At 53.0% G+C, this 142,380-nt stretch overlaps 1 protein-coding gene across 1 annotated transcript; it reads left to right on the top strand.

The window, feature by feature from the left end:
- The first annotated feature begins 26,973 nt into the window (after positions 1 to 26,973).
- Positions 26,974 to 139,570, top strand: RTN4R (reticulon 4 receptor). Its single transcript, XM_005279288.4, has 2 exons — positions 26,974 to 27,142; positions 137,539 to 139,570. Exons 1-2 carry the CDS (start codon positions 27,121 to 27,123, stop codon positions 138,966 to 138,968), a joined length of 1,452 nt encoding a protein of 483 aa, XP_005279345.1. The 5' UTR covers positions 26,974 to 27,120; the 3' UTR covers positions 138,969 to 139,570.
- The last annotated feature ends 2,810 nt before the right edge of the window (positions 139,571 to 142,380 follow it).

Here is a 142,380-nt window from a genome sequence, read left to right as displayed (position 1 = left end):
CACAAACAGGGAAAATCTCAAGCAGGAGTAGAGAGGTTATTTTACCTCTGTATTTGGCCCTACAGTGACTGCTGCTGGAATCCGGTGACCAGTTCTGGTGCCCACAATTCAAGAAGGATGTTGCTATGTTGGAGAGGGTTCAGAGAAGAGCCCGGAAAATGATTAAAGGATTAGAAAACTTGCCTTAAAGTGACAGACTAGAAGGGCTCAATCTATTTCGCTTAACAAGGAGAAGGTTAACAGGTGATTTGATCACAGTCTGTAAGTACCTACACGGAGAACAAATATTTAATAATGGGCTCTTCACTCTAGCAGAGGCAGATCTAACATGATCCAATGGTTGGAATTTGAAGCTAGACAAATTCAGACTGAAAAATAAGGCATACATTTTTAGCAGTGAGGGTAATTATTTAATGGAGATATCCTATCTCCTAGAAGTGGATGGGACCTTGAAAAGTCATTGAGTCTAACCCCCTGCCTTCACTAGCAGGACCAAGTACTGATTTTGCCCCCCGATCCCTAAACGGCCCCCTCAAGAATTGAGCTCACAAGCTTGGGTTTAGCAGGCTAATGCTCAAACCACTGAGCTATTCCTCCCCCTAATTAACCACTGGAGCTACTTACCAAGGGTCATGGTGGATTCTCTGTCACTGAGGGTTTTAAAATCAAAATCCGATGTTTTTTCTAAAAGCTCTGCTCTAGGAATTACTTCGGGGAAGTTCTCTGGCCTGTGTTATACAGGTCAGACTAGAAGACCACAATGATCCCTTCTCACCTTGGAATCTATGAATCTTGCTTTGAAACCTGCTATGGAAAAGCAGGGCTGTCAGTATAACGTAGGGAAGCACAGGTAGATGTGTGGCTAATCTGTAGCAGGGGGCACAGAAAGGTCCTAACAGTTTAGCCTGAGAGAAGCGATAGAAGCACATGCTCCTACGATGCCAGGGGAGGCATCAGTTGTTCCTGGAGACTGATTTCTGGTGGTTTTTCAGCGTATTTTCCCCTTTCTCTTCATTCTCAATAACTGGCTGAACAGTTTTGGTCTCCTGCATCTTTCACAGAACAGGCAGACACTGCTGGGCCTGTGTGTGGACACGCGGTCACCTGGTCGGAGAGGCCTTGTCCGAGTTAGGGAGATTGTACAGTACATTCTCCCTGCTGCTAATACTGCCTCCCTCCCCGCCCCCGGGGCTGCTGTCAGCATTGCTAGGAGCTCTAGTGTAGACAGGTCTCTGTCTGGCCACTGTCCTCAGCACTGGGCTAGGAGACTTGCTCTGAAAGGGTGTAACGTCGTGGTGCCCACCTCTTACAAGCACCCCCTGCTGGTTGGGTGTGTCTGCACTTCTCTCAGGTTACAGGGACCCCTTCTGGCAGTTTCTCTGCTGGTTTCTAGTGACTCAGCCTTCTAGCTGAGTCGCACAGTCTGTACAGAACGCAACTCAAACAGACCCTTCTGGGGTAGACAGTCCTACAGAGACCATCGCAAGGCCTCTCCGTCTTTAAGCCGTGTCAGAGTCATTACACAGTCCCAGCGCTAGTATCAAGCCATACCCCCAGGCCTTCCTCCTGGGAGGCAATGGTTTCACCCAGTCGCAGATCTCCAGCAGGGCTACTAAGTAGTTCAGATCCCCTTCTGGGGGGTTATTGCTGTCCAGTTGTAGACCACTTCCCCAGTGGCCTGGGAGGAGGGAGGACCCAGGTCCACACATTACCCTGAGTCCCAGCCCAGGGACCCTAAGAATAGCAGCCACATGCCACGATGTCCCTTTAACCAAACTGCTATCAGTTCCCTGGGTCACTTCCCCCCAGCCCCAGACTTCAGCAATGCTCCCCCCTTACCTCAGGGCTTTTCTGTGTTCAGGCTTAGCAGCCAGCCAGGAGCTCTTCCTTGCTCCTCCAGTGCCTGCCACCACTGAGCTGTCCATGGTGCTGCAGTTCCTTTGGCCAGCCAGGACCACCACCTGCCTTCCTCTGGCTCCAGGAGGGGAGGAAGGGCCAGGCCAGGGCTAACGGGAGGGGAGGAGAAGCTGGGGGAGGGGGAATGGGAGAGGTGGCAGAAGTGAAGAGGTGACACCCTCCCCCCTCCCCCCCCCGGTGAAGCACATATGGTGAAAGGTGTGTGAGTGTGTGTTGGGGAGGGGTCCCTCCTGTAAGGGGCCAGGTCTCTGCTCCCTGGGTCCTTAACTTGTGCTCAAGCCCAGACTCCGGCAGGGTGCACTTGGCTGCAGATCACTCACATTCAGTGTTTCCCCTCAAATCTGAAATGTCACCGCCCATGTTTGCAGGAGCCAACTGTTGCCTGAGCCCGTTGGCCGACCATGACGCTCTCTGCAGGGCCCAGGCTGGCTTGCTGGAGAGAGATGAGACCCGTGTGTGCACAGTGCAGATTCCTGCTGGCCTTACTCAGCTGAACCATCTCCTGGACTCCCTGAGTGGGCATGGCAGTTTGGTTCTCTGCCCCCCACACTCCACCCCATGGATTTAGAGAAAGCTGCACCAGTGCAAACCTTGGGCTTCGGTGGCTTATCCTGGCTTCCCAGGGGTCCATCATGGGGCAGTTGTGCCAGGGGCTGGGAGCAGGGCAAAGCCTAGATTCTCTGAACCTCAGTGAAGGACCCTGCTCCCAGTGTGGCTTGAGGGGGAGGATCTGGTAGCGGATGGGTTTGGCTCTGTCTCCCTCTGATCAGTGATGCTGGAGACTCCAACTCTGCTGCACCGTCTGCTAGGGCTGAATGTCCCTGACACGGCCCTGCACCCCAGCTCCAGCAATTCGCTCCGGGCCACGCTCACAACTGACCAATCCCTCCCCTTACCCAGAGCTCAAGAACTGGCTCATGGTGCTTTCATTTTCCAGGCAGAGGTCAGCACCGAGAGCCAGCAGCGCTTGAGTATTATGGGCCAGCTGGCATCCAACGGGTGTGAGAGTGCCAGCAAAGAGCTAGGAACTAGCCTTGCACACTGCAGAGAGCATCTCCTGCCTCTGTCTAGGGATGGACAGAGAGTGCAGTGAGCAGAGGTCAGTGAGGAGAAGTGGGATGGCCGTGGTGACATGGGGAGGGGAAGACTTGAGTGAAGGGTTTCAGAGTGGCAGACGTGTTAGTCTATATCAGCAAAAAGAACGAGGAATCCTTGTGGCACCTTAGAGACTAACAAATGTGTTTGGGCATAAGCTTTCGTGGGCTAAAACCCGCTTCATCAGATGCATGCAGTGGAAAATACAGTAGGAAGAGAGAGACACAGAGAACATGAAAAATGGGTGTTGCCAGACCACCCTGTGCCAAAGGCTGAGGCAAAGGGGCAGAGATGTCAGGTACCAGGGAAGGCAAGAGGGAGTTGGGATATCTCCCCTTCTCTTAGCCCCATCTCCCATCCAGTTCCCCCTTGCCCGGCCCCACCTCCATCTCATTCCCTCTCACCCGGCCCCGCCTCCCCTCCAGTTCCCCCTTGCCCAGCCCCGCCTCCGTCTCATTCCCCCTCGCCCGGCCCCGCCTCCGTCTCATTCCCCCTCGCTTGGCCCCGCCTCCATCTCATTCCCCCTCGCCCGGCCCCGCCTCCGTCTCATTCCCCCTCGCCCGGCCCCGCCTCCGTCTCATTCCCCCTCGCCCGGCCCCGCCTCCGTCTCATTCCCCCATGCCTGGCCCTGCCTCCCTTTCCATTCCCCCTTGCCCGGCCTTGCCTCTCTGCCCGTTCCCCCTCACCCAGCTCCTATACCCCCTTGCCCATCCTCCCATGGGGGAGTTGCAAGTTGCAAATCACTGCTTACTGCGGTTTACCCCATCTGCATCAGAGACCAGATTCTCCCCTGCCCAATCCTGGGTATTCCCTTCCACCAACGCAGGGAGATCAATGTGGGGTGAAACAACCACCCTGCTCTGGGAGCATCTGCTATCTGCCTTGCACAGGAGTAAAGGGAGAAACCAGGGCATGAGAGAATGAGTTCCTGGACAATTTCACAGTGCCCTGGGGGCTGGAGTCCCCCATGTGGACAAGGACTAAGGGATCTTTCCTTCTCATGTCTTAAATTGTCATATATCTATCTATCCTCCATCCATCCATCTCCATAAATATCCAGCCATCTATCCCCCTAAATATACCTCTGTCAAGCCATTTCACCCTGTATCTATCCATCCACCAGGCCATCCATCCCCATAAATATTCCTCTACCTATCGGTCCACCCATCCATTCCTATATCTATCTTTCTAGCTAGCTATCTGAGGGTTGTCTACACCAGAAAGTTTTACCAGCAAAAATTCTGCTGACAGACCACTCCCAACAGAGCTATTTCGGCAGGCTGCATTCCCATTTGGCTGGTGCAACGTGTCCTCCCAGCATCTGGTTGTATTGGCCAAAGATGGGTGAAGCTGTGAGGTGGGAATCTCCCCACCTCACAGTCTGGTGCACAGCCTTGTGGAAAACATTTGTGGCACATTCTCTGTTCAGGGAATTGGGGTGTTTGGGGTCAAATTCCCACAATTCTCTCTGTGCCCTCCCATGAGTTACCCCTTTTTTGCTCTGCTTTTTGGAAGTTCCACAGTTCTCTCTGGTCCATCCTATAAGCCACTCTTTTTGGCAATCTTTTTCACTCTGTCCTCTCACCGCAAGAGACTCGGCTGCTGAACAGACCAGTGGAGCGGTCTCTGTTTTAAAGACAGGGCATCTGATTATTCTGCAACCTTGTTCCACTGCCAAATGCCCTTGATTGAGGACACTGACTCCAATTATGAAGAACTCTGCCCCAGGTTGGTGAGCTGCACAGTGCCAGGGCAGCATGACAGACTTGGTGGGTCAGGGTTGGTAGCTGAGGCCTGACTCGTTATTGACTGAGGATCAAGCAAGGCCTTGAACTGGTAAAGGAGCTACCGATGCCACAAATACCTCTGCACTTCCAGGTTCTGCTGGGAGCAGCAGCAGAAGGGCTGGAAGGGACCGTTTGACCACAAACAGGCAATGTGCAGTGTGCATTTACCGCGCTAGGTACAGGATTAGCAATAGTAATAATTCCCGGACCAGTGGAAGTACAACAGTGGGAATCCAGAAGAATCCTCTTCACATTAGATTGTCCAACCAGCTCGGCAGCCCCAAAGATCCAGGTAGCTCGACTGAGGATCTAGGAAAACTTGGCACATCTGAGTTCTTATCCCAACGGAACTGGCAAGGAAGAGCACGGGTCAGACTGGGCCAATGAGCCCTGTGGCCTGTCTTTGAGAGTATCCTGAACTGGATGCTTATGGAGAAGGAGCAAGAGACCTTGCTAATGGCAACTATTGAGGAGGAGACAAGAGAGGCCCAGAGGAAGAGTAGCTTCTTCCTAACTCCCCTCAGTCACTGATCAAGTATCAGAGGGGTAGCCGTATTAGTCTGAATCTGTAAAAAGCAACAGAGGGTCCTGTGGCACCTTTAAGACTAACAGAAGTATTGGGAGCATAAGCTTTCGTGGGTAAGAACTTCACTTCTTCAGATGCAAGTCACTGACTGGCTCATGGCTTGAGCACACAATTTATATCCTCTCCAGACCTTCTGTGTCATATTCACTAATATCCATGCAGGTATTCTCATCCTGCTAAGCATTTGGCCTCAGGGAGACCTTCAGGCGAGGAGTTCCACAGGTGAATGGAACCCTATGTACCAAAGTATTTTGTTTGGTCAGTTTTCGATGTGCTGCCTGTCAATTCCATTGAAGGACCTAGTTCCTTTGTTAAGGGTAAGGGTGATTAACCAGAAGCCCCATCTATCTCTGGGCTTTGCAATTAATACTCAGATCTACATCCAAACCTTGGCCTAACGCAGAGTCTGCTGGCGTAGACCCTGGCAGAATTCCCCAGAGGTGGAAAGTTCTTTGTGGAGAGGTGCAAAAGGGCTACGCAGCCTCTTCTGTTGCTGGGCTCCTCCAGGAGCAGCAGCCCCCTTCCCCCCGCAAAGAAGGCATGGCGGGGGGATGGAGAGGCTGACTCCAGGCAACCCCATAGGAGCATCTGGTAGTGAGACTCCCATGATGCCCCTGGCTGAATCCCAGGCCCGCATTCACCTGCCGACACTCAGCACTACAGCTCCCCGGCGTTCTCGCTGTAATGGAGGGTGCATGGAGGCTCTGAGATGAGGGTGGGGAAGGGAATTACAGAAGGACTCACACTACATCATCACCCCCGAGGGCTGTTCGGTGCCAGAGATGCCCTGAGGGGTGAGTGACAGGCCAGCCCCGACTGGGTAACTGAGCAGGTCACAAATACCAGCTGGGCTGTGGGCAGCAATGGTCCCCGCAGCACGGTCTGAGCAGAAGGGCCGAAGACTGAATATCCCATGGCGACCGTTCCTCTCTGCCCCCTAGAGACAGCATTGCAGGATAGGGCTGAGATGCAGTGGCCGGAGGCAACCCGGGGGAAGCCACTGCCCCTGGGCACCCATTGTGTGAAGGGTTTGGTCTCCTGGCCTGTCAGTCATAGAACCATAGTGTTAGAAGGGGCCACAAAGGTCATCTAATCTAACCCTTGGCCAAGATGCAGGATTTGTTGTGTTTAAACCTTCCTCTCACGTGGTCTTCACACTTCACCAATGCTCTTCTCGGAGCAACTCAGAGAAGGGCTTGTGCTTTTCTCCATGCACATTTTCAGGTTTTCATAGAAAAACTGAAACCTTGAAACCAGCTTTCGGTTTTTCGACAAAAACCCAAATAGTTGAATAGAAAACTACAGCATTTCTGTGAAAAATGTCAATGCCACCACAGCCCCCTCTGGGCCACCTGGGCCTGTCCTCTCGCCGAGAGTCTGTTTCCCCAAATGCCCAGGACAGTGGACACATTCCTAATGTGGCCTGCAATCCCCTTTGCTTTTTCTGCATATATGGCACCAGCCCTGCCCGCCTTTGGGCCTGTTTGTGCCCACGCCAAATGCCGAGTATATGCAGCAAGGATGCTCAGAGAGCTAAAATACAGATTCCGGCAACTGCAAACAACCCAATCCATACTGCTGGAAAATCCCCTCACTTTTCCTTCACAGTGCCCATGCCAAGGTCCCCTCACCTCCTGGATTTAAATGCTGCCAGGTGTGTCCTAGTGACCAATATAAAAGTGAGTGGGTGCATCTGAAACCTGGCACCCGGCACCATGAAATCAAGTGATTACAAATACTGCACCTTGACAAATAGCAGAACAGTTACCTCCCCATCCTAGTCACCTCTGCTACATTGCAGATCCACTGCGGTTCCCATTTTCACTGAATAGATGGCGCTAATGATTTCTACATGCACTGGGATATGCATGTGCGTATAGAAGTGTGTGTGTGTGTCTATACATCCAGCATACATAAGGAAAGCGTTATGGTTTGATCGGGATCATCTGTCCACGTTTCAAATTACTTTCCCCTACGTTTCATTGTGTTTAATGCCCATGTCAGACCCCAGCTCAGTATCGTGTCCATTGCTTTCATGTCTCTCCATTAAAGTCCCTGATAAAGGATCCATCATTCTGTGCCTCTGTAGTCTGCCTGGGATAAATCTAACGATATCTCTTTCTTTTGTGCTGGGCAAACAATGTCTCTCTTTTCTCTTTGTTGATGCGCCTTTCCTCTTCTGGGGCAGAACGGCCATGCCACGAACAGCCCTGCCGTGCTGGGTTTTCTGTTCTATCTCCCCACAGGTCTGGCCCGTTGCTTTCCTGAAAGTTGTCCTGTACTTTGCTTTGAATGCAGCAGGGAGTCAGAATTCCGCCCACTGTTCCCTTCTATTCTTGGCCCTCGTTTCCCTCACCTCCCCACCAAAATCTGTTCATCTTCTGAAGCTGGCTTTTATTTTCTGACTGCGAGAAAGCTTCTCTTCTGCGGGGGCTGTGGTGTCACACCTCGGAGTGGAGCAGCCCCTGCTTCTGGCTCAGTTTCCCAGCCCCCTCAACTTCAGAATTCAGTTCAAGCCTCATGGTATAGCTGGGATCCAGGGGGTCTCCCAGCTGGTGCCTCTGAATGGAGATCACTTTGCATCTCGGGCAATTGAAGTTCATTTCATGGAATTACTTGCTTGATGCTACACTTGCTAAATGTCTGGGGCGCTGTCCCTGGGGAATATTTCTATGTATGTTTATTGCTCCTAATGCCTGAGAGCGCTTGTTTACCCTGCACACTCCACCCGGCTATTTGTCCCCCATCCAAACGAGGGGCAGAACAATTTCTCTGTCGAATAAACAGGAAGTGATTATTCATCTGCTGCATGAGGCTAGTTGCAAACAGTCGTCATACAAAATATGCTTTCTCCAAAAGAATGGACAGCCCCGTCTCTGCACAGTCCCATGTGTCTTGGTCCAGACAGCTGAACAAAACCCTCCACTCCAATTTTATTCCCTTTGGTTAAATAGCCATTTATTTGATGGGGCGCCTCATTTACTGGGGCAGTAGCAGGAGCTTAGTCATTCGCAGCCCAGAGAGAGCTCCCTAATCGCTGGAGAGGAGAGCAGCAGGGAAGGGCTTTGATTTGAGCAGCAGGGAGGCAGCCACCAACACAAACCAAGGCCTGGCATTAGCAAGGGTAGCCTGGCTCCCTGAGCTTCCATGGGCCCATCTGGAGCTCAGGTGCTGTGGGGATGTCTGAACATGCTACGAGATCGCTGGAGGAAAGAGCCTATGGAAGTGCAAAGTAACAGGATCGTTAGTTTTGCTTTTACAAGATGCTGGGGCAGAAGGGTGACAGGGAGTTTAGGGGGGTCGCAGCAGCAGGGGGAGGGGACGTTTGCCAGATAAACACTGATAGGCAATCCCTGCCCCCAGCAGGGGAGGGATAGCTCAGTGGTTTGAGCATTGGCCTGCTAAACCCAGGGTTGTGAGTTCAATCGTTGAGGGGGCCACTTAAGGATCTGGGGCAAAAATCAGTACTTGGTCCTGCTAGTAAAGGCAGGGGGCTCGACTCAACTCAACTCAATGACCTTTCAAGGTCCCTTCCAGTTCTAGGAGATAGGATATCTCCATAAATTTAAATAGGCAAAGGAGACCACAAGATCTGTCCTCTATGCACAAGCTTCCTTGAACTTCCTCCAAGGGCTGTATACTTCCTCCCAGGACTGGCAATTTGATCACAGATGTCAGAGGCCCAAGACTGTAGCATAGCCCCAGCCTTTAGTGCTTGCCTAGGAGCTATGGATCCCTCTGGCCTCTGGGAATTTCCATATTCAGGGAGGGGTTTGAAGAGTTACCTTTACATCCGACCCTTCGGAGGTGTCTATGGCCTCAGAATCCCACTGTTCAGGAATGGTATTTTCTTGGGCTCTTGGTGTCCTTGAGAAGCCTAAGGAATGGGGCCAGTATGGGCCGATGACTTATTCCTCCACAGCTTAACTCTCAGTGGCCAATTCTCAGGCCACAATGGCTTACAACAATTATTCACTTGGAGGGGAAGATGCCCTCCTGGCTGGGGTACATCCCCAAGGATAAAGATCTGCTTCATCTCTGCTGCCAAGAAAGGCAGGGAGTGTGAGATATTCATGGTGATGACAGCTCATCAAAAATGTACTTTTTTCCATGGAAAATTTTGATTTTTCAGGGAAAATTCAAGCCCTGAAATTTCACCCAAAACTGAAAAATATTGACCAAAATCTGAAATACTTTGGTTTTGAAATGTTGCCACTGTGCCTCCTGGGGACTGCAGTTTGGATTCCTCATGCTTCTGTTCTCCTCTGTATGCCGCGCTTGCTCAACAGACTACATCTCCCATGATGCACTTTCTTTGCAAGGGGTAGCAATGCATCACGGGCATTCCTTGCCTCGATGCATCATGGGAGATGTAGTTCAACCAGGGAGCTCAGCCAACAAACGAGAATGGGAACAGAAGGCACGCAATCTGCAATTCCCATGAGGCACCACAGCAGCACTTCCACATCTAAATATTTCAGTTTTCTGGCATTCAGTTTTAGGATGAAAAATCATAATTTTCCTTGGAAACTGACAGTTCACACAGGCACACACACACACAAAATCATTTAAACAACATGCCAATATTTTCTTGGAAAACAGTTTCAGTGGAAAACTTTTGACCAAGCCCTACATGTGAACCTTTTGGACATGGCGGCTGGGTCCCTCACTGGGGTTAAACTCCCCACAGCCTCACCCCACCCCCTACCTAAGGAGTTCTGGACTTTCAGGGGAAGGGAATTAATCTGCTGTTGGAAGAATTCAATCCTTTTAACTGGAAAGGGGATATTGGAGGCCATGGGGTCAATGGCTGGATCCCTGGGTTTGCCCAGCCACCTTTCTGGAAGAGTCCTACTGAGGTGAGGCCTCACCAGCAGGCAGCCATTTTGTCTTCCCTTGGCTCTGGCTCTGGCTCTCCTCTCCCAGCAGGAAGGCAGGATGGGGTGTGATTATTATCATTTACTGTTTGTACAGGACGGTGCTGGGGGCCTGCTCACAAACCAGGGACTCAGTGTGCCAGGCATCATACCAAAACACAACAGAAAGACGCTCCCTGCCCCAAGGAGTTTACAATCCAATTTAAGCCCTGTGAGCTGAAGCCTGAGGAGATGGGAGTTCACTACTGACACCTGTTGGTGAATAGAGAGAAACCCAGATGGGCTCATGAACTCCAGGTGGGCAGGGGCTCAGTTGGAAGAGGAGCTCTCTGCCAGCGCCTGTGGGTGAGCCGCGCACTGACTGAATGGGTCTCATTTTCAGGTGAGGTGTGTGGCAGTTGGGGTATTTTGGTTAAGTTTTGAGTTTGGGGGCAATAAAATGTGACTAACCATGTTGGAAGATGAAGGGACACGGGCTAGACACCAGATGTGCTGGGGTCACCCTGACTGAGACCGCAGCCCGGCACAACTAGGAAAGGGACCCAGGAACGAGAGAAGGAGAAGCGGGAAAGTCCCTGTTTTCTGCTGAGACTGTTTCTCTAGAGGAGTTTGTCCTGAGCCTTAGATGCTACGGATCCCTCTCCGAAGCACTCAGCAGCTTCGAGGCAGCAGATGGCGGTGGAGCAGCTGTGGTTTTGCCTGAAGCCACAGGAAGAGTAGCAGCCTACCTATGGGATTCTGGGGAAGGCCACCCTATGTAGCCGTTAGAGTCCCCAGAGCAACCCAGGCAACATTGACCTGCCAGAATCCTTGGATTCCACCAACCCAAGGCAGCTAACCTGCATAGAGGAGCTGGGGAAGGGGAATTGGCTAGAACACATCAGCCACTCACAGCTGCCAGGAGGACTAAGGTAGGGACTATAACTAAGACACCGCGGGCGTGTGAACCTTGCCTCATAGGAGCTTATTAACTGCTGGCTTTCCCATGGTCATTCTGTGGGTCCCCCCTTTTCCCTCCCTCCTCTAATAAAGTTCTCTTTGTGTTAAGCCCCAGGATTCAGTGCTTGCAAGGGGGTGTAACAATGTTGGGGTTCATTAAATAACAAACCCCTGAATGAGAAAGGAATAAAACGTTAAGAAAACAAACTGGGGAGTGTCTCTGGTGAACACAGCCATGCGGTGTTCCCACCCAGCCTTCAGGGCACATCTCCAAATTCCTATGTTCATAATACTCTCCCTTATGAGGGAATGTCTCTAAATTATAATCTCCTACAAACATATCTTTGCAAGGAGGGAAGAATTGCCTATCAAGGGCATCCATTTCTGGGTGGGGATTCAAGTTAGGGACGTAGAAGGAACCCTTAGAAAATTGAACCTGGCTCGTTTTGCTGCTGACAACACCTGGCAGAAGGGCTACACGGGATGAGATCCTGACCTAAAATTGCTTCACCGGATGGCTTGGTTTCTTGTTTTTCCAGCACCTCTTACCAGCGCTCTTAGAGGCTTGGGAATTTCTGCTAAGGAGTTTTATGGCTTTAAATGGAATCCTTTCCAAGTCAGTGTTAATGAATAATCTGCTCGTTTCCTGTCCCCATTACTTTAGTTTCTCTTTGTTCCTGGTGAATTTGATCTTAGCTTTGTCCATGCCTAAAGCATTTCTGGCAGCTGTTTCAGCCAGCCATGTACAGTCAGACTTTCCCATCCCTTACCAGAATGGATCTCATGAATCTTAAGGATCTCATGAATTTTTACCCACCAGCCAACTAGCTCTGTAGGAGTTAAAACTGCTTCTCATTATACGTATGGAGGTTCCTTATCAGTCTTTGGTGCCAGTTGTCTTCATTTGTGGTGCTGAAGGTGGCTTTCCTAGTGAGTATAACAAAGGCTAGAGGAGCAAAATGTAGAGCTGGGGAGGACGGGGGGGGGGTGAATCATAAATTTGCTACAAATGCAATTTTCAGGGCATCAAAAACTAATTTGTGCTGAATTTGGCAAATAGTTTTGGCTGAAAATAAAGGGGGGGGGAATCTGAACAAGTTGACATGGTTTGTTTCAGCCAATACACAATGAAACGTTTTGACTTTTTGTTTGGCAATGGTGTTTCATTTAAAAAGTTAGCTAACTTTAAAAAATGGTGAAAAACACCCGACAAGGGGGAAAAAACAGAACAAAATTTGCTCCAGATCAGGTGGAACCAAGTATTTTTCTTTTTTCAGTTCCGCTCCAGAACCAAAAAAATCAGTTCTTTGCTCACCTCTAGAGACAAACTGCAAATCCTCCTTTCCCAGTTTCTCATTAAGAACCAAGGATTTTGTGTGTCGTGCAGGCCAATGCAAAGTGGGTGCGACACACTCCAGTTCTGACCTGAAAGTATTTCACACCCATTTGTGCACTCGCTTTGCACCGGTGTAAATGACACAGAAGCTGACTCAAGCCCCGATTGTTTCATCTGACCAAAGCAATGTATTTGCCAGTGATATTTTGGAAGCCTGGTGATCTATGATCGCAGCTGGAGCGGGGTTGCCTTGTTTGATGTAAAAGGCGTGATTTGTTATTGCGTTGATTGAACTGAGCCAGTCAGCAAATCTACAAGGCTCTTGGTGGCTTTTGGGGAAGCCAGGTTAGTTTGGCTCAATGACTGTCAGAACAGATCAGAGAACTGAGACCTGTTATGACCTGGCTGAAGGCTCCGCGCTAGGACTCCGACCAAGCTCATCCTATGTCAGGGTATATCTACAGCTGCTTCGAAATTGGACTTTCCATGTAGTCCAACCAGGGAGCCTGACCCTTAGAGGAGAACAGGGTGTAAGGCACCCAAACTACAATTCCCATGAGGTACTGCAGTAGTTCAGGGGGATGTAAATTGCTGTTCAACTAATCCAAGGGAACCGGAGTATTTCATTTGGATTTTCCCAAGGAAAATGTAAATTGTGCAGAAACTGCCTTTTCCATTGAAAAAATACATTGATGGAAAATTCCCAACCAGCTCTATTGTCCTCATCAAGGCCGTCTAGCTGGGATGCGTAACGCTGCACCTGGACTTCTGTCCCCATGTCTACGAAGCATTGTCCCTTCGGTGCTGAATCCTGCTCAACAATAGCGGGATTCAGAGGCGCTGCAATCAGTCACTCCTCAGCCCTATTCCCTCGCCCTCCCTGGGGTGGGGGGAGTCCCGGCTGTCTGGTCCCTGCAGTGGGATCCATTTCTAAACGTCTAACAGATTTTCCTGGAGGTTGAGAGGAACCGATGGCTGGTTAAAGCGGGGAGGATGTTCTGTGCCCTTCGTTCCTTAAGGGTGGCTCAAGGTGCATTCGCATGAGCCCACTGCATGGCCTTACTTCTCTGGATGATCATGTGGCAGGGCTCACTACTACGAGGTGTTTCCTACTCAACTCTTTCGTTCTTTTAATCTTGCCTCATAACTGGGGCCCTTCAGCCCCTGGGCATTTGTCCTGCTCTGCCTCCATGCCGGAGGGGCACTCTGGTAATGAGAGGATGTCAAGGCTGCTTCCCCACTTTGAACTTTAGGGTACAAATGTGGGGGCCTGCATGAAGACTTCTAAGCTTAACTACCAGCTTAGATCTGGTCCGCTGCCACCATTCCCAAATGGATTCCCTTCCCTGGGAAGCCTTGAGAAACTCTTAACCAATTCCCTGGTGAATACAGATCCAAACCCCTTGGATCTTAAAGTAGGGAGAAATGAACCATTCCCCCTCCTTCTCCCACCAACTCCTGGTGAATACAGTTCCAACCCCCCTGGGATCTTAAAACAAGGAGAAATTAACCATCCCCCCCTCCTCTCTCCCACCAACTCCTGGTGGATCAAGATCCAACCCCCTTGGGTCTAAAAACAAGGAAAAATCAATCAGGTTCTTAAAAAGAAGGCTTTTAATTAAAGAAAAAGGTAAAAATCATCTCTGTAAAATCAGTATGGAAAATAACTTTACAGGGTAATCAAACTTAAAGAGCTCAGAGGAACCCCCCCTCTAGTCTCAGGTTCATTGTACAGCAAACAGAGATAAACACTCTAGTAAAAGGTACATTTACAAGTTGAGAAAACAAAGGAAAACTAACACGCCTTGCCTGGCTATTTACTTACAAGTTTGAAATAGGAGAGACTTGTTTAGAAAGATGGGGAGAACCTGGATTGATGTCTGGTCCCTCTCAGTCCCAAGAGCGAACGACTCCCAAACAAAGAGCACAAACAAAAGCCTCCCCCCCAAGATTTGAAAGTATCTTGTCCCCTTATTGGTCCTTTGGGTCAGATGTCAGCCAGGTTACCTGAGCTTCTTAACCCTTTACAGGGAAAAGGATTTTGGAGTCTCTGGCCAGGAGGGATTTTATAGTACTGTACACAGGACAGCTGTTACCCTTCCCTTTATAGTTATGACAGAGGCCCTGCACTAAATGCCCCTTTCCAGGGCCAGTCACTCCAGCGCTGCACAGACGGGGGCTCTCTCCCGTGACATGACACCTGTGCATCCTGCAGCCCCAAGCTGCAATGCCCTCCTGGGCTGTGGTGTTGTCCTTGCCAATTCCTGTCTGAATTGCTGGGCTCTCAGGCCAGGGCACTGCTGCTGTCGCTGCCCCTGGAGAGCTGGGATTCGGCTTATATATTGCTCCCATTTTGCTATTTTTTGGCCCGTGCTCTCTAGGTCTCTGCTAGTTTCCCATCCTCCCTACATTCCCAATGTCTCCCAGTTTAACCTCCTCTGGGGAGAACATTCATGTGCAGACCCCCCTGCTCCATGAAATGATCTACAGCCAGTCATCACACGGAACCCTAGAGCACCCCGCTCCTCACCCCCTGGCAGCTCCATGCTTCGCTGTTTACCATTACTCAGCAGTTTCTGCTCCTCAGCCAGTTTCTCGTCCGCATGACGGGTCTCATATCCAAGCCAACTGGAACTAGCTTTGCAAGTGAGATTGTGAGACACTGAATCCAGACTGAGTTCCACCCACCCACTCTGTCCTTCTACCATACAGCGATGGAGTCAGTCTCTGGAACCCTCAGGCTGCTCCCCACTGGAGACCCCGCATTCCTCTCGGGGGGCTCAGAGAGGTAGTTCCTCTCCCAAGGTGAGGAGGTTGCCTTTTCAGCTGGTAATTGCTAGGATCACTCTTCTCCCCTCTTGGGATATTTGATTTTCACTGTCCCGCAGGAGAGGGAGAGAGTGAAAGCAGGGGAGGGAAGGGCAGGCGGGCGGGAGATGAGGGCTGCAGGTTCTTTTAGCATCTAGCAATGGGAACCACTCCAGCTTGTTGAGCAAAATCCTGTGCCCTAGATTCTTGCAGTGTTGTGTCTGCTGCCTGTCCAGAAGTTCGGGGGGGTCCTTCCCGTATGTCCCTCCATAGAGTCCTGGTTGAGCATTCGGGTGGCCAATACTGCACAGGCCTCACGCACAGCGGGCTTAGAACAGCCGGCTTGCAGGTACCACTTTCACTCTTGCCCAGCCATGCAGAGCGCCTGACCGGGCAGAGGCCTGTAGTCCGCAGATGAGCAGGTGGAGGTGGTGAGCGCAGGCCATTGTCTCATTGGGATCCTGCCCTGTTCAAGCAAGAGACTCGACGCCCCTGGGGACTCGCTCTAGGAGCACAAGGGAAAGAACTGAAGGATTCCCAGTTAAGACACAAGCAGGGTGAGTCATCTGAAATGAATCATTTATTTGGTGAATTTTGCCTCCCCTGTTTACAGATGGGCTGGGAGCAGATTGCAGGCTTCTCACATTGATTCATTCTTGGGGACTATTTGCAGCCAATTCCTGGCCTCTAGTTCATTTGCTAACACTGTTGGGAGTGCAGAGGGTTTGGAAGCCGGTCCTGGGGCGAGGCCGTGCTCTCCTCTCCTCTCCAACTCGCCCCAGGCTGGATGAACAGGACTCTCCGAGTCAGGCTTTGGTGCAGATGCTCTGACTTATGCATTAGAAATTCGCTTCTGTCACTGGTCTTCAGTAGTTGCTTCAAATGTGCTGCTCCTGGACCCACTCTTGCCAAACTTGGTGATCGAATGGTCCCTTCTGGCCGTCCACTCTGAATCTATGAATGCAGGTGGAGGGTGATTCCCCCAAATGGAGCAGACACAGTTGGAGGGAGGGGTCGGTACAAATTGTGGACTGGAGTCAGAGGGATGGTGGTACAAGCTTTGCCCAGTGACAGCTCAGACACATAAGGCTGGGGGAGAACAAAGCCCTGGCTGGGCATGTCATGGAAATGGGAACAAAATGCCATACAGCGACGATCCAGGAAGCCGATGCTGTTTTCTAAACCAACGTGATGATGCTAGAAAAGGCAGAGGGCAACAAACAGCATAGGCAGGGAACTGCACAGGGACCTCCGTGATTGGGAGAGGGAACAAGCACAGCCAGAGAGCAATCAGTGTGATAACGTCACACACATGCGTACACACATGGTACGTGACACGATGGAGAGATGGCCAGTTCCCCAGCATGGCGCCTCCTGTTGGTAAGTAAGAGCAGCAGCAGCAAGCCACTCTCACGGTTTACTGCACGCACTCTCGGCAGCTTGTCGACTGCCCTTGCCCTTTGTGGGCAGCTGGGACATCCATCAAGACAGAGACCATCCATGGGTCTCTCGAGAGGCAGGGGCCCAGCAGTGCAGCTCTTCTGTAGGAACTCTGCTGGGATCCTCACTTGGGGGAGAAGATGACCCCCTCTGCTGCACTGTGAGCCACACGTTAATGTCCATTCCCTCTTCTTGCACCTACCCCATTTGCTCAGCGCCTGGTTACCAGCGCCAGGTGCTGGGCATGTGGGTGAATGTCCTGCATTGGTAGTGTCCTCTCTCTGTATCCGTGTGCTGCTCTTACAGCAGTTCACACACATGCGCATGCACAGGTTTGGTTTGGTTCCAAATATAAATGTATGTATTTTAAGGCTGTCAAACGATTACAAAAATTAATTGTGATTAATCACACAATTAATTGCACTGTTAAACAATAATAGAATGAGGTGAATTGAAAAATACTATTTATTTTGTTTATTTTTACAGTGCAAATATTTGTAATCAAAAATCATAATATAAAGTGAGCACTGTACACCTTGTATTCTGTGTTGTAATAGAAATCGATGTTGAAAAACATTCAATAATATTTAATACATTTGAGTTGCTATTCTATTGTTGAACAGGGTGATTAATGGCAATTCATTTTTTTAATCACAGTTAATTTTTTGAGTTAATCGCGTGAGTTGACTGCGATTAATCGACAGCCCGAATGTTTTTCATCCTGCTGGATATGGTCCATGTTGTGATCACCAATTTAAGATGTATAGGGAAAGGAATGCGTGGCTCTCGCCCCCTCCAGGGGGACACTTAACAGAGACACATGCATCCCTGCATCCCTGCCTCCAGGAGGTTTGCATGAAGGAAGGTCCCTTCCTTAAACATGCTGTCCGTTCTCCTTTTTCTGATATCTCGGTGCACGGTGCAGTGTATTTAGCTGTGCCAGTGTCAGGCCTTGGTTTTAGGTGTAAAATACCTGTTACTCTCTAAAGCCCTTCTGTGTTCAGTGCAGTCTTTCAGAGGAGATGCACACGCTGTGCTCTCGCATGGCCACTTGACTTTTGTTCTTTCTTGCTCTGTCATTCTCATACTCTAAAGTTAATGCTGAATGAAAGTGCAGAAGCCTTGGGCTCACTAGTGCCATTGTGACCGATAGTGAACGGCTGCTGTCTGTGCAGGGAGAACATAATGCATTTCCCATGCTGGCAGCTGCACCTCAAGGCATGGGATCAGATCTGCCTCTCCCCATGTGAAGGAGCTCTGGCTTCTTGTCTCAGTAGGAGAAGTAGAGAGAAAGTACAAGTAGGACACGCTGGGGTAAAGTCTGCCCATGACCAAACACCTGCAAGTAGGGGTTCCACCTCTCCTGTTTTTTTCCAGGATGGTTCCTTTTTTTAGGTAGCTGTTCTTTGAAATCTGTAAGTCTTTGTGGGATGTTAAAAGTCCTGTTTTTTCAGTCAGTCAGCCCAATGGCTCCCCCAGCCCAAGTGGCTTTTGGGTGGGGAGCTGTGGGGCTGCACAGGGACAGATTAGCAAGTGGGACGAAGGCACTCAGGGCTGGCAGCACCCGGTCACTGCCACGCAGGTACAGGTGGCAGAGGTGATCGCCGGAGATGAGCAGGGTGGGTCTGGCCGGTGCTGCATCCTGCTTGACGAGGTTGGTGCCTGGGATACCCTGGGAGCTGGAACCTGTGGGGCTGGTGCCGTCGCCTGGGGGTGGTATGGGAGATGGTGCCCAGGATGGGGGGCAGATGTTCCCTGTTTTTTGTACACCAGAGCTGGCAACCCACTTGCAAGCCACTGATGTGCTGCCAGGATTCCAGCAGGGGGCTGCCACAGAGCCACTTCCTTCAGCCTGCGGCCATGTCTGAGTGGATAAGGTGCTTGCAGGCAGGAGGGGAAGGGACGATGGGGCATCTGCAGGGACCGTCTTTTTGCTCTGTGTTTGTACAGCACCTACCATAATAGGGTCCTGATTCACAACTGGGGCTCGTGTAATACACATGAATAATAATTGTCATAGTCATTTATTTTCCCATTTAAATAGTCACTCCTCCCTGGCTCTCTGTCTGGGTTCCCTTGCCGCCTCTTGTGCTCTATTCCTATCCACAGGCAGCGCTCTGGGGCAGGGATTATCTCTTTGTTCTGTGTTTGTGCAGCCCCTAGCACAATGCAGTCCTGGTCCGTGACTCGGGCTCCTAGGGGCTACAGCCATATGATAATAACAATAAGAGAGAGAGATTCTCCACCTAACCAAAGAAGGAGGCAGCAGCACTTGTCAAACAGGCTTGGGGCCGAGTGTTTGCAGAAGTGTCTGGCGCGGTTCGCTGTGCTCCCGGAGAACACACCGAAGGAGGGGAGTTGGGGGATGCGCAGTGGGATGCCATGGGGTGCAAAGGCCAAAACGATCATCTTTGTCAGAGTATTTCTGAGTCCCAGGGTCGCAAGCCAGCCTTGGCACAGAGCATTAGTAGGTGCAGAGAGAGGATAAAGCCCATGGGAGGTAGGGCAGGCACCCTTCCTATCACATTGAAGGTGAAGCCTGGAGGAAGAATTTGGTCTCTTGCATCTGGTGTGGCTCCAAGACACAGCAGCAAACATGTGTGACACTGACTAGAGTGGCACCACCGAGCTAGTGGAGACATAGTCCACTGTTCTCATGACTGAGGGAGGACAGCTCTGTGTCCCTCCCTCTGCACCAGCCCCCCCCCCCCATCCCCAGCATTGCAACCATGGTTCGCACCAGGACGCCTCTCCTGGCGCGGTTCCCCAGGCAGCATGGTGGGGCAGAATGCTGCTAAGGACAGAAAGCCTGTGTCTGAAATGCTGCCAGCTCCACTGTTCCCTGATGTGCATCAGAGCCTCTCCTCTTCTACAAAGGGTTCAAAAAAGGAAGTAAACAGTGGAAACCTTGCAAATAAAGCCCAAGTTCCAAAGGAAAAGAATGGATCTAAGGGTGATGGAGAATTCGGAAGAGATGACCATATAATTATCCAGGCAAAGCAAGGTGGAGATCAAAAGTGTTGGCTTCGTTCCCAACGGCAGATGAGCTGCATGGGATTAGTCACACGGTAACTGGCAGCCACCTCCCAGCTCCCCGCAGCACAGACGGAAGAAGAGAAGCTCTGCAATTAGCAACGAGCAGGTCTGGAGCACTAGCGAGCTCAGGGGGCTTGGGAACAGGCGTGAGGGCCTGTCTAGCTTGCCAGTTCAAATTCAGCCCGGTCATCAGGCACCAAAACGGTTACCATCCGATGGCCACTTGGTGGCTTATGTGCTGTGAGCTGTTAGGTCTCAGCCCACCCCTACTGGTGCAGGCATCAACTTGGAGATTCTGCCCCTGCAACTACTGACACACTCTCCCCATTTCCATATCTACCTCTCTGAATTAACAGTCAAACACCCACAGCTGAGGGAGAGACCCTGCATTTGTCAGATGTTGCGACTGTCACTCCTGGCGTTAATTCCTTTGCTGATCACCTTTATCAACCTCAACCCACCCTTCCCTCAGGCCATACTTGCTTTGCTGCCGTTTTCCTGAAGGTAAGGTCTCCAGGAGTGACATGGAAGCTTGGGTCGCTCAGGGGTGTGAATAAGCCACCCCCTGAGCGATGTAAGTTACACCCCCACCTGAGCCTCCCGCCAACATAGCGACTGCTGCTGCATGAGGGTTTCTTAAAAAATGGCACAACCCCAACCACCCACCCCCCAGTTGACACTGATCGGGCTGTTCTTGCAAAGAGAACAAGGGCTGAGTGAGCCATCAATGGGCTGATCTTTCCTTCCATCCCTAGAGGAGATCTCCCAAGTCCGAGGTGAGGCATGCAGCCCGCTGAGGGTGGGCAAACGCTCCTTGTCTCTGCCCATGCTCGCCTTGTGCTGTGGACCAGTCAAAGCCCAATCCAGCACCTTTCTCCACCAGTAATATTCCCCCCCCCCATCATTACCAGGGCCCCAATACCTGCATCGCCACAGAACCTACACCAAGATGCAGGAGAAATACAAGGCGAGAGGCCAGGTTTGTGCTTTGTCCTGCGGGGTGGACCCGGGGCACAGGTGGGCAGTGGCCCGTTCTCCAGCCCCCATGGCATGAGGTGAAAGGTTTAGTGACCAATTCGATGAACTGAAAGGAACAAGCAGCCCTTCCATGCTCCTCACCTGGTCCCCTTTTCAAACCCAGCTCTTCCTTTGATTTCCTGCAGTGTATGCCCAACATTTCCCATCGTTTGAATATATTTTCATCGTGCCCCTGAGCTGCTGGCTTTCATTTCCCAACACGTTTGAATTAGAGACCCAGGAGCTGTCTGTCTCCCAGCTGTTTTAGAGAACATTCGGAACACTCCACAAGGCCAGCAAGGGATGTGACCCAGTTTTCAGTAGCCCGTTCACCGGGCTGCCTCCCAAGATCTACCCTTGTGGATCGATAACCATTCTCGACATTGATCTATCACAGCAGATGTAACTCACTAACCCCCCTTTTTGCCCTATGACTGCAGAGGCGTTAACAGGTCACTCCACCTTGAAGGATCCCTTACAAAATGTGCTAACTACTTATGCTAAACAATCTGTTCCACCTGTGACACCGAGAGTATCTTTCCCAGACCTGTAGAAGAGCTCTGTGTGGCTAGAAAGCTTGTGTCTCCGACTGACAGAACGTGATCTACTAAAAGATGACCTCTACCTCCCGCACCTTGTCTCTCTGATATCCTGGCACCAACAGAGCCACAACTACTCTGCCTACATTCTAGAGACAGGCCGGAGCCAGCCCAGCTTCACATCTGGCCTGACCCCACAACAGGCTGAGCTAAACCCCATGACGATGGAAGGGTCCGAGTCAGTCACAGCTGTGTGGTGTGGGCCAGTCTCTCAACAGCAGAGGCCAGTCTGGCTCCCGCAAGGACATAACTCTCCAAAAGGGCCCGTCTGTTCATAGGTGTGCAAGGCAGGGGTGGGACGGGGGCGCCCCTGCAGCGTGCCCAGGTGTGCAACACAGGTGGCATGAGTAGGGGCTGGAATGTGCACAGGTGTGCAAGTTGGGATGAGGCAAGAAGGGGCCAGGCTGCATCCAGGTGTGCAAGGCTGGCAAAAGATAGGAAGGAATGGGGGTGGGGTATTCACTAAGGCTGGAGTGTGCACAGGTGTGCAAGGCAGGAGGCGGGGCTAAGGAGCTCGCCCTGCATCCTCCGTTGCACAAACGACTTGGAAGGGGTGGGTGGGAGGCAGGGTCTATGTATGTATGTGTGTGTGGGGGGGGACGACAGGAGGAGCTCAAAAGGGAGGGGGGATGTGGGGAGCCAGCGTCGGGGGCTGTCAGGACAAGGCCAGACCAGAGGGCTGGGTGAGGGAACCAGAGGGAGGGGGGCTAGGGGAGCCTGATTGGGGGGAAGGTGGGTTTAAGAGGGGAAATTGATTTGACCGGGAGGCGTTGCAAGGGCTTGCAAGTGGGAGGTATGCAAATGAGGTCATGCATATTCATTGGGTTTGTTGCTTAACCCCCAGCACCCACAGCCCTAGCTGGTGTGGGAGGGCAGTGCCCAGGGCAGCATCCTGTGTGCTGAAGAGATCGGCCCCGGGGTGCTGGTGCTGCTGCATCTAGTAAATCTGAGACCTCGGATTGGCTGCTGATCCATTTGCCTGCCTCTTGGGGCAGAGTAGCCAATCAGAGCTGCTGCAGGTGGAGCTCTCTCCCCCGCCCCTCTCTGCAGCAACTTGACACCATGAGCAATAGGGACAGGATGGTTCCTTTCCCCCTCTCCCACGCAGCACCTGCCTGGGAAGGGGCAGGAGGGGGGACCCCGCTGTAGCTGCTCACCTGGGTGGGGGGGGGGTGTGAAGAGTCTCAGGAGGAGCAGAGGGGAGGCGGGGGGCTGGACTGATAAGGGATGGGGGCAGAATTAATTGCTAGGCAGGGCAGCGAGCGTATCATCCAGTACACTACTCCAGTGGCATGGCCGGCTACTGGGAGATGGCCAGTGTGAGGGAATCCTGGGCTGGCAGAAAGCCACAGTAGCTGGCCTACTGGGTCGTAAGGGAGCACATCAGGGTAAGAGGGGGTGGGTCTAGAGCAGACATGAGCCTGGGCCAATGGTCTGGCTAGCAGGGAACGGTCCCTGCTGGCCAAAGCGGCCCCAGCCAGGCTCAGGATTGCCTGGGTCAGAAAGGTGGCATAACCATCAGTACACCACGCTCAGCTCAGGCACTGAGCCCTCGGTGCCTTTTTCAAACCTCTGCTGCTGAGCGTAACCCGGCCAGCCTACTGCGACGTCCTGGATCCCCGCCGCAGCTGGGACAGGCCCTCGTTTGAATTCTTCAGCCCAATCCTGGGAAGTAAGACAATCGGTGTTTCACCGCGCTCAACACTCCTGTAGTTAGAGGCTTGGTAAATGTTCACGCTGACGACAACGAAGGAGAGAGCACAGGGGCTAAAACGAGGCCGTGTGGGATGAACTCGCTTCCCTCTGCCAACATGCGGCAATACAGCCTCTCTGCTACTCCAGCCTTGGGCTCCCCGCAGTGCCTCTGCCAATGCCCCTCGATCTTGACCCGCAGTCCCCCTGCCATTCCAGTTCTGCCAGTCCTCAGTCCTTCTCCGGGGCATGCCTGCACCATTGGTCTGCCAATGCACCTCATCTGCAGCATCCCCTCCTACTCCAGCCGTCCTCTTCATCAGCGGGTGGCAGCATCACTTCCTGTGTCAGCTCTGCCCCCCACCCCACTCTGCTTATGCTCCTCAATCCTGACGGGTAACAACGCCCTTCAGTCAAGCTCCAGTCGCCTCCCTCAGGGGGCGACTGTCAGCTCCTAGCAGTGAGACGTATTCGCCTGTGGAATAGTCTAGGCGTACCGGCATGGGGGGCAAAGGCTGGACGAAGCGCTGGGGAGTAGAGTGTGGGAACAGTCCTGCCTTTGCCAGGGGCAGGGGCGAATGGCTGCGGGCTGTAGGTTTTTACTATCTCCAATGTGGGGTTCTCCATTGAGCCATGTGGTGGGTAGCAGATGATAAATGTGGCTAGTGGCATTAGAAGAAGGGCAAATTCATGTCCCTCCTTACTCGAGCCAGATATCAGCAAAACTCTTTAGAAGTCACGGACTGGATGGCACAAGCACTGCCCCACCGGTGCTCTGCAGGCTGGGGGGGATCAGCCCAGAAGCCCCCGTTCCTGCCATTCCGTTGGGTGGATTTCCATTTCTGGTGTCAGCACAGAGCGCGTGGCAGATTTAGGGTTAGGTAAGGAGAGGCGTAACTGAGGTCATGATGCTCTGTGAGGACAGCCCAGCCCAGCTCATGGCTACCTAGAAGGAGCTACGTGTGCCCCACCACAGGAGGGTGTCAGGGGGGTCAGGCTCCAAAAGAGACTCACGCTCTGTTCTGCTCTGGCTTCCCCACCTGGAAACACTGGGGGCCTGGGCCAGCAGAAGCAGAACTGAATCCACAGTGAGGTGTAACTGGCCCAGCCACAGCAGCAGGGCAGAGCTGACTCCAAAGCACCCTGGGAGGGCCAGGGCGGGGAAGCAGAGCTGAGATCATTGACCTGTCTCTTTGGACTGAAGGAGAGCTGCCCCTGGGCTACCACTAAGGCCAGGTTGACGCTAAAAAGCTAGGTTCACCCAACTACCTCATTCAGGGGTGTGGAAAATCCACCCCCCAAGTGAAGGAGTTAAGCTAAATATAGTAGAAAGAGAGAGCCTGGGACATGAGGCCTGGTACAAGAGGCCTGGTATGAGGCCTGAACTAAAGTAGTGGTCAAGCCCTGCTAATATGAAGCAAAGTTAGTAAAAGTCAGGCAGTGAGCAGAAGTCCTGATCACAGAACCCAGCAAGACCAGGGCTGGTATTGCAAAAACACCCACATTCCTGAGACGTGCTAGGCACAGGACACTCATGTCAGCACGTTCCACGTATGGTACAAACACACTCCCCAAAGATAACAGGACCTCTCTTAAAGATAAGGTCAGGAGGACAGTGTGATGAATAGAGATGTTTTAATCACACCAACAGGTACAAGGTAAAGGGTGGTACCTGACTACATTTGTATGGGTGTATAAAGAGGGGTCTCAGAGGGAGTGTGGTTGGCCAGCCAAGGGGGGAATGAAAAGTCCCACCATTCACTGAGCTGAATCTATTGTCATGTGAAGTATTGGTAGCACGTATCAGGTGCTTATACTGCGCTTTGTCTACTATAAACCTAGCCGGGTGCCTTTGCTACTGAAACAGATTTGTGGTCTTATTGGGTGGTTCGCTCGAGGTCAACCGGCTAACTGTGCAGAGCTGGGACAGCTCGTGGAGAAAACACACATGCAACCAGCGTCTGACAACACCGACTAACCCACGAGGTTGGCAGAAGAATTCTTCTGTTGGCCTAGCTACAGCAACGGGAGAACCCCATCTCTCACACAAGGGTTACAGTGAAGTCCTGTACTAGCTGCAACAGCACCAATGAGCAATTTAAGTGTAGACACAGCCGAAAACTGAAATGACGGAGATGACACCAGTGTAGCTACATCGCTGTAGCTATGCCGGCATAACCATGTAACCGAAGGGGCTTTTCCGTCCGTGTGGGAATATCGCCTCTCCAAACGAGGGTCACTGTGTGGATGGAAACACTCTTCTGGTGTGTCTCCACTGGAGGGCTGGTCAGCAGAGCTACGCTGCTCAGGGCTGTGGTTTCTTCACACCCCTGCTGTTGTGCCTATGTTGACTTAACTTTTAAGTGTAGACCGGGTTAGACTCGCTGGAGGGGTTTTGGGGGAGCCTGGAACTCCATCCGCTGGCCATTTGTTGCCTGGAAGGAGGACACTGACCCAATCCCTGGCGTATCGGTTAGCGTTGCTCCATTTCTTATAGGAAAAAATATATAGGGGGGGGTTCCTTGTTTCTTTTGCCTGTGTTCCCCTCCCCACCCCAGGTGAAAGCATTGTGGTTCCATGCTCCCAAAGGTCTCTGAGTGCTGCAGGGGCGGGGACCACCTGCTAGAGTGACCAAGGAGGTTACCTTGTAATGTCCCAGAGCCAGGCAGTGTGGGGACTGGAGCCAGCAATTCTTTTGTTGTAGAACAGGCCCTCTAGAAACACTGCCGGCTGGCCCTGGTGGGCCCCGTTGGCAGAAGGGGGACACAGCAGAGGGCGTGGGGCAGGATATATATCTTGCAGGACCTCTAACTTAGGGGGCTAGGCAGAAGCTTGCTCTGAGATCCAGGTGTCTCATGACTGCCACTGCAGGGCCACCTGCACCTTCCTGCGGGGCTGGCCTCTGGCAGAGCCCAGAGCCTGGGCTGGAGGGCCCCGGGTCTGATCCGGTGTCAGCAGGGGGCTCCGGGACCAATGAATGGACGCACCTGCCTTTGCACTGCCAGGCGCTGGTTCCCCTCAAACCACCCTCATGGGGAGGCTGGCGATCGCCCTCCGGGGGCCAGCGCAGGGCCTGGGGGGAGGAGCCCCCTGCCAGCGGGGCAAGGAGCGGGCTTCCTCTCAGCGTCGTCAATGGCACCGTCTCATCGCCGGCAAGCCGCTGCTCCGGGGCCCCTCGGTGGCATCCCGGCCCGGCTAGGGCAGTGCGGGATGGGGAGAGCAGCCCGGCCGCCCCCGGCCCCGCCGCCCGTCCCCCATACCCCGGGCGCTCTCCTCAGACCCCTGTCCCATGGAGCCCGGCAACGACCGGGGCCCTGGTCGGACACCTGCCCAGCAAACCCGCCCTCCAGGCGGGCCGGGCCGGCCGCTGTGTCCCGTTATCCCCCCTCCCCAAGTGCGCGGTCCGGGGTCCCCGCACGACCCCGCTTCGCTCCCCTCTGCCCCCTCCCCGTCCCGCGGGCAGGCAGCAGCCCCGGGATCCCGGTCCCCACCGGCGGGCGGCGCCCCCCGCCAGCCCCGTGCGCCCCCTCCGCTCCGCGCTGCGCCCCGCTCCCGGAGCCGCCCCGCCCTGTCCCCCAGCCCCCTCTCCAGCCAGGAAATCCGAGCTCGGCTGATTCCTCCACGTCAAACCACATGATCCCATAAAACATTCAGCGCGCTGCAGCCCGCCCGGCAGCCCGCGTTCCCCTCCCGCGCCCCGCTCGGCTCCCAGGGACCCCGCGCCGCAGCCGCCTCTCCCCGCCAGGACCCGTGCGCGCCGCGGCGGCCGCTGCGCCCCAGCCGTGCGCCTTGGGGCGGGGAGCCGGCGCCTGGATGCTGACTCCGGCCCCGGGGCGGCTTGTTCCCCCGCTGCGCGCGGGCTCCGGCAGCGGGCGAGCCCCCGCCCTGCGCTCGGGCTGAAGTTCGCACGCGGACCTGCCCGCGCTGGCTGGCGAGGACTGTACCCCGGCGCCCGTTTGCCTGCCGAGCCGAGCCTGCCCCGACCCCTAAGATGAAGAGGGCGATCGCTGAAGGTAGGTGCGTCCCCACCGCGGGGACCCTCGGCCGGAGCGCCATGGGGGGTTGGGGGCAGGGCTCCAGCAACTTCCCAGCCGGCAACTTTAGTCCCGTGGAGAGCGCGGAGCGGCCAGGACCCACCTGCCTCCACTGCCGGGATATGGGACTGAGCCGGGGGACGCGCTGGGAGGCGATCGGGGCTCCCCGCCCCGGCAGTCTGAGCCGGGCTTGCGACCCAAGTTCCTGGGGGTGGGGGGGATCGGGAGCAGGAGTCGGTGCGCTGAGGTGTTGGGGGCAGGCTGGAGCTAAGGAGCGGACACTGTATTCCCCAAGGAGGGAGAAACAGGGGATGGGGGGGAGGGCTCCCGGCTCTGCCCCCTCCCCCGGCACCTGGCTCAGCGCTTCTGTGCCATTGCGGAGTCCGAGCGCTGGTGTGAACAGCCGGGATCCGGAATCCACCGCTCCCCTCCCCCCCGCTAGGTCAGGGACCAGAAGGGCACCGGGCTGGCTGTTGTGCCCAGCACCACCTGGGCTCTCCGTCTGGAGGCTGCACACCCCGCACCCCTCCCGAGCTGCCTCCAGCGGGTTCTGCGGGGCTTCCCGGCCGAGCTGGGGCAGCGGGAGTGGGAAGGAGGCTGCTGGGGGAAGCAGCCTCCTTTGCCTCCCAGGGGGATCCGGGACATCTGCTCTGCGCTCAGACCGCACCGAGGCGGTGGGCAGGTGGGACGAGAAGGAAAACCGGGGAGCGAGCCCCCGAGACCCCCCAGTGCCGGCGGAGGGCTCTGTGTTCAGCCGGGGTCAGCACTGCCCGCTCCCGAGCGCTGGGGCTGGGAGAGAGGCAGCAGGTTCTCTGACCGCCCCCAAACCTCGGCGCTTTGGGCTGGGAACAAGCGCTCCAGAAAGGAGGGTTACATGAAAACACCGGGGGGAAGGAAGGGCAGCGGGTGCCGAGGGTGTGCAGCACAGGGAGGGCAGGGAAGGGCCAGTCACCAGCATCCCTGGCTCTGCGTCCCGGGGAGGACCGCGAATGGGAGGCGAGGAGGGGGACAAAGGGAAATCTACAAGGCAAGTTCTCCTGACTTGGCAAAGTTTGCGAATTCCCCCTTAAGGGGCTCGGGAGAGTGTCAGGCCACGGGAAGCCGGATCAGGGCTGGGGCAGGGGGTCAGAAGGAGAGGAAGCGGTTCCCTGGCCGTGCTAGAGATGCAGGGAGCCTGCAGTGAATGTGCGAGGCTGGGAGAAAGCCCGAGATGATTGAGGGTTAGGGAGTGGGTAACAAATCCATCGTTAACTAATTGTTCCTCTGGCCTACTTTGTCTCATTTCAATGTCCATTCGTCAACGCAGTAAACTAGATGAAGGGGGAAATGTCTGAGAACAAACCGTGGTGTGTAGGTTAGGAATTGAATTGGTCTCATTGTGGGGAAGATCTGTGTGTGTAATAAGCATTCAGTGCCGCTGGCCTTTCAGAAAAACCCCGTGGGCTGTTGCCATCCAAAGGAATAAAAGCTTCTCCTTCCACAGAGAATAGCTCGGTTTGGTTTGCTCAGCCAGTCCCCGCGATATTGTGGGCTACCTGGCACCTTGCATGGCTGAACAGGGAGATGGCTGCCAGGAGCAGGCAGTGCTTGGGTAGTGGCTCATGCCGTTAAGTGTAGCCAGCTTGTTCACCTTGGGGTAAAACTTGAAGGACCTACATTTGGGAAAGCGTGCTCCCCTCCTGCAGGGTGCAGAGACGCCCACCGGCTCCGGGGCATGGCTGAAAACAACCCACAGGTTGCAATTTTGAAATCAAAAGACATCAACGCATGTTAGCAAGCGAGCATTGTCCGGGCTGCCAGTCAAAGGGATCTGTGTGACACAGCTCTCTCTAATAACCCGTCCGTGTGTGCAGTCTCCACTGTCCTCCTTTCTGGGAGTGACCCCAGCATCACCTAGCGTTGTTTCTTGGAGGGCACAGGGTGGCTGGTTTATTTGCAATGCTCTAGTGAGATATCCCAGCTCCAATCCAAACGGCAAGCAGCATCTTCCGAGAGTTTGAACGGCATCTAGTTTTGTGTGCGTGCTTGGGAGCAGGTATCTGAGGCCCCTCCGGGCCGGGGCATTGGTGTTTCAGGAGTCACCTATTCCATGATGTATTACGGCCTTGTGCACAAATGCCCTTAGATCTGAATGGGCGCCGGTATCCTGAGCACCCCGCGGATTTGGCTGTGTGCAGACTCTTGGCACCGATCTGGTGGTAACCTGTGGGTTTTCTGCCTGCCATTCTATTGTGGGGAGCTGGCCGTGCCCAGGGTGTGCTGCGCCCCAGATACACAGAGGTGGGGGCAGCAGCAGAACGTTTTCTCTCTGGGGGCAGTATGCAGGGCTGCGTAGGGCGTGCTCTCTGCACAGTGGCCCCCCACGAGCGCCCGACAGTCATCGGCATCGCGTGAAAAGCCAGGACATTAAATACAGGAAAGCTGCTACAGGACCTCTGTTCATAGAGCATGGCAGGTGCACAGGGACCTTTAAAGGACAGCCATGGCCTGCTCCCGGGAGGTGCTGAATCCCTCCACTGTTGGCCCTAAATGTGAGTGGGGAAGATGACTGTGAAATGCCAGGTGTACCTTGGAGGACGTGCTCCCCAGGATCAGGCCCGGAGCGAGTGAACTGTGGGGCTCTGGCTGCCTCTCCCTTCCTACCTGCCCCCACTTTCCCAGAGCTCGCTGCTAGTAAGCTGGAAAGACACAGCTGGGGCAGCAAAGCCTTCCCTCTGCCGCCTTAGCTCACATCAAGCCTTTATTAACCCCCGTTCCATTTACAGCCTATGAAATCCCCATTCTTCCCCGGGATTCCTCAATGGGAAACAGCTGTTTTAAACCCTTTATTCCCCCAAGAAGCTAAGCCTGGTGAATAAGTATTGATTGGAGGAGGAGATGAGCAGCATTTGATTGCTCTGACCAGGAGGTAACATTCATCAGCTCTTTTTTTGACCCTTTATTGCTTTCAGGACAGTTTTTGTTACATAATTTATTGGGGAGGGGGGGCATTTCACAAGCCTCGCTTCCTCCTGGAACCTGTATTCTTTGGGCCAGACCGGGATGGGATACCGAGACATACAGAAGTTGTGATCTTAGGGTTGTGTGAGCCCCAGTGCTGTGGCGCTGCTCTCTGCCATGCTGGATTGTATCAGCACAGAGGGTGGTGTGCCCCCGCTTGGTTCGGTGATGTTTCCCTCACTAGGAGTGCTGGAAAAGGCTGTGCTAGAAAACGATTTAATTAGATCTGGTGAGACAAAGAGCCGCTGTGACCCTCGCGAGCTCTCTAGCTTGTGAGCGCCGTGTTCCAGGGCTGCTTACCAATAAGCTGCGACACGCCAGCCCCGTCTTCAAACTAGCCACGTCCTCCATTAATTACCTCCCCGCCGCTCCCTGCTACTCTGAGCCGGCCTTGACTCGGAGCCTTGCGGGGGCCTACGCAGGAGAAGCTTGTAGGCCCAAGTGTGTGGGGCTGGGACGGAGGGACAGGGCAGCTTGCAATGGAACCGAGATCCCGTCCCCTTTTAGAACGTGACGCCCGCCCTGCTCGGCAGGACCAGCCAGGATCCGCAGGACAACGGCTGTCTGGCATTCGTCCTCCGCACGTGTTCCTCCAGTTGAAATAAGGGCCGAGTTCCTGGGCAATCCTGGGGTAACTGCACTGACTTCAGGGATTTACAGCAGGGATGACTTTGGCGTCTAGGCAAAAACTGCCCCTCCAGCAGCATCTAGTTACTCTGAAGCCCCCAAAAGCCTTAGGCCGGAGCTGCGGAGTGTGAAGTTAGAGCTCTGGGGCGCGTGGGCCCACGGGACGCTCTGGTCGGGTGTGCATTCCCATGCCATGTTGCTGCTGCTCTTTGCTGTACTGGCGTAGGTGGTGGCAGCGCCAGTTGTGAGTGGCAAAGCCCAGGCAATCCCCCTGTCAGTCGCCCCTTGCCGCGTGTACCTGTGCTCCCGAGAGCCCGGGCACACTCCTGCCGTCTGCCTCGGTGCTGGATGTTCTGTGCTGCGCTGCTCCCGGAGAGCCGCTTGCGGAAAGCGCTGAGATGGAAGCCGGTGCTTGGAGCCTAGGTGAAGGTGTGGGCTGTTGCCGGCTGGACTGGAGGAGGCTTGGGAGGGTGGATGGAGCCGGCATCCCTAATGAAGAGACTAGAGCTTGTAGTACAAGCTCCACTCTGAGCCAGCGTGAACACAATGTGCCTGGCTCCTGTGCCAGCTCCTCATTGTGCTGTGCGGCGGCTCCTTTTCAAGAGGCTGTGAGTACAGCACAAGAGCGCTATCCACACTGCACAGCAGACCAAAGGGGGGGGAAGGAGTCGGTTTAATTAGGTGTGTACTTGCTTCCCCCTGGATTTGAAATGCTTTCTGCTGCCGTCGCCTTCATTAAGACATAGCTCTGAGAGCCACGAGCCAAACGCCTCCTTTGATGTTTCTAGAGGAGTTGATTTATCCGGGAGGCGCACCCCGCAGCAGGAATATCCCGTGCCTCTCCGAGGCGGCGCTATACGAAGCCGCGCGACCATACAGGGGTCTGTGAACGCACTAAGGGCTTGAATGCACTTGAGACGCTGCAGCGGCGTTGGAGCATTTAGTGTAGCCACAATCTGCACCGATGTCTTTGGTCTCCACCTCCCTGAGAGGCAGTAGCTATGTGGACAGAAGAATTCTCGTTCCATCCACCTAGCGCTGCCTGCACCAGGGGTTCACTCGGGGGTGGATTTTTCACACCCGTGAGCAGTGTAACTTTTTAGTATAGACCAGGCCTGAGAGCCTGCTGCCTGTCTACATGGAAGGCTTTGAGGGTGGGTGTTTGGAGCTGCATTCTGGGGCCGCCGCTGGCTGGTGGGGTTTGAGTGTATGGGGTTCTGGGACTTCTCCAGAACAGATACCAGTGAGTGTGGGGCAAAGAGGCCTGCACTCTGCAAAGCCCAGCCTCCCGCCTCCCATATTCACTGTTCCAGCTTCGGGAGGGGCCAGCGGCCAAGGAGAGCCGTGAACAAATAAACAGCGTCAAGCAGGAAATGGCGAGTCTCGGAACGTGTGTGTAAAGAAGTCGAGACTTAATACAGGCTCCCTCGCCCCCCAGCTATGTCTGCAGTTGGGTCTTGTTATGTTTGCCTGTGTCCCCTGCACAAATTCTATACCTCGAACCCCTGGCTGACTGCTCATCTCCAGTTCTGTGCTGGCCAGTGGAAGGCCATAGATTTCAGTGCATTGACCCTGGCCTAAAGCTGGAGTAGCGCTGGGTGAATGGAATCCAGTGTGTACAACGGCCATGTTGTGTGTGCAGTCTGCTGTGATGATGGGCAATCTACGTCTACGTTAGCCAGACACGGCGTACACGGGCATTCTGCACATGCTCAGACTGTTCATATCTGCTCCATTGTTAGAAGGGCACCAAGAGCTGGGCCTCCGACATCCTATTCTTAGCTCTGCCATTGACTCGTCGTGACTGTGTCTTTCACCCGTCTGTGCCTTAGTTGGGGATAATGGTGCTGACCTGTCTCCCCAAAGGCTCTGTGATGGGCTTGGAGGTCACGGGGCGAAGGGGGTGGAGATGACAAAGTAGCCTCTACTACTTGTTCATATCTTGGTATTGGCTATTCCAAAGGAGAAGCAGGCGTGACTGTGCCTCGGGGCATGGCTGTGCCGGGGCATGTGTGAGGGTCCCTTCTATGGCAGTGACATTCTAGTCCCAGGATTGGTTCTGTTTCAGAATCAGCTGTGTTCTGTTGCCTACGGTCTGTCCTCCTCAGAGTCCCAGGGCCTTACATTTCAGCTCTTGGGCTAAGCAAAAGTGTTACCAGTTCTTGTGATATGGGATGGATTTCTTAAAGCCCGAGCTCCTAGAGTCAGGGGATTTAAGTGGGAATCTCAGATTCCATTAGGAAAACAAAAAATCAGTTTCTAGCCTTTGTGTTTGCTGAGAAAAGTGGGAAACGTGACCCGAGTGTGAGCGAGAGGCTCAAGAAGCAGAAGACAAATAGCCCCCACATTTCTGATTTTTATGCCTGTCTCATGGCGTTTTGGGGGCCTGGCTCCTGAGTTTTGACAGTGTGGGGTTGGCGAAACAGAAACCAGTGCTGGCCTTGTGGCAGGGAAGTTAAATGGGATTTGGGTGGGGTGGGTGCCTGAGCCAAAGCCCACTGGAGCCAAAGGGTGTCTTTCCGTCAGCTTCAGCGAGCTCTGTCTCAGGCCCCAAGGAGGACCTGGTGGGTGTCTGGTTGGGAGGTCACAGTGGAAGTACCTGGGTGAGGCCTGCTATGGGCCCCACCGGTCCTTGGGAGTTACGGATCTCTTGCGGTCCGGCTGCATGCGAGGCACGTTTTCTCCCAGGCAGGTCACTGTCCCAGCCAGCATATTCCTCCATTTCACTGTTAATTGAAGCAGAATTACTTGGCAAACAGCCCAGAGCGGAAAAACCTGAGAAATGCCACAAACTTTGCTAACATTCCAGCTGATCGCAAACACTCGCAAAACTCTGCTCCGTTTGCTTTAATTCACATATTTCAGTGCAAGTTCACAACATTTCCTGGAATTTTCACCCCCCACCGTTCCTCCATCTGTTCTCCCCCCTCTCCCCCCCCCCCCCCCCCCCCGCCACCTAGATGAAAGCTCAATAGTTTTACCTTTCCTGGGACTAGCCTAGATGGATGTTTTAACTTCAATCACACTTTCCCTTTTACTCACATGCTGCTCCTTGAACGGGAAGCAAATGAATGTTTATGCTTAATATTTAAACCTCCTGTTTCCCTTGCTTCGCTGCGTGTGTGGGGAAATTGGATTGAGAACGCAGCAAGAATGTGGCCTTGTAGTAACTGATCAGTTATTATTGCTATTTATTACTTATATTGTGCCCTAGGTGTGTGTAGTGTTCTTACAGAAAGAAATCAGCCCTTTAAATTTGCACTTGAAAATCACTTTCCTGGCTCGTGGAATTGTCTCCTGTATTCTGCTCTGTGGGGGAAATTGGTTCACTCCTTTTTGGGTAAGAACAAAGGTTTTTTTGAGAACCATCTGGCTGCTGAATTCTTCTCCCGAAGCTGTGCAGTTTGCTGGGAGTTCATTTGCGTCTTTAGCTACTAAAGAGAAAGTAAAAGTGACTGATTAGTCTGAGACTGGAAGCGTTCACATCAAAGTGACGGATTTTGCGAGCTGGGTTTGGGAAAGTGTTTAAAACTGGTGTGTTTTCATTAAATGTTGAAGACTGTGGGCAGATTTGGGCTCTCGGCGCTGCCGCACGGCCCTGGACTCCGCAGCCCGTGTGTTACTGTCGGAGTGAATTGTGTGGCTGTTCCCGGTGGTGTGCGCTTATTTGATTATTTTAAATATTGATTTTAATTGTGTGTCTTTCTCAGGGCTGGGAGTGATGATGAGACCTGCATACAACACATCTCGTGCATAATGCAGCAATGCTTGTGTGGATCAGGTGTGAGCTCAGCCTGATTTCAAGGGGGTGGGAATCTCTGGAGACCCTAAATTCAGCTCCTCACCCTTCTGTGCATCTAGGGGCCACGGCCGGGCTGCAGAGCAAGGTGTGAATTCAGCAGCCCCGTTTATGTGCCTCTGCAGACAAAAGGCAGCACTGGAGACTGTAATAGGAAATGTTGAGATTAACAGTCTCTCTCTCTCTGCACATGTTAGTGGTCATTGAAAAGCTGTGGGGAACTTTCTGCCTGGGATGTTTCCCTGGGCACCCCCCAGCTGCGAGGCTGCGTAGGGGTCTAGGGGTTGTAGTTTGGCTGTGGAGCACAAGTTGTGTCTCTCTGGAAGCGTCTCCTTCTCCCTGCAAGCGCCGGTTGGTGACTAGCGTTTTCCACGCCAATACGCATGCTGCTAGCTTTGGCTTTACACTAGAGGGCTGTCTGTCCCTTTCCCTTCGGAGGGACCGCGTTCGCCTGGGCGCTCCGGATGGCTATGTCTGCAGTCGCCAAACAATTCAATAGCAGCCGTTTGGTCAGGTGGGAAATGCTTGGAAAGCTTTTATTTACCACTCCTGGAGTCTATTTGTGCTGCACACAAACAGCTGCGCTCTGGTGCCGCTCCTCACATTGGAGCTGTTTGTATTCAACCCTGGGGAGACCTTCATTTCTGTCCATTGGATCCCATTCTCTCCTGACCCACTGAGGAGGGGCGGCCGCAGCCTGCACGCCATTCAGAGGAGCCAGGGGTCCTCTGGGTCAGTTTGGCTTCCCTCTCTTGTACGCTTGGTGCCAATCTTGGGAACTGGGGAGCGGGGCTGCTGCTTGCCTGTCGCTGCGCTGAATGCCCCCTACCCCGCTGCGGAGGGGGGATCAGAGCCCCGGAAGGTGGAGGGTCTGTGCTTTGCCACTGGGCAGAGCCTTCCAGAGCCCTGGGCACCCAGCCATTGAGAGCAGGGCGAGAAGGCAGCTGCGGGTAACGGAGAGGAGCCGCTCCCTGCAGGGAGAACAGGCCTATCAAAAATCAGGGTGGGCGGTAGTGTCGTGTGCAGGCTTGGGCCCTGAGCAAGCCCAGGGCCTTGCTCCTGAGACTGTGGACACCAGTGCAGGAGGAATGGCCCTTGCTGGGGATGGGGGCCCAGAGAAGATAAGAAGCCTGCTATTGCTGCATGCTAAGGGAGTTCTCCTGTAGCTTGCATGGCAGAGGCTGGTGGCTTTGGAGCAGAAGGACACACGCTAGCGCAGGGCTGGGCAAACTTTTTGGCCTGAGGGCCACATTGGGGTTGCAAAACTGTATGGAGGGCCGGGTAGGGAAGGTTGTGCCTCCCCAAAGAGCCTGGCCCCTGCCCCCTATCCGACCCCTCCCACTTCCCGCCCCCTGACCCATCCAACCCTCCCTGCTCCTTGATCCCTGACTTCCCCCTCCTGGGATCCCCCGCCGCTAACCACCCCTGGGATCCCACCCCCATCCAACCCCCCTGCTCCCAGTCCCCTGACTGCTCTGACTCCTATCCACACCCCTGCCCCTTGACAGGCCGCCTGGGACCCCACACCTATCCACCCCACCCCTGTTCCCTGTCCTCTGACCCCGATCCACACCCCTGCCCCTTGACAGCCCCCCGGACCCCACACCTATCCAACCCCCCCTGTTCCCTGTCCTCTGACCCCTATCCACACCCCTGCCCCCTGACAGGCCCCCCGGGACTCCCACGCTTATCCAACACCCCCCCACCCCCGTCCCCCATCCCCTGACTGCCCCCAGAGAACCTCCACCCCACCCAACCGCTCCCACTTCCCCCCCAGGACCTCCCACCCCTTATCCAACCCCCCGGCCCCCTTACCATGTCACTCAGAGTAGCATGTCTGGCAGCCGCGCCGCCTGGCCGGAGCTAGACACGCTGCCGCTCTGCTCGGCAGGAGTGCGCAACCCCCGCCGCCCAGAGCGCTGCCCGTGTAGGGGAGGGGGACAGCAGGGGAGGGGCCGGGGGTTGCCTCCCCGGCCGGGAGCTCAAGGGCCAGGCAGGACGGTCCTGCGGGCCGTAGTTTGCCCACCTCTGCGCTAGAGCGTGTGTGTGATTTATACTTATCATGTCTCTTGTCTGTCACACGTAGCCCTACTACAGACGGAGCATTCCCAGGGACAGAGTCCCCAGCCCGCCCCCTCTACCGCTGGCACCTCAGCTCTGCCCGCCCAGCCCCAGGCTGGAATTCTTTTGCAAAACGCCTTTGACAAATCCCAAATAGTGACCAAGTGACTGGCTCGTCTGGGGCATGTGCCCTCAGCTCTGCAAGGAGGCACACGCTGAACCAGTCTGCAGGGGTGAAGCCTGCGTCCAGGTCACCACAGGGACGCAGCAGCCAACCTGGCTGGGTATCGCTCTCTGAGTCCAGTCAGGGGGGTCCCCTCTGCAGAGCATTGCACGGCACTAGATCCCCTATGCTCAGCGAGGAAGCAATGAACATGTAGGACCTACACAAATGAGAAAGCAGCTTTGACCTGCACAGCCAGTACAAAGATGTGGCCACAGCCCACAGCGACTTTCCTCACTGCTGTGCTCTGCAGGGAGGGATGGGCAGGAAAATGGGCCTCGGTGGCTATGAGTCAGCACCATGTTGCTTCGAATGTGCTGCTGGCCCAAGGTGCCTCTGACTGGGATGTGTGGGGCTTTAGATACCTTGGAGCACTAGCGTCTGAAATCCCTGGGCACGTCCAGGCCTTCCAGGGTATGTGTTGCCATAAAAGAACCAAAGAATTTCTCCTAGACTCTAGACCAGGTTTAAAGTCGCTAGGCTGCAGAGGGCCACAAACCCGAATGAGGAGGGTAATGGTCGGCTTTCTGAAGTCCCAGAGGCGTTTCCGCAATCTATTCACTGATTGTCACTGTCTGGGAGAGGGCAGGTTCCCTGCCGCTGGCCCAGGAAATGCGGACGCGTTCTTGGTGGGCCCTCCTTGGACGGTGCACCCTTCCCCCTGCCCAGGTGTGTAGCCCAGCAGCACGTGGCTCCGGCCGCTTCTGGCACGTGTCGATTCCTTGTCAGAGCCTGACTTAGGGCGAGCGATAACTTCTCCCCCTCCCCCTCTCTCAATTTGCAGCTAACATCCCCTGATGGGAGGGTGGAATTAATAACGGTAATTGCAGCCCCTCGCGATGCGGCGTGCACACGCTAACCACACAAGCAATGATGGATTGTGGGAAACCGCTCGCAGGAACCGCTCCGGCACGAGGAAGTTGATGCGGAGATGGCCTATTAGCGGCCCCTCTCCATCCATCACTGTGGGCGGGCGCTTCGGGGAACACGGCACCTCCTCCTTGGAAAACCCCTTCGGCCGGCGGGCGTCCCCGGTAGCCTGCCAGGGGAGAGGGCAGGAGAAGGGCGCGTTGGGCAAGGAAGGGGAGTGGAGTGGTACCCGTCCATGCTGTGAACTACCAGGCCGTGTGTTCTGCAGGGGCTTGGCTGTCTCCCAGCAGTGACTGGCGCTGCCCTCTCCCTTCCCAGCGTGGGCTCTGCCCAGGCATTGCCTTGATCATTCAGCGACCCACCTGCAGGGGCCCAGGTCTTGGGTATCGCCCTAGCTTCCTTCCCCATGCTCCGCCCAGCTGCAGGGCCCTGGCTTCCCCTCCCTCTCCCACCCCTGTGGTGGGAGCTGTGAATTAGAAGCCCTGTGGAGGATGCCATTTGCTGCAGGTTGATAATTTGTCGCTCCCTGATTTCACATCTCAAACACGATCTACACTAAACCCTGTCACGACAGGTGATCCGGGAACAGCCCGGACTCGCCTCTGTACCGACCCCCCCGTCCCTCTGCCTCCCCAGCTCTGCCGGGCCCCTCGTCCCATCTGGCCCTGGCAGCAAATCCAGTGGCACTGGGGCCAATTCTGGCCTTGGGTGGTGTTGTACCTAAAGCCCCAGCTCCTGGAGTCCTGAGATTCTGGGAGGATCTCCACTTGCATTTCAAAATACAAAGTATATTTCTGCCCTTCCAGCTGTGGAGAAGAGCTGGAAAATGTGGCTCCTGAGGGCTCAAAACCCAGAAGGCAAATAAACAATATTGTTGTGTCTGTGTAGAGGTGTTTAAAAAAATCTCACCATTTTTGCGGACCTGACTCATGACTTTTGATGCATTGGGCTTGGCGCTGCTGCCATGTTCTTGACTGACTGAAACGCAAGGCCTGGAAATTAGGCAGAAATGATCTGAGCTGCGCCCCCAGCCCCAGTTTGGTCCCCATCCTCCAGGGGATGCTGGCCACTGACACAGCTCCTGTCCTGTGTGGAGTGGAGCCGCTCCCCAAAACCTAGCCACATGGGCTCTGGGTGGGTCACAGCTGACTGCCTGTGCGTGGTGGGAATGTGCCCGTCTGGGCCCTGGCGTCCCTGCTGGAGGAGTGGGGTTGTCTCTGAATGCTGGCCTCTGCCTTTCGGATTGGAAGGAGGCACCCAGGGATCAGCATGGCCGGAGAGAGAGATCTGCACTAGCTGCTGAATAAATGAAGCCAACTCTGCCCCTTGGCAGCCGCCCAGCAGCGACTGGCTTTGCTTGGACAGGTCTTTCCAGGGTGAAATGCTTTTCTTCACCTAGGATTTATTTTTGGCTTTCCTAGTGCTTGGCTAGTCTTACAGTTAATCCGGGGATTCAAGCCCGTCCGCTGGGAGCTCCTGCCATGCTGCTGGGAGACAGCCATCTCCCAGAGTGTTTGCTAGGTCGTGGCCCATAGATTTGCGAGATGATCTTGGATTTGTTTGCCATAATCGTCTGGGCGTGTGTAACCCACGTGTGCCTGGAGAGAGGCAGTGCCCCCGCTGGTGGAAAGAGATGTCTGTGTCTGCTTTGTGAACGGGAGGAGGAGAGAGCTCTTTGCACCACACACACCACAAAGATGGGAAGTTTGCTCTCTCTTCGGAGACGGGGCCAGCCAGCTCTGCAGAAGCGCAGGCTCTGTAGCGATTCAGGAGCAAATGCTGGGATAAGGACCAGCTAGGTGTCGTGCTGTGTGTGCGCAGATTGGCTCGGTTCTCATTGCATGAGTGTGTGGCTCTCTCCTCTCCTAGGCCAATGCCATGTCCTTGGGAGATGGCGTGTTTCAGATGTAAACGCCCGGGGATGGTGTCTGGGCAGCTCCACCGCTGCATTCTCGTCGCTTGCCACTGGGCATCTCTGTGGGGAGCGTTGTTTGTTATTCTGATGAATTTGGATCTCGGGGCTGGTCACAGGTGCTGCCTTGAGGCCACAGATGCAGAAATCTCTGGGAGCAGCCGGGCTGGAGCTGTGCAAGGTTCCCCACAATGCATCCCCAGTGCGCCTCCCCCCTGAGCACGAGGGAGCACATCTAGGGCTGGTGTGTGTGTGTGGGGGGGAGTTCAGGCTCCATTGGCTTCTCTTTGGCAACTTTCAGCAAGGGCCCAGCGAATGGCAGCTCAGGTGGCGTGCTTTGTCCCGCCCGGAATCCAGGGAGAGCGCCACCCGCTTGTGGCACAGCTATCCAGCCGCTTGGGCGTAGTAACTTCCTGTTGCTACTGGTCTGGGCGGAGTTGTTACAGCCCCTCTGCATGCTGCATTCAGATCCTCTTCCTCTCCGCGGAAGAGACCTGGGAGCACATGGGCCAGGGGCAGCTCTGTGGTTCCCAGGCTCCAGCGAGGGCTGTGGCAAGCAGCCCCAAGGGCCAGGGGGCCATGTACTGGCCTCCACTCCATGCCTGCAGGTGAGAAAAGGAGTTTTGAGGCACATGCTGCTGTTTCGACACTAGCAGATAGTGTGGTCTAGTGGGTAGAGCACAGGGGCTGGATGGCCTGGGCTCCAGGCCCAGCTCTGTCACTGACAGGCAGAGGTTCTGAGAGCCTGCAGCTACCACAGAGTGGTGAGTGCTGAGTGTCCCTGAAAAGCCAGGCCTGCAACCTCTGTTTCCCTGCCCTCCATCTGTCAATGAGATCATGTTACTCACTTGTCCATCTTCCGATTTAATGTGCATCAGGTCTCACCAGAGAGGTAAGCAGCCCCCAGCACGCTCTCTGGTGAGGCCTGATGCACATTAAATCAGAAGATGGACAAGATGGGCTGTTAAGGAAACTAAGTGATCGTCATTTCTGATCCATGACAAAATGTTACCTCTCCCTCCAAGAAACAGAAAGCAGAAAGTAGGAATACAAAATTCTGTATTCAACATGGCCGAAAGTTAACATCGGGGGGCCTCAAGGATCTGTCCTGGGATTGGTGTTGATCATGGATTGATGGCTGATCTAGAAAGGGGTGTGAACTCTGAGGGGGCAAAACCCTGGGACACAGCTGACACAAGCTTTTAGGTTAATCGAGAAGAGCGGAGACTTCGAGGCCTGTCGGAGGGAACTAACCAAGGTTGGTGAATGGGCGACAGAATGGCCGAGGAATTTCCGAGCTGATCGATGCAAAGCAGCGCGCGCTGGATGGATTATTTCCATCTCCTCATTCATATTGCTGGGTTTAGATGGACTGTAACACCTGTGCCCGCCCAAGAAACCTCTGCTCAGAGCGCGTCATCAGGCAAGATGTTCGTGTATCCAGAAAAGAACCCCAAGGAACCAGAATGCCTTCTTGTTCGTTAATGGTACACCGTCCTTTGGGGGTATTTTGTGTACTTCTGGTCACCTGATCTCAAAATAGACACCGTCACCCATCTTTGTGCTAAAATTATCCGAGAGAGGAAGCAAGTTCACTGTGGAGAGACGTCAGAAACCCTGGGACGGTTTGCTGCAGTCCAGACGAACCAGAGGAGGCAGGAGAGTGGAGGACGCAATAGTGAATGGCACAGAGCGGGTAGATCGGCCCCTCGCCCCAGACAGCACGGGGGCATTCAGTGAAATCGAAAGGCAACACATGTAAAGCTGATAAAAAGGGGTGACTTTAGGCGACACATAGCTAGCTTATGGAACTCATTGCCTTAGGGTGTTTCTTGCCCCTTCCCCACATGCATCCAGCCCTGGCCACTGTGGGACTAGAAGGGTTCCCAGTCTGGTCTGGTCTCTGGCAGGCAGGGACGCTGGGAGGATGAGTGGTTAGCATTTGCCCTGTGTGCTCAGTAACCTTCGCTACCTCGGGGGCAATATTTTATTCCCCTCCAACCTAGGGGGTGCCGTGGAGAGTCCGACGGGCGCTGCTGGACAGCGTGTGCTGCACGCGGTGCCGCTCTCTCGAGCCGCTGTGCAGTGCCAAGACGCCGCACGGAAACGTGCACGTTTAGCTTTGGGATTCGTTAGCGGCTTTGTTTGCGGGAAACGAGACTCAACGTGTCCGGGTGGGGCTGGCCTGTGCTGGGGAGGGGGTGGACACTGGAGGCCGTTAGCCAGTGAGCACAGTGGCTTTGGAGGGGGCATCAGCCTAGCGTGCACCTCAGTGGTGCCAGGTGGTGGTGTCAATCCGTGGTGCCTCCATGCAATGTGGGGTGGCACGGTCCCTGGCACATGGGCGCTGTCCGGCCTGGCCCCTGCTGGCCCGGCCCCTGCGCAGCCTCGGCTCGCTGGCAGCAGAGGCCGGTCACCGACGCGAGGTGATGTGTGGAGTATGTTTCTCTGACTGGGGCTGGCTCTGGAGTGATAACTGGGGGGAGAGGAGCCATGGTCAGTAGTGGCACATTTCACAGCAGCGAAAGCAGCTCACAGTGCCTGGACTTGACGCAAGAAGCCTCTTCCTTTCCCTTTACAACAGGGCTTTCTTCCAGGGCTTGACCCACCACCAGCTGGAGACAGTGGGAGCCTTTCCGCTGGCTTGAATGGGCTTCGGGCCTGGAAAGAGTTAACAGCAATAGTAGATTCATAGGTATTAAGGCCCAAAGGGACCAGCATGACCCTCTCGACTGATCCCCTGGCTAGCCAGGCCAGAGAGTAGCCGGCCACTCAATGCTCAAGAGAGCTCATCCCATAACAAACCAGTATGTTCAGGACAGTGCTAATGACAGACCCTCCCATAACAAGCCAGAGTGCAGCTTGCCTTTACGAGCCTCCCTAAAAATAGCACACCTGGATGCCCATGTGATGCGCTTTAGTAGGAAAATAGGTTCATTTCCCAGCTCCTCCGGGAGCATTGGAAACAGCAGAGAGTAAACAGTGTTTTTTTCAGGCGATAACAACTACTTTGGAGGTGCCCTTTCCAGCCATTTTCGATTCCACCCCCGTCTCCAGCGGGGCTGCGGAGGGCAGCACCCGGCCCTGACGATCTCTGGAGAAGATCTCACCGTGCTGTATTTGCTTGGCTGCTAATTAAGAGACTGTTCAATCCCCGCTCTGTCCCCTGCAACTCCCTGTAAATGCAGATAAGAGCCATTACAAATCCATCACAAGGTGCATTAAAATCCCCTTAATTAATAAGCAGGAGACACTGAAATCTACAAGAGCGTGAGCAGCCAAGGGGAACGTGACACGGCTGGGCACTGAGATGCTGAAGCAACTGGGCAGGGCGGCTCTGCTCCCTGCTGGGCCCAGGCTCACCACAGGGGCGGCACCACCTTAAAGGGAACGTCGGCTTGGGGAAGCAGCTGCTCGCGCAGCGTGGTATAAATGGCCAGTGTCGATGCCAGAGCCCTCTGATGTGCCCAGGGACCCTCTCCCCCCGGCTCCCCGGCTGAGCCTAGCTCAGATGGTTGGAAGGAGAGCCAACCATGTGATTTAAAATCACGAATGAGCTGACAGCACCCGCCCCCAGTAAAGTAGATCATTCCGCAGAGAGATAGTTGTGCAGTTTGTCGAAGGCCAACATTTTCCAATTGGGCCTCGCTTTCCGGTGCCTCCATTTCTGGATGCCCGAGGGGTCGCTAGCTGGGTTCCTAAAACTGGAGTCCCCCAGATTTAGGACGGAATTGAAAATGTCAGCCCACGCGACCTGCACAAGGTCCCAGAGAGAATCAGTGGCAGCGCTAGGAGTCCTGGCCCCAGCTGTTCTGGGCGCGCTGCCGCCTGATTCTTTCTAAACCGAAACACAAGATGAAATGGATGGGACGTTTTGGGAGGGGCTGGTTGGTTTCCAGTTGCACCGTCCAGGGAGGTGACAAGAGAGACACCAGCGCAGTCTGTTTTGGGACGGGCCTGGGCTGTTCTGCATCACAGCCGCTGGCAGGGTTTGGATTGTTAAGCCTGTTTATTTAGATAGTGCTGCCCCCTGCCCCGAACCCTCGCTAAGGCGACTGTGCCATGTGCTAATTGGGAGCATCCCCACCCTAGCAGGAGCCCTCTAACGTTGGGCCCATAGATTCAGAGGCCCCAGAAGCTCCTTAGAAGGCTCCCACCCCCCTGCCATGCACGCCTCTCTTACCCAAGCCGTGAGGCAGTGCAGTGTAGCCTGAAGCCGAGATCTGGGACTGAGGCTCAGCCCAATGGCCCTGGTGCTGTCATCTGTGATTTCCTCTTGTTTAGCTGATGACGGGGCTTGTCTCACAGTTAGTTACCTCTCGCCTGATTGCTTCCTCGTAGCACCTCTCCTGGGGCCATCGCTTCTTGTCATGCACGCTGCGTCCCTTGCTGCGCACCTGGACGGCTGCTTGGCACAGCCAAGGCCCAGTTACAGTTTGAATTCCCTATTTGGAAGAGGCTGTGAAGTTCTCCATTAGCACCTGGCAGGGCAGGCAGGGAGAAGTGGAGTTGGCAGGACATGGACCCCCTACTCAGAGGGCCAGGATGCACCGCACGCGCGTCTCCCAGGATCTCCTCTCCAGTTGCTCTGAGCACAGCACACCCCCTCCCGTCCTGTGGCAGCCCCCCCTGCCCCCGCAGAGCAGGCTGGCCCTTCCGCAGCTCTTGCTCCGTAACCGTGCACCCGGATCAGAGGGTGATTCCAGGGGCCGGGGGTGATCTGCCTGCAAACTGCCAGGGAAGGAAACCACAGCGATCAGCTTTCTCTGGCCCAGGTGTGTGCGCAGGGTGAAGAGGGCCGGGGTTCCCTCTACTCTCCCTTGGGACTGCTGGGCTCCTGTGGATGGCGATCGCCAGCGGTGAAAACGTTCTCTCTGCTCCCCAAGAAACGGAACGTCTCCCCAACAGGCTGCCCTGCCACAGCTGTGGGGGTCCCCTGTGCATCGCATCCCTGCCCTTTGCAGACCCGGTGCTGGGAGTTCCTGCCAGGACTTGCTCTGACTTAGCCAGGCTTCTCCAGTCTCGTGCGTCTCACTCCCCTGCTGGGTGGTGTTTGTTCCCATAGCAGCTGACTGAGGGCATGTCGGCTGTGAGAGCTCATTTTCTATCCCTGCACCTCTTCAGCATTGGCAGCCCTCAGCTCCCAGTGCATGTGCTGCTGGGGACTGCACTCTCCTCTCACCTGAGGGATGCTCTGCCACCCCCCCCCCATGTCTGCACGGAAAGCAACAGGCCGGTGGGGACGGGCTGGGGACCCGGGTGTGGCGCAAGGCAGGAACAGAATTGCCTTCCTGACTGTGCCGCTCCGCGGCGGTTTGGAGCAGAGGTTGATTGGTGTGCAAGGGGCTCTCGGGGTTCCGGGACAGGATGCCACTGGCTGCAGCCTGCCCCTATTTGCAGCATCCCAGGGTGCTGGCCGTGTGTTAGTGATGCATTAACAGACCTATCACCCAGCTGGGCAAAGCCAGGAATGGGGCCATGGGGGGGCTGGAAACCCAGTAGCACGGAGCCCTGGCAGCACGGCTGCAGCGGAGCGGTGCTGTCCGATAGCTGGGACAGAGGCGGTGCCAGAGGCAAAGGCACAGAGCCCCTACAGGCCTTGCCCTCCCCTGGCTCCCCTAGAATGGGCCAGGCAGGGGATGGGCCCTCCAGCCTACCCTGCAGAAGGACGCACCCTGGCATGATCCCGAGAAGGACATTCTGCAGGCTCCTGCAGAGCCCCTGCAGCGCCCCGTCCTGCCAGAGGGCACCATGCCCACCCAGGGATGGCAGAGTGATACTGACCCCACCCAAGCTATTAGCCCTTGCCCAGCAGCTCCTCAGTGCAGGAGGGAAACCTGCTCACCCACTGAAAGGAGATTGGGGCTCTCCTCTGTGTGGGGGAGGAGCTGGGTCTATGCAGGGCCGGAAGATTTGCTCAGAATCGCAGTGTACGCCAGCCCGCCCATGAGACACAATGCCTCAGCCCTCACGCACCTGGGCCTGTCCCGGCTGCAGACAAGCAATGGGTTCCCCTGAGCATGGCCAGGAATGGGTTAATACCTTCAGCCCCGGGCCCACGCCCCCAGGACAGTGTCTCCACCAATCTCTACCTACTTGCAAACCCACAAGCCTTGGGTTTTTTTGTTTGTTTTTATTTTACAAAAGCGTGTCCGGTTTTGGAAGCTGTCGAGGTCTGTCTCCTTCCCACCCGCCCATCTCTTCATGAGGCTGCTTCGTTTGGCTCTGCGAACGGCCTAGCTTTTAAGTGTTTGCATGATGAGGGCTTGGTCCTGTTTAAAGTTTGCAGGCCCCAGTGCTATCCCGAAAGAGCTGGGGCTGCTTTCTGAGTAGCACCAGTGTTCTCTATGAAAGCTGACTGGGAAGAGTTACAAAGGGATCTCACAAACATGGGGGACTGGGCAACAAAATGGCAGATGAAATTCAACGTTGATAACTGCAAAGTAATGCACCGTGGAATACATCATCCCAACTGTACATACAGAACAATGAGGTCTAAACTAGCTGTTACCACTTAAGAAAGGGTCATTGTGGATAGTTCTCTGAAAATATCTGCTCGGTGTGCAGTGGCGTCGAAAAAGCCGACAGAATGTTAGGAACCATTAAGAAAGGGAGAGAAGACTGAAAATGCCACTTCATAAATCCATGGTAGGCCCACACCTTGAATACTGCGTGCAGTTCTGGTCACTCCATCTCCAAAAAGATATATTCGAACTGGAAAAGATACAGAAAAGGGCAACAAAAATGATTAGGGATCTGGAACAGCTTCCATCCAAGGAGAGATTAAAAAGACTGGGACTATTCATCTTAGAAGAGAGATGACTGACTACGGTGGGGGATATGATTTAGGTCTATAAAACCCTGAGTGGTGTGGAGAAAGTGAATAAGGAAATATTATTTACCCCTTCACATAACACAAGAACCAGGGGTCACCCAATGAAATTAACAGGCAGCAGCTTTAAAACAAACATAAGGCAGTATTTCTCCACACTCTGCACAGTCAACCTGTGGAACTCATTGCCAGGGGTTGTTTTGAAGGCCAAAAGTATAACTGGGTTAAAAAAAGAACTAGATCAGTTCATGGAGGACAGATCCATCAATGGCTATTAGCCAAGATGGTCAGGGTGCAACCCCATGGTCTGGGTGCCCCTAAACCTCTGATTGCCAGAAGCTGGGACTGGGCGTCAGGGATGGGTCATTTGATAATTGCCCTGTTCTTTTCATTCCCTCTGAAGTATCTGGCTTCAGCCCCTGTTGAAAGACAGAATACTGCGCTAGATGGACCATTGGTCTGACCCAGTATGGCCGTTCTTATGTTCTTCTTCTTCTAATTCCACTACCGATTGTGGTTACTTATTGATTACACTTGGTTGAGTCTCCCCTGCCTTCTCCCGGTGTCTCTGGAGGGCAGGCTAATCTGTGCATGGGATCTGAATTTGCCAACTGAGTGGCTCCTAGCTGACCTCAGGCCCATATGACAGTCAGATCCAGTAAGGAGACCCGGGAAAACTCTCATGCAGATGAGTGGTTGAAGCTGTTTGTGTAGATGCTGCTGTTGGGTCTGAGTGTGGATATCAGGTTCCCCCCCGCACCCCACATCCTTGGGACTGGGTCAGCTTAGGAACAAGAGCAACTTATGCTGCAGCTGGACCTGCCACACCAGTCAGGACAGCAAGAATCACAGAGAGAATTGTTAAGAAGGAGAAACTCCTCCACCACCAACCCTCCGAGATGCATAGATTCTGAGGCTAGAAGGGACCATTGTGATCATCTAATCTGACCTCCTGTATAACCCAGGCCAGAGAACAGCCTCACAATAATTCCTACCACAGAGCTTTTAGAAAAACAGCCAACTTGATTTAGAAATTGTCAGTGATAGAGAAACCACCATGACCCTTGGTAAATTGTTCCAATGGTTAATTATTCTCATAGTTAAAAATGTATGTCTTATTTCCAGTTTGATTTTGTCTAGCTTCAACTTCCAGCCACTGGATCATGTTAGACCTTTCTCAGCTAGACTGAAGACGCTATTATTAAATATTTGTTCCCCAGGAAGGTACTTACAGACTCTGATCAAGTCACCCCTGAGCCTTCTCTTTGTTAAGCTAAATAGACTGAGCTCCTTGCGTCTATCACAATAAGGCAGGTTTTCTAGTCCTTTAATCGTTCTCCCAGCTCTTCTCTGAACCCTCTCCGATATATCAACATCCTTCTTGAATAGTGGGTGCTGGAACTGTATTCAAGCAATGGTCTCACCAGTGGAAACGCAGAGGTAAAATAACCTCTTTACTCTGACTCAAGATTTCCCTGTTTATGCATCTCAGGATCACATTAGCTCTTTTGGTCAGAGTTACATGGAAAGCTCGTGTTCAGCTGACTATCTACAATGGCCCCAGATCGTTTTCAGAGTCCACACTTCCCAGGATTGAGTCCCCCATCCTGTAACTACAGCCTACATTCTTTGCTCCTGGATGTATACCTTTATCCAGATTAAAACACATATTGTTTGCTTGCACCCAGTGTATTACACTATCTAGATTGCTCTGTACCAGTGACCTGTCCTCTTCGCTGTTTACCACTGCCCCAATTTTTGTGTCATCTGCAAACTTTATTAGGGATGATTTTTTTTGCTTTCTTCCAGGTCGTTGATAAATATGTTAAATAGCATAGGGCCAAGAGCCGATCCCTGCAGGACTCCAGTGGGAACAGACCCACTCGATGGTGATTCCCTGTTTACAGTTCCATCTTGGGACCTATCTGTTAGCCAGTTTTTAATCCATTTATTTGTGGCATTTTAATTTTATATCATTCTAGTTTTTTAATCAAAATGTCATGCAGCACCAAGTCAAATACGTTACAGAAGTCCAAGTATGTTATGTTAATACTATTACCTTTATCAACTGAATTTGTAATATCATCAAAAGAAGACGTCATTAGTTTGACAGGATCTATTTTCCATAAACCCACATTGATTTTCATTAATTACATTATCCTCCTATAGTTCATTATTTATCGAATCTTGTATCATCTGCTCCGTTATCTTGCCCTGGATCGATGTCAGGCTGACAGACCCATAATTACCCAGGTCATCTCATTTACTCTTTTTAAAAATTGGCACCTTAGTTTTCATCCGGTCTTCTGGAACATCCCCAGTGCTCCGAGTCATACTGAAAATCAACATTAATGATCCAGCGAGTTCCTCACCCCCCCTCTTTTAAAACTCTTGGATGCAAGTTATCTGAACCTGTTCATTTTAAAATGGTCCGTCTTTAGTAGCTTCTTTTAATATCCTCCAGAGATACTAATGGAATGGAAAGAGTGTTATTGTCACCTTATTATGAGACTATATCATCTGGTTTTCCCCAAATACAGAACAGAAATATTGATTGAACACCTCTGCCTTTTCTGCATTATTATCCATAACTCCACTAGTTCCATCTAGTAATGGACCAGTACCATCATCAGGATTCTTTTTGTTCCCAATATATTTAAAACAATTCTTTGTATTGTCTGTAACTCTGCTAGCCAGAGATTTCGCCTTGTGTTCCTTGGCAGTTTTCTATAATTCCTAAATTCTGATTTATATTCATTACTATCAACTTCCCTTTTCTTCCATTTGTTATATATTGTTTGCTTTTAGTTTTTTACAGCTGCCTTCACTTCCCCTCTAAAGCAGTTTTAAAAACAGCAACAACAACCTAGCATTGCCATCTTTCTCAGTTGTGGGATTGTGGCTATTTGCACATCTAGTAAGGTGTTCTTAAATAATTCCCAGTTAGCATTTTTCTGATTATATTTTTCCTCCCAGCTGAGTTGGTTCATCCTTTTTTTTCAGCTTTGTGAAATTGGCCCCAAGAATATATATTATTGGTCTGGACATTATTCTGCTGCACATTCTAAGTCATGATCACTTGTACCGAAGCTCCCATTCACTTTTTATTCTCTGATCAGTTCCTTTTTACCTGTTAGGACAAGGCCTAATACAGAATTCCACAGGGTTGGCTGCAACACTTTTTAGTTAAGAAATTGCCATCTGTAATGTTTAGAAATTCCAAGGTCGTTTTAGTACCCGGCCAGGGGATTCAGGGGACCTGGGGCAAAGCAATTTTGGGGGCCCCTTCCATAAAAAAAGTTACAATACTATAGAATACTATATTCTCATGGGGGCCCCTGTGGGGCCTGGGGCAAATTGCCCCACTTGCCCCCCCCCCCCCGGCGGTCCTGGTACCGGCAGCCTTTGTGAGATGATGCACAAGCAAAGCACCAAGCAGCCAAGTCAAAAGGCCCCTTCGCCGTCTCTGGACCAGGAGACTGCAACATTCCTCGCGTCCTCCTGTGCGGATTTCCCAGTATTTACTGGCTTGTAGCACGATCGCAATGCAATTTGGGTATAAAAGTGAATACATTAACCCTCTGGCCTCTTCTACCACTCAGGCAGGACTAACACGTGTTCCCCGTATTTGATCAGGATGCATACAGACCCAGGGCTGGAGGGAATTCCGAGGATGGGTAGAACTGAAACAGAATTTCCCTTCCTCCTACGAGGAGGCATTCCTTCCAGAAGAGCTTCCCCCATGCTGTGCGGTGGTGCCTAACACCTGAGCTAGTATTTCCCATTGCCGGTGCCAGCTGCACAGCAAAGCGACAGAGTGAGATTTCAAATATTACAATTTGAGGACAGAACGGGCCTTCTCATAATTGCCTTGCTTGTCTGGAGAAACCCCCCAGTGTAGTTACTAGGAATTCAATATAGAAACGACTAGTTCCTACCCTCGGTGGACTAATTTTGCGGGCAACGGAAGAATGAGGGAGTTAATGCACACTCTAATGAATGTCAGTCTTGTCTCATAATGAATAGAATCACAGTTTGCTGCACATTGTAGGGAAATGAAAATCACCCAAAGTTCAATTCACGTTTTTCCCCCCGTTTTGCAAGATAATACAGTGCCTGGCAGATGAGTAGATTCATTTGTCTACGCGAAGGATTTTTATCTCGCACTGTACGAGTCAAGGTTTTCCTTCAGCTGAGCTTTCTTACATTTCCTATACAAGCCAAGCCACAATGCAGTTTACAGAGCTGAATCCTTCTGAGAGTAGAGTGCTTTCTCCCTCTTAGCAAACCATCCAGACAATGCCAAGCAGAGTCCCTGCATGGTGTGTGGCTGCTGCTTGCAGGCATGACTTTGCTTGCTGGATTTAGAGAGGTGTGTGTGTGTGTGTGTGTGGCTCTTTTGTGCAATAAAATTCCTCAGAGGAAACACAACCCCCTGTCCTACCCCCCACACGCGAAGGCAGTATCCTTGTCCATTTGACCTGCTGTCTTCGTTGTCGGCAAGGATCCCCCACCACCATGTGATGCCAAAGCTTTTGTTTGCAGTGCCAACTTTACATCTGACTGAGGCTGGGCTGCTGTTACATTGCTCTGGGCACTGGCAAAAGAGGCTGGGTGGTTGCCTGGTGGCACAAGGGGGTGGATCAGAGGAGGCCAGGCTGTCCCATTGCAAGGGGGGGACATCAGTAAGGAGTGGGAGGAGACACAGCGCTGTCCTGCCTGTGTACTGGGGAAGTAGGATGTTTAGACCCCCATCCAGCTCTCCCTTCCCCAATACCGGTTCCCCTCACCACATTCCTCTGCTTCCATCCCTGAACTTCTCCATCCCTGTGTATTCATGATGCCCTCCTTCCATCTTCCCCCGGCCTGCCAGCAACCTCAAGGTCAGGACGATGGTATTGAGTGCTGGTCTGCTGGGTCCCTGGATGGCATCCCTAGTCTCCGCACCACGCCGTATGCTGAGCCAGCACCCTGACCATCAGCCTCCGTGCTCACGGCCCAGGCCCTGACTGTCTGGACAGACAGAATTCGCATGGGACACGTGGACTATATAAAGACCCTGACAGGAAGAGGAAGCTCTCTGAGAAACAGGCCATTTCCTGCTGGTTGCTGCCTAGCCCACCTTGCCTAGCCACCCTGGCATAAACCTTACCTTGCCCCCCTGCTGCGTCGCCTGACCCTGTGTCACTTGGACTTGCCTTGCTGACCTCGGTGCCCGTCTGCTCTCACCTCTCTGACCCACCGACCTGACCCCTTGGATTGGGACTGTCGGCGTCTGACCCCTGTTTGAACTCTGATCATTGTTCCGGGCTGCATCTGACAGCGACTGACTTCTTGGCTACCCACCGCCACACACGCTTGACCCCTGCCCTGTACCTGCCTCAGCCATCAGGCATGACGCACCTGCTGTTTGGGGCATCCCCTCTTCCCCCTCACCAGCTAGAGGCTATTGCAGCCTGGGGACAGGATGGTGGGAGGTGAAGCCAAAGCCCAGCTGGCCAGGGCCTGCTGGTATCCGGCAGGCGCTGGGAGGGGCACGAGGGTACTGCCGGGTCCCGGGAGCAGCGTGTCTCGGAGGCTGTGCCAGTCTCTCAGACCTGTTGGGCCTGTGCACTGATCAGTGATGGGGCACTGGGTACAGGTGCCAGGACCTGTCACCACAGTGTGCCCCTGGGAATCCAGCACCTCCCTGCTGATGGCATCCAGGCAGCTTCAGCACCAGGGACAGCTCCAGCCCCTGGTCTTGGCCTTTCCCTGGAGTCTAATGAAGGGCACAGCAGCCCCTTGCCCGGGGCGCCAGGTGAGCCAGGCAGGGCTGTGGGGATTCTTGGGCTCCTTGGGAGTCCCACAGCAAACCCCTGAGTTGTGGCCCCGCCCAGCTGTGGCACCATTGAACAGGGAGGGAGGGGGGAGCCATCTCTGTCCCCGAGCTCTGTGGGTCGGGGGTTGGCAGGACTGGCTGGGCCCAGAGCCCTCACGGAGAGTCTCTGGGGTGTTCAGGGTGTCTGCAGCATGTTCTCCATGGGGCTCATCCTGGCTCTGTTCTCCCCAGAGCTCGCTTTTTCCTTGCTCTGCCTGGCATCCCTACCAACTTCCTGCAGGCCTGGCACAGGCAGAATCTCCCTGGCCTGGGTCGGGTGGGCGATGAACTCGGAGAGGGCCACAGGGTCAGGCCGTTCGACTTCACGGCAGCTCTGGCTGCACGGGGTGAGAGCAGCCCCTGAGGGCCATGCTTGTGCCCACTGCATGTGTTGGCACATCCGGCACTGCCTGTTTCTCTGGGCTCGGCCTTGCCGCTGTGCCCTCCCTGCGCCTGTCCAGCTGTGCATGATGCAGTGCCCAAGCTCCCCTGAGGGGCCAGGTGGAGAAGGCAGAGCTGAGGCCTTGGACCCGGGCCCCACTTATGAGCTCCCGAATGCCCTTCTCTCCCACTGGCTGCGCTGGGAAACAAGGGATCTCAGCAGCTCCCGCTGCATCTCGCAGAGCTGGGTCCTTCTCATGGGCCCTAGGGGTCAAACCCTGGGAGACCTGCCCCTTTGTGTGGGCAAGTGTAACCCACTGAGTACAGGGGACAGCGGCAGGCCCTGGCTCCGGCAGGGATAAATGCTCGACGTTGCCTTTCAAAGAAAGATCCCCTGACCGCTGCCTGGGGCCAGGGCCGCTCCCCAACTCCGGGGCAGCCCCTGACCTCCCCCGGTCCTTTCCATGTGGCACCCAAGGAAAGCTTTTCAGTACAGTTTGTCTCCAGCGCCAATGAAAACTCCAGCTGAGATGCACCCGGCTTCCTGCCAGGGGAGTTTAAAGTTCCACTGTTTTTAAATATTTATTAACATGAAAATGTAGTTAGCACTTCAGCTGAGGGCCATACAGGAGAGGTCTCTGTGTTGGAATGGAAGTTAGTGATGCTGAAAAGCCATTAAGCCGTAAATATAAACTATATTAAGTGCTCGGTAGCAACCTTAAATGTCCCTTTGTCGGCGGCTTTGCTTCTGGAAGCTGCACGGCTGGTCGGGGATTAGTCACTGCTATCACTTCCCTGCAAGCGCCGGGCTGCCTGCTAGCTTGGAGGTGGTGGTGAGCAGTTCCGAGGGAGGGGAAGCACAGGGCTGATTATCCCCCTGCGCTGGGCGAGCGGCACGCAATGAGCGTGAACGGGGCACGGCGGCCCTCAAACAGCCCTGCTGGGGGATGGCAGGGCCTGGACTCTGCGGCATCACTCGGATCAAGCCCCAGGTGGCCGGATGCTCCTGCATCTCCCTTCCGGCTGCTTCCTGGACCTTTCCCAGCTCGCAGTCCCAGGCTCGTGCGCGTCAGGCTGCCCCAGGCGTAGGCTCCAGAATGCAGGGCTCTGGCGCCCAGGACGGGCTGCGAAGCTGCTGGCGGTACTGAGACCCTGGGCCAAGGCAGGGGGCTGCTAGTGAGAAGGGAAATCAAGGAAGGGACTCGACCCAATCACAGCCTGGCTTGGGTCAAGATGTGGGCCACGATGCAGAAGATCCTTATGTTGTTTTCTGTGCTGGCTCCGCATTGGCTGGTTCACTCATGGGCCATTGGGGTACCTAGCTGCGTGGCTCTGCCTGGAGCAGCCCCCTGCCCTGTCTCTCATGGGGTGGGAGCAGCGCACACTGAATTCCTCACTGTTTCCCCAAGCCGCCGGCTCGCCCTCAGGCCAGGACAGCCCTGCCCCATGGCTCCTGGGGAGAGGCGCCTTGGTCTCTTTGCTCTGTTCGATCCCTGACTTCTTCTGGGCTCCAGAGCCAGAGGCACGGTTTGTGCCACGAGGCTGAGGCCCTGTGATGTGCCGCAGTTTCTGGACCAGGTCAGCCTGAATCTGAGACAGGACTCGGTATGTGATTCTGAACCCCCCACCCCCGATCCTGGGCGGGTCGGGAGCCAATGTTGTGCCGACTCTAAGCTCCGTATCCTGTGCCCCAGACCACTGTTCCCGTGTCTGTTTGAGCCATTTCCTGAGGCCAACCTGGAATGCTGGGTAATAGCCACATGGCCTGGGCCTGATCCTAGTCCCCTGGCTCAAACGGCAGCTGTGGGTGCATGGTGGGAACGGCTGGCTCAGCTCTTTGGCCTGTTCTATGCTGAAGGTCAGACTGGATGGTCATAGCAACCCTCTGGCCTTAGCGCCTAGTCGGGTGACCAGACAGCAAATGTGAAAAATCGGGACAGGGGGTGGGGGGTAATAGGAGCCTATATAAGAAAAAGACCCCAAAATCGGGACTGTCCCTATAAAATCGGGACATCTGGTCACCCTAGCACCTGGGACTGTATGCCACCCCCAGCCCTTCCTTCTATTCCCTCTGCCCATCCTGCCATGATGGCACCACCAATAAGAAAGGACGTGATGTGGATTGCACCCTCAGCAAGTCCGCAGATGACACTAAGCTGGGGGGAGAGGTAGATATGCTGGAGGGTAGGGAAAGGGTCCAGAGTGACCTAGACAAATTAGAGGATTGGGCAAAAAGAAATCTGATGAGGTTCAACAAGGACAAGTGCACTTAAGAAGGAAGAATCCCATGCACTGCTACAGGCTGGGGACCGACTGGCTAAGCAGCAGTTCTGCAGAAAAGGACCTGGGGATTACAGTGGATGAGAAACTGGATATGAGTTGATAGTGTGCTCTTGTTGCCAAGAAGGCTAACAACATATTGGGCTGCATTAGTAGGAGCATTGCCAGCAGATCGAGGGACGTGATTATTCCCCTCTATTCGACACTGCTGAGGCCACATCTGGAGTATTGCGTCCAGTTTTGCCCCCCCACCCCCCACCCCCACTACAGAAGGGATGTCGACAAATTGGAGAGTCAGCAGAGGGCAACGAAAATGATTAGGGGGCTGGGGTACATGACTTACGAGGAGAAGCTGAAGGAACTGGGCTTGTTTAGTCTGCGGAAGAGAAGAGTGAGGGGGGATTTGATAGCAGCCTTCAATAGAGTGATCAGATGTCCCGATTTTATAGGGACGGTCCCGATTTTTGGGTCTTTTTCTTATCTAGGCTTCTATTACCCCCCATCCCCATCTCAATTTTTCACATTTGCTGTCTGGTCACCCTAGCCTTCAACTACCTGATGGGGGATTCCAAAGAGGATGGATCTAGACTGTTCTCAGTGGTGGCAGATGACAGAACAAGGAGCAATGGTCTCAAGTTGCAGTGGGGGAGGTTTAGGTTGGATATTAGGAAAAACTTTTTCACTAGGAGGGTGGTGAAGCACTGGAATGGGTTCCCTAGGGAGGTGGTGGAATCTCCTTCCTTAGAGGTTTTTAAGGTCAGGCTTGACAAAGCCCTGTCTGGGATGATTTAGTTGGGGATTGGTCCTGCTCTGAGCAGGGGGTTGGACTAGATACCTCTTGAGGTCCCTTCCAACCCTGAGATTCTAGGATTCTCTGAAAATGGAGTCAATGGGGCTAGCAGGCCATGTGCCCCGGCCCCGCGTGCTCCTCACCCCCCGATCACTCCGGGTGCAGCTTGTCGCTCTCCCCCGCCCTGTCAGGCTGAGGGGCGAGGCCTCTGAGCACTACTGCCATGTCCACACCTCTGCAGTGGTGCTGCGCTGCTCTGCTGACTGGCGTTAACAGGCTCGCTGGCTCCTGCACTCAGGCTCGGCACCTTCCGTGGTGTCGTCTCCATGGAATGTCACAAAGCGCTGGGCCTGGGAGATCACAGGGCCCGGCTCCCTGATCAGTTGGCAGGCCCCAGGGGCTCTGGGTCAGGGCACAGCTTCCTCCACGGCTGGGGCACTATCTGAATGACTGCAGTTCTCGCCCATATGGGAGGGTGGGGACCTTTGAGGTCTCTCTTTCCTTCCCAGCCTTTGTCAGTAACGCACCCAGTGCACTGCGAGCAGCAAGGCGTTCCCTGGGGACACGGGGGTTGGCTCTGGCTGGCCTCCTCTCCCCTGGTGAGCTTAATGCCAATGGGGTCAGGGCTGGGAGGCAGACCAGCCAAGCAGGCAGCATGCTCTGTTTGGATCGCAGCTCCTTCCCCGCGTGCTGGGCTCGGGGCCCTGCTGCACACCCGGCTGTCCCGCGGGGATGGGATCCAGACCACAGTCCGTGGGACTTTATGTAGCAAACTTCCATCACGAAGGAGAGTTTATATTTCGCTGTCGCACCAGCCTGAATAAAGATTGCAAATCAAAGTCCCTCTCTGGTTGCTGAGAGTGGATTCACGAGGCAGGCTATGTGGATTTTGTAGGCAATTAAATTTTACATAATAGAGTAACTAGACTGTACAAATTTAAAGAGCACCTGGAATACTCAGGCATATTCTGAAAAATCTAATCTCGTATTTCAGCTCTGGCCCATTAATCTGTCATGTTCCTTTCCTGAATTTCCTCTTCTATCAGCACTGCTGCAGACGCAGGCAATTGGCTGGTAACTGCACACTTTCTCTGCCACGCGAAGCTCCCAGCCAGAGCTCCGTTATACAAACCTGCTCTCCCCCGAGTCCCGCTCCCATCCCGCCCGCTGCCGTGTGAGAGCCTTCTCCTCTGCAGCCCCTGAGCGCTGGCGGATCCTGCGTTTTTCTCTCCCTCATTGAAAGATGAGGGTGAGTCACATCTCAGCGCCCTTCTCCCTTGGCCTGCACCTCCTAACTTCTCCCTCTTACTTCGAATTCATTCTTGAACTTGACTCTGGCAGGCGTCTGGGGCTGCAGCCTGTGTGGGAGTTTTGCAGAGCTCAGAGCGGCTGGGGTGTCTGCTCAGGCCAGAGAGCAGCAGGCGGTTTCTGCCTCGTTACTGGCCTCCCGGGGGCAGGAAGGTGCAGCCAGGTGGTGGTACTGCCTGGGGAGTAGCATGTGGGGTGGGGTCGGGTCCTGGGTGTGGAGGGGAGGAGTGGACATGCGTCGTCAAAGCCGAGATGGCAAAGGCCTATTGGATCCCATCCTGCCTTGCCGTCCCGGCCACACGTGCACCCTCAGCCCACTCCCTAGTGCTCTGCCCTGGGGTAGTGCAGCCCAGTTTGGCTCTGTGCACTTGGCTCTCTCTCCCCAGCCCTCCTCTGTGCTCCATTGTCACCTGTGTGTCACAGGCCATGCTGCCAGCTTCCCCTCGCCGCTGGTGGGTGCAGATCCTGAGCCCGAGTGTGGCCTGCTGCTTCCTCTTTGCTGTGAAGATTCCCCTGCCTGCCAACGAGCTCCCAGCTGGGATCCCATTGCAGAGTCCTGCTGGACCGAGCCAGCCTTCTCCCTCATCTCCTTTCCTCCAGCCTGTCCCTAACGAGCTTCCGGCAGCCAGCGCTCAGGCACTGGCCTGCTCACAGCACGAGCCAATCCATGCAGCCCCCTTTGTGTCCTTACACGCTTCTCTCATTGCTGCCCTTGTCTCTTGCTCCAGTTCTTTCTGGCCAGATGGACTGCAGCAAGAGGCCGGCTGCTCGCTGCACTCGGCCCAGGGGGTTGGAAGAGACTCCAGCTCATCTCTTCCAGAGCACGACATTCCTGTATGTCAGCGCTCCCTAAGCCAGAGCTGCAGTGCGAACGGCCTTCTGCTGCAGAGAATCCGGCTTCTTTGCCTGGGCCTCCATTCCCAGATTTGGGGCCTGGAGGACTCTGATGTCAGCCATCGGCATGTTTAGATCCCGGGTAACAGGGGCCGGGCGTGGGTGGTTAATGTCCGGGGTCAGGAATCAGGGATGAGGCTGTTTCTCTCCCCATGAGTGGGACTGAGGGTCTGTGATGCTTGGATCTGGGATGGCGGGGCTCCGGGGTTGGTGTCTGGGACAGGGATGTTTGCATCTTGGACATCTGGAGCGGAGCTGAGGGAATCTAGTTTTTCTTTTGAGGAAAGAGGGGCTGCCCCTCCTCTCTCTTCAGTTGGACCTTTAACTGGAAGCTCTTTGGGGCAGGGACTGTCTCTGCATTTGCCTGAAACAGCAGCTAGCATGCTGGAGCCAACACTGGCATCCCTGGGTGTGACTACAACACTCGTAATAATTAAAGTAGTACCTCCTCTTTCAGGGCCTCGTGCAGCTCCCTCTGGAGCAGGGTACGGACTGGGAGCCCCTGCCCCATCCCTGCGCTGGATCCCCAGGCACAGCGACAGCTGCATCCTGGCCCCCGCAGTCACCTACACCAGAAAGTTGCAGCCGTTTACAAACCGGTTTAGCTAAACGGGGCAACCCCTTGTGTAGACACACACACTCTCTCTCTCTGATGGGAGTGGTTTATCTCGCTTTAGGTGAAGTCGGTGAGGAATCAGCTTAAGCCAAATTACTATGAGCCACTAGGAAGCCCCCTGCACACACTGGGGTTGCCTGGGCTTAATGAAATCAGCTTAAAACACCCCTTCAGGACATGGGGTGTGGACATGGGGATATTACATCAGTGAGGTTTGTTTGCTTTAAAGGCAGAGATTTAACTGTAGTGAACTTACATTTTGTCCACACAGCTTTGCGTTAGTTCAGATTAACTGCCCCGCATTCTGGGCAGAGGCAGAGATGCTCCTACATTGATGCCGGGGTAGCTGTGGTGAGTGAATGCTCTGTAAGCAGGGAAATGCATTTTAGTTGGCTTCCCATTTAGGGGTTGAGCTGTACCCGAATGAAGTTGGTCAGACAAGTGACAATACGGCTTCAATAAAACTAACAGTTCAACAAGGAACGTTTTCCAACGTAATTCCCCACGCTCTAGGCCCCCCGTACTTTATTGGGGAGCTGAGTCAGTGTGTGGGGTGGGAAAGGGTTCTGGAGATATTTGTAAAGGGGTTTTGTTTGGGAGTTGGATGGTCGGTTTCTGTACATAGAGACGCGGGCTGCCCTTACGTGGATGATGGAATGCAGAGGCGAGTCACCAGGAGACCGAGAAGGGTCCTATTCAGAAAAGCAAATGGGCAAACTGGGAAGATATGCAGGGTTGCAGCTGACCCTGGCAGTTTTCCCCCAGCTGGGGCAGGAATGGAGGGGAACCGCTGGCTGGCCGAGTAGCCCCGCGAGAGCTGGTTTGCCTTGCAATCTTCACACCAAAACAGAGCACAGGGTTTGCCTTAAGTTCTCCTTTATGCTGTCTACAGCTCTGCAGAAAGTGCCCTGCAAAACGAATCGAGTTCTGCGGTAACGACTGTATCCAAACGCGCTCCGGTGCCTCCCAGATCTCTGCGGTTTGACGTCTCTCTCGAGCCTGATTTGGAGCATTAACCTCATGAGCTCTAGAGGGCTGTGAAAGCCGAGTCCCCACTCAAGGAGGAGCTGAGCCTCCAGAGCCAATGGGGCCCAATTCAAGCCCCATTGAGACGGAGCTGAGCCCAGTGACACCGTGACATTTGGATTATCTGCATGCATAGCACAATCTGCTACGAGTGGCACCTCGTTTGGGGACTCACGGGGGCGGAGCTTGGAAGAGTACCGCCTCCTTTCCCCTCAGTCTCACCCCTGCACATGAACAGGGTGCTTATCTAGCAACTCTGGGACGGGTTCCCCATCGGCATTAAAGGGAGGGGGCGGCAATGCGCCTAGATTGGCTGGAGATGACGCTCATTGCCTGCTGCTGTCTGGATGTTGGCCACGAGCTGGGTCGGAGCTCTGAGGAAGGCGGCTTTGAATGTTAAGACTTGGCAGAGACTGGTCAGTTTGGAAGGGGAACAGCTGTGAGGTGGGGAGAGAACTGACCATACTTAACACCCCCTGAGATCCCTGCAAAGCGCTGAGGGAGAAGCCTGGTCCGGCCCTGCCCACTTTGGGCCCGTGGGGTCATGCAGGGCTGCCCCTGTAGCACGGCTGTTATATGTCATCCTGTCCAGTGGGTCTCCCAGCTAATGTGTGCTGCCCTACAGCCTGCATTTCCCATTGCTCTTCCCTTTGCCCCTCAGAATACCCTGGGCTGCTTCCCTGCAATGTTTCTTTTTTACACCGATGCTGGAATAGGGCAATGCTCCATCCTAGGAGCCCGGGCTGGAGACACCAACTGGGAATAGCTATTGAAGTTAACCCTTTATGGTGTCTTTATTACCCCCAGTGTATATTGTTATGGGTTGGGCATAGCCCTTGCCCTTCATTTAAGATGGTTGTAAGAAACAGTTAAGCTCTGTTATGGAACCCGGCTGCCCAAACAATAGTTGCCTCCATCCCTGTCACAGGGACGTGTCACCCCTCAAGACAAAGACACAAGCCAGGCACGTGTGGGTGGCGGGGTTTTGCTGGCTATTGTTTTGGGAAGGTTTGTGTGGCTGTGAAAGAGAAGCAGGCAAACCAGACATGTGGAAAGAGAAGGCAGCACGGAAGCAGCAGACACAGTCAGAACAAGCCCTGTGTAGAAATGTCCTGAGAAAAGGCTAGGAAGAGCGCTTTTGGGCTGAGTGCTGACTGGAAAGTGGCTTGGAACTGCGAGCAAAGATGCTGTCTTGTCTGACTCCTGCTGTGTTCAGGGAAACAGGACACAGGATTGCACCAAATACCTGACTCCATCGTCAGTTTCCCCTTCAAAAGACAATAACCCACAGTTTCCAAAATGTTTTGCAAACTGCTCAGGTCCTAAAAGTGGTAATAGGATCATGTGATCACACATTACTGGAGCAGACACTGCAGATGTCGTTCTGAGATACAGGATTCCCACAAGGCTCCGTCTCTTCCCTGAGCCCAGCTCAGAGGATATAGCACAGGCATCCTACTGCAGGGAGCTCCGTGGGGGGAGATCTGGTTACCCTCCAGTGATTAGTGAGTGGCAGGTTCCAGGAGACAGGGCAGGTGCGTCCTGATCCCCTCCCATACTTCTCTCGGCTCCCTCACATGTTTCAAAACCTCCTCTTCTCCTTGGCTCAGCTGAGACTATCATAAAACTGACTCTGGGAGCTCATTTAAAATCCAGCTAGAGGGGAAATAGAAACAAATATTGACCTGTTTTGGTTTCCTTGTGTGAACAATGCAAGCTATTTGACTGATTTAAGCTCCCATCCTTGATTAGTGAAAAGATAGATTATTTTCACTTTGAATTGTTCAGAAACAAATAAAGGGCTGGGGTATTGGTAGGGTCATTTACTCTTTGCCGTTCTTGAAAGAATCAAACAATTCCAGAGTCGGATACCTAACGCGAGCACTGCAGGTGGGGTTGCTGGTTTTTGTGGGTGCATTTTTTGTTTGTGAGATGTGTTGGAGGGCTCTACTTTTCAGAACAAAATGAGCAAGAATTGAAAAGATTTTGAAAGCACTCTCTGGAGAGGTTGGATAGTCTGAACACTTCTGAGATGTTTTAGAAATTCTGAGTTAACCCTGATCACTTTGTTTAAAAAAAAAAAAACAACCCAACAACCCAGCCCTGGCATTCTTTGTGAGGACTTCTAAAAGACTCCGGAATGCGCTGGCTGCTGAATAAATTATAAACGCACTTCCTCTGGTAGGGCTCCCGTTCCAGGCAGCAGATCAAAAAGCAAATTAAATACTCTTTGGTGTAATTTCAAATGGAGCTAGTGGGTTCATTCTGAAGATTATGGATTCAAATTATTTATCTTTTCTGTTAAGCTACTGAGAGGGGAAAACGCTTTGGTTAAAAGTTTTGACTTGGGGTGGGTTGAAAGGGGAAAGCCGAGAAAGAGACCGGAGCGCCTCAGCCCTTTGCATTGATCTCCCGGGACTTGTGTTGGGTTGTGCCTGCGTTGTGCTCTGGCTGCTGCATGCCCAGGAGATGACGTCTGCTCCACCCTAAGGCCATCGCTGCTTGGTAACAGGCTCTGGAGGGGAGCTCCCGAGGCGTCCTCCTTTCCGCGTGGCGTGGAGAACACGGATATCCACTTAAGGATACTTTACTCAGGCTGATCCAGTGTTCATAAGCTGCCCATCACGGAGAGGGGGGACTGAGTATTTCGGCCCAGGAGTGAAATCCAGGCCCCACTGAAGACAGTGGTCATTTTGCCATCGACTTCGGTAGAGGCAGGATGTCAGCCGCAAGTGTGCTGGTGGTCATGGGTGCTCCCGGTTCTGGGCCTGCAGGGCAGTGTGGCCTGATCCACAACGGGAAACCCCCTCACTGACTCCACACACCCCCATCAGACCCACAGTCGGAGCCGTTCTGCAGACTGAGGGCCCGTGGCTGGGGATGACTCAGCTAGAAACTAGCCTCCATGAGTGCTGGAACTAAGGGTGCTGGGGGGGGGGGCTGCCGCACCCCCTGGCTTGAAGTGATTTCCATCATATCCAGCGTTTACAGCTTGGTTCAATGGATGTGATCACCTCCCTCCCCCTGTACAAATTGTTCCAGCCCCACCCTAACCCTGTTGGGATCCCAAACTGAAGGGTCATCATGGTGTCTGTGCACTTCTCAGCCAAGTGCCTGGCCCCTGAGCCCTGCAGCACTCCATCCCCGGGGAGCCCCCTTCCTCTCCCCTAAAACGGGTGCTTGTGGCGTGAGCTGTTTGGGCAGAATGCTCCCTGGGTGTGGGGCCAGCGCAGGGGAAGCGCGGGTAGGGTAACCAACTTTCTAATTGCTGACAACCAGACCCCCCTGCCCCACCTCTCCCCGCCCAGGCCCCGCCCCTGCTCTGACTTTTCCCACCAAGCCCTGCCCTGCTTCTTCCTCCAGGCCCCACTCGGTCATCTCCCCCTCCCCCCGTCACTTGCTGCTCTCCTCCCTCATCCTTCCTTGTAGCGGATCCTCTTCACCACCCCCCCATTCCCCCCTGGATCTGCTCCGGAGCTGGCATGGCATGGCATGGCTGCCTGCCCTTGAGATCCAGGTAGGAGGTGGACCCAGCTGAGCAGAGGTTGGCGCAGGTTGATGACTTGTCACCTCCCCACACCTGCCCACGGTAACTGGACTTTTGGTGTCCGGTTAGTACATCTGACTGGACACTGTCAGGTCCCCTTTTCGACTGGACTTTCTGGTTGACTGGACTTTCTGGTCGGGCACATGGCAACCGTAAGTGGGGCCAGTGCAGGGGAAGCATGGAGCAGTGCAGAGGCCAGTGTGGGGCCAGTACACAGCCCAGTGCAGGAGGCGCATGGGGGCAAGTGCAGTGGCCAATGCAGGGGGCATGTGGGTTTAGTACAGGGGCCAGCTCAGGGAGTGTGTGCGGGGAGGTAGTGCAGGGAGTGTGTGGGCCTGGTGTTGGCCCTTGGCACTGTGGTGAATTTCACCCTCTTGAGCAATTGCGAAGTGTGCAGCAGCGGCCCCGTTTGCCTGCAGAGCTGCCGCACCACCGGCTTTTAACGTGCTAGCGCAAACCATTCAGGGAGCCCTGGAGAAGGAAAGACAAGCCTGAGCCGGCTCTGACTGGAGCCTGCTGTGCCACTGGCGCTGGAGAGGAAAGGTGGTTTTATTGGAACGGCCGTGCATTAGGTTATATAAGGCTATAATTGCACTTGATGCTGTAGAACAATCCAAACTGCACTTTCTTTCTCATTCTTCTGGCTTCCTGCCTGCAAATTGGCCGCATGATGTGTCAGTTTCACCCAGCTTCGGTCCCGGACATGAGTTATCAACTTGAGTTCAAAAAATGCTTTAAGTATATTTGAAACATTTAAAAAATCTTGAATCTCCGCAGCGAGCGCCGATAATGGGGAACGGTCAGAAATATTATAAATTGATCAGTGCTTTGTCTGAAAAAGAAGATGACTCCTTAACATCATTAAGTGGTGACCTTTAAAACTCATATTCTCCCTGCCAGCCAGAAATGACAGCGGAATGGAGCAGAGACGGATGGCGGTGGTGGGGAATAAAATCAATTGTTTGCTGAGATGTGTGTGTGTTTTCAGTGGTGCACAGGTCCCTGGACCGCTGTTCGTTGCCTCTTGCAGCACATTTCTGTTTTACAGCAGAATAAATTCTCTCTGCTACCCAGGATGAATTGTCAGTCGTATGTCATGTTTTACAAGAGGCTGACAGCCCCAACTGGGGGAGAGGGATGGTCCCCAGCCCGAGCTCACCTCAGTGACTTGATTAGATTTCTCATGCAGAAACAGACGAGTGGGTCGTGTCCCGGTGGGTGTTCTGGTTGGGACGTTTGTCCAGTTGGTTTGCACCCCGCTTGCACCTGGCTGGGCCTTTGTGCTGCCTCTCTGCTCTGTCTGGGTTATTGCCACGATGGGCACTAGGGGGCAGCGCCAGACCTGGGGTCAACGGTGCCAGCCCCACTGATCTCGCTCCAATTCTGGCCCTAGAACCTCAGCTGCCCGGGTACTAACTGGCTGTGAATGGGCGAGGAGACCGGTCCGAGGTTCAGTCTCTCCATGGGGGCCCTGGAATAACCATTGCCTCAGGGGAGGGGCTCGACTTGAGCCCTCATGTGGGGTGGAGGCAGGTAGGTCCAGGCCCTGGTGGTGTGGCCCTGACTCCAGTGGAGTCTGGCCCATTGTTCTCCACGGCGCTCTGCACCTGATCACGTGACCCTAAAGAGCCCCATTCTTTAACACGCGTGGGCATGTCAGCACCTGTCATGCCTCAGGTGCCAGGGGATCTGCTCAAACAGCACTGGCTTTCTGGGTTAAACCCTCAGGATCCCAGTCCGGCCGCGCAGCCCATGGCTGGGCCCTCACACTGCTGGCCCTCATCCCCTAACTCCTGCTCCAGCCATGCACCGTGCAAGCACGTACTCCCCGGAGAGACTTTGAGCTCCTCACCACTGGACTGATGTAGGGACCGTGCTGGTGCCCCCATGGGCTCTGTGTCTGACTGGTGCTTTGGGATGTGGCTGGCAGGGTGGGGGGCTCTGCACGTTGGCCACCAGGGCTCTGGAAGTCCTTGCTCACACCTAGGGACACGGGTGGTTGTCTTGTGCCTGGAAAGGGGAGACTTTCCCGGCGTGCTGTGAGCGCCTGGCTGGGTGAGGCGGTGGCATGGTCCGTGTGGCTCGGGGGGCGGGAGAGGGGAGGAGGGGGGCTTGGCAGAGCGGCACACCTCAGAGGGTCCCCAGGGAGCAGTGCAGAGGAGGGAGGAGAGAGGCTGCACGAAGCCCGAGCTGGACTGCGCTGTCACCGGTGGGACTCTTAGGGGCCTTTGAGGGTGAGGTGCCGACATCGGGCCTGATTCTGATCTTCCCCATTGATTGCACTGGGGTTACTCCTGATTTACATCAGCATCAGCTCAGAATCAGCCCCACTGGGCCAAAGCCACAGTGCAAACCTGGAGGAGCTCAGGAATCTCGGTGGAGCTCCCCCAGATTTACACAGAGGGCAGGGCTTGGCCTTTGCTTTGATTTCTGCCACCTCCCGCTGTAGGAATCGCTAGGGGCCATCTGGCTGGGGACCCCGCCTCCATCCAGGGCTAGCAGATGCCCCACAATGCACCTGTGCAATTATGCGTGGAGGGAGGGGTCACTTGGTGACCCTACTTGTCTTGCACGTAAGGGTCAGTGTGTAACTAGAGGCCCAAATTCTGATCTGAGCCACCCTGGGGTAGATCTGGAGTGGCTCTGTTCCATCTGCGGCACGTCTCCATGGAAAGGCTCAGGACTCAGTCTGCTGCTGTCTCGGCTGTGCTCTTCGTCCGCTCCAGCGCGCACCCTCCGAAGGGGAAATGCTGCCAAGGAAGTGCAGGAAAGCAATGCATCTTCTTTACGACCCGCTTTATTTCTCCTTTGAACTTTCCGAGGCTGATGGAGAGGATCCCGTGCGCTGCGGTGCGAGAGACCGGCGCCACTGCAGAGGGAAATGTCACTTTGTCGTTGGTCCACTGGGCAGTCAATCATCCCTACCAAAGAGGAGCCGAGGCCAGGGAAGGAGTGTGGCTGCTTGGAGGAGAAGGGCTGGGAAAATTCCGGGTCTGGGCAGCCGGGGGAAACGGAGGAACACATGGGCATGTGCGCCAGAGCCTGGAGCTGCAGAATAAGCAGCACCCCAGATGCCCAGTTTGTCCAGCGGCCTGTGGGTTGCAGACCCAGGCAGCTCCCTGCACTGTGAGACAGGAACGTGCCCGTAAGGTGGCCAGCTGGGAGCCCGCTGGTCCTGCGTTGCAGAGCTTGGGGGGAGTGCACTGACCAGCTGGCTGGGGGTTAGGCACAGCCAGGAGCCCAGGGCCGAGTGAGCTCACCACTGCGGGAGGAGACGAACGGGGGCTGGGAAGAGGCGGGGCTGCCCCAGCATGAGCCATAAAAGAGGAGCGCCCCTCCATTCCCTTCCCCAACCCCAGTGCCACGTGCCTCACCACCTGCCTCCACCCCATGCCAAGTCTCTCTCCCCAAACCATGTGGTCCCTGCTCAGGCTGATGGGCGTCACATTTCTGCCCCCCCAGGACCGCCCCCAGGCGGCTGCTGCTCTGACATCCCCAGGAGCCACCTGCATTCCCAGTGGCTGTGGCCAGTTCCGCTCTCTGCCCCCCCGGGCGATGGCACATCACGCCCAGCCCCTCTCATTGCCTGCCAGCTGCTGGAGGGGCCTGAAGGCGGAGCGCTTGCACTGCAGCTGCAGATCTGTCTGCTCCCAGCTTGGCCTGACTTTGGGCTGTCTTTGGCTGAACTCGTGCGGCCCGTAAAGCAGACAGTTACCCTCATTTATAGTGCCCAGATTTATGGGAGCCGTGGATCAAGAGGGAGACTAATAGCTTTGGTGTAACCCCCCTCACAGCCTGGGAGTGGGTTGGCGCAGACACGGCCGCAGGATCCTTTCAGGGACAGAGCCTCCTTAATGCTCTAGCTTCCAAAGCAGCCGTGCAGGGCTAGGCTGGGTCTGTGGCGGAGGGACGGGATGCAGGGACAAGCGCTCACTCCACACACTGCGCGGCGGGGGGATGGGTCTCCACAGCCTCACGTCTGGTCTGCAAGTCGACCCCAGCTACAGAGCTCAGGGGTGTGAGAAATCCACGCCCCTGCGTGACAGCGGGAAGCCAGACGAACCCCCGGTGGAGGCCGCGCTAGGCTGGCAGAAGAAGTCTTCTGTCGACCAAGCTACCGCCTCTCAGAGAGGTGGATTAATCACGCTGATGGGAGACCACGTATGTAGTGTCTACGCGGAAGCATTACATGGCACAGCGGTTCTAGTGTAGACAGGACCTCAGTGTCTAGGCCAGGAACAAAACACTGGTGGGTTCTTCCAAGCTGCCCCAAGCTCTCCAAACCCCCTCAGCTCCCCAAAACCTCAGGAGAAGAGGCTCCCTTGGCTTCCATCCTGGGGACCTTCCAGTCCCAGTCCGAGCAGCTGTGGGTCACCCTAGCTGTGCTGCAAAGCATCTGCCGCCCCTTTGGGTGCGGTCAGCACAGTGGGTTGTGTTACTGCTGCTGTTCTCGGCCCCCGGGAACTCTGGCCAGGCCGAGCCTTGGGATCAGAGCTGGGCCCATCATGGATTTGTAGGGCCGCTGGCAACTCTGCAAAATGACCAAGAATTGCTTTGAATTGGCCCCACAATGAACCCTTCCCTTTGGATTGCAGGCGGTTTGAAATGGTTTAGAAATAACATTCACGGACCCTGGGAAGTGCCGAGGTGTTCAGCGTTGGGAACGGGAGAGCCTGGAGCTGGGAAATGTGGACTGGAGACATTTTGATTGGTTGGATATTTCCGTTTGTTTGTTTCTAGGGTTTTTGTTGAAACAAATCAGAGAAATGGAGGCAGATTCACAGAGCCTCTCCCCAGCTCTACATAGGCCTGGCTGGCCTGATCTCTCCCGACCCTGGGGGGAGCAGGCTGGGGGAACTGGCCTTTGAGCTTCCAGCTCTGTGTTTCCTAGTCATAGGATGACTATGAGCTGCCAATGTGATATGGCCGTGAAAAAAGCTAATGCGGTCTTGGGATGCATCAGGTGAGGTATTTCCAGTAGAGATAAGGAGGTGTTAGTACCGTTATACAAGGCACTGGTGGGACCTCATCTGGAATATCGTGTGCAGTTCTGGTCTCCCATGTTTAAGAAGGATGAATTCAAACTGGAACAGGTACAGAGAAGGGCTACTACGAGGAATGGAAAACCTGTCTTATGAAAGGAGACTCAAAGAGCTTGGCTTGTTTAGCCTAACCAAAAGAAGGCTGAGGGGAGATATGATTGCTCTTTATAAATATATCAGAGAGATAAATATCAGGGAGGGAGAGGAATTATTTAAGCTCAGTGGACACAAGAACAAATGGATATAAACTGGACACTAGGAAGTTTAGACTTGAAATTAGACGAAGGTTTCTAACCATCAGAGGAGTGAAGTTCTGGAACAACCTTCCAAGGGGAGCAGTGGGGTCAAATGACATCTGGCTTAAGACTAAGCTTGATAAGTTTATGGAGGGGATGGTATGATGGGGTAGCCTAATTCTGGCAATTAATTGATCTTTGATTATTAACAGGTAAATATACCCAATGGCCTGTGATGGGATGTTAGATGGGGTGGAATCTGAGTTATTACAGAGAATTCTTTCCTGGGTGCTGGCTGGTGAGTCTTGCCCACATGCTCAGGGTTTAGCTGATTGCCATATTTGGGCTCGGGAAGGAATTTTCCTCCAGGGCAGATTGGCAGAGGCCCTGGAGGTTTTTCGCCTTCCTCTGCAGCATGGGGCACAGGTCACTTGCTGGAGGATTCTCTGAACCTTGAGATCTTTAAACCATGATTTGAGGACTTCAATGGCTCAGACATAGGTCAAGGGTTTGTTACAGGAGTGGGTGGGTGAGATTCTGTGGCCTGCATTGTGCAGGAGGTCAGACTAGATGATCATAATGGTCCCTTCTGACCTTAAAGTCTATGAGTCTATCCTGTGAGTGTGGCCTACATTCTTTGTTCCCAGATGTACACGTTTACATTTAGCTATATTAAAACATATATTACTTGCTTGCATCCAGTTTACTAAGCAATCTAGATCGCTCTGTGTCAGTGCCCTTCATCATTTACCATGGCCTCAAGTTTGCTGATCAGTGATGATTTTCATTTCCTTCCAGGTCATTGATAAAATGGTAAATGGTGAAGGGTCGGACCCTACTAGAAATGCACCGATTCCCTGTTTACAGTTACATTTTGAGACCGATCAGTTAGCCAGCTTTTAATCCATTTAATCTGTGCCATGTTCATTTGATATCATTCTCGGGTTTTGTGGGACCAAGTCGAATAACTAACAGAGTCTAAGTATATTACATCAATACTATTACCTTTATCAACAAAACTTGACAAAAGATATCAGATTAGTTTGGCAGGATGAATTTTTCCATAAACCGATATTGATTGGCATTAATTACATTACTCTCCTTTAGTTCATTATTAATCAAGTCCCATATTGGACACTCCATTATCTTGCTCAGGATCAATGTCAGACTGACAGTAGATAATTACCCAGGTCATCCTGTTTACCCTTTTAAAAACTGGCACACGATTAGTTTTCTTCCAGTTTCTGGAACTTCCCCAGTTCTCCAAGACTTATTGCAAATCTGCATTAATGGCCCAGCAATCTTCTCAGCCAGCTCTTTTAAAACTCTTGGATGCAAGTTATCCGGACCTGCTGATTTTAAAAGTCCAGCTTTCGTAGCAGCTGATTGACATCCTCCTGAGATACTGGTGAAACAGAAAGAGTGTCATCATCATTGGGTGGCAGGACTACATAGGATCTGGCTTTTTCTGAAATATGGAATAGAAATATTGTATTGAACACCTCTGCCTTTTCTACACCATTGATAATTCTATCAACTCCATCTTCTGCCTGACACAAAGGGAGGGCCACTCCCTGGAAATGCTGCTGAATGGGGTATCCCCTGGCTGTCTGGGAGCTGCTCAGCACCCCCTGCTCTTTCATGGCAGACATGCCAGCTGTGTCTGGCTGGGGCTCGCCTGTTATTCCCATCTGATGGCTCCAAGGTGGCGTATCTGGGATCAGGGGATGTTCTGAATCCAGTGCCCAGTTACAGCAACCCCCACTGGCAGAGGTGCCAGGGACAGCCTGGGATTGAACCCACTCTATGCCCATCAAGTTGGCATGGGGCAGAGTGATGGGCCAGGGGGCCGAGGGTTCTGTTCCCCTCTCTGTGCCTCTGACTCCGTTCTGTGGTGCTGATGGTAGTGGGTTAGGGGGAGTCTCCAGCACTGGCCGTTTTAAAACCCAGGGTGGATTTTTTAAAATTTGCTCTGGCTGAAAGGGAATTATTGGGGGGCTGCTCTGCCCTGTGGGATACAGGGAGGTCAGTCAGGATAGTCCAATGGTCCCTTCTGCCCTGGTGATCTCTGTGGGGGTTGCTTACGTTTGGAGCAGCTCATGTGCCCTGCAGCCTGATAGGCAGAACGGCGCCGATTGAGACTCCTGGAGCGAGCAGTCAGGGGCCAATAAAGCAAAGATGGGGAAGGAGACACTCTGGGAGGAGCCGGGCGCCGAGATGCTGAGCTGCAGAGAGCCGGGCGCTGAGGTGCTGAGCTGCAGAGAACCGGGCGCCGAGGGCGTCGTGACGCAGAAGGAGCCGGGCACTGAGGGCGTCGTGCTGCAGAAGGAGCCGGGCGCTGAGGGCATCATGCCGCAGAGAGAGCCGGGCACTGAGGGTGCTGCGCCACAGAGCGAGCCGGGCGCTGAGGACATCATGCCACAAAAGGAGCCGGGCACTGAGGACATCGTGCTGCAGAAGGAGCCGGGCACTGGGGACATCGTGCTGCAGAAGGAGCCGGGCACTGGGGACATCGTGCAGCAGAGAGAGCCGGGCACTGGGGACATCGTGCCGCAGAGAGAGCCAGGCACTGAGGGTGCTGCGCCGCAGAAAGAGCCAGGCACCCAGGGCACCATGGAGAGCCGTGTAGCCACAGCCGCGTGAGCAGCGGGAAGAGCTAGCCGCCAAGCACGTACCTAAGCTCTCGGATGGGATCGTAGACACGCCAGCCAGCCCCTCCCGCTGCTGGTGCTGCCGTTGCCACACAGCGAAGCTGAGCACCAAGGTGCGGTCTGGGCCAGCGTGTGTACGTCCCCTTGGCTGCCATTACACCCCCTGCTCCAGCGTCAATGGACGCTGATTGGTGCTGTGCCCAGGCAGGAGCGGCACCAGGGTTTTTGGCACTGTAGGTGGAGGTCCTTCTGCGCTTCCGGTCGTTGGTGGCAATTCTGCGGCGGGGGGGTCCTTCCGCGCTCCTGGTCGTCGTCGGCAATTCTGCGGCGGGGGGGTCCTTCCGCGCTCCCGGTCTTCAGGGCACTTTGGCGGCGGGTCCCAGAGCGAGTGAAGGACCTTCCGCAGAAGTGCCGCAGAAGACCCGGAGCGCGGAAGGACCCCCCGCTGCTGAATTGCCGCCAAGGGTGGCAAAATGCCACCCCCCCAAATCCTGGCGTCCTAGACAACCGCCTAGGTCACCTAAATGAAAGCGCTGGCCCTGTGCCCAGGCGGGTGCCGACTCTGGGCTGCTCCTTGATGCTCCCCGCAGACATGAGGCAGGGCAGGCTGGAGCTCTGCACGTCTGGTGAGAGAGGAGAGGCCTGTGGCGTTGGCTTGTGGCCACGAGAGGAGCAGACCCCTCCCCTCTTTTCGGGGCTTGTCTACACTACCTCTTAAGTCAACGTAACTTACGTCGCTTGGGGGGTGAAAAAACCAACCCCCTGAGTGACACGTTACGTCGCCGTCAAGCCCTGTCTGCCCTGCGCTGTGCGGGCGGGAGACGCTCTCCCTCCGTCGACAGGACAGCACTCGCCCATCGATGGCGTGCGGTAGTGAAGACAAGCCTTTTGTTCCAACATGTCTCTTGCAGCCAATGTTTTCCTGAATAGAGTCCGGGCTCAATGCTTTCTGCAAACTCTCAGCTGGGGACTGCCTTGGGGCCAGCTATCCCAGCCAGTAGAATCAGGCCAGACTGCACTGGGAGAAGAAGGGATGATGGTAATCGGACTGCTGTGATTTTGAAGGTCCCATCCTTGTCCCCACCAGGGATCTGCTAGAGCTCACTGAGGAGCTGGCACCATGGCTGGGAGATATTCTGCTTCTTTCGCCCTTCGATTGCTTGAGCAGTTACAAAAAAATGTCTTTAAAAATTCATGTTGTTCTGTATCATGTTAAATATTTATTTTTGAGGAACAATGCGAGCCCCTCTCCCCCTGCCTTGCTATGATCCCTATTTTGCATATGAAGTGATTAATAATTAAGCGGCCGTATTTTATTTTGACTAGCAGATCAGATGCAGCAGCCGGCTGGGTGCTGTGTGGAGCCATGAATTTGAGAGAAGGGAGGGTGCAGGAATTCACCTTCGTCTCCAGACAGAGGGTTGTTCCTGATATGTTACGGCAGCTTGCCGGATGGGATCAGGAAGGCAGCACTCCTGGCCCAGGTCACCCTGGGAAGGAGATCTCAGAGATCAACAGGGACCATTGTCATCATCTACCCTGACCTCTGGTACAGCACAAGCCAGAGAACTGCCCCAAAATAATTCCTAGAGCAGATCGTTTAGAAGAACATCCAATCTTGATTTAAAAATTAACCGTGATGGAGAATCCACCATGATCCTGGGTAAATTGTTCCAGTGGTTAATTACCCTCACTGTTGTTAATTTCCTCCTTATTTCCCGTCTGAATTTGTCTAGTTTCAACTGCCAGCCATTGGATCATGTTCAACCTTGCTCTGCTAGAGCGAAGAGCCCATTATTAAATATTTGTTCCCCGTGTAGGTATTTACAGACTGTGATCAAGTCACCCCTTAATCTTCTCTTTGTTAAGCTAAGTAGATTGAGCTCCTTGTGTCTGTCACTAGAAGGCAGGTTTTCTAATCCTTTAATCATTCTCGTGACTCTTCTCTGAACTCCAATTTATCAACATGCTTCTTGGATTGTGGGCATCAGAACTGGAGGCAGGGCCGGCTCTACCATTTTTGCCGCACCAAGCAAAAAAAATAAAAAAAGCCGCCCGGACGGTGCCGCCCCAAGAACGGACGGGATGCCGCCCCTTAGCATGTGCCGCCCCAGGCACGTGCTTCCTCCGCTGGTGCCTGGAGCTGGCCCTGACTGGAGGCAGTATTCCAGCAGGTTTCAGAGTGATAGCCATGTTAGTCTGTATCAGCAGCAAAAACAACGAGGAGTTGTTTGTTATTCCAGCAGCGGTCTCACCAGTGTCAAACACAGAGGTAAAATAACCTCTCTATTCTGACTTGAGATTCCCCTGTTTATGCATCCCAGGATCATATCAACTCTTTCAGCCCCCGCATTGGCCTGCTCACGTTCAGCTGATTATCCACCCCCAAATCTTTCTGAGAGTCAGCGTTTCCCAGGGTAGACTCCCCCAGCCGGTCAGAGTGGCCTACGCTCTTTGGTCCTAGCTACAGTATATGCATTTACATTTAGCCATATTAGAACTCAGATCATTGGCTTGCATCCAGTTTCCCAAGTAATCCATCTCACTCTGTAACAGCGACCTGCCCTCTTCACTATATACCGCTCCCCGCCTCTCCGTTTTTGTGTCATCTGCAAATTCTGTGAGGATCCTTTCAAGGCTTCCTACCTATTTGTAGCATCAAGGGGCACGGGTTTGCCCTGCCATGGAAAAGGCCATGAGATCCAGACCCACACCCAGAGGACCCCCAGGATCAGGGCAAGACCAGGACTATCTCTGTAGCCTCAGGCCATGTTATCCCTCTGCATTGTCAACTCTGCTGGGCTCGTGCTGAGGCGGGGGGAAAGAAGAGGTGACACTATCATTTGTCTAGGTACTGATGGATGGAGAAGAGAACTGATACGGGGCAGGGGGAGAGGCTTGCAGCCTCACTGCCAAAGGCACAAAACGTTCCAATAGCTGAGAGTTAAAGTTAAACAAATTCAGGCTTGAAATAAGACACAATTTCCTAGCAGTGAGGATGGTTAAACACTGGAACAGCTCACTGGGGAGGTGATGGACTCCATCGCTTGGAGGCTTTAAAATGAGATTCAATATCTTTCTAAGAGATTGCTTTCATCCAGTTTCAGAGGGTAATTCTGTGGCCTGTGGGTGGGCTCAGGCTGGCTGGTTGAGTTTCCTGCTGGCCCTTCCTGGGCCATGAAGAGCATGGGAAGCTCTGCATTACCCTCAACATGCCCATAATACTTGCAGCTCTGCATTAACACAATGGCTATAATCAGTTCAAATCTCATGCTTCAGGTCGCCAACCAGTCCATTGCAGGGGTCAGGAAGGATTTTTCCCCTGAAGCATAATTGGCCACACGCGGTCTGTATTTTGTTTTGCCTTCCCCAGAAACATCAGGCATTGGGGACAGGTCATCGGGTGGGGTGGACAGCTGCCAGGAGGTGATACAGAGACTCCCCTTTTTAGATGCCTGGCTGGTGGGTCTTGCTCGCCTGCTAAGGATCATACTGATTGCCAGCTATGGGGTGAGGAAGGACTCTTCCCCCAGGTCAGATTGGCAGGGACCTTGGGAGTGTTTCACCTTCCTCTGCAGCGTGGGGCATGGATCGCCTGTGGGGACCATCTGGGCATGTCTCACCTAGACAGTTCCCTGTCCGTCCGGTGGCACCTTGCTCTCTCCCGTTCACATCACAGTTTAGTCTCCCGGGGACTGGTTAACCCAAGTTCTCGGGCTCAGTGTAGGGGGATCTGGGTGAAACGCAATGACCAGACTGGATGATCTAATGGCCCCTTCCAGCCATTCAACTCTGTGAAACTGTGTGAGGATGCTGCACGTCCCTCCCTGGTCCTGCCCAGCCAGCCCAGCCCTTTGCCTGGCTCCTCCTCACCTGCTGCTCCTCGGGCCAGTGGAGAGGCCGTGCACAGTTCAGGAGACTGTCATGGAGGGGGCTGACCCCATGCTGCAAGAAGGGAGATCCACTCGTGCCTGATTCCCCCCCCCCACTTTAGTATGGTGGGGAGGGTTCAAAGGTGCCCACGCTCCTCCCATCCTGCCCCTTGAGAGGTACGTGAGGGCGCTGGGCAGGGAGCGTGGGAGTATCATCTAGGCAATATCCAATACAGTAGACATATGTCTAACATAGTAAGTTTAATACAATACAGGCCAAAACAAACCGGACAGGCTGAAACGAGCCATCCGGACATTATGGAAGTGAGGAGTTAAAACAAATTGCTCTCAAATCTCCCCATCAAAAATGGTGTCAAAATTGACACGTTCTCGTGAACCAATTTGGTTTCCACAGAGCTGCGTTTTCCAGTGGCAAACGGTTCCATCCCAGACGAGCTCTACGTTTATGGCTCGAATGACAGACTGCCGGCACTGTGGGAGATCGGTTCCAGAGTCCCAGGAAATCTGTGTCGCCAAACTACTTCTGCTTGCCTGGGGTGAGGCCTTGTCCTGGAGAGCGAGGATGCTCTGAAGGACCTGTAGCAGAGGGTAGGTCACTGGCAGTGCCTGGAAATGAGGCGTGCTGTGTCTGGGGATAGGGTGTGGGGGGCACACAGAGTGGCTGGTATTTCTTATTTAACAGCTTCATTAGTGAGCTGGAGGAAGGAATAAACAACATGGTAATGAAATTCACAGATGGTGCTAAACTGGGAGGTGTTGCAAACAACAGGGAAAGTGGAAAAATAATGCAAAATGTCTAGGAGAGCCTAGAAATTCATGCACAACACAATGGAGCGAGAGTCCGCTTACAAGCAACTGATACAAAACAGACATTCAAGGACAGGGCCGGCACTGAATAGGAGTAACGATGGAAGGACCTCAGTGAGACTGTACAACAGCAGAGTAGCGCTGAGCTGGTGGTACGGTGTGGAAACCGAAAAGGCCAACAGCATTTGGGATCCCTGCACCATGGAGCAGGGAAGGGCAGGCTGTGTCCGCGTGGCTTTGGGGTGACCGCACTTGGAATCTTGCCGTTATTTCTGGGCATGCTGGTAGCCAAAAGACACTGAAAAACAAGAGGAAAATACTTGCAGCTCGCCCCAGCGATGGCTGGCGTGTGTGTAACAGTCAAAGTCTCCAAGTGGCTCTCCTTTTTTCCAGCTCTCCGATCAGTTTCTGGCTTTTCTCAGCCCCTTCTCCACTGCAAACGAGAACCCCTTTGTACCTGGGCCACTGAATCTTAGCACTGAGCGAGGATTGGCTCAAATGATTCCCCGAGGTGCAGTAATGTGCAAATCCTGGGCAGTGGCAGCAGATGCCTTCCTGGAGTCAGGCACGGCAGGGTGGGCATGAGGGCAGCAGCGGTTCCTTGCTAACTGGCGTATTGCTGTCCCTCAACCAGGCCAGGGGGACTTCAGCTGTGACGCTTTCTGGCCATTGCATTTTATAATAAGCAATTACTGGTTGAAGCCCTGCCCTGGCAGAACTGTGGGGCTGGGACCCAGGGAGAGATGGGAGTCGCTGTCTTCTGAAATGGAAAATGGATTTCTTTTCATCTGAAGCTGCCTGGCCCAGTGCCAGCCGAGCAGCCGCCTCTCCAACCAAGCACACGGCGGCTGTGAGATGTGACTCGCTCTCTTTCCTTTATCAGCTGTTCAGTGCAGAGAATGGCTTTGCTGAGAGATGAGCTGGGGCGGGGAGCCGGGTTTATGGAGTCAGGAATGCAGCACGAAATGGAATTGGGGTGGGGCGGGCTTTGTTCCTTGCCTCTCTCCCTGCGAGGCTGGCAGCCCACAGCTCTGCAGATTTCCAGCCACTGTGACTGCCCCCGTCAGCCACCCAGAGCCCTTGGTGAATTGATACTTGATGAGGATGATGGCACTTAGCGCAGCTCCACCAGCCGCCACTTCACAAACCAGCACGCAGGCAGGCACTGATTTGCAGCTGAGGGACAGAGAGATTGTGTGACTTGCCCAAGGCCTTAGAGTGCACCAGTGGCAAAGGCAGGACTACAACCCCTTCTCCTCCCACGAGTGAGTCCTGTCGGCCAGCCCCCTAGAGATACACAGACCCCAAACTCAGCCCTGTACACCAGTGCAAGTGGGTCGGGCCTGTTCTTGGGTGGCTGAGGGAGAAGCCGGTGGAGGGAAAGAAGGGATGTGTTTTACTATTGCAGTGACTTTCGGCCCTGGTGTCATGCTGAGTTTGTGTATTGCAGCGCAAACACCCGCCATCAGGGAAGGGAACCTTGTCAGAAATGTCCCATTCGCATCCCATTTCTTGGCATGCACATCTTGTGCTGTCTCCAGCCCTTCCTGGGGCCTGCTGACCGATGGCACACACGGAGTGATCGCTGCTGGTCAGCACGGAGCACATCAGAACCTAGTGCTCCTCCCAAATGTGCAGAACACCAACTCCTGCTCTTCCAGCCAGCTGTAGAAAAGACACGGGTGGGATCATGGAGTCCTGGGTGGATTCATGCGCACAGGGTGACCCTGGTTTGGCCTGATGGCTGCCATGGATTCTAGACCACTACGTCGTTTGATAAATCAGCTCCCTGGGCTGTGATCTTGGGCTGTGGGTCAATATTTGGCCTGGAGGCCTGGCAGGAAAAGCCGGTTTGGCAGGAGGAAGCGGTGGGGCTGAGTCAGGGGTTGGCATTGGTCTCTCAGGCTGAGCAGCACCCCAGCATGATGTGGGAGGAGCTGTGCTGCTAGACGTTGTTATGTTCACAGGGTGCATGCAGAGAGTTAGATAAAAATACAACATGCTCTTGCTGGAAGGTTGTGACCTAACCCTCCTTTGTTTCTTACAGTCCAGTAAGATGACACACAGGAACGGCAAACCAGAGAGAGACAGAGCAGGCTGCTCCCTCAAACAGAGAGGCCCAGGCCACCCCTCCTTACTCTAGGCCGTCTGCCTGCTGCTGGCCTGTCAGGTCCAGATCACACACTTCCTTACAGAGCCCCCCAGCCTGTAGAAAAGACAGGGAAGAATCCCTAAAATTTAAAGTGACAGCCTACAATTTTAAATGTGTTTTCAGTACAGCACAGAGATAGAATCATAGGACTGGAAGGGACCTCGAGAGGTCTTCTAGTTCAGTCCGCTGCACTCATGGTAGGACTAAGTATTAACTAGACCATCCCTGCTTCTCACCGCCTTAGTATCATGGCCTAGATAAAAGCCTGGTTCCTTGGAAATCAGCTTCCTAGAAATAAGCAATGGAAGAGACCTACTTAGTCACGTGATCTGTCCCTGGCCAAGGCAGGGCAGATGTCATTGAGAATTAGAGAGCAAGAAATAACCCTAAATAGCATCAGTGGAGTGGCTGTTGATGGTACTGGGGGTGGGGTCTCAGTGCAGTGGCTCCATGGGGCAGCTACAGAGGTGGGAAGAATGTCAATCTGATTGGGCCTGTCAGGTGGTACCAAGACGGGGGAGAGTGTCAATGTGACTGGCTCTGTCAGATGGTTTGAGGATGGGGGAGAGTGTGACTGGCTCGGTGGGATAGTAGCAGGGGTGGAAGTGTCAGGGTGACTGACTCGGTGGGATGGTAGTGAGGGTGGGGACTTCTACAGACTAGGGACCGAATGGCTAGGTAGCAGTTCTGCAGAAAAGGACCTAGGTGGTGACAGTGGACGAGAAGATGGATATGAGTCAGTGTGCCCTTGTTGCCAAGAAGGCTAACGGCATTTTGGGCTGTATAAGTAGGGGCATTGCCAGCAGATCGAGGGACGTGATCATTGCCCTCTATTCAACATTGGTGAGGTCTCATCAGGAGTACTGTCCAGTTTTGGGCCCCACACTACAAGAAGGATGTGGAAAAAATGGAGAGAGTCCAGCAGAGGGCAACAAAAATGATTAGGGGGCTGGAGCACATGACTTACGAGGAGAGGCTGAGGGAACTGGGATTATTTATTCTGCAGAAGAGAAGAATGAAGGGGGATTTGATAGCTGCTTTCAACTACCTGAAAGGGGGGTTCCAAAGAGGATGGATCTAGACTGTTCTCAGTGGTGGCAGATGACAGAACAAGGAGTAATGGTCTCAAGTTGCAGTGGGGGAGGTCTAGGTTGGATATTAGGAAACACTATTTCACTAGGAGGCTGGTGAAGCACTGGAATGGGTTACCTAGGGAGGTGGTGGAATCTCCTTCCTTAGAGGTTTTTAAGGCCTGGCTTGACAAAGCCCTGGCTGGGATGATTTAGTTGGGGATTGGTTCTGTTTTGAGCAGGGGGTTGGACTAGATACCTCCTGAGGTCCCTTCCAACCCTGAGATTCTGGGATTTATGACTGGTTCGGTGGGAGGGTACCGGGGTGGACGTGTCAGTGTGACTCGCTTGGTCACACACTCAGTGTGACACTGGCTCTGCAGTGGAAGCCGGGCCACATGATTGGGCCCCCCGGGGGCAGCGTGGGGGGTGGGGGTGTGGTGACCGTGTGCTGGGCACTGTCAGGCTGTGGGAGTTATTGGATTGGGGGTGGGGGGGTTCCCTGGCTATAGAAAAGGGACCGAATCTGGATGTTTCGCCAGCAGAGTCCATCCCTCCCCCTCAGCCCTGCTCACGCTGCCCGTCTGCTACAATGCGCTGGAGGACGTGATAATGGCTCATGTGGGCCCGGCTCTGCCACAGCACCACACAGGAATCTACTCAGTCGGGTGCTGCTCTGATTGTCACCCGGCAACAGCCCCGAGAGGACGACTGTGCCCAGGGACCATGCGAGGGCACAGCCAGGTCCCGCCGCTGGCAAGGACAGCTGGGGAGAGGCAGCTCACCGCGTCGGAAGCTATGGAGCCCCCACGGGGTGGGCCTTGCAGCAATGGGAGCCCCGCCTACCCCAAACAGGGGGAGCATGGAGTGCTAGGGGTCTGGGTCGGGAGAGGGGGTGCACTGGTGGCTCAGGGAGTCGTGCAGGAGGGCCGAGTGATTTGCGTGGTGTCCGTAGCCCTGAGGTACCTGCCTGCAAATGGGAGCCCCACGGCAAACAGGTAAAATACTGGTCCTCCTTACGTGTCTCTGTGTCCCCTGTGTGCACACGGCGTGTGCAGGGTGTGTGCATGCAGCGTGTGCGTGTGGAACAGGCACGCGTGCGGCTCGCTCTCAGCGCTGCAGATCGGGCCCCGGTTCCGCTGACCGTCGCACCCTTTGTTCCCGGTGTCCGCTGCGTTCTGCCGGTTTCGCAGAAATTCTCCATTTCGCTGCAAAAACGATGGCAGAGTGAAAACTCAGCATTTTCACAGCGCTCGGGTGGGGAACTGGGAACGGACCAGGAGCCTTTCTACCAGAGGTCAGCAGCTCTCCACGCCGCTCGTTGTGCGGGGGCCGGGCTCCTGGGGAAGGCAGGCCGGCTTCCTGGGCTGCTTTGGCTGATGTCCGGCTTTCAGACGTGGAGCAGGATCCGGCGCAGCGGGCGGCTGGCTCTGTAGTTAGCAGGCGGCTGGGAGGGGAAGGCTGAGCCTGGGCGGGGAAGCAGAAGGCCCTGACGTTGCTACGGAGAAGGTTCTGACGGCCTGGCCGGCGCTGATGCTGCCCACGCCTTTCTGGAGGGAGGATGGTGGCAACACTGAGGCATGAATGTTAGTGTTACAACACAGGCAGGGGGTCTGTGGGTGAGTGTGTGTGTGTGTGTGTGTTGTTAATAAGTAATAGCCACACAAGAGTGTGAACTGAGGGAGCCGGGAAGGCTGCGGTCTCAGCCCACGTGCGAGGCCGAGCGAGGCGTGGACGTTCTCCTGGGGTATTGGCAGAGCATGGAAGTTTGCGGACGAGTACGAATGAGAAGGGGATATGGGATCCTGGCTAACAGCGAATCCAGTCGCATAGCCTGCTTCTGCTGCGTCGGTTAGTTGCACAATCCCTCCAATCTGGGAACAGACCATGTGAACGTGAATCTTGGCCACTGATTTGCTTGTTCCTTGAAGAAATGCCCAAACGCCCTAGAGATGGCGAGGCACCACGACCCCGTAGCGATGGGGACAAAGAAAGGCCATTGACAGACCCTTGGGCACAGTGCTTGCAACCCAGATCCAGATGCAGGCACCAGAGCCAGCTATTCTGGCTCCAGGTTACGGTGGAGGCCCCGGCGAAGGAATGGAAAATGTTGGTCATGGCTGCACTCACTCTGTCCCGGGCGTGTGGAGAAAAGGTGGGCAGGACAGGTCGGGAAGGCAGGGCCCCGCGCAGGATTCCCGGTGTGGTGAGCAGTGAGGCAGTTGGCCCTAGGGACAAGTCAGGGCTGCAGGAGGCTGGGGGCTGGCCATGCAGAGCTGTGAGTTGAGGTAACATCCCCCAGTCTCCCAGCAGCCCCATTCTGGAGCGGGGCATTGTACTTGTGTAGCATACAGATTCAGAGAGCCAGCCGTCCGCTCCCTGCACCCCAGAGAGGTGTGCTGAGGGGAGCAATGAACACAGCCCCAGGCACTACCCCCAGCAGCAGTGGGTGTGCTTCCCCCCGCCTCTCTCCTCACTTTATTCCCCTGCTCTCTGGCTCGTTCTCCTGCAGCCTCCGGCCCTGCTCCTCTGCTTTCCCTCACTCTCCGCTCTTCATCAGATCCACTTCACGGTCTGCTGCCCACCCATTGCCCTCTGGGATCCAGCCCCCCATCTCTCTCCTCCACCTGGGGAAAGGTGGATTGGCCTGGGGCCCCTCCTCCCCATACCTGGTGTTTCCTGTTGTGCCCACTCATGGCAGCAGGGCGGGGTGGCAGTGCCCTCTGGCCTACCCAGAGCTGGGGCTGCAGGGGCACCGAGAGAGGGGGATGTATCCCTAGCAGAGAGGTGTGGCCTGGCCTGGCACGGGCAGGGCTAGGGCTGGGTGCCGGGGAGCGAGAATGACCCCGCCTTCATGTCTGAGATGGCCTGTTGGACGCCCCGGGGCCGGCGCGTGCATATGCACTTGGGGGCGAGGTGACGAAATGGAACGGGGGCAGTTTGAGCAGCCATCTAGGATCACCCTTTGGACGGCAGCCCCCGCTGCAGGGCCCAAGGGCTGGATCTGGCGCCTGAGCCGCGTGAGCCCGACATTTCAACCTGATCCGGGGCGTGCGAAGAGAAGGGACTTAATGGGAGCTGGGATCCACGCGTGCCAAACCAGGAGCATTCCCTGAGCCCCGCAGCTGGACAGAGACGCCGGGCACTGCCCGTGTGAGCCCCTTGACATCATGCCAGCATCTGCAGAAGGAGGAGGGAGGCAGGGGGATCTGATTAGACCCCTCTCAGCAGATCTGGTGTGGGAACGGGAGTGACGCTGGAGAAATGGCTTGTTCCCAGAACCACTGGGGCTAATGTGCCCATGTTGGGACAGGGGGACACGGGCTGAAATCCGTCAGATCCAGGCGCTGGGCACCATGCAGGTCTGCACCTGGCACCATCTTCAGTGCTCTTTCCCTTGTGCCCATTTTCCTGACTGGCTGCCCAGTGTCTATGCCTGGGTTCCATACGCTGGCTGGCCAGTTGGCACCACTGGACGGCAGGGTGGGGGATAGACTCACGGGCGAGTTCACTTTTGGTCGGTGCTGGTTTTTCTGCAGCGGTGCACGTTGCTGGGCAGGGACAGCTCCGGACCTGGCTGCTGGGCAGGTACCCTGTGGGCATCGGGGGACGCCGTGTCCATGACATGGGTCTGATCTGGAGGCATCAGGGGCCCCGTTTTCCAGGCTTATGGGAGGAGAGCTTAATGCACCAAAGCGCCATATCCTGGCATCTCAGCCTAACCCCCCACTATCCACCCCCTGTGCTGCCATCTGCCCCATTCCAGGTGCCCACAGAATGGATCAACTTCCCAGTGGCCGGATAGGGAGCAGGGGGAGGCCGTGCTGCTGGTCTGGCCCCATGACCCTGCAGCCGTCACTGAGAAGGGCCGACACATGGCCAAGCAGTTTCCAGGGACTCCAGTCTTGTTCCTTGGGGATTGTTTCCTCTGCGAGGGGTCTCGGCAGAGATGGGAGAAAGGGAGCTGCCATTAGCCAAGCCCCGCGAAGGGGGCAGTGCTGGGAGGGGCCTGGCGCATTTGGGGGTGAGCAGGGCTGGGGGTGCCCCTGGTTCCTATTGAACAATACAACATAGGGAATGTGAATGATGGGAAAGCCCACCCCACCCCCTGCGAAGGGAAAGAGATGTTCTGGGGGGTGTCGCCAGGCGCCAGGATGGCACCGACTCTGCGATCTCCCCATTACCCAGGAGGGGAGGCCCAGCCACAGGGACTCTGGCCAGAAGCTGAGCTACTTGCCCTCCCTGCTGCTCTCTGGGCAGTCCTGGGAGAAGGCAGGGCCTTGTGCTGGCTGGTGTGCCAAGGGGGCTTGATTTTGGTGAATAGTGCAGGACTGACAGGCTCCATGGAGAGCAGACAGGGCCCCGGCACAGACCCCAGGGGCCATATCCTCAGTGCACCTCAGGGTGTGGAACATCCAGCATTACAGCTCCTTGGGCACCATTTAGAGCAGCCTTGGGGCTGCTCTAGGTTGAGGTGGCTGCCCATGGCCCTTGAGGGACTGTTCCAGCTGCTCTGCTCCTTGCCCTCCTGGCCCCCCAATACCACAAGATAGGTGTGAGTCGGGGAGGATACGGAGCTATGGTACCAGCTGTAAACTCTGGGGTTTCCTTTATGCAGCAAAACTCCTCTGGGGCCAGAGAACCTGCCTAGGGTTGATGGCAACATCCCAGCAGCACAAAGCAGCTATAACAGAGCTGACAATCTGGCCCTGAAAATGTAGGCTCCCATGCCCCGAGTGCAGCGACCATTCCAGGAGGCGAAGGGGGCTTGCTCTCTGGGCAGATGCAGGTGAATTCCAGAGGGCTGGTGGCACTCACCCAGCCACCACGCGTTGGGAACGTCTGCTCGCTCACCACCCCGGAGCACAGCACAGCGTGTGCTTACCCTGTGGCAGCGCATCCAGGAGACGTCAGCTCCCCTGAGGCTCCCGGATGCTTCTGATGCTTTCTTGGTCTGACTCTTCTTGGTCTCACTGGCCATTGGCAGCACTGGTGGCTTTTAAGGGGCCCAGATAGCTGGGGCTGGAGCTTCATCAGAACCTCGTGAGGCCTGGAAGACTCTGGGAGTGGGCCACGCTGTGGGAGGTTTGCATGGGCCAGTCTGATCTTGGTGACAGTGGGGTCAATGCAGGGTTACCCCACTGCAGATTTACTTCAGGACAGAGGGTCCCAGTGGACAGTTGGCATGCAGTGCTAGTGGAAAACGCTCCCCAGGGGCAGCAGGCCAGTGGGATACAGAGGTATGGAAGAGAAGGGTACAGCATAGAGGCAAACCCTACAGACGAGTATGGAACAGAGCTGTACACTATAAAGGTGTATGGAGTAGAGGCAGCCCCTATAGAGGCAGGCACAGCAGAAGTGTGTGGTCTAAGGTAGCGGTTTCCAAACTGTATTGGTTCACGTTGTAGCTTCTTAAAAACAATGGATGTTTGACGTATCACATGCAAATCTCTTCTCTTTGTGCACATTTAATGTTGGGCTTTAGTAGGATTAACTTAAGTATTTCCAGGCTCTGCAGTGAAATGTGTGTCCAAGGAGGCCTAAAATGTTGGAGTCCAGCATCCTTTACAAACAGTGCAGGGGTTTGGACAGTGCATCGAAAAGGCGCACAACGAAGCTGCCATTACGCTGATTTGTCTTTCATGTCACTCAGCCGACGGGAAGCAATCGAGGATGTCATAAATGGCGTGATGGGTTTTGGTGAGTGCAGCTGATTGGCAGCCAGTGGCTTGACTGTCTAAAGTGTCTAATGTACGTTTGACGATCCTGCTAATTTGCATCTAGACGGTTGGTGAACACGAGCCGAAGCCCGCTCTGCTGCCCTTGTACGTCACGTAAATCAAGCCAATACCAAACTTGTTGAGTGGCTCTCTGAGACAACAAAAGCGAGTGCTGTCCATGGGCTGTGTGCGTGTGTGTGTGTGTGTGTGAAAGGGTAAAAGGACGGGGGGGCTGTGTGTGTGTGTGTGTGAAAGGACAGGGGGCTCTGAGGGTGAGTGTAATAGGACGGGGGCTCTGGGTGTGAGTGTGAAAGAACGGGGGTTCAGGGGTTTGCGTAAGAGGCCGGGGGGCTCTGGGGTGTGTGTGAAGGTGGGGGCTCTGGGCAGGGCCAGCACAACCCACTAGGGCGCTGCGAATTGGGGGGCGGCAACCGTGGTGGTATTTCCGCGGCGGGACCTTCCGCCGCCTCTGTGTGGGGGCGGCATTTCGGGGCGGGACCTTCCGCCGCCTAGGGTGGCGGAAAAGCTGGTGGCGATCCTGGCTCTGGGGTGTGAGTGTGAAAGAACGGGGGGTTCAGGGGTTTGTGTAAGAGGCCGGGGGGCTCTGGGGTGTGTGTGAAGGTGGGGGCTCTGGGGTGTGAGTGTGAAAGAACGGGGGGCTCTGGGGTGTGTGTGTGTGAAAGAACGGTGGGTTCAGGAGTGTGTGTAAGAGGCCGGGGGGCTCTGGGGTGTGTGTGAAAGAATGGGGGGTTCAGGGGTGTGTGTAAGAGGCCGGGGGGCTCTGGTGTGTGTGTGTGAAGGTGGGGGCTCTGGGGTGTGTGTGAAAGAATGGGGGGTTCAGGGGTGTGTGTAAGAGGCCGGGGGGTTCAGGGGTGTGTGTGAAAGAACGGGGGGCTCTGGTGTGTGTGTGTGTGTGTGTGTGTGTGTGTGTGTGTGTGTGTGTGAAAGAAGGGGGGCTCTGATGTGTGCAAGGGTCTGGGGGGCTCAGAGGCCGGCAGAGGGAGGTGGGGTGTCTTGTTGGAAGTGCTGCGGGTTTACCAGGGCACCAGGCAGCTTCAGCGCCAGCCCCTGGGTGCCTGCCATGCAGGGCAAACTTCCCAGGTGCTCCCCCTGCTGGGAGAAGAATCAAACGGCAGCCAGCGGGTGGTTCTGCGGCCGAGGAGCCAGGCAGCTCTCCCTAGTCCTGGCTTTAATCCCCTGGACCCAACCACCCCCCACCCCGCAACGTGCCCGTGGGGACAGGAGGGAGCTCCTCGCAGAGCCCTGCAGGGGCCAGGCTGCAGCACTGCAGGGCGGCGGGGGGGGGGGGCAGAGGGAGTTCTTGCTTCGTGTGCTGTGTAGACATTCCAGAAGTGACTTGCCCAGGGTCATGCAGGGAGCCTGTGTCAGAGCAAGGAACAGAACCTGGGACACGGGCTGGCACAAACCAATGAGCATCCTGCCTCCCTTGGCGTATTGTTTTAATGCTTTTTCCATGTGGCGCTCCCTCCCCGCTCCCTCCCCAGTGTTTCCTCAGAGGTGGGGTGGGGCTGGCTAATAGCAGAGTGTTCCCTGGCAGTCGCTGGCCCAACAGTTCTCCTCAGCCACGGTTCTCCCAGTGGGAAAGGCCCCTCTTTAAATAGAAGCACGAGTGCTTCTCTGGTTCTCGAGTGTTTCTGGAAGGAGCAGCGCCAGGGCTTTTAGCGCTTGACCTTTCCCGTTCGGCTGCAGTTTCTGAGCATGAGGCCGGCGGTAAAGTGCCTGTGGCTGTTGGGCTGGCCTCGCCCAGCGTGTTCTCCTGGGGAGAGCCCGGGCGCTGAGTGAGACCTCGCTGTACAAACCGAGCTCCTGACTGCGCAGAGAGCTGGGAGCAGCCGTGTTTCCATCGGCACAGGGCCCTGTGCCCAGCCATTGCACAATGGACAGGAAGGGACAGGAAGAAGTGCAAGGCCAGGAGGCCAGAGCTTGGGCTTGTTACCAGGGCCGGCTCCAGGCACCAGCTGAGCAAGCTGGTGCTTGGGGCAGCAGATTGTTGGAGGCGGCATTCTGCCCAATCCTAGGGCGGCACGGCCGCTTTTGTTGTTTGTTTTGTTCCGCTCCGGCCGCCCTGTAGGGGGCGGTGGCACGGAGAACCAGAGCACCCTGCAGGGCAGTCCTCTTCCTTCCCTCCCCGCTGACCGGAGCGGAGCCCTCACGGCAGGTGGCAGGAGGCGGCGCAGCGGGAGGGGCCGCGTGGCAGCGCCCAGTTGTAGCCCTGGCCGCCCCCTTCTCTCTTTCTCTCTCCCGCCCGCTCCATCGCCCCCCCAGCTGGTCCCCCTGCACCTGCGCTCCAGCCGCGCCGCAGGGTTTTTTTTTTTGCTTGGGGCAGCCAAAAAGCCAGAGCCGGCCCTGCTTGTTACAGTGGTCACCCAGCTCCGCAGGGGTTATGTTCTTTCCTCACATCAGGCCTCATAGTGAAAACCACTGAATCCTGGTAACACTGCAGCACAATGTACCACGCTGGCTTCGAGCGGGTGGGCATATCCCTCTAGTGCCTGCCCATGGCAAATGTACCATGCTGGCTTAGAGCACATGGCCGTGCTCCTCTAGTCCCTGCCCATGGCAAGGATAGGAGGCTGCTACTTGCCCAAGGCTAGTGGGATTTTTCTGGAGCTGAAGTGGCCGAGTTTGTGCTGGAGGTAACTGCTCCGGCCCCATGTCTCAGGGCCATGGTTCATTACACAAATGTTTCCTATGGGTTATTATAACCCCCCACCAAAACTGCAACATTTATAGGCATTGGCATTCATTTGTGGGGAGGGCTGGCAAGCACTTGAGATCCACCCACAATGCACTGGGGGAGCTTTACTATTATAGTATTTGTATCCCAGTTGTGCTGGGTGCTACACACACACACACACGCCCGTGCGCGCCGTGCTGGGCCATAGGTCCCTGCTGGCAGTAATGCAGCTTGCGTGTGTGCTGGCCGAGTCCGTGTTTGGAGAGAAAGTTGCCTCTTGCAGACAAGCACCCAAAGCCCTCCTCTGGCCTTGGAATCTATGAATTGGACAAAGCAGAATCCCTGCCCGCTTTGCCCCACTCCCTCGTCCCCTTAACCAGACTCCATCACTTCCTGCCATCTCCTCCCCATGCCAGGTACCCGCTGTCATTTTTAGCCCCGATGCGGTGCCATGGCCATCCGAAACGGAACCCCTGCCTTGCGCTGTGTGCCATGCTGCAATGCACAGGGAATCGGTACGTCTCGCTCTAAAGCCTGTGCCACAGGGCGTTTTCTCCTTGGGGGGGATGAAGTAAACTTGTTTCTCAAAACCAGAACGAGCTCTGCCCCCATAGCCATAAACACCTCCACCCATAAGTGCACAGCCGGGCTAGAACCCAGGTCTTGCAGATCCCCGGCACAGACCTCTGCTAGTTCATTTACTGGGGCACGTGCTCTGCTTTGTGTGATGCAGCCGTTGGAGGAGGGCTTAGCACGGAGTTGGACAGTGGGTTACACAACTAGTTGCTAGACAGCGCTATCCTGTTGGTGAGCAGAAATCCTGGGCTCGATCCCTGGCTCTAGAAAGGAAATATGGTGTAGCGGTTAAAGAGGGACTAACCAAAGCACATATATTTGGCACATTCAGTCTGAAAGGCATTTGTGTGTAGCACTGCTGTATTGGAGAGAGGAGCTTTAGTCCCATTGCTGGCTGCTGTGACCTCCTATAAACTCCCCTTTAACTTCTTTGTGACGTAGTGAAGGCTGCTAGTTGGTTGCCTTCCCAGGTTGGGTTATGAAGCCTCGGTCAGTAATAAAGGCTGTGACGTGCGTAAAAATCAGAGTGGGCACTAATCGTAGTTTACAAAATAGTCATTTATTTAAATCACGACCTTTGTATTTAAATTGATTTTTTTTAATTTAAATCAGATTTTTCATTTCCACATTGCCAGTCCTTTACTTCCTTCCTGTTTCACAGTCTTCAATTGCTAAAGTGGATGTTTTGTACTTTGTTTTTTAATTGGTTCCTAACTGTTAGTAGAACATCAGATTTTACAGAGAGCTTTTTCTAAGGCATTCCATACTTCAAATGCTCATCTGTGCTGAAAAAGACCTCGTTAACATCCCGACTGTGAGAACAGCACAAACTCAGACACAAAATTGATAAGCAAAGAGCTATCTTTGCAACCAACCCCACCCTCTGAGATATCGAACTGCCTCGCTCGCATCACAGAAGCGGAAATGCTTTGACCAGAGTGTGCTCCTCCATCAGAATTTGTAGTGTGAAGTCACTGGGACTTGTGCCTCTGTCAAGGCTGATTCCTCACTCTGGTACTTCGAGTGCAGAAGGTGGGGGCCCGCAAGGATTTTAAACATTAATACTGACCACTCCAGGCTGGTATTAAACTCCCAAGGCTACAGCTTCTCTCTGACCTTGGCAGGGTAGATGCTGTGACCACCCAAGTCAAAAAAACCCTTGGGACTCAGGAAGGCGCACTTTGGAATTCCTCCCTGTGGGGTACCCTCAGGCCCTTTCACTGCCCCTCCGGGGAAGAGCTGAGAAAGAAAACAAAGGAAATTAGCTGTTGCCACCTGCTAATTAAACAACATGTGCACAAACCTTTTAGGGCACCAAAAATCCAATCCTGATCTTAAAAAAGGTAAATTTTATTAAACTTAGGCTTTTGCTAGATTTTAAAAGAGCAATTACAAAAATTAAGCACTAAAAATAGCTTTCTTGAGGGTTCAGCTTAAAGGTTACAAGTAAACAAAAGCATCTGGGGTTAGCACAGAGGAGGCCACTAGCTATAAGAAATAAACAGAAATAAACCAAATTGCATCTTTCTAAACATTCCTGATCTACTTACACATCTGGGGGTTCCAAATAAGTCATTCTAGGTATGATCTGATGATCTATGATCACACCTGGCTTAAAGCTTCTCACAGCATAACTGTTCCCTGTTCCCCTCTTTCCCAGAGAACAACAACAGAGACAAAGGGGAAGTCTTTTTTCCCCATTTTAAAAAGTTCTAGCCTTCCCATTGGCTCTTTTGGTCAGGTGCCCACTCCCTTTCCTTTACCTGGGGGACTTTTTAACCCTTTACAGGTAAAGCAAGCAGAGAACAGCCACCAAGAGGGACTTTACAGCTAACTGGCTGGCTGGGTGTCCATAAAAGGGAGCTATCTCTCTCCCAGCTTCTAAGGCTAGGTCTACACTACCCGCCTGAATCGGCGGGTAGAAATCGACCTCTCGGGGATCGATTTATCGCGTCCCGTCGGGAACAATCGATCCCCGAATCGACGCTCTTACTCCACCAGCGGAGGTGGGAGTAAGCGCCGTCGACGGGAAGCCGCAGAGGTCGATTTTGCCGCTGTCCCTACAGCGGGGTAAGTCGGCTGCGATATGTCGAATTCAGCTACGCTATTCGCGTAGCTGAATTTGCGTATCTTGAATCGACTCCCCCTGTAGTGAAGACCTGCCCTAAGTCATTTAGATGCTTTTTGACAATCCCAAATTGAGGAGCCTACATCTAGGTGGATGTGCCTAGCTTTAGGCTGCAATTGTTGAAAGCTTTGGGTTGCGTGTTAGAGAAATTCACAACAACTTTGCTAATGTGTGGAAAGCCTGGTTCACTTTTCATTGTTAACGCGGAATTGATTTTGGTTTGACGTGACAAAGATTTTATGCCACCGCAAGAGAAAATGTTGAATCAAAATACAATGGGAGTCTCTGATGCTGAACCCTGTGGCTGTTCACGTGGGCCTTAAAGATCTGCAGAATCCGGGCCTTACTTTGCCGTATGTGGGGAATTTTGCAGTGTTGTCAAATTACAAAATGACATCACAGGAGTGACCGTTCAAAAAAGCAAAACAGCCCCCGCCCCCGGCATTTATAATTCACCTCACTGGACAATATAACTTGACATCAGTTCACACGAGCTCATCTATTGGACGAGTTTTAGAGGTCGGCTGTCCAAGCCTGACACCCGGAGTTTCCCTTCTCCTAGCTCAGCTGCCAGCCGAGCCTACTGAACGCCACCTACAGAACGTATTTGAAGGTGGTCTTTATTCAACTCCATGTCCTCATCCTAGGGCCGATGTGGCATTTTTGGAAGTAGCAGCAGCACCAGCCATGCCACCACGCCTTGATAGGAGATGCCGCCGGGGTCCATGACTGCTTATTGGATATTCACAGCTCTCCAGCATCTGCAGGATGTTCACCATTCTGTCACCTGGGGACATCTGGGGAAAAGGGCAAATCTAGTGCCAATCTTTAAAAAGGGAAATAAGGACAACCCGGGGAATCACAGATCAGTCAGCTTAACTTCTGTACCCGGAAAGAAAATGCAGCAAATAATTAAGCAATCAGCTTGCAAACATCTAGAAGATAATAAGGTGCTAAGTAACAGTCAGCATGGATTTGTCAAGAACAAATCATGTCAAACCAACCTGATAGCTTTCTTTGACACGGTAACAAGTCTTGTGGATTTGGGGGGGGGGGGGGCAGGGAGGGAGAGAAGCAGTAGACGTGGTATATCTTGACTTTAGTAAAGCTTTTGATACTGTCTCGCGTGACCTTCTCATAAACAAACTAGGGAAATGCAACCTAGATGGAGCTACTATAAGGTGGATGCAAAAATTGGTTGGAATACCGGTACCAGAGAGTAGTTATCAGTGGTTCACAGTCAAGCTGGAAGGGCATAACGAATGGGGTCCCACAGGGATTGGTTCTGGGTCTGGTTCTGTTCAATATCTTCATCAATGATTTAGATAATGGCATAGAGAGCACACTTATAAAGTTTGCAGATGATACCAAGCTGGGAGGGGTTGCAAGTGCTTTGGAAGATAGGATTAAAATTCAAAATGATCTGGACAAACTGGAGAAATGGTCTCAAGTAAATAGGGTGAAATTCAAAAAGGACAAATGCAAAGTACTCCACTTAGGAATTAACAAGTAGTTGCACACATAGAAAATGGGAAATGACTGCCTAGGAAGGAGTACTGCGGAAAGGAATCTGAAGGTCATAGTGGACCACAAGCTAAATATGAGTGAACAGTGTAACTCTGTTGCAAAAAAAGCGAACATCCTTCTGGAATGTATTAGCAGAAGTGTTGTCAGCAAGACACGAGAAGTAATTCTTCTGCTCTACTCCACGCTGATTAGGCTTCAACTGGAGTATTGTGTCCAGTTCTGGGTGCCACATTTCAGGAAAGATGTGGACAAATTGGAGAAAGTCCAGAGAAGAGCAACAAAAATTATTAAAGGTCTAGAAAACATGACTGATGAAGTGGGTTCTAGCCTACGAAAGCTTATGCCCAAATAAATTTGTTAGTCTCTAAGGTGCCACAAGGACTCCTCGTTGTTGTTGGGTTTTTTGGATGACCTATGAGGGAAGATTGAAAAAATTGGGTTTGTTTAGTCTGGAAAAGAGAAGACTGAGAGGGGACATGATAACAGTTTTCAAGTACATAAAAAGTTGTTACAAGGAGGAGGAGGAAGAATTGTTGTTCTTAACCTCTGAAGATAGGACAAGAAGCAATGGGCTTAAATTGCAGCAAGGGAGATTTAGGTTGGACATTAGGAAAACTTCCTGTCAGGATGGTTAAGCACTGGAATAAATTCCCAAGGGAGGTTGTGGAATCTCCATCATTGGAGATTTTTAAGAGCAGGTCAGACAAACACCTGCCAGGGATGGTCTAGATAATACTTAGTCCTGCCAGGAGATGACCTCTTGAGGTCCCTTCCAGTTCTATGATTCTATGACATGCCTTAAGGGAGCTGGTCATTCCTTCACTGCGTCAGCTGTTGCTGACCATGGTGCCCTCCTGTTTGATGCCTGGCATCAGACCAAAGCTGCGTGGTGCAAATGGCAGTAGCTGACCCCAGTTCTTTGTGATAAAAAAGACGCCAATCAAGTTAAAAGGAGAGTGTATAAAATTATCATTGGTTCCATTCTGACACACGGAACAGAGAAGTGGCTAGGCACAGGAAAGGAAATCTGTGCACTCTGCACCATGACCATGAAGGTGTGCAGATGCTCAGATGGTTGGGCGTGCTGTGACAGGAAACGAAATGGGATTGCGAGGGGCCTGGTGCCCCTCGCTCCAGCTGAAGACAAGTTGAGAAAGCCTCTTCTCCATGGTATGGAAACGTCTGGTGGAGACCTGCATGTTCTCTTGGGCGGATGGTCCTTGCAATGGTTGTAGAGGCAAGATGATCAAGGGGAGGCCAAACACCCCCTTGGGCCGGATATCATAGAATCTCAGGGTTGGAAAGGACCTCAGGAGGTCATCTAGTCCAACCCTCTGCTCAAAGCAGAACCAATCTCAGGACAGATTTTTACCCCCGTTCCCTAAATGGCCCCCTCAAAGATTGAACTCACAACCCTGGGTTTAGCAGGCCAATGCTCAAACCACTGAGCTATCCCTCCCCCTTCCCCCCCTTTTTTTTCTGTTTTTTTTTCTATTTTTTTTTTAAGCAGGACTAATCCCTATCAGTGGACCCCCTGCTGGCCTTGGGATCTAGGAATCCGTGAAAAACCCAGGCCAGTCCCAGGACATGGTTTCCCATGTCACCAGATGGGATGGTCCCTCAGGATGCGCTCCGTCTCCCTCAGTCCTGACGCAGCCCATGTCCCCCACTATTCCAGCCATGGGCTCCCCCCCCACAGCTCTGCCGGTGCCCCTCAAACCTGACCCACAGCCCCCTCCTGCTCTTCTAGCCCTGATCTCTGCTGATCTCTCTCCCTCCCTCCTGACCCCCAACCCCCCCTGCTCTTCCAGTCTTGAGCTCCCCCCTCACAGCTCTTCAAAGCCCCTCAATCCTGCCCCTGCTGTTCCAAGCTGGGGCAACCCCCAGCTCAGCTAATTCCCCTCCAGTCCCAAGTTGAGGGAGCCAAGGACTGAGCACATGCGGCTCGCTCAGAGCAGGCTCTGCCCAGTGCCCACAGCCCTTGGGAGAAGCCCAAACTTGTCCCTTGGCAGAGGCGGACAGAGGTTTCCCCCCGGGGCTGCACAGGCCGAGCTTGGCGGGTGTGTGAGCAGGTGGGAGGGGCCAGCGCTGGAAGCAGCGGTATGTGCCATTGCCTAGCGATGCCAGGGCATTGCAGAGACCTGCTCGGAAGAGCCTGGAGCCTGCCCGCGTAGCAGATTTAGATGCTTGGGTGGGTGAGGGGCCCTGCTTGACAGTGGAGGCAGGAGCGGGGAAAGCAGCAAATCACTGAGCTGCGCTTGGCGAAAGGTCAGCAGGGAGGATTTACAGCCAGGCGCTGGGCCGGGGGCTCATCAGCATTCTGGGCCGGCGCTTGGAGCAGGGCAGGAACAGGGCACCCATGGTCCCTGCTGTGTGCGTGCAGCTTCGGAGTCCAGCCTCTACCCCCTCTCCTCCGGATGCCCACGTCACACGCCGGGCACAGGCGGGGAGCCCCTGGGAATGGCCCTGGCCATCAGAGGCAGTGTTGGGTTTACCAGGGACGGGGGCAGAGCCTCCATGCAGGGCCCCGTCCAAGAGTCACCGGGGCAGCTGTGAGGAGCCTCCCTCTGGCCGAGTGACTCAGAGCTGCTTGCGGGCGTTGCTCTGTGCGGATGGGGGCCCTGTGGGAGCCCCACGGGGAGGGCCAGTCTGCTGCTCGCTCTCACACACTAACTATGCGTGTGCGTGGATGTGAGGGGCTGTGTGAGTGGGCACGGGCTGTGCGTGTGTGTGTGTGTCTGCCCACGGGCATGCCGCCAACTCCCCCAAGGGGAAGAGGGCCATAGGCATCAGCACCCTGGCTGGCCTAGACCCTGCTCCCATTGACTCCCGCTTAGCTAAGTGTCTCCACTGCCGAGAGCCCTGCCCCGGAGGTGCACACGGGGGTTTGCACTGAGGGCTGCTTGGCAGAAGAACTAGTTCTTTCCATTCTGGCAGTTGTAGGGCTGGATGCTGTGGGGCACGGGGCTTGCCCCACTCCCCTGGATTCCAGTGGGCTTGGGGGTGAGCAATCCCTAGCCAGGGGAATAGCCTGCCCCCTGGGAAGAGGGCATTTCTCTCTCACATTACATAATGAATGCTGGACAATGCATTCTGCATCCTACATACCCACCCTACGAGCTGCCCGCTTGGCACCAAGTACCAGCCTATGACAACAGGGGCTTCCCAGCAGCCCGGTTTCACGCACAGACGCAGATTCCTGGGAGAACAACATAAGATGATGGGGGCATATTCATACTAATAAGGGACGGCAGCAGCACTGTTTACTTTCCTTTTGTTAAGAAGTTTGTTTCCGTCCATGATCCCAAAAATGAAATTAAAAGGCTCTTTTTACCTTGCCGAATTAGCGTCTGCTCCAACAGGTAAAGCGTTTCAGCAGAGAATTAATGGACTCGGGCACAGATTTGTGTTGAAAATATGTGCATATTTCCCCACCAGAGGATTTCTATGAAATGAGCTGGAATCTCGGGCTTTTGTGTTTAAATAAAATATCATCCCAAGTTTAAACCAGCCACCCACCCACGCAGCTGAAACACGGTGGCCCCGCAAGGAAAGATTTCACATATGAAATAGCCGAGTTTCATGGTTTGCCTGCAGTAGATTCAACGGTGATTTTACAGCAGCGTGACATTTGGATGTTGCTTAAAGATTCAGGACCTGGAATGGGTCAGAATGGCAAATCAGACCTAAAGCGAAAGACAGATGGTCCCATGTGTTCTGGGATCATTGGGCTGGATTTGGGAATGTCTCTCTCCCCATCCCCCCAAAAAGGCGTCAAATTGTGGTCTGCAGTGTAACTCAGTGCAGAGCTGAGCCCCCCGTATCTGCCTCTGAATCCTGGAAGTGACTCTGGCACCTCTAAAATTTGTAGCCCAGGAGAAGGAAGATATGATCTAAAAGCAATGTAGCAAAAACAGCCTTTGCATCTCAAAATGACTGCTTCGGCCTGCTTGAAAATAACTTGTGTCTGCTCCAGTCGGTGATTCACGTGCCTATTTGCAAACAATTCAAATGCAGTAAATTGAGAGGAAACAGAAATCAGGCTCCTAAGTGAAGCTGCATAAATCCAGTAAATGATTGATGAGGAAAGTCTTTTTTAAAGGCCTGCTGCTTTCTGTCTCCAGTGCTGAGACACAGAATAATGGAGCCTTCACTTATTTGGGCCGGGCAGAATGGGGAGAGCTGGCAGTGACCTCTGATCTCTGCTCAAGGTGGCAGTCACAGCTTGCTCTCCTCGCCGAGATGTTACCGGGATGAGATGTCCTCACAGAGCAATGTTAACCCCGGAGCCGATGAGCACCAGAGAGCAAGGGACACAGCATTAGGCTCCTAGAACCACTGCTGGACCCAAAAGAATGTGACTCGCCAGGACAGAAGTGCACTTTGCGAAGAATCATAGAATCATAGAATCTCAGGGTTGGAAGGGACCTCAGGAGGTATCTAGTCCAACCCCTGCTCAGAGCAGGCCCAATCCCCGAAGAAGGCCCTGTCCTCAAGGCCGGGGCTACCATTTAGGCAAACTAGGCGGTTGCCTAGGGCGCCAAGATTTGGGGGCTCCAAAAAGCAGTGCCCCCAATTTTTTTTTTACAGCGTTCCTACGCCCCCTCCCCGAGTGCGCGGTCGCCGCTCCACTTCTCCCACCTCCCAGGCTTGCAGCGCCAATCAGCTGTTTGGTGCCGCAAGCCTGGGAGGGGAGGAGAATTAGAGCGGGGGTGGCGTGCTCGGGGAGGAGGCGGAGCAGAGGCGAGCTGGGGTGGGGAGCTGCTGCATGGCTCCCCGGGGGGGGGAGCTGCCACGGGGGGGGGGGGGGGGCGCCTCAGGGCAGAGGGGGTGCTTCAGGGCGGGGGGGGGGTGCAAGGTGAAAGTTTCGCCTAGGGCACGAAACTTCCTTGCACCGGCCCTGCCTGTCTTGCAAGGGGCTCAGCGCTCCAAGCTCCCTGCGCACCACACAGGATCAGGGCCATGGGCCAAATCCTTCAGGAGCGGTGCACTTGCACTTCTCATTGACTTCTAGGGCAACGCGCGGGTGAGTGTCTGGCCTGACGTATACAGGACTCACCTGGAATGCTGCTAGCTCTGGGGTGGGACTCAGCAGCTACACAGCAACATGATGCACCAGCTTCAGCCAGGCAGTGGTAGATGCATGGATTTTAAGACCAGGAAGTCCAGTCTGACCTGCATAGCACTGGCCGGAGACCCGACGCAAGGATTCGTACATCCAGCTCTGCACGCCTGGCTGAGCTAGGATTGATCTCTTCGGGTGGTTCTGTAGTCTTGACAGAACAATCTACCTAGAGTCAGAACTCCTGAGACCCAAGTCAAGCAGGGCTGCGTCCACACCGCAGAGTAATAGGGCTCAGAGTCTGGGTCCCAGCTCGACTCGAGCAGAGACCCTCCAGCCCGACAGGGTCCTGGGACCCTGGGTCCGAGCCCTGGGTTAGTGCAGTTGCTGTGTAGACGCAAGGAGAGTTACATTCCAGTGTAGACATACCCTGAGGGGGAGGCACCGGCGTTTCCCTGCACCTGAGCTGGGATTCAGACAGGACACTGGGACTCCCCTTCCTGTTCTTGTCTCAGATGACACAAAGGGGTTAACGTGTTGGCGGGGGGGTCCTGCTGGGAGGGGCCGTGCAGAACAACTGCGGGTGATGCGCGTAACATGCCCTGAGCTCTGCTGATGGGAAGTGCTCCGTTGCTCACCTCGGCAGAGGGCCTGGCTAGCTGTGAGTGCAGCTTAGACTGGGAATCACCAGCTCCCTGCAGCCCCAGAGCCGTGGGGCACACAGCCGGGGCCGTGGAGCGCCAGGCTAAGTTCTGTGGCCTTGGGTAACTGCTGCTCCTCCCATCATGACCGGAGAGCGAGGACGGGCTGCTAGACCACTCCCGCTCACTGAGGAGAATCTCTGCATGCCCCGGGCACTACCCCGCTCCTGGGCCTGGTGACAAACATGGTACCGGGATGGAAACCCAGAGGAAATGACGGGCATCCCCAGCGCTTGGGGATGGATCTGCTCTCCGTGGGCGCCTTGCGGGGTGCCAGCTGCTGCTTGTGACGCCACCCTCGGAGCAGCACACAGCTTAACACCTCTTCCCCGGGACTCCTGCCCAGGGCCCTCGGCTGCCCCTGCGGACAGGCCAAGAGAGCATCCCTTCGTCTGCCAGAGCCCCGCCAGGAAGGAGGGAGTCCTTCCCTTCACTGCATTCCATAATCCACCTCCCGCTGATGGGGACTGCTCCCCCAAAGGCACTGGGCAGGAGTGACAAGGGGAGGAAGGTGGGGTTCAAATCACGGCACTAACTTGCTGTTTGCTACTCTCAGCCCGGGAGTTCGGCCCCATCACCCTGCATCTGTCTCTTCTCTAGATGGGAGCTTTTAGGGGCAGGATCCGTCTCACCCTATGAGCGTGTGAAATGATGTCAGTCAGGGTCTGTGCAGCGCCTGGCACAACTGGGCCCTGATCCAGGTTGGACTTTAGACATTACTGTAATCATAATAATCATTAACGATCATAATCAACATGCAGGGGGGCAGCCACCAGGGGAAAGTGTATCGGTGCATTACAGCATTTCTTTTACGGGGCCCCACCCAACTCCTAGGACTTGAGCATCTCACCAGCCTCCCAGCTGCAGGCCAGCACTGTCCCAGGATTCAGCAGTAGCCCTGGGGATTTCACGTTACTTGGCTGTAGGGGGCGCACTGTGGCTGACTAGTGGCCAGTGCGCCTCCTCGCACATGCACTCGCTCTTTGAGCCCTTGCCCCCGGAGCCTACCTTGCTCTGCTCTCGCCCCGGGACATCTCACAGCGCCCTCCCATGGAGCACCAGGGCTTGACACTGCCCATGGCCGCACTGGCCCCGCAGCGGGAAATGCTCCATTGAGTGCATGGTGTGGAACGGCCATAGTGACCAGTAGGGATAGCTGGGTGTGTCACAGGAAGGGGACATGTCCCCTTCCCCAGGGCCAAGGCAGCATTGCCCTCGTCTCCATGCAGAAACCCTGGAGACCCCACAGAGCAGGGAGCACAGTCAATTCTGCATGGACAGCAACACACAAGGGCCTCATTGTGATGGGCTGAAACACTCCAGCCCGTCAGAGCCACCGGTCACGAGGGACGTGTCCTCCACGAGCCGCTTTCAGCCGTGGATTGGGATGGGCCCCATCCCTTGGTGTCTTTCCATTGGGACTGTCCGCTAGCTGGGCGGGATGCAGGACTGGGGTCTCTGCCGATGCTCAGGACCTGCAGGAGGACATGCTCCTGACCCTTCACACCCTGCTGCTGGGTGTGGCAGAAATGGACAGACAGACACGTGGCTACTTTTCCTCCTCAGTCTCTCACGGCTGAAGGAGTCAGAGATGTGGATTCGGCCCCTTGCTGCTCCCCACCAGTCTTCGCTTCGCTGCTGTGATGCTCACAGTGCTTTTGGCTTCCCCAGGCTGCAGGAGACTGGCTTCCTCAGCTGCATGAAGACCTTTGCCAGTGGGATAGCTCAGTGGTTTGAGCATTGGCCTACTAAACACAGGGTTGTGAGCTCAATCTGTGAGGGGGCCATTGAGGGATCTGGGGCAAAAAATCTGTCTGGGGATTGGTCCTGCTTTGAGCAGGGGTTGGACTAGATGACCTCCTGAGGTCCCTTCCAGCCCTATGATTCTGACAGCTGCCCTTTAGCTCCATGGAGGGGCAGCTGGGAGGCCCCTGTTAGGTGTGCACCCGTCAGGCCGACAGGCAGCTCCAGGAGCAGCCTCACCATTTTGTCGGGTTTGCTCTTTTGCAGGGCTAGCAAAATTCCTCAGCGAAGAGACATTTGTCAATTTACATAATTAAAGCGCTGCAAACTCATCCACATTCGCAGCTCCCCGCACCAGCTCCCCTGGGACACGCTGTTTCTTGCCCATGAATAATTTATCAGCAGCACCATTCCAAACTGGCCCTGGGTCTGTTGTGTTTGGGCTGGATTTCCATTTGCCTTGCACAAACGGCATGCCTTAGGAGGCGACAGGGAATGGCTCTGTTTTCTACAGACCCTCCTTTCACTCTGTTCCATCATGTAAGAGCTAAGGGGTTGCTGCTTGAAACGGCCAGGCTGTGCAGTGAGAACAGGCCAAAAGCAGCACATATACCTGTGGAACTCCCTGCCACAGGAGGATTGGTAACTTCATGCCCCCATTTGTAGCTGGGCCGTCTCCTGCCTGCAGGTGTCTGCTGCAGGAGTGTCTCAGTGTGTCTCTGGTCTCTGGCATTGCCCACTGAAGGTGGCGGGGTGCAGTCAAGGTGGACAGAGGGTCTGACCAGGTGTGGCAAACCAGGCCAGGATGTGACCTCAGCAAGGACTCAGTCTGGGGTTCTGCAACTGGCAGCTTCTCCCGGTCTCTTCCGGAGGACTTGCTCGTATCTTGGGTTTCAGAGAATAGCCTATGCCCAGCAGCACACGGCTGCTTGGACACATCCATTTGCCCCCCACTCAAGTAAGGATGTTTAGAGCCCCGTCCAAGCGACAAGGGGCACTGCAGTTACTGGCCACGGCCCTTCCTGGGCTCACGGGCTGGGGTGGTGACTGCGCAGGGATGTGGCTGGACTCCCGTAGGGCTGGGGTACTTCCCCTTGATGCCATGCGGATTAGTGTCCCTGCGGAGCCCTGCTCCACGCCCCACAGTTCACGGGATCAGCCACGTGGGCAGCACAGAGCTGCACTGCCCAGGGAGTGCCCCAGGATGGGCATTTCCTGATCTGCCAGCATGTAGTGAGTGTGGCTGCACCCTCGTCTGTGTCCAGGCAGCGCAGCTGGGCCATGCAGGGGGGATATTAAACTCTGTTCTTCTCCTGGCCCTGGGGGGGTAGCTTGTGTCTCCAGGAGCTCTGTGGTTCAGGGCACAGGGACTGTCTACTCTGAGGGGGGTGCCAAGGGGAAAGGACCCCCTGCACACACTCAGCAGCTGGCACAATTTGCTCACCGTGAGCTCTGCCTCGCTCCCTGCCCCCAGACAAAAGAGACAGCCCCAAGCACTCCTCTCCCTTGCCTGCTGTGACGGGGCAGGGCTCAAACTCCACACAGGAGAACCCTGGGCCCTGCTGCTGGAGCAGCGCCCTGGGCATGAACTGAGCTCCACCTAGGGGCAGTGTGCCGGGCAGGGGACAATTCGGGTTCCTCTCGCATCAGATGCTCCTTGGTCCTGGGAAGAGCTCACATCAAAACCAGCATGGTTCCTACCCATGGGACATAGATAACAATGATGGGCATAGGGTGGGTAGGTAGATAGACAGATAGATGGGGATGGATGGATGGATAGATAGATGGGGATGGATGGATGGATAGATAACGGGGTGTTTATGGGGGTGGATAGACAGATGGGTATATAGATAGCTCGGTGTGTATGGGGATGGATGGATAATAGATAGAGCGGTGTGCATGAGGATGAATAGATAGATGGAGGATGTGGATGGGGATGGATAGATAGATTATATAGATGAGTGTGCATGATGGGTAGATGGATAGAGGTGTGTGTATATGGATGAATAGATAGATGGGTACATAGAGGGGTGTATATAGGGGTGAATAGATGATAGATAGAGGGGTGTGTATGGGGATGGATAGATGGAGGGGTGTGTATAGGGATGGATAGATAGATAGAGGGGTGTGTATGGGGATGGATAGATAGAGGGGTGTGTATAGGGATGGATAGATAGATGGAGGGGTGTGTATAGGGGTGGATAGATAGATGGGTAGATAGAAGGATGTGGATGGGGCTGGGTAGATAAACAGAGGGTGTGTATAGGAATGCATAGATAGATGGAGGGGTGTGTATAGGGGTGGATAGATAGATGGAGGGGTGTGTATAGGAATGCATAGATAGATGGAGGGGTGTGCATAGGGGTGGATAGATAGATGGAGGGGTGTGTATAGGGGTGGATAGATAGATGGGTAGATAGATGGATGTGGATGGGGCTGGGTAGATAAACAGAGGGTGTGTATAGGAATGCATAGATAGATGGAGGGGTGTGTATAGGGGTGGATAGATAGATGGAGGGGTGTGTATAGGGGTGGATAGATAGATGGGTAGATAGATGGATGTGGATGGGGCTGGGTAGATAAACAGAGGGTGTGTATAGGAATGCATAGATAGATGGAGGGGTGTGTATAGGGGTGGATAGATAGATGGAGGGGTGTGTATAGGGGTGGATAGATAGATGGAGGGGTGTGTTTTGCGGTGGATAGATAGATGGGTAGATAGAAAGATGTGGATGGGGCTGGGTAGATAAACAGAGGGTGTGTATGGGGATGCATAGATAGATGGAGGGGTGTGTATAGGGGTGGATAGATAGATGGAGGGGTGTGTATAGGGGTGGATAGATAGATGGGTAGATAGAAGGATGTGGATGGGGCTGGGTAGATAAACAGAGGGTGTGTATAGGAATGCATAGATAGATGGAGGGGTGTGTATAGGGGTGGATAGATAGATGGAGGGGTGTGTATAGGGATGCATAGATAGATGGAGGGGTGTGTATAGGGGTGGATAGATAGATGGAGGGGTGTGTATAGGGGTGGATAGATAGATGGGTAGATAGATGGATGTGGATGGGGCTGGGTAGATAAACAGAGGGTGTGTATGGGGTGGATAGATAGATTAGATAGATGAGTTTGCATGATGGGTAGATGGATAGAAGTGTGTGTATGGGGTGAATAGCTGATAGAGGGATGTGGACGGGGATGGATAGATAGATGAACAGAGGGGTGTGTTTGGGGCTAGATAATAGATATTTCTCAGGTATCGCATCCCTTGCGGTTGCACAGTATCTGTTGATAAAATCCCACCTGAGAGAAATACAAACATTTGTACTGCAAATGCCCTTCAGATTGGCTCTTGCAGGTTCCCTTTTTAAAATTCATTTTCTATTTTCCAAAGCGTGTTTGTTTGCCTTCCCAGCCCAGCCCCACAGCCAGCCCCTCTCTGACAGGCAGGGAAAGTAACACTTTTCATGTCTCCTTTGCAAGCCTTTTAAAACCCCCGCAAATTCAGAACATCGCCGGCACTTGCATAATCCCGAGGCAGCTAATGATTTGACTCTTCGGAGGCAGGGCTGCGGTACGAGAGCCCAGGCAGACTCCAGGATTTCATGCTACACTGGGTGGTTTTAGTGACTACAGGCAGATCCAGCTGGTTCCTGATACTTGTCTGCAAAGCCCAAAGGGTTGCAAGGACGGATTGAAGAGAAAAGGAATAAAAGGACAATGGGCCAGATCCCCAGCTGGTGTGAATGGACGTCGCTGCTTTACACCAACCAGGGATCTGGCCCAGTATGTATGGGTTAGCTAAGCAATGACTCACTGCACATCTGTTGGACGTGACCCCAAGGAGCGTGGGTGACGGCGTCGGGTGGGACATGGTGCCGTTATTGCCCTGAACTGGAGAACGTCTTCGACCCCTTTCAGTCCGGCATGTTGCAGTAACTTTTTTAAAGTGCCTAGATTTGCCTGTGCCCAGTCTCGGGGGTTAGCTTCCCTCCAGAGCCGGGAATAAAGCCCGGGATTCCTGATTCCCAGGTTTTCCTTCCATTGACAAATAGTCATGGAGGCCACTGACAAAGTGTGTGTTGCAAGCACACATGCTTCCACTCACGCCGGTGGCTGATCCACACACAGGATAACAGCTTCGTGCTGGGGCTCCTTTAGTTCCCATGGTAGAAGCCTTCTCTGTGACTAGAAAGGCCCTGGAGATAGATCCTGCTGATAGCTGGGGAGGGGGTCCGTGTGGCGTCACATGATGGGATATCTGCTTTAAACGAAAATAGGGAATTACATGCAACAGTTAAAAACAAGTTGCAGTTGCCACTAGGGTGCCAACTGTCTAATCGCACAAACCCAAACACCGTTGCCCCACCCCTGCCCCGCCCCTGACCCGAGGCCACACCCCTGCCCTTTCCCTGAGGCCCTGCCCCTGCCCCACCCCTTCTCTGAGGTCCCATCCCCACTCACTCCATCCCCTTCCCTCTGTCTCTCACTGTCCTCCACCCTCACTCAATTTCACCGGGCTGGGACAGGGGGTTGGGGTGCAGGAGGGGGTGCAGGCTCTGGGCTGGGGTGGGGCTGAGGGGTTCGGAGTGTAGGAGGGGGCTCTGGGCTGAGCCCTGGCTGGGATAATTTAGTTGGGGTTGGTCCTGTTCTGAGCAGGGGGTTGGACTAGATGACGTCTTGAGGTCTCCTCCACCCCTAATCTTCTATGATTCTGTGATTCTAGATAATACTTAGTCCTGCCTCAGTGCAGGGGACTGGACTAGATGACCTCTCGAGGTCCCTTCCAGTCCTATGATTCTCTGTTGGTGAAGACTGTATCGTAGTGTACACGCAGAGGGGGACAGACTTAAGGCTGCACAGGCCCTGTGGTTCTGGTGCTAACAAAGGCTGGGCTTTGCAACCTAACTGGCCGCTATGTTTTGTTTCGAAAGGAGGCACTGTTTATTCCTGTGAGCCCTGTGCTCACACCCAGAGGCGCGAACGCCACGCTCATCAGAAGGTGCGATCTCACAGCGGGGGCGTGAAACCCACTCGTGTGGTCCCCATCTCACATCCCTGTTGGTTGACTCAGCGGGTGTGAGAGGCGGTGCAGTGCTGTTGGGGGCTGGCTATTGTGAAAACCCCTCTGCGAAGGCTTTTCACAATAGGATGGCAGTGCGAATGTTCATCTGTTTTTGAAGAGCCTGCTGCTGCTGATGTATTATTTATACAGCAGGAAATTAGACTCTGAGGAATGAAGTATTCTTCAAATAAGCTTGCTAATTCTGTCAATTAAGGATGCACAGGCTGGTGGGTCCCTGGTTTGGGGAGAGCCCCAGAAGAAGAGCAAGTAGCCTGTGGCCATTGCTCTGATGTGTGACATCGACAGGCGCCACCCGGAGCAGCACTTCAGCCATTTCAGCTGGAGCGAAAGGACCCGGGTCCCTTGAATGCAGCCAGTCTGGTCAGGCCCTGAAGTCTTGGTGACATCAGATGGGAGATCAAGGCCACAAAGAGAGCAGGAAGGAAGGATGTTTTGCGCTGGAAGAGAAATATTAAACCCAGGACGTGTCGCTCCCCATTGTTACGTTTTGCAAGGAAATCTGGTGCATTTCATTATTAGCAAATGGCTGCCAAAGCCAGGAGACTATTGTTATGAGCTGGGGTCGTTTACTCCCTAATTAATGTTGTAATTCTTCATGTGTTCCCAGTGCAGTTCTTGAGCAAATGAGGTGGAATGTAATTAATACAAGAAGCAACTTCCCCTCTTCGCTGTCTTTCTCCAATAATTGTAATGTGTACGCAGACCTAGAGGGAAAGAGTATTCACAGGCCATGAAATGGAGTGAAAAGGGACATTTTAAACACAGCCATCAGATGGGGTGTTCTCAGAGCCATGAAATGGGGCTTTCTCAGAGCTGTGAAATGGAGAGCACACAGCGGTGAAATGGGGTGTTCTCACATGGCTGTGAATCAGGGGTTTCTAAGAGCCGTGAAATGGGGCATTCTCAGAATTGTGTAATGGGTTGTTCCCAGAACCATGCAATGGAGCCTGATCAGAGCCGTGAAATGGGGGGTTCTCAGAGCTCTGAAATGGGGGATCTCATGCAGCTGTGTTTCAGGGGTATTCTCAGAGCTGTGAAACAGGACATTCTCATGGAGCCATGAAATACCATGTTTCCACAGAATCAGGAATGACTGCGCTCTCCTCGAGCTGTGAAATCTGTTTCCGGCGAGTTGTGCGGAGTACATTCACACCTAGCTGGGAACAGCAATGGAAGTTGGACAGGAAGGGGGTTAGATGATGGGGTTGCCAAAAGATGCACAAGGCTTTTGTAGATTCAAGAAGAAATTTGATAGATATAGGAAGAGCTGAGCTCCATTCCCACCCAGAGCAGCATTCACGTCGAGTTACACTTGCCTGTGTGCTGCGGGAGAGGCGAGCCCGCACAGTTTTATTTCCCAAAGGGCTCCCTTGATTTTTTTCCTGACTCCTAAGGTCTGAGCAGACTGACTTCTAACCTCCCAGAGCATCCACTCTGAGGTCAGACCAAGGGACATAGGCTTGGTGCTGAGGCACAGGGTTTGTCCTAAATAGCAAAGGGATTCGTCCCCACTGTGAGTGCAGTGATGGGGGTAAGCTGAGACGGAGGTAAGCGCCTTGGACACATGATCCCCCACGAGGCAGAGCGGTCTGTTTCCCAAGTTCTTCTGATTAGGGTGAACCAAACCTCTCCATTGCTAGCAAAGGTCCACTGTGCTGATGCCTCCGTTGCCAGCACAATGGAGGCTGGAGTGGCCGCCCCTTGGGAAAATACCCTCATCCTACTTCTGTGGAGTTCGTTCTGCTGAGCTGCCATAAGTAATACTCGCGCTTGGCACTTCCATCAGGCGTCACCATCCCTGGATGTCTAGAGGAGCAGGCCAGGGCATCATCCCCATCACGTCACAGATGGGGATTGAGGCACAGGGAAGCAACTTGACCGAGGTCACCGGGCAGGTGAGGGGTTCAGTCAGGAGCAGGACGCAGGTGGCTAGTGGCTAGTTCTGGGGATGACCCGCTGTGCTATGCTGCCTGCACAGAAGAGAACTGCTCCGCAACGTTCGCTAGCCCCGTTAGCAGTGCTGCTGCGTTGGAGGGCAAAGGTGTCTGACCATCACTGGGTGTGAATGTGGCAACCAAAGAGTGCGGTGCCCTTGCTGGTCAACGTCCAAATAATCCAGCAGCTCCATTCAAGGCTGGGCTTGTGTTTCCGGTGCGGCGAGGTGACCGCACAAAGCCGGGAGCTGGTTAGAGCCCAAGGAAGGCGTTTTGCGGAGAGTGACCTGTGGTGGTTAAACAAGATGGTTCTCATCAGAGCTGCTGCCCTCAGACATGGCCTCCGTTCTTCCCGTTTGCAGTGGGAGACGCTGCCTCTGCGTCTCTGCCTCACATTGTTCCTGTTATTTCCGATCCAGCCCCAAACTGCAGGGACTTGGCTGCCAGTCCAGATGTTGTCCGCAGAGGATCCGATTCCCTGCACAAGCTGATCACTGTGTCTCAGGCCACGTCCACACTCTAGTACGAGTAGAGATATCCTAGCACTAGAAGAAATATCCTGGCAGACTCCCTCGGGCTGGGGCTTATACTGGCAAGGAGGAGCTGGGTGGGGAAGTTTGCCCTGTATCTGCTGATGCGGCATCTCCTCTGTGGTAGTCAAGGTCTCTGAGACCCTCGGTCCAGGTCCTTCGCTCAAACCAGTTTTGAGAGGCAATCAGGAGCTGGCAGGACATGGCAGGGAGCCAGGCGTCGCTGAGATCGGTCTAGCTGCCCATCAAATAACACCCCCCAGACAGCTTGTACCAATTGCACTCGGCTGGGGTCCCTGGCTCCCCACTCACGGCACGAGGACCTGCCCAGCAAGCAGGTTGGATTCTGCTCCCGCATGCTCGTCCCTCCTCAGCCCAAGCTATTGGTTATTTCACGGTTCCCCGGGAGTGCTCAGGCCTTTGATGGCTCCTTGATGAAGATGTTGAGTGCCAGGCTCGCCCGCCCACCCGCTGCTGCGTTTCGCCAAGGAAGCCAGCTGCGCTTTGCTGCAATCCCTGAGCCTCCTAGCTCTGGGCTGGAGTTTGCAAACCTGCCCTGCCTTTCACAGGCAGCCGTGGATGCCGTTGCAATGCCAGAGGCATCTCGGGCTTCTTTCGACACAGCAAACCCGCTTCTCAGGCCAAAGGGCCGCCTGGCGCAGGGCTGGGGGTGGGAAGTGGTGCTTCCTCTTTTCTGTGTAGCTGCATGTTACAGCTACTGCCATGGACTGGACTGGAAAGGCAGGGGAATAGCAGCAGGATACTGGCCTCTAATATTTATGGGAAACTGGGAACTCCTGGAGGGAAGGGGCCCAATCCAGCTTGACACTGCCATGTATCAATGGAGGTGAGTCACTCTGGTTAACGCTGGGGCCAGCAAGAGCAGAATGCAGCCCCAGAGCGCAGCTTGGTCGTTCTGCGGCTCTGATTTCATTGGCCTGGTGACAGGCATTCTGTCTCTGTGTTCCCCAATGAGCTCCGCTCACTGGATCCACCCCTCACTCCTGCACTGGTCCCGCCTCTATAGCTCAGGGACTCAGTGTTGCCAGCCCTCCGGATTTTATTGGGAGTCACCTGATATTTGGTCTTTTTGCTAAAGCCCCAGCTCCAGGAGTCATGGGATTTAAGTCAGTTTTTAGCCCTCGTGGTTGTGGGGAGAGCTGGGATAATTGGCCCCAAAGATTCACACACCAAAAGTCAGGGGGGAAAAAAGATCTTTTTAAAAAAATCTCACGATTTTAAAGGGGAGCTCATGATTTTGGGGGCCTGACTGCTGGCCCCTGGGGGTTGGCAATACTACAGCGGCCTGTGTTGTCGGAGCTGGAAGTGGAAGTTCTCCTCCCCTATGTGCATGTCTGGGTTTCTTGTAGCTTCTGGCAGTCCCAGCCGTGGTGTGCAGCTGCAGAGCCTCAGACACTGGTGGCCAGCTGTGGCACCCGCTGTCCTGCTGCATGGAGAGAGCCGGGGGATGCCCAGCTGGCAGAGAGGTGCAGGGAGAGCTCCATGCAGGGGCTGGTCTGCATGTATCCAGCACTGCCCTCTGCGGGACAGAAGGGGTCAGAATAGCTCATACGTAGCTCTGCTGACAAATTGTTGTATCTTGTGCATTGAGCCTGAATCCTGCTGGTAGCCAATAGTTCTCCTTTAGCTCCCCGGGCACCGATGATCCTGGGTCTCTTCTTTATGCTGTAAGTCTGCACTTTCACTGATGGCCGAGACCCGTCCACTTCACAACCGAGGACTAAATCTCCTTCCAAGCGCCGAATTCTGCTCTCACGTACTCCAGCTTTACACTGGGTAACTGGCCCCGACTCTGACAGATGCGCCATATACAAGGCAGTGGGTGCAGCTCCAACTGCTGCTCCGTGCTCCAGAATCTGAGCTTTCATTAAAACATTATGTTCCTGGTCCTTATATGTCTGAGCCCAGGGTAGCTGATGTAGTGATGGCTTTAGAGTTCACAGACAGCCTGAAACAATAGCTGTAGTGTGGAAACGGCCCCATTCTTTAAAACTGTCGTTAACTCTGAAACCTAATGACTGCAAGCTATCTGTGTTAACTGTTTCGCTGCTGATTGGTTTAGCAGAAACACCCAGCTATTGTGCTTGTCCCACAATCCCAAACTGCCTCCCATGCCTCTCCATGTGTCAGAAGCCCAACGGCCCCCTCCACTGGCTGCCAAAACCTACATATTTCCCCCTGACAACATCCACAATGCATCTGTCAGAGCACTGTCCCCCGGTGGTGCTGGAACAATTTGTATAGTTGGGGGGGGGAAGGCTGAGAGCCATTGAACCAAACTGTAAACCCTGCATATGATGGAAACCACTTCAAGCCAGGGGGTGTGGCAGCACCCCAGAACCCCTAATTCCAGCACCTGTCCCCTGGGCCGTATGATATCTGTCCCTGCACGATTGGTGGCAGTACTCTTGGCCATAGCTAGAAGTGCTGTCCCGTCAAGCACATCTCCGCCTGCTGGAGCTCAGGGCTTGCTAATTACCAGCAGCACCTTTTGAACCCACCACAGCCCAGCCCTGATTGTCTGAATATGCTAAGCCTGACAACAGTCCAGCTGCCCCATAGCACAGGTGGACAGAGACCAGCCCATCCTCCCTCCCTTAACAGCATCCCACTTCACCAGCCCCTTGACTCACACCTGAAACCTACCAGCTGATAAATAGTGACCGAATCAGCTCTGGCCTGCAACAACTCCAGCTCATTTATTGAGGGAGGGAGTGAAAGGCAGCTGGCAGGCTCTCCCTGGCAGCCTAGTCCTGCTTTGAAGAAGCTCATGAAATATAAACTGTGCAGGGCATTAGGCTTCTGTCCGCCCTTCATGCCTATGGAGAAATAAAGCCTTTTCTTTTCAGCACTAGTGAATGCCATGCCTGAGTCCTCCACCTGAAAACGCTGGGTTTGCTATGGAAACCGGGCCTCCCAATCCGACAGCTCTCCGGTCCTCGGCTCGAGAAGAGTCGGCGGCAAAGATTTCTGAGCTGGAAACAATGAATCTGAGAGCGACAGAAACAGGGACTGGTGCAAACCCAGAGTCACATCTCTGACTTCATTGGAGTGACCCTTGATTTATACGGGGGAACGGAGAGCAGAACTGGTAGAGACACAGAAAGAGAAGAGCAGAGAAGCAGAAACTCTGTTTTGTTTTGGTTTTTCTTTTCTTTTCGTTCCCCCCTCCCTCCCGGCCCGCCAGATTGAAGCGTATGGTGACACATGTCATAATGTTTTCAGGGAGGCTGTACATTCTTGTAACAAAAATAACTCTGCAGACAGTCCCTGCCGTTAGACGTTTCCTTTTGCCTTTTTGCTGAATGATCTGGCTGGTTCCTACATGGGATACTCATCCAAACTGCCTGTGTCTCACCACTCGCCAGAATGGTAAAGACAGCAAGTTCACTGAACCCACCACAGATGATTTATTAATGCATGTATTTAGCACCCAGGAACCCCAGTCCTGGACCAAGACCCCACTGTGTCAGGTGCTGTACAAACCCAGAACAAAATGCTGGTCCCTGCCCCAAGAACAGACATTCTGGGAACGGACACAGTCAGCGACGGAACTCGCCAAGTGGAATAGAATGGAAGTGTCTTGTCAATGACATGCTATCTCCATCCCTAAAGGCCTATGGGTGGAGAGGCCTTTGGATGACCCAATGTCAATGACTATTTCTTTGCCCCTCCCCCTGGATGAGATTTGGTGGCTCATCTGATAGTGGGAAGACCAGTATTCCTGGCCTCGCGTTCCCTGCAACGCCCTGGATTGCAGCTGGTTCAGCCCACGCCCCCTTCTCGCCTTATCCCTCCTGTAATTAAATTCGGCCTTTTTATAATGTCATTGTTTCCGTAGTGGCAAGAAAAGGCAGTTTCCTTCTGATGGACGTGGAGTCAGGGAACTGCTGATTCGAGTGGTTTGGACTGGAGCGTGCTGGCGGGGACAGTGTAGGAGAAGGTTCCTGAACTGCAGAAGCTGCTCTTCAGCCTCACGGCTTCGGCTGTGCCCAGAATCACAAGTGCTGTAATTAGTTCCTCCCTGCAACGAGCTGGGGAATTGCTGCCGTTCACGGCGTTTTCTCTTGTGAAGGGGAAGGGACAAACCAGAAGCAGAACTGAAAGCCTCCCCAGTGGGCGGGCGGCTTGTTATATTCCAAAGTATCCGCCCCGGAGGCTGCTGAGAAGTGGGGGGTCGCATAACCCGCTCGCGGTCACCTCATTGAATCCGAAACCTGGGTTGCCGTCAGCCTGTTTGTGCCGCTGTATCCTTCGCGGCTCACAAATGCTGGGGTAGCCGGGGTGTGGCTGGGAGGAACGGTCAGGAACTGCAGGTGCTGGGTCGTGAGCAGAGCTGGGTCGAATCGAGAGAGGCGGGTCTTTTCTGGATAAAAGGAAATTGGAAAAGAAGGCGGCAGTTAGCACGCGTCGGGTCGTCCGATGAAGGCCGTGTGAGTGACACAGGCAGTGCCGTCACTGAGATAGCCATGGCTTGGCTGGAGAGGATTTGGGCACTAAAGAGTGAAGTTCTGTGCTGTTCTCTTGCAGTCAGAGGCAGACTCCCTCCCTGCCCCTCTTCTATCTCTTCCAGAGCTCTGGTCACCATGAACCTGAGCACCTGACCAGCACCCCTGTGTGCAGAACAGGCCTACTCCCCCATTGCAAAGTTGGGCACTGGAACCAGGAGCCGCTGGAAGAGCAGGGACCTGACCCCAGCTCTCCTCAGTGCCAGCCCAGTGCTCTGACCGTTGACCGATCGGTCCTCGCTTCTAAGATCGCCACTGGAATCGGCGGCCTGGGTGCGTGTGCATAGTCCCGTGTGTGCAATGTGTTGCTGACACGGGCTATGGACAAGCCGCAGGCACTGGGATGTGCTTTGCCAAACGACTTCAGCTAAACAGATGTGTAGAAACCTGGGCTCGTTCACACACCCCTGCAAAGGTCTGAGTCCAGGGCTGCGCCCTTCGGCTAGGCAGGGCTGCTCTAGAGGAAAACACGGGCAGCTGAAATCTCCTCTTCCCCGGCTGGTGCTGCCAGAGACGCTAGCCCAGCCGAGGAGGAGCGGGGACGTGCGTGTGTTAATCTGGGGGGGGTTGTGCTGGCTGTTTTTTCCCTGCTAGCTGTTCCTGTTGGAGGGAAGGAGCTGGGCCGGGAGCTATGGTGTTTGCAGTTGGGTTTGCAGGGGGATCGGTGTGACGTGGCAGCCGAGTGACGATGAGGAACAGCAGCAGGCCAGGAGGGCACAGGCGTCTCCGTCACGTCCCTGGCAGGAAGCGGAGGTGCTGCATGGCGAGCAGGGATGGGGGAAGCCACTGGGGACCTGCCCACGCAGATTACGCAGCCTTGGCTTCCTGCCTTCGCTTCGGAGAGAACGCGCAGCGCAGCAGAAATCTGCAGAGACTGCGGGGCATCAGCGTAACGGGCGTGTGATCAGAGCAGGTGCTCGCCGGTGGGGCCAGCCCTGCTAAATGCAGGGCCACCACAAGCTTTGAACCAAGGCCTTTGCAGGAGGGAGAGACGACAGGCTACCGCAATTCACGCTGAGTGGGGAGGGACCCCACTAGAGGTGGCTTAGAGCCTCTGGCCACCGCGTCTCGCTCACCCCTTCCTCCAGGCTCCCCATTTCTCCTCCCCAGGGCATTCAGGCACCAGCCTCTCACCTCCCCTTGAAAGGGGGCTCTGCTGCTTTGAACGGTCACCTGGAGTTTGGGGTCCTCATTCCCATTGGGCAGGAGACTGAGATTCAGGGCCCCCCAAATCCTAAAGGGGAGCTCCCTGGTGGGAGCTGAGACAGCCACGAGCTGGAGGCTGGGCACGTTTCCTGACATGCTGGCATCCTCTCGGTCCCTAGCAGGATGTTGGCGGAGTTTTCAGTCGTTCCACCTTAGGAGGCAGCTCTGTGACGGAGCCGAGCCCCCATTTGCACTTCTGAAACCAGGATCTTCCAGCATTGGCCATGGAAAGGTGAACGTGGGAGCCACAGCCCAGCAGCTATGGCCCTCCTCTGGGATATGGGAGACCCAGAACTGAATCCTTACTCAGCCCTAGGCCTGGAACCCAGATGTCTCCTCTGCCAGGCCACTGCCCTGGTCACCTGGCCATTCTGGAATGGGTGTCGCTCTCAGTCCCCCACTGGAGCTGTTCCACTTTGTCTAACTAGTGAATATTCATTGAGAGACTGACTGCATAGGCTGGTGTGCTGCAGCAGGGCCTTGGACTTGGGTCTCTTGTATCTCCGGGGGGGTGCTCCAACCACCAGTCTATTTGGGGGCAGAAGGGGGTATCTGGCTCCCTCTTGTTCTGACCAGAAATTCCATCCTGGACCTGAGACACTTGCCCAGAAAAGTTTCATTGAAACCAACCCTTTCCCACATCAAGTTTGACAAATGGGCATTTTCAGTCTAGTGCCTGGAGCTGGTGCTGCCCACTGAGCACAAGGTGGGGTGCCCGCTGACTGAGGGCAGGTCTGCGCTACAGCTGGAGGGGTCATTCCCAGCACGGGGGGATGGACGCGCACTAGCTTTGATGGAGCTAATGCGCTAGAAACACCAGGGTAGCTGCAGCGGCGTGGGTGGCAACTGAGGGTAGCTGCTGAGTACGATCCCGTGCGACCCTAGGTTCTCCAACACCAGGCGGTATGGGAGGGAGGGAGGGGGTATATACTTGGTGGCTAGCCCATCCCATTGCCACAGCCGCACTGCTGTGTGGCTCAATCAGAGCTAGTGCAGGTATGTCTACCCAAGCCAGCTGCAGTGCAGATGTACCCATGAAAGGTGTTGGGGTGTGGGGACTGTGCTAAAAACAAGCACACTTCTGTGAGCTGTTTTCAGGTAAACCTGCAGCTTTGGGGCAGGTAATTGAGACCCTGGGTCTGTGTTGGAGCAGACGGGAGTGTCTGACTCAACAAGACAAGGTGCTGAAGTCCTGAGCTGGCAGGGAAAACAGGAGCAGAGGTAGTCTCGGCACATCAGTTGGCAGTTCCCACGGGGATTTCTGTGATCCAACCCGTCACAGGGGTTTTTTGTGAGATTCCCAGTACTTCCAGCTTCTGCTGGCATGGAGATGCTGTAGGAGAGGGATTTCTTGTTGAGCTGCTTCCAGTTCTAGAAGCCAGGCAGCGCAAAGGCCGGGAGAAATGGGGAAATAATCCTGGGAAATGTGAATCAGGAGAGGTTTGTCCCCCTATTTGCCGGGAGCTTTGTGACCTAGGGGGTTCACTTTATCCAAATCTCATTCCTAGTAAACCTGCATTGTCAACCAGAATTGTGAGATTGGTTTAAAAAGATTTAAAAAAAAATCCTGGATTCTTTGTTGTTTGTTTTCTGCTTTCTGAGCCTTTAGGAGGCACTTGGCTCATAGTTTCAAGCTTTTCATTGCAACCCAGAGCGCTAGAGACTGACTTTAAAAACAATGAAAGCTGAGTTAAATAAATCACTCCAGCAGCTGGGGCTTTAAGAAGAGCACCAAATATTGTGAGACTTGCAATGAAATCATGAGAGTTGGCAACACTGATACAGAGCCAGGCCTCGGAAGCCTACCCTGCCTTGTCAGAGACGCGTTGCCTGTCATGAGCTAAACCCGTGAAAAAAGAGAGGTGATCCGAGTGGCCCACATTGAAAGTTAAGGCAACACATTCGTCACTGGACTGATCCACTAATTCCAATGTTCTGCAGTGGTGGTGAGCGACAGTTCTGTAATCTCACTCCGGGAAGTCACTGCACAGGTCATATTCTGTCAAGGCGAATGCGGGTGACGTTTTGACTTCCTGGTTCCAGCTTTGTCTAGTTTAAAAGCATTTCAGAGTTATCTTCTCACTTGCTTTCTTGGTAATGCTAGCGTCAGGAGAGTCAATATAAAACCTCAGTTCTCCCTGAAAATATTTCCTCTGTAAGCAAAAAGAATGATACAGATTCCAAAGTGGTGCTGGAATATTTGCAGGGCACAGGGCCAATGGGACAAGGACACACAGATCTGCAGGGCAGAAGAAGTTATAAGAGCATCAAGGCCTCCCAGGTTTTCCTCTCACACAGAATAGCTGGGGGAGTTAATATCTTCCACAAGAAGTAGCTGCATTTTTCCAAGCAAAATCAACTTGCCTTTTCCTCCTTTAAGGCCCCTTTGACATTATTCCTCTGTCCCCATTGAAACTGACAGCTCCTCCAGACTCAGGGGGGGCTAATGTAATTAACCCGCTTTTCTTCTCTCCTGATCGTTGATGAAGATGTCTAATAAGTCTGGCTCTCACATTCATCCCAGCAGCTCCTGACCACACAGCCCCCCTCCACTTACTGCATCACCATTAGCATTATGCTTTAGTTCAGATTATCCAGCCATATTTCTGTCCACATGACAGCGGTTCTAGCCAACCTAGTCTGAATTCATGCATCAAGTACAATTTCAGGAGACACTGGATCAAATGTTTTAATAAAATCTTATCTATCTATCTATCTATCTATCTATCTATCTATCTTTTAACACGGCCATTGCTGATGTGTCTGAGTAGAAATGGATTTGTGTAGCACAAACATGCAGTCTGAAAGGCAGGACTTTTCTCTTTTTCCTTGTGAGGATCAGGGACTGGACGTGAGGCAAATGGTTTTTGTGTGTTTGAGGATTTGGAGTGGTTCTCTGGGGACCGTTTGTCTAGTATCACTTGTTCTTTAGAAGCAGTATAAATCCAGCCAGTCGCCTCGCCCTCAAACAATTCACCCATTCCCTTATTTGTTTAAGAATCCATTCCCAAATTTCCCTTACTTTTAACCCCCTCTATGCACTACTTTTCTCTTCGTCCGTGCATTTGTCTCTCTGCTGCCTCCTTCTCTTACCTGGCACTGGCCCCTTCCCCACTTTCTGTCCAATGTGGGCATGAAAGCTATCGCCCTGGTAGTCCATGCCACCTCAGATTTCTTCTCCTCAGATTTATTACGGTCATTGACTTTCCTGAGCTTGTGATTAGAGCAGAGGACCGAACAGCAGGAGAATGGGTGTAATTCTTAGGTTTGCCACAGATTTCCTGTGTGACCTCAGGCGAGTCTCTTCAAAATGCTCTGTGCCTCAGTATCCCCATGTGTATAATGGAAATAATGTTATTTTCCTGAGGTGAGACCCCGAGGTGGGAGGTGATAGACAAGGATATAATGCATCCTTGTTCACACCTCCTTGTAAAACCTCCCTTTTCTCCTTTGCCTCTGGCCTGTTAACGTCCTTCTCCGGCTTCTGTGACTCGCCGTTAACTCGGTAAACGCTGGGAACACTCCAAGCGCAGCTGTGTTGTGTGACTGCCCAAGTGCAGGGTGGGGCCTTCGGAGAGACAACCCTGGAACTGCCCTTGTGAGAGGTTCTAGTGGGCGCTAGCCTGCTCTAGAAATGCTCCTTACGTCTGCAGGATTTCAGAGTTGTCCCTACAGAACCCCTTGGGGCTCATTCTTATTACACTCTGTAGGGCACCGAGGACGGGTCCCCTTGCCTGGAAATGACCCACACTCCTCTTCCTTCTCTAGAGAGCATGCCGCTAACCCCCAACTGCCCGCCCCCAGTACAGAGCCCCTGGGATCACCGGCAGTGCCCTACCCAAGCCCATAGTGGGCAGGTAGGGAACTCCAGGCTCCCTGGCCTGCTGCTACCTACCACCTGCCCTTGCTGCTGCCAAGGGAGGAGGTGTTTATAGGAGGAAGTGGGGCCAGTTGGGCTTTGCTGCACACAGTGGTCTTGAACCGGACCAGTAGCCAGACACCCCTATTGTCTATCCACAGCGAATCTCCCCGCAGGGACCTTCCACCTCCAGGATTAGCCAGCCCCTGGATGATCGCCACTGGAGACCAGCTTGCATCACAAAGGCTCAGTGACAGGCGTCACCTTCAGCAGGATTTAAAGCCATTAGGAGAGAGGAGAAAGCAATAGCAGTTGGATTTTAGCATGAGCTAATGTCGAGCGATGCATTTGGGAGCTGAGATCTCCTAAGGTGACCTCTAGGCTGCTGGGTAGCAGAGCCGGCGGGTTCTGATATTGAAAGGCATTTCTGAGAGCAGTATCCTGAGGATGGGAGCGGGGGTGCATTGTGCTGCCTCAGCAGTGGAGGCCATCAGGATTCTTTGTCTGCATCAAAAGCGTTCTAGGAACAAAAGCAGGTGTTTTCCCACTGCACAGGCCATGAAGCGCCCCCCAGCAAGAGCACTCATTCGCACTGCCTTAGAGAGAAGATTGCTCCAGGCGTGAGCACCAAACCCCCCTAGAGATGTGCAAATTCTGGAGAAAGTCCACAACAACTGACCGAAGCAAAAGAGGGCATCCTGAGAATGGGCTGGAGCAGCGGGAGGAGAAAAGGCCATTTCTTGGAGGGCATTGCAGTATATACATGCCTAAAAGGAGGTCGTATGGACGTGGGTGAGAATCTGTTGACACTGAGGGTGTGTCTGCCCTTCGAGCTGGAGGAGTAATTCCCAGTCTGAGGAGACATACCCATGCTAGCTCTGATTGAGCTCCTGCTAATCCTATTCTGAATCCTGCTGTGCTCAGTGATGCCTTGGGGCAGTGAGTTCCACAGGTTAATTAGGTGTTTGGTAATAAAATGTCCTTTTTGTAATCTGAGAAATGTTTGTTTGACTCTTTCAATGACTTGATTTTTACTAGCACTAAAATGGCAAGTGGCACTTACTCTCCCTGCAAGGGCTAGTCCTGTCTCCTAAAACCCCAGCAACAGGGAACAATTAAACAGCGTGACTTCCCTGGGTATTTTCCAAAAGGCAAGAGCAACATGAAAGTTTCCCTTAATAGCGTGAGGGGGTTTCTGCTGCACTGGAAATGCCGTGTGAGGACTGGCAAAGCTGCCACGGGGCACACAGCTTAATGGGTTGCTGCCAGCTCAGGACCGGGAAGTGAATTTTGTTTTCAGCAAACAGCTCTCAATGGTTTGGTTCTTTTCATTAAATAATCGGATCCAACAGGGGGTGAATTGGTACCACCCACAAGCGATGCCTTCAGCCAGCATGAAAAGACAGCAGCATGGCAACAATGTGCACTGCGACTCGGATGATGTTTGGATCAGTAACTAATGGCTGTTGTTTTCAAAGAGAGATGAGAGCCTCCGTGCGTCAGGAACCGGCTCCTAGAGAAAGCACAAGGAACCTCTGGGAGAGTCAATGCTCAGAAAATTTTTACTCCTCTGTGAAACCGGCCAGAGCACTAGAGCAAGCTGCCAAAGGACAATATGGATAGCGGTCTCTGGGGATGTCCCAGGCTGCCACTAGACGCCATCAATCCAGAATGGTTTATAGATAATGCCATGAGTCCCGCCATGGCTCTGTCTCATCTGCTCCTCCTCCCAGGGGGTCAGTGCAAGATGGTTTAAAAACCTGGCCAAGGAGCTCTCCAAATGTTGATTCTAATTGTTCATAAATCCTAGAAAACTGGAGCTATTCCAGAGGACTAGGTGAAAGCCAAGGTCATGCCACCATTTAAAAATAGCAAGTGGGCTGACCCAGGTAATTATCTGCTAGTTAGCCTGACATCAATCCTGAGCAAAACAAAAACACTGAAAGGCTGTTATAGGGCTTCACCAATAAAGAACTAAAGGATGGAAATATAACAAATACCAGGCAGCATAGTTTCATGGAAAATAGATCTCAAACAAACCTGAGATTTTTCTTTGGTGAGGTTAAAGATACTTTATTTGTCATTTTCTATTGAGATTGCCCCTACGAGTCCAGGACCCTATCGCAGGAGTGACGGAAGCTCCCTAAAAGAGAGGGTGGAGCCACCAGAACCCAAACCATGGCCCTGCCCTCTCCCCCCCCTTGATGCCCCTTCCCCTGAGGACCTGCCCTCATACCGCCCCTTCTCCACAAGCCCCTGCCCTCATGCTGTCCCTTCCCCTGAGTCCCTTCCCCTATGCAGCCCCATTTCCCCGAACCCTTGCCCCTATTCTCCCTGAGGATCCCCCCTTGACCGCCTCTTCCCCCTAAACCCCGCCCCCCCATTCGCTCCTCTCCATCCCCTCCCCCATTGCTCGACCTTATGGCTGGTAAAAAGTGATGGGGCCATGGCCCCCTGGTCCCTCTGTTCTGGAGCCTCTAGCACTATGTGTTCTTCAAACACAGAACAAAATGATGGTCCCTGATATATTTGTGTATTCGTAATATATTTAGATTTCTGTAAGGCATTTCACTTAGTGCAGCATGACACTTGATTAAAAATTAGCACTATACAAAATCAATGTAGCTAAATGAATTAAAAAGTGGCTAACTGATAGATCTCAAAACCTAATTGTTAATGAGGAATCGTCACCGAGTCAGGGGTTTCTAGTGAGGTCCCACAGGATCGGTTCTCAGCCCATTAGTCCATATTCTATGAACAGTCTGGAAGCCAATACAAACCCGTTGCTGGTAATGTTTGCAGATGACACAGAGATGGCTGATAAATAATGGAGGCGGGTCACCAATACAGAACAATCTGGTAAACTGGTGAGAATCAAACAACATGCATTTTAATACAGCTAAATGCCAGGTCATCCACCTTGGAACAAAGACTATAGGCCATGCTTGGAAGCTGGGGAATTGTATTGTGGAAAAGAGTGACTCTGAAAAGGACTTAGGGGCCATAGTGCATAACCAAATGAACGTGAGCTCTCAGTGCCAAGCTGTGGCAAAAAGCATGAATATGATCCTTGGATGTGTAAACAGGGGAATCTAAGGTATGAGGAGGGAGGTGATTTTAATCTGATTAAAGAGCAAGAAGGCTCTAATCTAGTAGACAAAGTCCTAACAAAATCCAAATACTGGAAGTTGAATCTAGACTTATTCAAACAGGAAATACGGTGCAAATTTGTAACAATGAGGGTAAGTAACCGGTGGAACAGATTCTCAAGGGCTGTGGTAAGCATTCCATCAACTGGAGCGAGTCTTTTAATCAAGACTGGGTATATTTCCAAGAGATATGCTACAGCTCAAGCAGAAATTACGGATTTGGTGCATGAATCACTGGGTGATATTCTTTGCCCTATGTTATACAGATCAAACTAGATGATTATAATGGTCTCTTCGGGCCTTAAAATGTAGGACTCAGTTAATTGTTCCTTCCATACAGTGTATTCTGCGGGGCTTCATCAGTCTAGAGCCGTGTGCAGGCAGGGGATTGGAAGCTTTCCCCCAGTGCTGTCTTGCTGGTTTCCATGCAAGCAGGAAGGTGTATTATTAGCATCCCATTGTATTCATGTTTAGTTTGGCTTCACAGAGTCTGCACATCTTAGGGAAATGCATTTATAGAGTTGTGGCTGTCTCGTTTCACATCTGGCGAGAGAGGATGAGAGAGCTACATAGCGCAGCCAAGTGTGTCGAATGGTGAAACTGCATAGGAGACAATGCTGACATCTGATAAGGGGCAGCCGCATTCAGATTTACATGCGTATTAGCTCTCAGTCCTGGTTTTTAGCTGGGAATCAGAGAACATACCGTGCGCACCATGGAGTGTGTACTGGGGAGCTGGGGAATGGACAGCGGTGAGGGCCCAGGTTGTGATGGCAGGGGATTGTGGGGAAAACGATGATGGGGAAGACACAGGTTTACTGGGGAAGGAAGACGCTGGGCTGATTTCCTTCTCCTTGGGATTCTCTCTGGTGGATGAGGCTGGATTCTCTGGTGTATGGTGAAACCGGGAGTGCTTTCAGAGAGATCCTGTGACTTCCCCTTCCCTTAGCTGGTTTGCTCCAAGGCCGGCTCCCCTCATCTGGTAGAGAACCTGCCTCTCATTCAGTGTTTGCCAATGTCAAGAAATCAAAAATCATGAGTCAAACCTTTCCCCCCAATCATGAGATTACCAAAAAATCCTGTTGTAGTCGGTCTTATGACTTGTTAACGCCCCTCTCTCCTCTGCCAGTGCATGTGCGAGGGCGTCAGGTTGACAAGTCAACCTTGAATGCACACGGCCTCTCCCTGGCTGCTCGGATGGAGACTCCATTTAGCCCCCTGCGCACCCCGAGGAAGGGCAGACGCTCTCCATTTCCTCACACTGTCCCGATTCTAGATTCTCTCCCCCCCTTGTTTATTTCCCATGACAAAAGAAGGGCTGGATGGTAGTTTGAGAATCACTGACCTAATTAAGTATCAGAGGGGCAGCCATGTTAGTCTGGATCTGTACAAGCAGCAAAGAGTCCTGTGGCACCTTATAGACTAACAGACGTATTGGAGCATGAGCTTTCGTGGGTGAACTTCCACTACATGCATCCGAAAAAGTGGGTATTCACCCACGAAAGCTCCTGCTCCTATACGCCTGCTAGTCTATAAGGTGCCACAGGACTCTTTGCTGCTGACCTAATTAAGGCATCGTGAGTCGCACTCACACACAGAACGTCTATTCCTGTTGGGGGGGGGGGTGCACTGCCATGGCCATTTAAACTTGTATCAGTCATTCAGATAAGCGATAGCACCATAAAAAACATATGGGCTGGTTTAGCCTTTTAAACAACACTTCCTTGACTCCCCACCTCGTTCTTTGTCTCAGAGTGAGCAGCACGCCTCCACCCCACTGTCTGCTGCCTCACCCTGCTCTGGGCCTCCCTCCACTCCCCCTCCCCTGTCATGCCTCCTGGCCTCCCTCCACTTGCTTCCCCACTCCTCTGCTACTTGCCCCACTCCGAACCCCCTCCCTCCCCCTGCCCCCTACTCTCCTGAGACCCCGAAATTTGCCTCCTTTTGCTCCCCCAGTGCCCTACTCCCCCAATTCTCCAATCCCAGCTGCAACGTCTCTGCTGCCTCTCACAGTCCCTGTGTCCTGCCCAGCCCCTGACCCATAAACTGGCAGCCATGTTGCCTGTGGCCCTGGCTTCAGCCTCACTGAGAACAATGGGGGGCATCAGCCAACTTTATTAAGGGCAGCCTCCCTTCCCCGTGCAGATAGATTGTAGGGAAATGGCCACCATCTGCTGTGAGGAGCTGGCAGCCATTTTGTAAGGGACAATTTGCGACTTGGCGCCTTCCATCATGTTTTCATGAGGCAGGAAAATGCCACTTCGAAATCATGAGAGTTGCGATGGAACCGCCAGGGTTGGCCACACTGCTCGTGCCACGGCTCCACCATCTCCCAGGAGCTTGGCACAGTTACTCTGGGCTTTGCCACCTGTGCCTAGGGAGAGCAGCAATTTCCCCTCCTGCCCTCCGTGTGCTTGCCCCTGCTGCCCTGGGTTACTAGGCCTCCAGTCCCAGTGGTTGATGCTGCAGCCTGTCCGGCTTTAGAGACACTTTTACAAACCTCTGATTCCACCATGGTGCTGAGGTCAGAAATATTTGTGGCTCCCTTCCCAGGGGCGCCATTTAGTGGGGGCGAGAGGGGGACTCCTGCCCCCCCTCTCTCCCCGAGTTTCATACAGGAGCTCTGCTCAGGCACAGGTCAGCGGCATGGCAGAGCTCTGAACTGCCCTGTAGCCTGAGGAGTACAATGTGAGTTCATCAGAGGAGAGGTGCTGGTCCCAGCTTGTGCCCTGTGCAGGGAGTCAGCATTTTGCTTGTAAACAGAGGCAGGGTGATTCAGATCAGAAAGGGCTGGTAATTAAACTAAGGATCTGGAAGTCCTTAGATGAGCCTGTAAAACAGGAATCACTCTGTGCGGACAGAGAGACTCTGAGCCAAGGTTACGCTCAGAGAAGAGGGAGATGCCACAGCCACTGAACCTCCAGTTGTGAGGTTTGGTGGCGACGTTTTTTTGCTTTATGATGCCCCATGCAGGTTCCGGGGTGGCTGAGGAGGCACATGTAGGCACTCCGGGCTGCAGGTCGGGGGTCGTTCTGGGCTGTGGTTAGCCCGGGGCTCCTCCGGACAGGTGGGTGGGTGGGGGGTTGGGGCTTTGGCCAGCCTGTGGCTCCTGCAGCTGAGGGGAGAGGAAACTCTGGGCTTCTCCAAGCGGGGAGGGCTTGTGGCTCTGGCTGGGGGGGGCCCTCGGGCTCCGGCCGTGGGGGAAGACGCAGGCGGAAGGGACAGAGCCGGGGGCTGCCTCTCCACCTGCTGCCCATGGGAGGGGGGTAGGTGAAAAGAAGGAGACAAAACCAGGGGAAGGGCTAGCAGTGGTATAGAGAAGTTTCCACTCTACCGGTGGTACTTATGTGGCCTCTTCACCCTAGTATCTGAGCACCTCACAATGTCTAACCAATTTCTCCTCACAGACCCACTGAGGAAGAGCAGTGCTGTTATCCCGATTGTAAATGAGGGGCACTGAGGCACACACAGACTAAATGCCAGATTTTCAAAAGTATGCAGGCACCTAGTGGGATTTTCAAAAGTGCCTAGAAGGTCAGGTGCTTTGTAAACCCCACTAGATGCCTAGATGCATCTTTGGGTGCCTAAAAACCTTTGAAACTCTGTCCCTAAGGTAAGGTACCAGCCTGAGGTCAGACAGGAAGTCCATGGGGGAAGTAGAACCCAGGTCTACTAATTTTAGAAACAACTCAAGAGTACACACACAAACCACCACATATATTTCCATTGTTAACAATCGAAATTCACAGATAGGCAGAATAAGAAAAATGCTGCTTGAGAAGTCAGAGTTTGATTTAAGGGATATTTACTGTGTATATTTTATCAAGTGATGTTGACAATTTGTGTTTTAACGGTTATAAAGCCTTAACTTTGTGAATCTCAACGTCCACGGTCATTAAATAATTGCTGTCTGACCCCTCCCCCATTATTTCCCACGAGTGTGAAAATCTAAATAGATAAAAATAAAAGAAAATGCTTAAAACTCATAATTTTGCTCAACTGTGAAAATTTCAGTTTACAGAAATGGAAAAAATGCCTAAAAATAAACATTGATATTATCTGTCAAAATTAAAAAATGGAATTCAGCCAAGCCTAGTAATACAGCAGGAGCTGTTTCTTCAAGAAATGGCACTGACAATTGAAAACATTCCTGTGTTCAGAATCAGTCACCCCAGAGTGGTTCTAGGTGGCACTTGTGCTTCAGGGGCTGCCCGTGGCAATTCATCTGGTGGGACTCCTCACTCTGGGGCAGTGCTGAGCCAGTGAACGGCCTGGGGCATTGTGGGACTGTGCTGCTGGAAGTGCCATCTTTGGGATGAGATATAAAACCAAGATCCTAGCTTCTTGTGAGAATCCACTGTGTTCTATGCAAGAGCAAAGGAAGTGTTAACTCTGATATCTGGGCCAGATCCCAGCTCAGTGATTCCATTCCATCTTCCTACGCTCCACCTGCAGTATCATGGCAACATTAATCTTCATGAGAAACTCCTTGCTGTGCCATGCTGTTGGTGTGGGATCGCTGCTGGGTTCCAGAAGTGGCTGATTTTGGATCTGTATCCCTAGGGATTCTAGAATTGTGGAGTCAGGCCGTAGAGCACTTTGTATGAGAGTGTTTTAGAGGAGATGATTATTGTTAACAGTCACTTTCTTGGCACAGGGCAAACACAGTTCTTCTCTAGGGTAGTGGGAAAGGAGCAGTGAGTTTCTCCCACTCCCTGCACTACCTTAGATACTGGTCATTCAGGAGCTTAACAGTTTGTTTCTGTGCAGGACACTGACACACTGAAATTTCTGGTAGTAGTGACCTCACATTGAAGATCTGAATGGGGGCCCTAGGACATTCCAGGCAGAATGATACAGCATGAGCTCCTGGAGGTATTGTGCTACCGCAGCACTATGTTACCTACTTGCTTTTGCTAAGCACAAGGACGTACTGAGCCCTGTGAGGGGGATGTAAAAAAGGAGAGAGGCTCCTGGCTCCCTTTTCTCCCAATTGCACAACCATGCGGGAGGCCCAGTTTTGTAACAACCCTTTAACTCTTAAAGCTGAATCGAGTGGCTCATGCCACTGACAGCTATCGTTTCAGGCTGTCTCCAGACTCAGGAAGACGTTACTGCATTGATCACATGTTAAGGTTTTCTGTGCAGCTGAGATCTGGGAACATTTTTGTTTGAAGGAAAGCTGAGATTCCGGAGCATGATTCTTTGGGAAGAAGAGGTGGGTTCTACAGCAAACTCCATAGCCACAGAATGTGGCTTTCTCATTCCCTGCCCACAATAGGGAAATATTAGCTGAATTGGTGGTGTTGTTATTGCTATCATCATAGGGGGGAGCTGAGCTCTAGTGACATTAAGTTGGCTGACACTTTTCATAATAGAAAGATTCCTGCAACCTTTTCTTAGAGAAGATTTCACATTTCTATGGTTTGCAGAAGGCTTTTGAAATTTGTCAGGGGAAAAGCCCTCAGGCTAGAGAAGTGCCTTTTTTGTTCCCCATGGAATTCCTTTCAGATTTACTGAAATATCAACTGTTAAAAAATCGCCATTTCCTTGGGGAAATGTTTACAGCCTGCCCACGTAATAACTAAACACAAGCATTCCAAGTCTGGGCTAACGCTACTGCCAAAGTACTAGGAACACCTGAGGGTCGCTGGAGTGGTTAGGGGGAAATAGAGCCAGCCTGGATAACTCCTAGCAGAACTAACACATGGCCCCAGCAAGCTGCGATTCCCCTCTGAGATAGCAGCTGTTTACTACTATTAGCTAATTGCTTAGCTCAAATTGTAGTGTTCTGTGTTGAAGGTTTGGGGTTCAAACCCTGCTAATGTTTCATGATGGGGGGGGAAGTAAGAAATGTTGCTTTAAAGAATCAATTTAAACCTCATTTTGTATTTTTACATTTAATTATCTTAAGGAAAGGTTGATTCGTATTGCTGGTATAATTTGATACTTCTTTTTGCTAACCAGGAGGAAGTACTATATCTGTACCCGTTTATTTAAGCAATTACATTGCTTAACATGCATTTATTCAGATTCTTCATTTTTACATTTTTATTTTGTTAGAAAGTGCGGAATGTTGCATTTCTTATTTACAAGGTGATGATAAATGCTTTACTTTTGATTTGTATCCAGCTGCAGTTGGATGGAATTTGGAATTCAATTAAAAATGCACAAACACAGCATTTTAAAATTGTTTTTATTAGTTAAATAAATCTACCTTACATGTGCTGGATACATTAAAAAAAGAAAGTTTATCAAAACATGTTTTGCATTTAAACCTAACTGATTTATGAAACACAGGAAATATGATCTGTAGCTAGTGAATAGAACTGGTTGTTTCTGGTCACCATGTCTGTTGAAATTTTAGAACTAGTGAATCTCATGCTGTCACACTTAGATTTTATTTATAGACTGGAAGAGGCAAACAAGCTTTCCTGCTTTTTCAACTCTCAATCAGTTTCTTAACTTTGAATGAACTAGTCATTGAACTGAACTAATTGAATAAACTGAAATGGAGAAAATATTCCCTCTATATCTGCAGAAGAAGCTACTGCTGTTGAATGCTAGTTTAGCCCTTCAACATACTCTTAGGGCATGTCTTCACTACCCGCTGGATCGGCGGGTAGTGATCTATCTATCGGGGATCGATTTATCGCGTCTAGTGTAGACGTGATAAAATCGATCCCCGATGGCTCTGCCGTCAACTCCGGAAATCCACTGTAGTGAGAGGCGGAAGCGGAGTCGATGGGGGAGCGGCAGCGGCCGACTCGCCGCCGTCCTCACAGCCAGGTAAGTAGACCTAAAATACGCAACTTCCGCTACGCTATTCACGTAGCTGAAGTTGCGTATCTTAGGTCGACCCTCCCCCCAGTAGTGTAGACCTAGCCTTAGCCAGCAACTTCCACCAGTTCAGTCCTTTGACTTTCCTTAAAACTTTGGCAGCAAACGTATGCCGCTTGAATATTATTATTCTTTATTTAATTTAAATTATTCTAACAGTTTATGTATCTGAGGGGTAGCCGTGTTAGTCTGAATCTGTAAAAAGCAACAGAGGGTCCTGTGGCACCTTTGAGACTAACAGAAGTACTGGGAGCATAAGCTTTCATGGGTAAGAACCTCACTTCTTCAGATGCAAGTAATGGAAATCTCCAGAGGCAGGTATATATCAGTGTGGAGATAACGAGGTTAGTTCAATCAGGGAGGGTGAGGTGCTCTGCTAGCAGTTGAGGTGTGAACACCAAGGGAGGAGAAACTGTTTCTGTAGTTGGATAGCCATTCACAGTCTTTGTTTAATCCTGATCTGATGGTGTCAAATTTGCAAATGAACTGGAGCTCAGCAGTTTCTCTTTGGAGTCTGGTCCTGAAGTTTTTTTGCTGTAAGATGGCTACCTTTACATCTGCTATTGTGTGGCCAGGGAGGTTGAAGTGTTCTCCTACAGGTTTTTGTATATTGCCATTCCTGATATCTAACTTGTGTCCATTTATCCTCTTGCGTAGTGACTGTCCAGTTTGGCCAATGTACATAGCAGAGGGGCATTGCTGGCATATGATGGCATATATAACATTGGTGGACGTGCAGGTGAATGAGCCGGTGATGTTGTAGCTGATCTGGTTAGGTCCAGTGATGGTGTTGCTGGTGTAGATATGTGGGCAGAGTTGGCATCGAGGTTTGTTGCATGGGTTGGTTCCTGAGTTAGAGTTGTTATGGTGCGGTGCGTGGTTGCTGGTGAGAATATGCTTGCGGTTGGCAGGTTGTCTGTGGGCGAGGACTGGCCTGCCTCCCAAGGTCTGTGAAAGTGAGGGATCATTGTCCAGGATGGGTTGTAGATCACTGATGATGCGTTGGAGAGGTTTAAGCTGAGGACTGTAGGTGATGGCCAGTGGAGTTCTGTTGGTTTCTCTTCTGGGCCTGTCTTGTAGCAGGAGGCTTCTGGGTACACGTCTGGCTCTGTTGATTTGTTTCTTTATTTCCTTGTGTGGGTATCGTAGTTTTGAGAATGCTTGGTGAAGATCTTGTAGGTGTTGGTCTCTGTCTGAGGGGTTGGAGCAGATGCGATTGTACCTCAGTGCTTGGCTGTAGACGATGGATCGTGTGGTGTGACCGGGGTGGAAGCTGGAGGCATGAAGGTAGGCGTAGCGGTCGGTGGGTTTTCAGTATAGGGTGGTGTTAATGTGGCCATCGCTTATTTGTACGGTGGTGTCCAAGAAGTGGACCTCCCGTGTAGATTGGTCCAGGCTGAGGTTGATGGTGGGGTGGAAGCTGTTGAAAGCATGGTGGAATTCTTCCAGGGTCTCCTTCCCATGGGTCCAGATGATGAAGATGTCATCAATATAGCGTAGGTAGAGAAGGGGCATGAGTGGACGAGAGCTGAGGAAGCGTTGTTCCAGGTCAGCCATAAAAATGTTGGCATATTGTGGGGCCATGCGGGTGCCCATAGCGGTGCCACTGGTCTGGAGGTATATATTGTCACCAAATTTGAAATAATTGTGCGTGAGGATAAAGTCACAGAGCTCAGCAATAAGTTGTGCTGTGTCATCATCAGGGATACTGTTCCTGACAGCTTGTATTCCATCTGTATGTGGGATGTTTGTGTAGAGAGCCTCTACATCCATGGTGGCTAGGATGGTGTTTTCTGGGAGGTCACCAATGCATTGTAGTTTTCTCAGGAAATCTGTGGTGTCACGGAGATAGCTGGGAGTGCTGGTGGCATAGGGTCTGAGTAGGGAGTCCACATATCCAGACAGTCCTTCAGTGAGAGTGCCAATGCCCGAGATGATGGGGCGTCCAGGATTTCCAGGTTTGTGGCTCTTGGGTAGTAGATAGAATAACCTCGGTTGGGGCTCTAAGGTTGTGTTGATTTGTTCCTGTGTTAGTGTAGGGAGTGTCCTGAGTAGATGGTGCAGTTTCTTGGTGTATTCCTCAGTGGGATCACCCATCTAATTTAAATAAAAAATCAGATTTTGAATTTAATTGTTTTAAAATCATTGATTTTTATCCACCCTGGTTGCACACCATAGAACTTGTGTTTACCTTTTTTCCTTAAAAATAACCCCCTAAGATATTACATACCAAATAAAAAACGTAAAAGAATGTTATTGAGATGGCAAAGTTGAGCACTCAAAAGGGAGGGAATGCCAGCTTTCCAGTTGCCTATTCATCTTGCGCATATACATTGCGGCGCAATCTTTAAGGACATGCTCACGTATTATTTTTTCCACAGGACAACACCTCATTCAGTGCGCAGGGTAGCTGGACAAGGAGACAGAATTAAGGTTGCGCTGATGACCGGCATTTCCTAACGTTTGAGTGCTTGACTTTGCAAACCAAATAACTTTCTTTTAACATAGTTCTCAAGTATGTCATCTTTATTAATGTATATTACTGTACCACCAAGGTCCCATTCATAGATTCTAAGGTCAGCGGGGACCACTGTGGTCATCTAGTCTGACCTCCTGTATCACACAGACCAGAGACTTGCCCCAGAATAATTCCTAGAGCAGAGCTTTTAGAAACACATCCCATCTTGATTTAAAAATTGTCAGTGATGGGGAATCCACCACGCCCCTTGGCAAATTAAATTGCTCCAGTGGTTAATTACTCTCTCCGTTAAAAATTTACATCTTATTTTCAGTCTGACTTTCTCTAACTTCAGCTTCCAGCCACTGGATTGTGTTAGAGCTCATTATTAAATATTTGTTCCCCATGTAGATACTTATAGGCTGCAATCCGGTCACCCCCTTTACCTTCTCTTTGTTAAGCTAAATCGTTCTGGCTCTCTACACACATGCAGCCCTGAAGGTTGATGGAGACGGAGCTCAAAGGATTGGCTCAGCATGTAGCACTGAAGGGTGTAGTTAATATGGGGTTATAGGTACCCTGGACACAAATTGGATTGTTCTCTCACCAGCTGGGGGTGCATGGTTCCCATTAGATGTCATGGAGGGTGCTTCTCCCCCATGGGGGCGTGGTAATAAGGTTGATTCCCCCCTGAATGCTCCTATCCAGGTTATGGGGTACTCTTCCCCACTCCATGTGGATGTAATTACTGGCATGAGACTACCCCCCCCCAAAAAACTTGTACCCCATTAACCTACCAGCACACATTCAACGTAAAACACATAACCCCTGCTCCCCCCAAAATCCTTCCGCCTCAGTCAACAATAGAGGAGAAACTGAAGTTACTTTGCAAAATGGGCTTAAAAGCCATAGGGTGAATTTCAAACAATAGCAATTTACAGCTGGGAATTAAGCCGCTCTCCTCACGCCATATGCTATAAACAAAAGTAAAGTGCTGTTTGCATCAGCAAAAGGTTTTATATTGTAAAGTAGCCCCTTTATGTCCAACCCGGAGTGAATTCAAATGATTATTGACCCTCCACTGTAGTAAAGCTGCATTATAATATCTCCAAATCAATAGAGACAAGAGGAAAGCGGGAGGGAAAGGTTCTGGCTCTGCAAACTGCAGAAAATTGCATTTTGCTTTGGCCTCTTAGAAAGTTTGCAAAGCGTCTATTAGAGGCCCCAGGAGCCTTTTCTTTCTAATTGCTGTATTTGACAATGCGATCGCACGTGGGACTAGCAGAAAGGCAGCTAATGGACCCACTTTAATTGCTTCCCAGTTCCATGAGTCATAACACTTGTATGGCAAAGGGGAAGTGCTGCTGTTTGACTGGAGGAGGTTTCTGGCTTTAAAGAAAGCTCAGGAGGGACAAATGCAAAACTCCAAGCCAAGCTCTTGGAAGGACGGAAGGTGCCAGGTGCTGAGTTTTCTTTTTATCTTTTGCTTTTGACCGGAACTGTGTTTTAAACCAGTAAAGTTTTAATCATGATCTGGAAGGGAGAAGGGAATGGTCCCTCATGGGGATTTGGAATCAATCTCCCCCCGAGGGTCTTTACCTCCACAGGGATGGGTGGGGATTGAAACAGCGCTAGAGGTGGTGGGCCTGGTCTGGGGCTCTGTGCTGAAGTGCAGTGGTTGATCCTGTGGGAGCATGCTGGGTGGGTGGAGGAGTCTGCTGTCTCCTTTCTCCCAATCTGTGGGACATAATTCAGGGCCATTAGACTGGGCGGATATGGGGCCCTGCAGTGAACGGGAACCCACAGCTGGGCTTGCAATGCAGAACTCGGGGAAAACAAGCAACTGTATTGGAAATGTGCCAGTCGGGCACTGGTGTAGCTGGGCCCCTGCTTTCCCTCCCCAGGCCCATCCCTTTGGTTACCTGCCTTCTCTTGTTCAGGTGGCAACATCAGGGGCCCGGCTGGGTGCTGGCAGAGTCCACCCTGTGGACTTCGAGTCCCATAGTGGCATAGCTGCAGTGCCCTGCAGGGTTGCAGGCTCTCTGCATACAGGGAAAGGAATGGGCTGGTTAACAGACACACAGCCAGGGCCTTGCTCTGGTCTGGGGCATGGGCAGGTGTCTGGTTTTCAACCGGAGAGTCCGGTCGAAAAGGGGACCTGACAGTATCCAGTCAGAGCTACTGACCAGACACCCAAAGTCCAGTGACCATGGGTGGGGGAGATGGGGAGGCACCGAGTCGTCACCTGTGCCAGCCCCTGCTCAGCTGAAGCTGCCTTCTACCTGTGTCAGGAGGGGGAGGGGGGGGAAAGCAGTGACCCAATGGGGGGAGGGGAGAAGAAGAGCAAATGGGGGTGTGGCCTCGTGAAGAGGCAGGGCAGGGGCGGGTCCTTAGGAGAAGAGGTGGGGCTTCAGGGAAGGGGTGGGGCTTCGGGGGAGGTTCTGGCACTCCTGCCGGAGTGTCCGGTTTTTAAATATTACCAAGTTGGCAACCCTATGGCAGGAGATGACACCAGGTCTCTTTTAACTCGCCGAAGTCAAATCCCCCCAGCACTGGTTCCCTCGGCAACTGACATCGCCCCAGGGGCTCGATCCGAAGGGATCCTGAGCACCAGCCACTCCCGTTGGGGCCCCCAACAGTTGCAGATGCTCAGCCCCTCCCAGGATTGGGCCCCTTCATTCGGACTCAGTTAACCCTGTTCACAGGGTTGAGAGGTTGCAGGCCACTGTCCTGGCTGGTTTGTGCAACATCTCTGTTGTATCTGCGGTGCCAATGCTTTCTTCTCTGCTCTGTGCTCCGGGTAATCAGAGGCAGCAGAGTGTGAATGGTGATGGACAAAACACAAAGAGCTGCCCAGGCCACAAAGACAAGGCTGTTGTTCCCACAGGCTGGGTCCCTGTTAACTGTCGGCTCCCAAGGTAGGGAAACTAGAAAGCACATGGGGGAGGAAGAGGGAGGATGAGAGAAAAAGAAGGAGGAGAGGAAGATGGAGGGAGGGACAGGGAATTGAAGAGGAAACAGAGATGGAGGAGGCCCATACATATATAGAAACAGAAACAGGCAAGCAGGCACATGGACAAACACACATTCACACACACTCTGTCTGAAACAGCTCTTAAAATACCCCCAAATCATAGAATCATAGAAGATTAGGGTTGGAAGGGATGACTCCAAGATCTTTTTCCTGACCTGTTGAAGCTAAATTAGCCCCCATCATATTGTATGTATAGTTGGGGTTATTTTTTCCAATGTGCATTACTTTACATTTATCCACATTAAATTTCATTGGCATTTTGTTGCCCAATCACTTAGTTTTGTGAGATCTTTTTGAAGTTCTTCACAGTCTGCTTTGGACTTAACTATCTTTAGCAGTCTAGTATCATCCGCAAACTTTGCCACCTCACTGTTTACCCCTTTCTCCAGATCATTTATGAATAAGTTGAATAGGATTGGTCCGAGGACTGACCCTTGTGGAACACCACTAGTTACCCCTCTCCATTCTGAGAATTTACCATTAATTCCTACCCTTTGTTCCCTGTCTTTTAACCAGTTCTCAATCCATGAAAGGACCTTCCCTTTTATTCCATGGCAGCTTAAAATTTGTACTGGCTCCCTCAGTACAAATACTACTAATAAACATAGCAAACTTGCCCACACACTATCCAACACACACTCACAAACACCCCCACCTACTACACACACATGCACACTGACAAATAAATAGAACCCAGCTCCATGTTCCAGCTCCCAGTCAAAGCCCCATCCAAACGCTGGGACACTGGGATGGGGCTGTTTTGTCCAGAGGAAATGCCACCCCTAGCCCAGGTCCCAGGGACGATCCGCCCCAGCCAGACCAGGAGCTCCCCTAAGATGCGCCCTTGTCGCTGCATGCCCCCCCCCCACCTGCTGCCATGGCAAGTGCAGTGAAATAGCTGCTGTGCCCTCAGGGGGGGGGGGCTGGGAGGAGAGCGAGTGCCCCTGCCTCATTGAAGTAGGGTTGCCAACACTCCAGGACTGTCCTGGAGTCTCCAGGAATTAAAGCTGAATCTTTAATTAAAGATGATGTCATGGGATGAAGCCTCCAGTAATACGGCCAACCAAACTTGGCAGCCCTACGCCGAACTCTTCCATCGCTGGGGGCTGCGGCGCTGGCGTGGGCCCCAGCAGCCTATCCTGGGTCCCGCTGTGATGGCTGGGGAAGTTGGCCAGGCTCCTGGTGACCGGCGCTGCGAGCCCTGTGAGCGCAGGGCCCAGCCCAACAAAGGGAAACAAACTGGAAGCGAGAAAAGGCTGGGGAGACCATTGACAGGAGCTGTCTGGGTGAAAGGAGCCACTCGCTAGCACCGAGCTCACTAACTAAAAGCCAGAGCGACAGAGAGGTTTGTGGTGCCTGGAATTACTTCCCCTCCGCTGCTTCTCTAGCAGCAGGAATCAAAGCCACTGACGGGCTCCCAGCAGCATGAGCAAGGCCTGTCACCTTCCTTCTGCTGCTGTGGGCTGGGAAGAAACACTGCCACCCCTCTGGCTCTGTAGGCCAAGAGACTGGGGCTAGGCCTGGGCCTACAGCCAGCAGCTGTGGCCACCACCAGGGACCTGCGGGGCCCTCACTCTGCACACTGGTACAAAACACCCGAATGGACAGGACTGAAAGCAGGCGATATAGCTCTGAGGGGGAGGATGCGGGGTATAGTGACATGCGATCCCAGTCCCTTGTGCGTGGGAGGAGCGGTATATACACAAGCGTTGCCGGCCCCTGTCTGGGGCTGGAGATGGATGTGCCGTCACACCGATTTCTGTCTTCTGCATTGGTTCTGTTGTGCCCCCCTCACGTATTGGCAGGGCACGTGTGGTGCATCAAGGGCCGAGTTCGATTTGCTCCCAGGTCGGTTTTAGGCCCTGCACTCTTGTAATTGCAGGGGAGGAAGCGCTGGAAGCAGCCCTGATTTGCCAGGCAAGACGTGTAGCCTGGATGCTGTGTTACAATGGAGCGGATGCTGCTGTGGTGCAGACTGAATTCCACCCCTCTAGCGCCATCCCTGACCCCCTGGTGCTATGAATCACGCTGCTGAAGAACCCTCCAGAAAGACATATTTCCTTTCCTGCCGGTTTTCTGTCTTAGCGGGAGAGGAATCGTGCTGGCCAGCGAGATGCCGGGATTGTTTTAATTTCCCAAGAGGCTCCTCCCGGCGTGACACCTCCCCAGCAGGAGACTTCAGTTGCCTTGTGTTACTTTACTCCATACAACGGGTTGTGATGTGTCAAAACATGACAAGCCAGCCAGAATGTGTCATAATACTGAGCCCAACACGCCGCCTTCCAGGGAGGCACAGCACATAATAATATCAGGCTAGAATTATCCCAACGTGCTGGGGAGGTTTCTTCTCCCAAGTGAAATATGATGTACAGGAATCTCATGTCTATCTGGGACTATTGGATCAGCAACCGATTTATTAGCTCTGCCGAGTGAATTTTTATGACAGGAGTGAAGCACGCGTCTAGGTTTCCAGCCTTTTATCACGTGAAAGAGCCTCTTCCCCCTCAGCCGCTTTGATACCTTTGTCGTTGCTTCAGTAAACAGTTTGGTAGAATTTCCATATGATTTATGCTCTTATCATCTGAGTTTGAAGTTGCTACTTAGACTCAGAGATGAGGAGATTGCATTAGATACAGTATTGGCTTCCAGGCTTGCCTGTGAAATGCAGTCAGCCATTCGAGAGCGGTGTTTTGATTCCATTGCACCTACGTTGGCTGGAACTGACAGGACTCTCTCTGTGTCCCGCTCATTTGTCTGGTTCCGTGTCAGTGTCTTGGTCTGCCTGACGTAGGGTGACCAGATGTCCTGATTTTATAGGGACAGTCCCGATTCTGGGGTCTTTTTTCTTAGATTGGCTCCTATTACCCCCCACCCCCTGTCCTGATTTTTTCACATTTGCTGTCTGGTCACCTTAGCCTGACTCTCTGATCTCAACTCTCAAGCTGCTACTTTTAATGTAGGTGTAAAGAGGCATTAAAATGCAAGACCAACATTTCCAGTTTCTTAACAAAGCCCAAACCTGCCATAGAAACAAATACAGAAAGGTGCTCTTTGTCCCTTGGCGAGGACTTTCCCGGCTCATGATAGGAGCGTGTCTCCTTCGCGCCAGATGCTGTGGTGAGCTGGAATGGAGACACATGTGTTTGACGATCATGTGTTCCAAACGGCATGGGGCATTTCACAAACGGGCATGTGCTGTCACTGCTGCTTTCAGATCGTGGTTCAGCAGATTAGTTAGAGGGAACAAGCTAATTACATGGCTGCTAATTGCTAGCAGAACCCTGTTAAAAATGCCTTCCCAGGTTCCTCAGGCTAATCTCAGCCTGTAGTTCTCGCTGGGGCGATGGGCCCAGGGTAAGATGCATCTCTTGCTGTCTCCCTGTGGGTTTCTGGGTTACGGAGAGAGGAGAACACACCGGACCTGTTGCCTGTAGCGTGTCTCATTTCACAACCAGGCATGTACCCAGTACCGGGTTTACGATGGCGCCAATGACGCTGTGGTGCCAGCCCCACACTCAGAAGTGGCCCTGGCGCCCAGACCGTGGCACTGCCCCCCCCACACTCCACTTGCACTCTGCCCTGAGGCTCTGCCCCCACTTGGCCCCTTCCCCCTGAAGCCCTGCCCACCCCCTGCTCACTCCTCTCCACTCCTTCCCTCCCTCTGTGCAAGCGGCACGGCAGGGTCTCGACCAGGGGCAGGGGAGGGAGGAGAGGCCAAGCAGGGGACGGGCCTTGGGTGGGGGGGGCAGGGGAGGGGCCACAGTCTGAGTGCCAAGGCCCACAAAAGATTAATCTGCCATGCATGCACCTCAAAAGTCACCTACCTGGCATTGTGAGTTTTTTGCTAATGCGAATTTGGGGCTGGGCCCTGTGAGGGCCGACTGCTCTCAGCTCTCACCAGCTTCATTGGGAGTTGAAAGCACACAAGCCCAGCTCCTCAAAGGTATTTAGGCATGAACTCCCATTGGAGGGTCTGGGCCTCAGCACCTTGTCGTGTGGGGCTGGGCTCTGGGAAGGAGTGGGGCTGAGATTCAGCATGCAAAAATGTTGCCATTTCACACTCACTGCGCACACAAAGCACAAATGAAAGATTCTCCTGTGATGCAAACTCTCAGGGGTCCTTGAATCCGGCTGGGCACAACCTCCGTCCAGCACAGCATCACCCTCTGGCAAGCATAAGCCATGCCCAACTGCTCTTTCGGAGGGACTGCACGGATTTCCCAGGAGAAAAGGGAAGGCCAAGGTATGAGATCACATAGCACTTGGCTGGCAAAATGATCAGCATTAGAAGAGGCAGAAATGAAGCCCAATGCCCTAGTGCCTCTCTATAAACATGCTTGGCTTGTCAGTTCTTCTGAGAGTCGGATGCAATCATTTCCTGCCGGACAAAGGGGTTAGTGCAGAGAGAGCTGATGGAAAGGCACAAGAAGAGATGCTAGTTCACATTTCTGTACATTCACATACCTGCTTATGGGTGGCTGGGATGGCAGAGGGCGCAACATGGGTTGTGGTGTGCCAGACTAGGAGGAACTAAAAGGGTAGCACCAGCACCACCTGGCACAATGCAACCCATGCCTGGCCAGTGCACCCTCTGCCATCCCCGCCCTGGGCCACTCCTGAGCAGAGGAACAGATTTATTTGGGCATAAGCTTTCGTGGGTAAAAAACCCACTTCAGATGCATGGAGTGAAAGTTACAGATACAGGCATTATATCATGAGACATAATTTGGGCTTGACTAAGGACTGGGAGTGGCTGGCTCATTACAGAAGCAGCTTTGCCTCTCCTGGAATTGACACCTCCTCATCAATTATTGGGAGTGGACCACATCCACCCTGATCGAATTGGCCCTGTCAACACTGGTTCTCCACTTGTGAGGTAACTCCCTTCTCTTCATGTATCATTATATAATGCCTGCATCTGTAACTTTCACTCTATGCATCTGAAGAAGTGGGTTTTTTACCCACAAAAGCTTATGCCCAAATAAATCTATTAGTCTTTAAGGTGCCACCAGACTCGTTGTTGTTTTTGTGGATACAGACTAACACGGCTACCCCCTGATTCCTGAGCAGAGGGCTTGTCTTCATGTACAGCGGTGCAGCCAACATAGTGCTGTCCCACCAATATAGCACTATCTTCCCGGGAGTTAGGTTAGCATAACTATGTCACTCAGGGGCGTGGATTTGTCACCCCCTTGAGCGACGTATTTATACCGATATAGGGCTGTAGCGTAGACCTGGTCCTAGTGTTGAATAGTGCTAAACGGTGCGGTGATTCTGCGATGGAAAGAAATGCCTCCAGGGAGTAAGGCTATTTACTATTTTGGGGTAGGGACTGTCTCTGTGTTAGGACATTTATCCAGAGCCTCCCTCCACTTCCTGATCGTCACAACACACAATGCAATACCCACTACACATAAATGATAAGGATACTAATTTCCACTTGTGGTCTAGTTCTGAGGCCTCCCAGGTGTGACAGACCAATGCAGCATTCAGACTCTCTCCAAGCGTACATTGATTTTAACTATTGTGTTGAGTGGCAGAAGAGTTTTCATTCTTTATTGTAATTGTTTGGCTCCCCTGGCCCATGCTGTTTGTGGATACCGCGTGGTTAATGCAATGCACTTGCAAAGGTGAATTTCAGCCTAATACATGAGTTGCAGAGAAAAATGCTCTCCTGTAACTGACTCTAATTTACTTTCTATTTTTGTTGTCCTTTAGGAAGCAAACTGCTGATTTTGGTGCTTTGCTTGAACATCCAGTCGGAAGTGGAATCTTGCCCCGGGGCGTGTGTATGCTACAGTGAACCCAAGATCACAATAAGCTGTCAGCAGCAGGGACTGACAGTAATCCCCACTGAGATCCCCATACAGACCCAGCGCATCTTCCTGCACAATAACAAGATAACCCTGGTGAGGTCCACCAGCTTCAGTTCCTGCCGCAACATGACGATCCTTTGGATCCATTCCAACAACATCAGCCTCATCGAGTCCGGGGCATTTTATGGGCTTGACAAACTGGAGGAGTTAGACCTCAGTGACAATGTGAACTTGAAGTCCATCAATCCCACCACTTTCCGGGGTCTCATTCACCTTCACGCCTTACACCTGGATCGCTGTGGGCTCCTGGAGCTCTCCACAGGGCTTTTCCGAGGGTTGTTCTCCTTGCAGCATCTCTACCTTCAGGATAATAACCTGCAGAACCTGCTTGATGACACTTTCCTAGATCTTGCAAATCTCACCTACCTGTTTTTGCATGGTAATAAAATTAAGAGCTTGTCAGAGAATGTCTTTCGTGGGCTGATCAACCTGGATCGGCTCCTGTTGCACCAGAACAGAATCAGCCTGGTTCACCGCAGGTCTTTTCATGACCTGGGGAAAGTGATGACCTTGTATCTGTTCAATAACAACTTGACGGTGCTCACTGGAGAAACGATGGCTCCCTTGGTGTCCCTCCAATACCTTCGTTTAAATAGCAACCAGTGGATCTGTGATTGTCAGGCTCAGTCCCTCTGGAATTGGTTTAAACAGTTTAAAGGATCTTCATCGGAGCTGGAGTGCCATCTGCCCACTAACTTGGCAGGGAGAGACCTCAAAAGACTGCAGAGCAGCGACTTGGAAGGATGTATCGACTCTTTCAATCAGATAAGAACAAGTGTTTTTAGTACTAAGACCAGATCTGGCAAACTGCCAACCACCGACTCCCCTCTAAATTCCCGGGACGGCACCCAGAAGTGCTGCCAACCGGAAACAGATAAATCCTTTATTTATGAAGCCAAGGGCAAGGCAAGTCCATCTTCACACAGCAGCCGTCCGTCCCCCAACAACCCTTTCAAAGACAAGGAGAACATGTCCAAGACCAAGTACATCGAAACGGACCCTTCCAAAAACGGGAGCAACAAGCAGATAAACGACTCCCCTTTTGGGACCTTCCCCAGCGTTGTAGACCCTCCATTGACCAAGTTGAAACCAGAATTCCTAGCTCCCATTCAACCCTCCACAGTCCCAACCAAAAAGAGGCAGGGGTGCTCGAAAAAAAACAAGTCGAAGGCCCAGTGCCGCCTCACCCAACAAGGAAACAGCTCCACATTACAGCCAAGCCTAAATCTTTTGCTTCCCCTCTTGGTGTGGAGCTTACTGTTGTTCTGCTAAAAGCAACTCTTTCCCTTGGCCAATGACACGTTAACACCAGAATTTTGCTGACCTCCATAAATGTTGCAAGAGTGAAGCAAACTGCTATACACCCCAAGAAAGCTTTGTTACACAAAAGTTAACTGGATGCCTTTATAAAAAAAAAAAGACAAAACCAAGATGTACATAATTTATTTGTCCTGAAACCTGTGAGTTATACCTTTGGTCTTTGGAACTGCACTTACTCACATAACAGCTGTTGCTACAGCAGATGGTAAAGAAATAGAATTTATACACACACACACACACACACACACCAAAAGAGTATGTAAGAAAATGCTCCTGAAAGAATGTTTAAAATTTGTTTGTAACTTGAACTCATACTGAACGGCGTTGCAAGTTCCCATTTGCGGAGGTGATGCATTTGATGCTACTTTACTCCTATGTTTATGAATATTGCCGTTTTACCGTGTTCATTTCCGTCATGCCATGTTTATGGGCAGCATTTGTTAAAGAATGCTGCCTTTTCCTTCACTAAGATTGCAGTATATATAGATATGCATTTTATTTTACTTGTGTACAAGTATACAAAAAAATATAAAATAAAGATTTCTTTTTCCTAAGCTGTCGTCATCCGCAAGAGGTGAAGCATGCTGGTTAACTGAAAAGCTTGGAAAATAAAAAGGGGGTCAGATCTTCTCATTTAACTTCAGGCCTGGGAGGTAGGGTCCAATATTTAATGTGAAGGCAATAAATGAGACGTGCATTGCACCATTATGCAATCTTTAATTGGCACCAACAAAGGATTTCCTTGCATGAAACATACTGTGCCTCAGCTTTTTCCCACCTGTCCCACAGCTTCCCCCAACATCTCATGCATATTTCAAGATGCTCAGAATAGCTGGACATATTAACCCAGCCCCCTCCAAGCCAAACGTCCCAAACTCTTTGGTGTAGGACTGGTGACTAAGCAATCCTGAGCACTCACAGGACTCACATGGGGCATTTTTCTTTAGGCCTGTACAAATTACTGAATCTGACTGCTAATAGTCAGGAAGTGCTTCCAGAGCAATGCTGTGTTCACATTTGGGCTTCTCAACCAGGAACCATAGCCCCATTGCTGCTAGACAATAAACATGGCCTTGTGGTCAAGCAATGGCTGGGTATCAAGGAGATCTGGGTGGCCTGCCCCGGGGGTCTGGTGGAATTCACTTCATTAGCCCTGCAGCTCGCTTTCCCATCTGTATAATGGGGATAATGCACCCTCGTGTTATGAAGATAAATACATTGTTGTCAGTGAGGTGCTCGGATACCATGGTGATGGGCTCATAAAGTACCTTGGATAGAAATCCGTCAACAGTGTGCTCTTGTTGCCAAGAAGGCTAACGGCATTTTGGGCTGTATAAGTAGGGGCATTGCCAGCAGATCGAGGAACGTGATCGTTCCCCTTTATTCGACATTGGTGAGGCCTCATCTGGAGTAGTGTGTCCAGTTTTGGGCCCCACACTACAAGAAGGATGTGGAAAAATTGGAAAGAGTCCAGTGGAGAGCAACAAAAATGATTAGGGGTCTGGAGCACATGACTTATGAGGAGAGGCTGAGGGAACTGGGATTGTTTAGTCTCCAGAAGAGAAGAAGGAGGGGGGATTTGATTGTTGCTTTCAACTAGATTCATAGATTATAGATTATAGGACTGGAAGGGACCTCGAGAGGTCATCGAGTCCAGTCCCCTGCCCGCATGGCAGGACCAAATACTGTCTAGACCATCCCTGATAGACATTTATCTAACCTACTCTTAAATATCTCCAGAGACGGAGATTCCACAACCTCCCTAGGCAATTTGTTCCAGTGTTTAACCACCCTGACAGTTAGGAACTTTTTCCTAATGTCCAACCTAGACCTCCCTTGCTGCAGTTTAAACCCATTGTTTCTGGTTCTATCCTTAGAGGCTAAGGTGAACAAGTTCTCTCCCTCCTCCTTATGACACCCTTTTAGATACCTGAAAACTGCTATCATTTCCCCTCTCAGTCTTCTCTTTTCCAAACTAAACAAACCCAATTCTTTCAGCCTTCCTTCATAGGTCATGTTCTCAAGACCTTTAATCATTCTTGTTGCTCTTCTTTGGACCCGACCTGAAGGGGGGTTCCAAAGAGGATGGAGCTCGGCTGTTCTCAGTGGGGGCAGATGACAGAACAAGGAGTAATGGTCTCAAGTTGCAGTGGGGGAGGTCTAGGTTGGATATTAGGAAACACTATTTCACTAGGAGGGTGGTGAAGCACTGGAATGGGTTACCTAGGGAGGTGGTGGAATCTCCTTCCTTGGAGGTTTTTAAGGCCCAGCTTGACAAAGCCCTGGCTGGGATGATTTAGTTGAGGAGTGGTCCTGCTTTGAGCTGGGGGTTGGACTAGATGACCTCCTGAGATCCCTTCCAACCCTGATATTCTATGATTCTATGGTTTCTTTTGTATTAAAACCAGACCTGTCTCTTTGTATCCCAGGTTATTCCAGAGCTGTGGGGGGCATCATTAGAAAATGGATTGCTTTTCCCTATAAAGTGGCTAGGTTTCCTCTGTGATCTGTAACTTCCTCAGGGAGAGTGTGAAGTCATTTGTATCAGTGCCCCTAAGCCTGATTTGTAACAGGCAGGTGACACGTAATGACTTGACCTTTGCCTCTTTATTCCATGCGGGTCATAGGGCCTTCACCCCTGCCTTCTCTTGCTGCAGTCTTAGCTTCTTCCCAAGTCATTTTGATAGTTGTCAGTTCTGCCTCTGTTACGTGTTTTCCATCGTCTTTGGTCTGCCCCATTGCCTCTTGCCCTGGGGATTACAGGCCAATGCCAGCTGAAAAAATTAAAAGCAAAAGAATCAACACACGAGAACGACCAGTAACATTTTTCTGGGATTGACAGAGAAGAGGTCTGACACTTGACATATCTTGGCAGCACCGTAAACAAAGCAGGTGGAACAGACAAAGACATGAAAGGCAGACTAGCGAAAGCCTTTGCAACCCTAAAGCTGTGCCGGAGTAACAGAAACCTTGCCCTCTGAAGTAAACTTGGAATATTTAACACCACTGTAAAATCTGTCTTACCATATGGCACTGAAACTTGGAGACTTATTACATTCTTACTAACTAAACTTCAAGTTTTTAAAAGCAGCTCCCTTAGACAAATCTTCAACATCAGAGGGCCAGAAAAAATTCACAGATGAAGAGCTATGGAGGAGGATGAAATGGAAACGGATAGGACAGAAAATTATGGAATGAATGGCGCAGGAGATCAGGCTTGATGACATGGTGGTCCCTTCTGCCCTTAAAATCTATGATTCCATTGTTAGGCACTGAGCAGGGGGTTTCACAGCCAAATATTTGCCATAGTAGAGCAAAAATGTCTGCACTGGTGCACCAACAACATCCAAGTTCAAAACACACT

The sequence above is a fragment of the Chrysemys picta genome, chromosome 15, assembly GCF_011386835.1.
Source record: "Chrysemys picta bellii isolate R12L10 chromosome 15, ASM1138683v2, whole genome shotgun sequence".
NCBI classification, from domain to species: Eukaryota; Metazoa; Chordata; order Testudines; family Emydidae; genus Chrysemys; species Chrysemys picta.
The sequence above is the reverse complement of the archived record's forward strand: the minus strand, read 5'-3'. Positions and strand labels throughout refer to the sequence as shown.

Coding starts and splice junctions, on each gene's coding strand:
- RTN4R (XM_005279288.4), top strand. CDS start 27,121: ATGAAGAGGGCGATCGCTGAAG. Junction 27,143..137,538: donor GAAGAGGGCGATCGCTGAAG/GTAGGTGCGTCC, acceptor GTTGTCCTTTAG/GAAGCAAACTGCTGATTTTG.